At 39.4% G+C, this 144179-nt stretch overlaps 6 protein-coding genes across 8 annotated transcripts in view; 4 read left to right on the forward strand and 2 right to left on the reverse strand.

Annotated features, from left to right (window-relative positions):
- Positions 1-371, reverse strand: part of zic2a (zic family member 2 (odd-paired homolog, Drosophila), a) — a 4566-nt gene extending 4195 nt beyond the window's left edge. The window contains exon 1 of the mRNA XM_077536979.1: positions 1-371. This exon is cut by the window's left edge and continues 1195 nt beyond it. The gene's annotated coding sequence lies outside the window, so the exon portion shown is untranslated.
- Positions 372-4660: 4289 nt separating this feature from the next.
- Positions 4661-7861, forward strand: zic5 (Zic family zinc finger 5). The gene is made up of 2 exons (XM_077536978.1): positions 4661-5793; positions 6371-7861. The coding sequence occupies exons 1-2, from the start codon at positions 4734-4736 to the stop codon at positions 6853-6855; spliced, it is 1545 nt and encodes a 514-aa protein (XP_077393104.1). The 5' UTR covers positions 4661-4733; the 3' UTR covers positions 6856-7861.
- Positions 7862-21365: 13504 nt separating this feature from the next.
- Positions 21366-90197, reverse strand: clybl (citrate lyase beta like). Of its 2 annotated transcripts, XM_077537649.1 has the most exons (9): positions 90133-90197; positions 50549-50747; positions 40232-40420; positions 34915-35016; positions 33669-33762; positions 31384-31551; positions 24912-25036; positions 22622-22713; positions 21366-22498 (listed from the first exon to the last, which is right to left on the reverse strand). In XM_077537649.1, exons 1-9 carry the CDS (start codon positions 90174-90176, stop codon positions 22495-22497), a joined length of 1017 nt encoding a protein of 338 aa, XP_077393775.1. In that variant the 5' UTR covers positions 90177-90197; the 3' UTR covers positions 21366-22494. The 2 variants fall into 2 exon arrangements, with proteins under 2 accessions (XP_077393775.1, XP_077393774.1); XM_077537648.1 differs by having other exon boundaries at positions 21366-22713.
- Positions 90198-113570: 23373 nt separating this feature from the next.
- On the forward strand, positions 113571-117495 carry LOC144030769 (G-protein coupled receptor 183). Its single transcript, XM_077537330.1, has 3 exons — positions 113571-113946; positions 115272-115780; positions 117197-117495. The coding sequence occupies exons 1-3, from the start codon at positions 113622-113624 to the stop codon at positions 117362-117364; spliced, it is 1002 nt and encodes a 333-aa protein (XP_077393456.1). The 5' UTR covers positions 113571-113621; the 3' UTR covers positions 117365-117495.
- Positions 117496-124250: 6755 nt separating this feature from the next.
- gpr183a (G protein-coupled receptor 183a) lies at positions 124251-129781 on the forward strand. 2 transcript variants are annotated; one of them, XM_077536862.1, is made up of 2 exons: positions 124251-124297; positions 127146-129781. In XM_077536862.1, exon 2 carries the CDS (start codon positions 127163-127165, stop codon positions 128288-128290), a length of 1128 nt encoding a protein of 375 aa, XP_077392988.1. In that variant the 5' UTR covers positions 124251-124297; positions 127146-127162; the 3' UTR covers positions 128291-129781. The 2 variants fall into 2 exon arrangements, with proteins under 2 accessions (XP_077392988.1, XP_077392989.1); XM_077536863.1 differs by lacking the exon at positions 124251-124297 and adding an exon at positions 127023-127062.
- A 5689-nt stretch (positions 129782-135470) lies between these two features.
- gpr18 (G protein-coupled receptor 18) lies at positions 135471-139411 on the forward strand. Its single transcript, XM_077537401.1, has 2 exons — positions 135471-135567; positions 138132-139411. The coding sequence occupies exon 2, from the start codon at positions 138147-138149 to the stop codon at positions 138552-138554; it is 408 nt and encodes a 135-aa protein (XP_077393527.1). The 5' UTR covers positions 135471-135567; positions 138132-138146; the 3' UTR covers positions 138555-139411.
- Positions 139412-144179: the final 4768 nt, after the last annotated feature.

Here is a 144179-nt window from a genome sequence, read left to right on the forward strand (position 1 = left end):
GTTTAATTCACATGCAACCAATCCAAACGGAACCGCCTCCTCTTGCGCGTCCAAATTCTTCTCGCTCGGCAAAGTACTTTGAACGTAAACAAAATATTTCTCTCTCTCTTTCTTTCTCTCTTTCCTGCTCGCACGCTAGGCTCGCTTGTTGTGCGCCGCGTCTCGCTCGCTCTCGGGGTCTCTTCTCGGCGCCGAGGGTCCCAAAAGCTCCTCCGCGGACTGGCCCTTCCTCCTCTAACGCCCCCTTTAACTGGGGCCACTTGACGGGCTCCTCGCAGCCTCATTGGCCGCCGCGCCTCATCAATCCCAGGTGGCCCTCCAATGGCAGGTAACGCGGCGTTGTTCCGCTCATCATTACCGCCTACTTTTTGTGTGTGTGTGTGTGTGTGTGTGGGTGTGTGTGAGTGAAGAAGGCAGTGTCGGGTAAAAGAGAGAGAGAGGACGTGCGTGTTTTTATACGTTTGCATCGGCATGTTGTTGTTTTTAACTGTAGTGAAACGAGAATCTCCCATGTTGACGTTTCTCATTATAAACATGCTTTGAAATGTGGGAGGAGTCCACATTTTGCACAGCGAAGATACAGTAGGGACTGAAAGTCTTTTAAAATGTAAAGCATTATAAATAAGTTGCAAAGAAAAACAGCAGCCATGAATTAAAGAAAAAAAAAAAGAGTAATTCATATCACTTATCTCTCTTCACTGTGACTCAAATGTTTAAACATAACGCAGATGCACACAAAAAAAACAGGCTACGAAGAGTATATTAAAAAAGAATATGAATTGCAATTTTTTTTAAGTTCTCAAAACTGTAATATGTGGAGTAAATGACTGTTACACATCTATTACATGTTTATTACACCTAATGCATTTCATGTGCTGCGTCTCCTACAAAATGAATACAATGGTATGAAATAGCCAAATGCAGAATATTTGTCATGTTAGGAATATTGTAAAAGCCCTCTTGTTTATAACAGTTATTACATTTTTTTTTGCACTATTAGTTTTTTAAGAAAATTGGGGTGTGTAGCACTTATTTCAAATTTACAAAAAAAAGAAGGATATTTTGAATGCATGAATAAAATAACACAAAATACGCTATCAATCTGGCTTGAGGAATAAAAGTGCATTTTCACATAATAGCATAGCATGACAGTATTCAGCCCAAAACAATATGGAGATTAAATATTAATTGTGGCACTAAGGCCATTGTATAAAAATAATCATAATAACTCAGGATTGCATCAGATCCATCTCGTTCAGATGCATTGTAACCGTAAATAAAACCACTATAGGGATTGCATATTGATCCATTTAGGCATGTCTATTTATAACCGCAATATCAGAGAAAAAATGCATTCGGACGAGAAGGAAAAAAAAAAGTCAAATTCAGGATTGCATATTTTCGTATTTTGTTGCAATTATGCAGTCAAGCTTAAATGCATGTGAAAATTATATTATGAAAAATAAATCTGATGACAAAATGATTTTAATTTTTTAATAACACACGAAATACCCCGCCCCTCCCCATCTCATCACCACCATATGTTCAACTAGTGCCAAATTAGCCATGTTAGTTTCATATGCACAAAGCTTAGCTAGCAACCAGCCAAAATAAAAATACAGCAACCAGAAAACCACACAACACGGCTAGTTACTGTTTGTTTACTTTTTTCTGCATTATGTGTTCCACTATCCCCCCCAACCCCACCCCCAAATGTAGGTGACATATTGTGGTGTATGCTTTGACACGACCCTTAAAAACAAAACCAGCACTGAGGTCAGGCAGCATATTTGTGGAGCAGAAAACTCACAGAAAGGTGTGCAAATTACGGCTCGTGGGTTTTTTACGAGCTGCGTGCACGCGTTCATTTTGGCCTCCCATTCAATTCTGAAAGCAAAACCTCAAAAAGCCCTCCCAACATTTCACCCACAAATAAAAAGCGATTCGAGCAAATGTGAGCTTCCAGTCAAATTTGGCAACCTTCCACATCCCGCATACAAAACAGCCCTTTTTTTCTTGCCACTTGAAAAGTACAGCAAGGAAGTCGACTTACGTTTTTGGTGCTTCCGGCCGCTCGACTCCGTGGTCGAAAATCAACTTGGACAATTTGCGGTGCGGTTTCTTTCTCCCGCCGCACGCTCGGCCTGCAGCGCGCAGCCACAACGTTTGGGACAATCTTCTTCTTCTCCTCCTTCTTCTTCCTGAGCCCACTTCAGGCGGCACGGCGGGAAACGGAGAAGCTGATCCAAGTTCAAAGTCAGGTCCGCCGACCCCTTAGAGAAGAACTTCTTTCTTTCCCTCGCATGCCTGCTTGGGTGGGATAAAAGGGGGAGAAAAATTCATCGTAAAAGAGGCGTGAGAGGATTGCAAGTTTGGAGTGTCGCATTCCAACAGGTTTGAAAATGATAAATGACACATGATGAAGCCCCCCTCTCACACACGCACATTTTAGGCCCCAAGGGTCTTCTAACACCATGTGACAATATCAATATGTTGCCACGCCGGGAAGGTGACTGGTGGGCTCGGCGTGACCTTGTGGTTTCATGGATGTTTGAACTCTGACCCCCTTAAGACCACATATGCTGCCCTCTTGCCTCCTCGCTGGAAAACGAGCCTGTTTGTCACAAAGACACTTTTTTTTTTTTTTTCCCCTCCACCACACTCCGACATGGTGTCCCTGATGAGACGTCAGGTTGTTCAGATGAAACGTACAATATAAATTAGCTTTACACATACATGAGTAATGATTGATTTTAATACAGGCAATTAATTAAAGCTTAATTGTGATGATGAATATTTCATGGCGAACGAGGGGGGCCGATAATGTATCATTGACAAATTTTGGCCATATTTTAGCATAAAAAAAATCGGGGAAAAATACACCAAATTGGCAACAATTTTTGTGGTTTCTAAATTAGAATGATCGTAAATGTAAGCAAATATTGGTTATGCATCATAAGTAAGCTAAAAATAATTGCAGCACAAAAATGTAAATTATGCTAACAACACAGCAAAAAATTGCAGTATTAAAATTACAGGGTTAATTTCTGGGGAGTTGATTTCAACTCATGAAGTGTCTTATTTGATTTGATTTGATTTTTAACATTTTCAGAGTTAAATGGTGTCCAGATGTTATTTTTACAGAGTTGTTCACCTAGTTAGATTAACTTTGTATTTAACACTTTCAAAAGTGTTGTTTGAACTAATATTTTGTATGGACCAATGTAGACCATTAAATTAACTCTGTGGGTGTTGAATTAAAACTCCCGATTATGCTGTGGAGAAATATAGGTTATGTTGTCATCAACCACAAGTGAGCTAAAAAAAAAAAAAAAAAAAAAAAAGTTTATTGTACAAAATTTTAAACAAAAAAGCACAGCATATCTGTAAAAAAAGAAAACATTGCAGATGCATTTGCAAGGCATACAATATTATACAGTTGCAATATACAAATATGACAAAAATGTTTTACACACATGTTATACTCTATTTCCGTTCATAAATGTACTCTATATTATAGAGAAACAGTTAAGAGTTCCTTTCAGCAATTCGTATTTTTGCGCGTGTCTTATTTATTTATTTTTAGGATCGTAAACGTCATAATTTCCTTTTCAAAGTGAATTTTCAACACTTCCTGTTAAATTCACCGCCATCAACGTGACAAATGTGCCAATGAAGACATTTGAGTGACACATCCGAGTCCGGCTGTCAAATCGGGACAAATCAAAGTGCGTGCGTGTGTGTGACTGATCCTTCAGCTCAGTTGCACTCACACGCAAACTGACTGGTGTATGTGCGTGTGCGAGCGTGCGCGTAATCCTTCATCCCAAAGATGATGGTAAATAACAGTTGACAGGGGGAAATACACGCGCGCGCGCGCACCCACACCCACACACTTGGAGTTGAAATGTTATCGATGATCAAGTGGCTGCTATAAAAATGACTGTAAAAGTAACCATAAATGTAGGAATAAATGGGAACAATTAAAATGTTTCCACGACCCTCGTGAGGAGAAAATGGATGGATGGATAAAATGTGTTTACAGATTATTTCCGGGTTTCACGTAAACAGGAAGTGCTCGTGTGCAGTTCCTTTTCGTGCAGACGGTGCGGGTTCGATTCCCGGCCAGTGTCCGCTCCAAGACCGGATTAAAAAAAAATAATGGGCAGGTTGTGTGAAAGGGCATCCGGCGTCAAAACTGTGCCAAACAAATCATGCGAGTGACTTGCTGTGGCGACCCCTGACGGGACAAGCCGAAAGTCGTACAGAACAGGAAGTTGACAACATTAGCTAAACTTCGTTTTTAAGTGTGTAAAAACCTGTTAGAAAATATTTCGAAAATAAATGACAGTATCCGAAAGCGTCTCTCGTGCAACCTGCAACTTTGCGAGTCCCAACTTTTTGGTACGAGTGCGGCGTGGCCGGCGTGCGGAGGAGGAGGAGGAGTGGGATGGGGGGAGGTCCCCCGCTGGGCCCCTCGGCTGAACGTCAGCCAATCGCCTCGTTCGCCGGGCTGCCACTCACCCAAATCCGTCCAATACCCGCGGTGGCATTTCTAAAGCGGGTCCCCCCACTGCGTGCTCCAACTGTTGTGCGTTCTGCCCATCGCTCGAGGACAGAGTGAAGGGGGGGTGGGGGGGAAGCAGAGTTAGACGCCGGACAAAAGAAGTTCTCGAGCCCCTTATATCCATATTTCCATGCGTGGTGCATGAGGGCGCGCGCATGGAGTAGTCATGGAAGCCCCTTTGAGCAAGAGGAACCCCGCGTTAAGATTAGCGGATTTGGCAGCCACTCAAGTTCTTCCTCACCAGAACATGACAGGCTTCCCGGGGCTCGGGGGGCATCACCCTCTCTCCCACCATGCCCACCTCCACCCCGGGGAGCTGGCCAACGACCCCGGCGTGGCACTCACTCCATTCGGACCGGAGCACATGGCACAGACCAGTGCGCTCAAACTCAGCCCCTCGCAGCACATCCCGAGCCACCACGAAGCTCAGACGGCGGCGGCGGCGGCGGCGGCTGCGGCGGCGGCAGCGACCGCAGCCTCCTTCGCTCCGGCGCAGAGCACCGTGGGCTTCCCCGTGGCCCACCACCCCCACGCGGGCTACTCCAGCAGCAGGGATTTGATCCTCAGGAGAGAACTGTCAGCGTCCGCCATGCACGCCCTCGGCGACCAGTCCGCCGCCTCCCCCCACCACCACCATCACCACCACCACGGCGTGTTCATCTCCCCAACAGGTGCGTACGGCCACGCGGACAGCGGGGCCCACTCCCTCTTCTCGGGGCTCCACGAGCAAGCCTCCCCGGGCTCGCACCCGCACCTCAACGGCCAGATGCGCCTGGGTCTACCGGGGGACCTCTACGGCAGGTCGGACCACTTCCGGCAGGACCACTACGGAGCGTCCACGCTGCACGGCTACAACAACGCCGCCCACGGGCCCGCGGGGGCCTTCCTGCGCTACATGCGGCAGCCCATCAAGCAGGAGCTGATCTGCAAGTGGATCGAACCGGAGCTGCAGAGTCCCAAGAAGCCCTGCTCCAAGACCTACAGCACCATGCACGAGCTGGTCAACCACGTCACGGTGGAGCACGTCGGTGGGCCCGAGCAGAGCTCGCACGTCTGCTTCTGGGAGGAGTGCCCGAGGGAGGGGAAGGCGTTCAAGGCCAAGTACAAACTTATCAACCACATCCGAGTGCACACCGGAGAGAAGCCCTTTCCCTGCCCCTTTCCCGGATGCGGGAAAGTCTTCGCCCGCTCGGAGAACTTGAAAATCCACAAGAGGACGCATACAGGTCAGTTGAACCACTTTGAAGTGGGGAAAGTTGAAATTATCATGCGTAATTACGCGCAGCAGAAGTGAAACTCAAATCGTCTTTATTCAAAAATAAAAAAATAGTGTGCATTATTTGTTTAAACGCGATTTTACGTATGGATTTTTACGCACAGCTCGACTTCTTTTTTTGGGTGATTTGGTAAACAGAACCTAAAATGTGTTTTAAAACTTATTTAAAAACACACAGTATAAGAGCAAAAAACGAACACGAGAGAACTCTTTTACCATCCCGAAAACGTGATAAAACCAAACATATAAAGCCACACAAACATTTTGCCTTTAAATAGTAATGCGCATGCGCAAGAAATAGTATGCGGAGCATGTGTTTCCAAGCTATAAAACAACTCGCCATGCCCCCCTCCCACAAACACACACATACTAAGAGCTAGGCCTGAAGGCATGTTACACGTGTTCACACTGTAAAACATGCCTCGCACATGTGAGGAGGGGGCAGGGGTGGGTGCGCTCATGCGTTCAAGATGTTCAAAAAAATATAAAAGAAAAACTCATGTGATTATATCTGTGTTGTGATTAAGGTGAGAAGCCCTTCAAGTGCGAGTTCGAAGGCTGCGACCGGAAGTTCGCCAACAGCAGCGACCGGAAGAAGCACTCGCACGTGCACACGTCCGACAAGCCCTACTACTGCAAGGTGCGCGGCTGCGACAAGTCCTACACGCACCCGAGCTCGCTGCGCAAACACATGAAGGTGCACTGCAAGAGCCCCCCGCCTCTCCCCAACAACACGACCACCTACATCCCCTCGTCCGCCACCGGAAACCCGCTCGGGGAGCCCCTCTCCCCGCAGCGGAACCGCTCCGCCAGCCTCTCCCCGCAGGTGACCAACTTGAACGAGTGGTACGTGTGTCAAGGCAGCGGGGCGGGGGGGCATCATCAACAACAACAACAACACCCCCACCACCAACACCAGCACGACCTGCACTCCCCCTCCAGTGACGTGCCCACATCGGAGTCTGAAGATGAGGACTCGTTTAGGGACTCGGGCCCCAGGACGATGCTATGATTGACAACCCTGGGGAGGGGAGGGGGCACTTAAAAATAAATAATACAAGCACTCAATCAAAGTATGGATACGTTCAAATGATCAGTTTCGGGATTGATGATGCAAATTTGAGCAATATTCACATTCGCCAACAAGTGTCCTGTCGTCCATTTTGTGCAGGGTTGGGCGGACTATTTACTATCGGTGCCCCCCCCCCCCGTTTTTTTTTTTTTTTTTTTTTTTAATGAAGCTTTCAAAATTTGTTAAAATATGATAAAACAAATGTTTAGTATTATTTTGACTTTTTTGCGTTTCAATTTTATATCTGCTAAAGAAGAAGAGGTACACGTTTTGGTAACAAAAAACGTCTCAAGGATTCTTTTGTGTTTTTTGTGTGTGTAATATTTAAGAGGTATTTATGTCTGTATTTTATGCAACAACAACAAAAGTCCATGGAGACCCTAAAAAAAATACACTGACAAGCTTGGTTGGATTTGTACATATTTGAGTGTCCTTATGTTTGTGAATGTTGTAGTTTTTGACACTAGAAAAAAAAAATCGCTTTTTTTTGTATATTGTAATTTATTTGCTGGTTTCAATGTTGTACTGAAATTTCAGAAGCACCAAAGAAATGATAATGATAAGTTAAATGACCAGTTTTTGTGGTAGTTCCCTGCTGATATTTTTGTAACTTTTGTTATATATTTTTTCAAATTTTATTTGCAGATTTTTTTTTATATAAAAATACATTTTGTTCTGTAAAAAGACTGACTTGAATAGGCTGTGTAATGTGAAACGTTCCATTTTTCAAGAGATCTCTCGCATGCCTTTGTTACTTTATTATTACTTTTTCAATATTAGTGATGTGTCTCTTTTGTTGAGGTGCATGGTGCCATTTGTACATGATGGATATTTAAAAAAAAATGGGGAAAACAACTGTGCAGACCCTTGATGTTTAAAATTTACTTTACAGTATAAAAAAAATAATAATACAAAAAACATGAATAAATACCAGTACGGAAAGCAACATTTGATATGTGTCACATTACTAGTGCAAATAATTGGAACTTGTGTGTTTTATTTTCCAAGTGACCTATTCACTCTAATCAAAGTGATTCTCACCTGCAATTTCCATCCAAAACAAAGCAGTTGTGCTGAAAAACATGGAGAAAAAAAATAATCCAGAATATCCATCAATAATCAAATCTCTTCTTGCATATTCCCCGCATTGAAAATGGAGAAGGCCCAATGTGGCCCTCTATGGAGCGGCCTGTGCATGTGTGGGGCCCACGCGCAGCTTCAAACGCCTCACGGGAAGGAAATGTGGCCGCTTCGGGAGGAGAGAGGAAAAAAAATAAATAAAAATAAGCAGCACAGATGCTTACATTTTAATATTCATACACCCTTACGTCACTTTGAATGGAGCAAAGCAGAGCATCAAATAACAAATTGCAGCAACGCAGCAAAAAATAAATGATGGTGATTGAGATTCACAATGTCAACACAATATGTCGAAAAATAAACAAAAATACATATCCACACAAAATTTGAGAAGAACTACGTTTACAGTGTGGGGCGGGGTCATAGGCCTATAATGGTTCTTAAATGCACCATCACTTTGGAGAAAATAATCATATTAAAACAAAAAGCACAAGCAGGCAATATATGCATATTTTACGCTTGTCCTCTTTTATATTTCCAAAATGTGATCATTATAACGACAGTAGAATATATACGTGCATTGCGTGCTTGACCTCTGCTGCATTTTTGAAAATCATGTGCTCGTTTAAATTGGAAGACATGTTGTCGTGCGTCATTCAAATCATAAATGTTGCCTAAAAAGTCTAAATATGATCAAGGAATCACGTGCATCTATATAGGCCTATACTGGTTTTCATTGGAAAAAAAAAAAAAATCAGGAATGCATATTTTAAACGTTGTAATAAATTTGAATAAGCATTAAAGCTGAAGACATTTGATGATGAAAAATGAAATGCTTTTCATTTCCCATGTTGTATAGTAAAAAAAAAGAAAAAAAAATCACATGCACACTTGCCTGTTTTATGTAATCACATTTAATAGAAAAAATAAAAATGAAAAGAAATGCATGTTTTAAAAAAAATGCAAATTACGCACAATACATTTAACAGTATTGATAAGCTTGCAATTTCTGCACTACATATCTGATGTTGTTTGCACCAAATCACTTTTTTACAAGGCGTCCCCTTAAAAGCCTCTTGCTCGCCTTTCTCAATCAAGAAAATCAACAAATAGTTGCTCTTACATGGCGCGAAGAGGAGGAGTTTATCAAATCAAATGGAAAAAGTATGAAGGAGAAGCCAGGCGGCGGTCACCCTCGAGTGGGAAAGCCTTTGAAGTGGAACTTATTATCCCGGGAATACTTTTGGGGTTGTCCTAACGACGCAGCTGAATGGGAGAAGGCGCTCCTTTGTCAGCGATTTGTTCTCCTTTAGTGGGACGCCCGTGGAAATGTACTTACACGGGCCACCTTAACTCGCCGCCTGCAAATCAGTAACCGGCAGAGTCAGACATGCAGACGCCACTATTTGGACCCAAGGACAAAGCAAGAAGAAGCAGAAGAAAAGAAAAGAAAAAAAAGAGAAAAGGGTTAAATGTTAATATCGTAGATATGTGCACAAACAGTAATTGAATTGTCGTCAGATTTTTCTTTGAAGTTGTCAATTCATCCCACCTTAAAAAAAAAAAAAAAAAAAAAAAAAAAAGTGGGGGGCGAGCACCTGCGCACTCTGCAGGGGCACCTTCCAAGGCTGTCTATGGAAGGGGTTAGGCGGACATGCAGTAACAAACATCATTTTAATAAATAAAAGATTGTTTTTCTTTTCTTCAAAAAGCTGCACCCAATTTTCCACGGGCGTAGGTAAGGGGGCGCACCTGACGATTGGTGGCCTCTATGCTATTTCCCCCCCAACTATAAAGCCACATGACATCACCTTTAAAATTGGATTTAAACAAATTTTCTCATGCATGCATGCATGGTACATTGCAAAAGGTGGACACTTAAAATACGCCCCCCCCCCCCACCCCACCACCACCACCATCAGTATGATAGTTACATGTTACATCCAGAATTTTTATTTTATATGTATATATTTATTTATTTATTTTTTAAGCAGTCATATTTCTTATGCACACCCAAATGACATTTTCCATTTTGGGTGGAGGGAAAAAGGGGGTGAACCTTACATTACATTGGATATTCTCGAAGGGCTTGGATGGGGGTTTCGGGGACCAAAAAAACAAAACAGCATTTCTTTCACCTTTATGATTTATGAGTAAAAAGTGTAATTATCCATGTGCATGCGGGGGCTATTTTTCCATGGATAGCATATTTTCCGTTTATTTTTATTTATTGTGTGTATATATATATATATTTTATTGGCCTGGGGTGGGGGGTGGGTGGGGGCAGAAAATGGGGGTATAGTGAAACAGTTTTATTTTGTGTTTAGTATTTATTTATGTATGTAATAAATTGTGTGCATGGTTTTAAAAATATAATTTGAAAGAATGTAATATTTCTCATAAAAAAAAAAAAAAAACATACTGCAAGAGTGACAATCGTTTTTTTTCCCTGAATAAGAAGTAAAATTTCTCAAATTATAGAATGGTGTTTTTTTTTTTGGGGGGGGGGATTTTTTGGGGAAGGGAGATAGTAGGAACAAAATATGTATTGTTTCAGTTTTATGTGAGGAAGTCACATTAGCTTTAATAATTAGATTTTTTTTAAACACTTTAAAAGGTGACATTTCTTACATCCATTATTGGCAGGGGGCACAAAATAAATAAAAAAGAAAAAAAAAAGAAAAAAAAAAGAAAAAAAAAAAGGGGTTAGCGTGCAACCGGCTCTTCAAATACAGCCCACTATTTCTTTATTTGCTGCTTCGTGTTGCTTTCGAGGGTCCGAGTGGGTACATTAAAGGTGAGCGTGGTGGTCTCGTCTCAGCCACGTCTGGGCCAGCTCCAAGCAGCTGTGCGTTCGTTCACCTCCAAGGCCGAGATGAGCGAGGGAGTTGAGACATGTGACAATGTGCACTCCCTGGGGGGTCACTGGACTGACCTGGACCCTACCAGCCTTTTCATTGCAACTTCATTAAATCAATTACTCAGTGAACACATCAGGATTTTTTTTTTTGTGTGTGTGGGTGGGAGGAAGGAAGGAAAGAAGTTTGACTTGAGACGTTTAGTTTTTGAAGCAACAGTGGTTATGATAAGATATTCATATTCACATTTTTACAAATGCATTTGAGAGATTTCAAGTGCGTTTTTGCCACCTCATCTCATAGTTCAGACATGAGAAGATGACGGAAGATTGTTGTCACAAGTACAGCCAGTACGTTCCACAAATTCCTGCAGCCCCTTCATTTTTTTTTTTGCTACCTTTTCATACTTTGGACAAATATGAAGTGCCACATTTTCTCCACTTATTGATAAGTGTCTGTTCCATGCTACTGCACATCATTTAAAGCCTTATACTATGGTCACCTGACCAATACCTTTGTGCAACTTCCCTCTGATGCTATGGAAGCTCTCAGTGGACCATGAATTGTACTATAAGATGAAATGTCAGGAAAGCCTGATCTTTATTTAGAGTTATTCAGTCATAAGCAGGTGTTTTATTTGTCCGCTCTTCAAGTATAGAGAAAAAAAACCCTAATGATTATAGGGCACATTAGTGGGATTTTTTTTTAAAATTAATCTATCAATTACAGTACAGTGTCATAATTGGCTCAGTGGTATCTCTATCATAAACAACCATGTAATTCCAATTATACCATTAATTTAACTTAACTTCCAATATGAACAAAGTCTATTTTTGGCACCGAGTGAGCACCTTTAAAGGGATACTTGACTTATTGATCCAGTTTAACAGTAAGAAGATAATATTTTGTCTATAATTAATGTAACATTATTTTTCATGAACAATTAATACCTTTAAAAAGTAATTTTGCCACTTGCTGTCGACTGAAGATGACATCACCTGTGCCGAGGAAGCAGGTAACGACCAAGCATGGCTCAGTTGGCTGACCAAATGCAGAAAACAGGTGAGCTGTGATTGGTCGTTAGCTATTTCCTCAGCACAGGTGATGTCATCCTCAGTTGACAGCAAGTAGAAATAAAAAATTAGTTTTTACTTGAAAAATAATGAAGTTATCAACTTAATTCTGGACAAAATATGAACTTTTCACTGCTGAAAATGGCTCAATCAGTCAAGTATCCCTTTAACAACTGGAGGAAATCTGGTGGGAGACGTTGATCTTGTCCATAAAAAATTAGGTCAGTTACCAAAGACTAATACAATAAACAAAACTAAACTTGGGAAGGAAAAAAAAAAAACTTTGGTGAATGAAAGAAAACTAAATAAAAAATGTATTAAAAAAACAAAAAACAAATTACATTTCACATTTACAAAAGTATAGCCAAAATGTTCTTCAATTCCGTCTGTCAATTTGTTACATGAGCTTTTGGGGTTGATTTTAACTGCGTTTAATTTTGTATTACAGCAAGGCTGTTAGCCATGAAGCAGGAAGGTCGAACAGTCGTTGTGGTCCTATTACTGTGATGACGCATCAAACTCGAGAAGCAGTATTATGTTCGAGTACCTGTATTTGATTTATGAATGGTTATCTGTGCAATATCTTTGTTGAGTTACACAGACAAATACTTACCTTGATGTTAACTAAAACAAAAGCATTTTTTAAATCACAAAGACAAATAAACTCACTCTGAAAACCAATTAAACTGCCCCGCCAAAAAGAAAACCTTAAAATTAAAACTATAACCATAACTAATAGAGTATAACCCTGGCCTCCCATCATGCATATCTTTCTACAACCTTATGATAGATACAGAATAAGAGGTAGCTTGATGGGATCCATTGTACTTGTCCACAACCATGGATTTGTAGTTGTATCCGAAAGTAAGTATAATTGCTCGCAATACTGATGTACAGTAGCATCTAGATTATGTTGTTTACTTTTATGGTAATCTGGCTACTACATATATCAATCCATCAATAAATATAAAGTTACACTCATTAAAATAAACTGAGTGACTGTTATGTGTGTATTAGCCATTTGTTGGCAACCGGCAGGATGCCACTCCATCCATAAATCTTAAACATAAACTGCACACCAAGTCGGTAAAAATCCAAAGCCTGCTTTGGCAGTCGTGCACTATTATCTGCGGCAAGACAATATATCATATCTGGTGGCTGGCTAACATAACATCTGCGGGGGTAGAGGACTTGGTGCCGGTCCAACAGGCCCCATCCCGAGGACTGGGAGCCACTCCAAGCCGGTAGGTGAGCAGAGAGCAAGGTCGTCCACGGACGAGCCGCTTCCTGCTAGCCGCTCCTTCTGCGGCCCGACGCCGCCGGCCACAAAGTCGATGGGAAAGTGCAGATAGGCGTGAGCAAGCTCAGCCCGGTGGCCTCTCGCTGAATGACCAGCTTCCCCTAAAAGCCTCTAAATGCAGGATGTAGGCTTCAGCATGCTTGGAAAGAACGAGAACATGGCCAGGTGGAGGGAGATGGAGGGGGGGGAGGACAGAAGGAGAGAGAAGCAGATGGACTTCTTACGGCATGGACACTCTTGATTTGTGCCCAAGGATGAGAGTGGACAGTACAAGGAGCAGCTTAATCACTGGAGTGTGAACAATATCCTGTGGTGGTCCTTTCAAAGTAAGTCTTTTCCCATGAAGCCAAATGCATTGCACCTCACTACAGACTGTATTCATTTAACAATATACAGCATACAAGAGGGAGTCATACAAACATACAAGAAGATTCAATAAAAATATGAAACGACTCCATTTGGTAGGAAATTGTAAGGAGTGCATTTATCTGCATCCATATTTGGTCAACATTTGGGTTTCTTTCGTGAGAGGACAGTTACTCCTGTTTACATATCCCGATCTGAACCGCGACGCATGGACAAGGTCCATACACACGTTGACGTTATTTCCGATTTAAATTTTCTACAGTCAGTACTCAGTAAAAGACATTACGATATATTAATGTCACTCACTATACATATGGTTTTCTTCCTCGCCATCTTAGTTTACCTCTGCTTGTGTATTTCCGGGTGGTTGCTCGGCAAATGCACGCACTTACATACACACTGTGGCATTTTCAATGTAGAAACAAGAAATGTCGTGAAAACCTCGTAGAGAAATCATGTATTTACATTAGGCTCATTTAAGGAGTGGCAACGTAAGATGGCCGCCGTGCATACAAGTAAAAGACCGAGATTCTTTGCTAAGCGCTTGAACAGAACACAAATCAAAGTTGCGTTCGAAGGTGACACCCCTCGGGGGTAAGGGTCAAATGCGGAGAACAAATTTCGCCTCATTTAGGTGGGTAAATTTAATATGACCAAATATTAGCGTTAGAAAAGGGCTAACTCAGGAGTCTTATTAAGGTTAAATTCCATTTATTTTTTGTTGACATAACCTTAAAATCGTTTGGGGTGGACGGGTGCTTTTCGTCCTAATTTATTTAGGATTTAATTATTCATTAATTTAATCAAAAATGAAGTTTCCCGTATGGACAGAATAATGCTATAAAATATAAAACGTATACGTAACAAAATTAGACCAATAGTAACACTCAACAAATATGGCCAACATGCTGCCATGAAAAGCACAAGATATTATTTTACCATAACTTCAGGTTCAGGTTAATTATATAAACAAATGGTAAATCTTCTTAAATTAACCTCAAGCATTATACTCACTTCCCTAATATAGTTGGAAAGCTACAGCATGACAAAGTTTGTAGGGGTGTCAGGCAATTAAATTTTTTAATCGTAATTAATCACACAAGTTCAATCGTGAACTCATGACTCAAATTACAAATTTTATATTTGTTGTAAATGTACAATAAAATATTTAAGTTTTCATTAAGTTTTTGGTTACGTTTTCATACTCTTGTTAACATAAAAGTGCAATAGAAATATGGCTGCATCTTTTAGTCATTGATACAGTAATTTCTTAATTCATAAAATTGAGTTAAAATTAAAAAGATGTATTGTACTGTAAAATTACGAGTGTGATATTGATTTGTGTTGAGGTAATTTTTCTGCCACGAGATGGCATAATTGCATTTGTAAGACGGTGACCGCTTAGTGCATTTTCCTTTTCATATTAAGCTATCTAATCTTTAACATAAAGTAACTTGTGAAATTCTGCACAATTTTAAAATTGTAAAATACAACTTAACACCGTCTTCACAAATCTATGCATTATCATTAAATGCATTACTGCTGAATTTTGACGTGGACGAGTCTGCTGTGTTGTGACTGGAATTCCTGTACAGGCTTTCCAAGTAAGGGGCGGTCAATAATTAGTGGCATGAAAGAAACTTTAAATTAACTCAAAATTATTATTATTTTTTTAATTGTGCTAATTTTGAAACCCCTAATTTTGAGCTATCAAACTCTATCACTGCATTTTTTAAGAACATTCACTGCCAAAGAGAGACTACTGACGGAGCATCTTTTTTTTTTTTTTTGCATAAAACCCTCCTAAATTTCCTTCAGAACAGGTTCAAGCCACCCATTCCCTATTACTTTGCTTTTCCAAAGCAAATCACCATCACTCCTTTCAATGATATTGCGGGAACAGATTGGTATGACAGCAGCAGAGCTATCATCAGAGGGAGGCCTTGAATGCATCTCGTTTGCCTGCGGGAAAAAGGTCAGCATTTGGACATGATCGGAGGGATGGAGGAAGCTGCTGTCCATGATCATAGAGCAAGAGAAGCTCAGATAAAACTGCTCTGCCTATTATCATCTCAATGGAAGTCCACCACGGACCAACTTCAACCTCACTGTTGGGGCTCTAATCCATCACGATAAACCAATGCACCAGCAAAAAAATAAATACATAAAAAACCTTCAGTGTGGAAGCATCGCATGACCCCTCAACCATGCAGAGGGAGGGACCTCCCTTGGACTCCGGTGGATCCACAAACATCACAGGCGGCGCACAGCCAAATGGCTCGGCTTTGGCAATGACTGATATGAGCCTGGTTGGTCAGAAGAAAATTTGCTGTCTTGATGTTTGCAGCTTGCCCAGGATAAGCCAGAAAGGAAGCACAAATGGCTGGATAGGCAATGAGATTGAGATACGGGGGTCTGCATTTGACCCATAGCTTCAAAGGGACTGAATGAGGCCCCAGAAGAGGCTTAGGACAGAAATGATTGAATGCCAAGATGACCTATGGTGTCCACAAAATAGCATCTACAGTCCACTTGCTTGTTTTGATTGGTCTTCTTCGGTAAAAAAAGCCCCCCCCCCAAAAAAAAAACAAAAAAACTTCAAGTCAACGGAGAGCTCTTCGATGACATCTCTAATGTATCCCACAGGACACCTTGCTCTGGACGGACCCAATCACAAGACTAATTATGTCATTAGGACAGCTCGAGCAGGGGACGGCCACCTTTTGGCCTTCTGCAGACATATTTGGTCGTAAATGACAGCATCCTTCGCAAAAGACATCATGTCAGATCCATCTTAGTGACAAGCAGAATGGCACACAAGGCCCAACTATTCCCCCACTTTGGATCTGCACCAAAATCTCAGTCTCAAGGTTCTTTCATGCAGAGATCCTGAAAAATTGCCACATCAGAGCTGCTGATTACTGGTCTGACAGCGACAATTGCTTTCATGACATCAGGGTGGTAGAAGGCGGTGGCCAATGTCTTACTACCTCTGAAACTGGAAAGATGGCTTTTGTCACACCATTTTGCTCAAAGCACCCATAGAAGAAGCTGCATACAGAACATGAAGAAAAACTGCAAAAAAGATTACTTTATCAAGCAGTGTGAAAGGGGCTTCTGGTTCAGATCTGATGGGCCGTTTTAAATTGCTTCAAGTCCTACCTACATGACAGCCCTTCTGTCTTCTGACTTCTTCATGTGCCCGCTGAGAAAGTATTCAAAACAAATAGAAAGTGAAACTTGCCATGCTGCACAGTGTGACCGTGACCCCAAAGGGCAAGTGGCACTTCATTAACCCCAACCCCCCGTTTACTGGAGATGCTCTTAAACCTCCCCGCCCCCTCCACTTTCTCATATAGAGAGGATTAATGTCTATTACCTGTCACTTTGCAACACCTCCAATACATAGAAGCACTTATCTCTGGCTGGATGCACTTGGACTATTGTTCAAATGATATTGCTATTGTTAAAGAGTGAATATTGTAAAGAGAACTGACGTTCTCCTAACACAAATTGTCCTAACATAAAACCTTGAGGGAATGTTACAGGCCATGTTTGAGGTACCATTTATAACTGTTATAAATGCATCAAGAGAACTTCAACACGTTGACATAAAGCTAAACCACTTGTACTTTGGATGATAGTACAAGCAGTTTTCAGTGCAGCAAAATTGGTTATACATGTTCCGCTGGTTAGCTCATATTGCACAGGCCACTTGCCTGCTACTTATTTTATCGGCTTTATTTGCTTTTCAGCTGCTGGAAAATGGAGGCACTCCTACAATAATCCTACAAGATAAATGTAACAATTTTCGAAACCTCTTGAACTAAAGCTGAAAGTCTACATTATACTTCAATCACATCTTGACGTTTTCACAATTTAAAATTCTACCATAAAAGAAAAAAAAACTGCAACTGTCCCAATCCTTTTACCAAAAACTGTATGACTTGTCCTATAAATCGACATTAAGTGGACACTGAATCCAAAGTGATTATTTAGTGTTCCTCATTCAAACAAACTAATAACTGTCACCATCTTTGTATAAACCTTCCCCTCCTCCTATTTGGTTGAAGAGCCAAATTAACAGGCTGCCTTGCACTATGATGAGCACCCCTGAAAAAAAAAAAGAAAGAAAAAGAGAGGGGTGGGGGGTGTCAGGGGCAAGATCCATACAAAGCTGGAGGACCAATGAGGGCTTTTCTTTCACTGGTGGTTCGTGGCCAGGATTAAGAGAGAGGGCTCTTGACTCTTTCCTTTCACGGCGGAGCACAAGAGTGCTTGTCAGCGACTCGAGAGAAGAAAGAGGAGAAGAATACCCGAGTGCAGGGTTATCGTCTTTTTAATTGGATTAACAGGGTGTCGTGTTCGAGTCCCGTGCGTGACCAACATGTCACCATCCACTCTGTCCTCCTCTGATAGACCAGATAAAACACTAGCAAAAAAGAAAAAGAAAAAAAGAGAACCATTAAAGCAATGATGGGCAAGGTAAGGATCGTGGGCTGTCTGTGGTTCATGAGGTTATTTGATCTGATTTTCCCAGAAAATCTAAAAACAAAACATGAAAATGCTCCTAATGTACCATATTCGTTAATAGCTTTTCTTTACAAAGGCCCGAGTGTTACCATTAACAAAAATGGTCAGATTGTAATTTAAGGGATACAAATGCAATTAGTGTAAGACAAAGTGCTTGATTACTTATTATGTTTAAAGTATTGAGGCTGCCGAACAGGACAAGCAACTATTGGTTTGACACCATGCCGTCATTAAAGTGCAGAGGTGTACCGAATGACGTGATAGAGAACCTTCTTTTTGTTCCCATCAGAGACCATTTCAGCTTTTATCAAGTACTCCACAATGTATTGTATTTTTAAAAAGAACATACAGTACATATGTGCAGTATTGCTTTATAAGTACTCCTCTTAGTGTTAAATGCTAACGTAATGAGGCATTTTATACCCCAATTCAGTTTATACCCCAATTGAGTTTTAATGTTCAAGAAAATATTGCTAAAAATTATTTCACCTAAAAATGTCACATGACAGATGGAATATTAAGCTTAAAAAAAAACAAAAAAAAAAATTACATTGATTAGCATGTCCCTGTCAACACTCCCCCTTGCAGATTCTAGTGGGCTCTGCTAGTGCCTGTTTACACTTTGATGTGGGCCTTTTTAAGGGGCTGGAAAGGGGTGGGTTTGGGCTAAGTGGGGGTCTCACTGACCTAGAGACGTCTATAAAACGTGACACTAAAATTAAAACAAGTATATTTTTATTTAATATTACAATTTAAATTGAGTATTTCTATACAGGCAACCCCACAGCCTCTTTAGGGGGCCTTCTACAGAGCTCCATTCAGCCTTAGCAGCAGGTGAGCTGTTTGTACACCTGCCTTGACAGGAAAGCTTATGTTCATTTTGCATCAATCATAATTTGACTATGAACAAAATGATGTGGCTTTCTGTCCATTAGAATGTTGTATAATTTGAGTTCATAATTGTCTGAATTTGGATATTATTTAAACTTACATAGCAGAAATAAAGCACACGCCCATAAAAATAATAATAATTAAAAAAAAATGCTTAAAGTATGTTGGAATCCTTAAAGTTATAAAAATATACAACCTTTCTGCCTTCAAATCAATTTCATGTAATTAATTTGGATTACATGAAATAAATATGTATCATGTATGGCAGGAAACAAAGGCATTGTACCTCTCTATTCAATTTTGAAAACATTTTGTGATTAATAAGGACTGAAAAAAAATCATCTTAAACGTCAACTATCTCCAAAATATCTTATTGAGACAATATGCAAAACGTGTAAATGTTAATCCTGATTGATCAGGTCATTTCCCCCCTCCAGTAGAACGACGTTCAGCTGCAATTAGTTGCTCATATATTGTCATTAGAAGTCTATTAAAACATCAAGTCATTATTTGGGAGCATCCCCGGGCGGGGAGGGGGAATTAGAATAAAAGCACACATTTGCTTGCCACACGGGCCCTATTAAGATTAATGGAGAAATATGTAAAACGCGACGTTTTAATTCTCCTCCGACAGTGTTTTGCATACATGCGCGCACATATCACTCACGCCGCCCCCTCGTCAGCCATGAAAGCAATCTCGAGTAAACACGCCAGCAAGCACTGCTCGCAGCTTAATTGATTCCCGCCGCAATTTGCGCGAGCTTCTAATCGTGTTAATTGTAATTTACTCTCTCCGTCTGTCTCTCGGGGAAACGCAGAAGACACGCGTTTAAATAAAGCAGCCGAGCGGGATGGGAGATCATATCAGTTCCACGCATAATAGACACGTCACGTAGCATTACACAGTGCCGAGGCACACGCAGGGATCCGTCTAATCTGGACAAATGTCAGTGGAGTCTCCTTTTTATAGCGCAGAAACGCCAATAAAAAAAATGGAAGTGACATGAACACATGTAATAATAATAATAATAATTAAAAAAAAAAAAAAAAAGGGTGGGGGTGTGCATTTCCACCTTTCCTGCAGACAACTTCTCCTTTGCGCTCGACGTGGAGCACCTGTTGACAACATCCAGGCTTAGCAGACTTCAATTATCGCACAAAAAAATATACCCATGTCGCCCAACTCCATAAGGGGGTTACATAAATAAATAAATAAATAATCTACTGTATTGTAAACATGCTGTGCACAAATCATTTGTGTCATTTTTTTAATGCAGATTTGGGTAGAATGAACAATTGAGGACACCCTGCAAAATGTCCGTTTTCTATATACAAAATTTGAGATTAGAAAACGTAGGAACTCAAAAAAAAAGTGAAGCCTAGTAATATGTCCATGTGCCTTTGTCCTGTGCTTCCTTCCAAACCGCTCAACTCCACCGTAACGAACCCAATGGGAGGGGAGAAAAAGGGAAATGCCCCTTAAAAAAAAATAAAATAAGAAAATGTGCCAAACATTGCAACTTAAGTGTTTAAATTCCCCCAAAATAAGAAATGCTTACTTGTTTTTCTGAGGGTGACCATAGAAATTCTAACAAGCAAATGATTTTTATAAAATCATATTAGTATGAAACCGCATCAAAAAAAAGTCCTTATGTTCCAGGTTCCAGAAACATGAGCGTCACTCCATCGCCACCCAGCAGAAACCGTACAACATACATTCAACATTCCCTGCTGAAAGTTACACATTTAGCAACAAAAACAGTTTGCCCTGAAATGTATTTGATGAGGTATTTTATAATCAAGTTGTCATTTTTCTATACTCATATATTTTAATTGTCAACGGCTTGTGCACAGCCCATAATTAGTGCAGAGGTATCTATTAAAAAAAAATAATAATAATAATTTTATAATTTATAGTGGTGAAAAAAAAGTTTTGTACAAAATCTTGTGCTACAAAATTATTGCCATGAAACAAATCCAAAAAGTGAAATGTGCCAAGGAAGAATTTAGTTGAATATCAGACAAAAAGTTAACCACCAAAAGTCTATGAAATTCCGAAGGATTATTTTCCAAATGATGACTCCCTTTAGAATGTGCAATACATTCCATTAACATGGATGACATGCAATTTTGACCCATTATTACACCACGAAAACCACTTTTTGTAAAGAATCATAATATAAAATGAATGTGAATTTAAGCTCTGCGATACTTTGAAAATTGTCCACAAAATTATTACCAAATAATTTATCTGGAAATCATACAGCCTTAAAAGTGCTGGGTTAAAAATAAACCAATATATGGATTAAAAATAATTTTTCACAAAGCAGTTTTAAGGATATACAAAAGTTAACCATAAGATTTCATTTTAATGAAATATTAGGTTTGGTATGGACAACACAATCCATGAACATTATTGAAATGTGGACAACAAATTTGGCAAACAAAAAACATTTTATGTACCACTAATATATTCACAGAAACTACTACAATAACTTGTTTTGTACAAAATCCTATTAAAATTGCTGTCACCACATTTTCCTCACTTGTGCTGTCAGGACATGTGTGCGGATTCACTTAATGAAAGCCATAAATAGTAGCAGCAGTTTTGTCCGCCGACCTCTGCATCAGTTGTGAAAACAAACAAACACAAACGTTGGTGAATAGACGACAGCAAAAAGTGGAGCGGGAGTGGGAGGAATAATGTGGCCGAATGCCAGGCAGACAGCTTACTGGTGGGGTCTTTGGCTTGGGCGCCTTTTTTTTTTTTTTTTTTTTTGTCCGGTCCTGTCCTGGCGCACACCCGGGCCTGTCTGCAGACACAATACATCATACAGTGGCAAGAAAGCGAGGGGAAGATGAGTGGATGAGGTGGGGTGGAAAGGGAGCTTTTCATTGCCATGGTCACCAATGGCACCATGAAGCACTCGCGACACCCCCCCCCTCAATTATCCTCAAGAGAAGACAAAAGCGAGGATGGGCTGTGCTGGGGCAACAGCGCTCCTCCAGCAGTATGGTTTGCCGGCGCGCAATTCCACGCAGACATATTGTAGCATGATAGCCGGACACGCACCACCGCTGGGGCCCCGAGTACTGCGAGAGGCGCCCGCTTGGAATAAAGTGGCTTCACCTTAAATGAGAGATCAGGCAGCTTTTATTATATTTGTCCACAGTTAGACCTGCGGGCTGCCCGCGCAAGGAGCCGCATGACTTTTGCTCAAGGGACCCACACAAAGACGCTAAATGGCGAGTTCACGTTGTTCCGCGTTTATGAGCCGGCCCCCGAATAGGGCGGGGGGTGCGCTGAATGGATCTCCCGCAAATCAAAATAGTGTTTGTTTACCCTTTTCGCCCAGCAGCTCTGACCATCAAGATGCTTTGGTGGTGACCTCGAGGAGAGCGGAGGTGTGGGCACGTGATGACGGAATGATGGCGCCCCTCCACCAGAAGCACCAGGTTGTCCAAATGCATGACGGTCTTACCTTTTTCCACAAAAAATGAAAGAACTGAATTGAAACAAAACTGTCCTCTTGGTGTCTGCCTGCCTGGCCCCCAGGCCCCTTCGCCAGAAGCTCTATGTACTCGGTCCCTGGCGGCCACATTACTTCTGAGGCACGGCAGCAGAGAGCGTGACGATGTTCTGCGCTTGCTTCAGCGAGGGCATGTCAATCATGCTACCGTGGAATGTGAACGCACCCTGGGAAGGTTTAAAAAAAAAAAAGGCACAGACAAATAAACGCATGTTAAACTTCCATGTTTTGAACATGGGATAATTACAGTTCAGTTGTGGTAAGGGAAGAAGTTCATCTGTGGATTATTTTAAATATTCAGCATGGCTAAACCAGGAGTGTTTAGTAGGATTTCATACAAAATGTAAAGCAATTTCAATCATAAGAAAGTCACATTTAAAAAAAATGCATATCATGAGTGGTTTGAAACTATGGGAAAACTATTTTTTTGCGGCAAAAGATGTCGACCATAATTGAGGAAGGTGTTCGAGCACATTTTTGGTGTGTGTTGCTACTCACTGAATGTTTATATTATGCTATTTTTCCCCAAGTACTAATATGTCACTTGTAAACTACACATTGGGAAGCTGTTCACACAATTTCATACAAAAATAATGCACAGCAATTAGTAGCAATATTGATTAGAGATGGGCAAGTACTGATACCAAATATCAGTATCGGGTCAACACCTAGGCCTATTTCAAAATATCAGTACTCTCGACGGAGGCCAATACTGCCTTCTTGTGGCTATTTTACAATCAGGAACTAGAAATTAGAAAAATTGCCATTGATTTCATGTATTTTTTAGGAAAATTGATGTAATGGAAGATACGCGTCTTTCTTTAAAATGATATGCCAATTTTGGGGGGAAATTGTACGTGTCAAATATAGTGGTATCAGCACTCGGTATCGGCGACTACTCAAGAGTTGTGTACTTGTACTGGTATTGGTCTGGAAAAAGTGGTATCAAACATCCATAAATATGCTCTTTGGTCATACTTAATGTTTCCGTTTTAATGAACGTATTGAAAAGCTCCTTAAGGGCTTTGAAATGTAAAAAGTAAAATATATTTGCAGAAATTTTGACATTTTTGGGCATGTGCATCAGCCACAATTTGTGGAAAATGTTGAAATAAATTAACTGACTGAACTTGATTATAGGAATTTATACTCAATTTTCACGAGAAGACTATTGATGAAGTTACTTGTGAACTGCATATCTGGAGGCCTGGCATGATTTCTCACAAAATCAAGGTGAAAATAACAGAAATCTTACAATTTTGGGGAGATTTGACTTAAAATATGACAGTATCTGATATTTGTGCAGCAAAATATTTCCCAGAACTGTAGTTACACTTAATTTTTCGTACAAAATTCTGAGTTGTTGAAACAGAGACGCAAGTTACTTGGACGGCAATAAAAACCTGTTGCGGCTTATTTGTGACCACGTGAGAATTCGGTAGGATTCCCTAAGAAAATCAAACGCTGCAATTAGTAATAAACATTTTTGAGGTTACTTGAAAAAGCATTGCTGCCCGTTCTTTTGAAATTATAAGGCACAAATGAAGTTTTGGAGGTTTACTATTAAATCCTCATGACAGCACAAAGCAAATTGTTCGAAATGGAGATATCATGTCCTTTCTGGGGGTGCAGAGACTGGTTAAAAAACAACAACAACAACAATACAACCAATAGCTGGAAGCACCTGTCATGCTGTAAGACAAAAGCAACCAAGTTCTCTCAACCTCTTCCACACACAAACAAAATGGATGTGTGAGCCTATATGAATCCCTGGGGCCACGCAGGCTAAGAGCCTGGTGGGCAGCAAGAGAAAGAGAGATAGAGAGTTGTGGGCAGATTGTGTATTACCTCAGCAGATAGCCCACCGAGCTCGACACATAGGATCCAACCATGCACTAAATTAGGAACAATAATATTGTACACTTAATTGGCCTGAGGACGTCCCCACCCCCATTCCTCCGCCTCCTCTTCCTATGCCGTCTCCGAGAGTCACCCAAGGGTGTACAGTTTGCATTATGGCGAGCTACAGAGGTGTGCGAGAGGGACATACAAGAGTACACTTGTGTCACGCTTTAATTTTAGGAATGCTTAATTTGCTTAAGCCCTGTTATGGCTTTGGAGAGAGCATTTAAATGGTTGCGTTTAGGAGTTCAACTGAGCTTTAAATGGGGTTGCAGCTTCAGTGACTTAATAGATGACGGGAACAAAAAAAAGTGCAAGAGAAGCACAAGCACAGTGGCTTCTTTTTGGACAAACAATTGGAAAAGTAGACAAATGTGCTATCGTGTAGAATAACCAAATCTGGCAAACATACTGAAATAATAATAAAAAAAAAAAAAAAAAAAAAAAAAAAAAAAAGTGTTACCTTTCCTTCTTTCTGGTGCTGCTCGAATGCAGCAATGAGCTCTTTAGCCCACTGGACCGTCTGCTGACTGGGAGAGAATTCTTCCTGCACGGCCTGGACTTGCCCAGGGTGGATGACCTGCTTACCTAAACGCATAGAAATGATACCAACATTTAAGATTGTCTAATCCTTTCATACATTTGTAGATATTTTCAAATGTATTTGAAAATATGGAGAACTAAAAAAAGCTTAACTTTGGTTACACTTAAACAATATATATATATATATTTTTTTTAAAAGTAGGCTTAACAATTTATTTATTTATTTATTTTTAAAGGGGTAAAAGAAGCATTAAATCTTAATTTACATCACAGTCTGAAAAGTAAAAAAAATAAATCAGAATGACAAATATGCTGGACTTACGTTTAGCTTTAAAACAAATGGAAAGAAGAGAAAAAGAAGACAAGGCAGCTTAGTCGCAGGAAAACAAAAAAAATGAGAACGGCGACAACACACAGAGAGAATAATTTAGCCGGCAGAGGAAAAGTTAATTGTGTGTGTTTATATGTGAGGCATCTGAGGAGGGCCAGCACCAGACCCCGGAGGACTGTGCGCATCATTAACGAGTGCACCCCACTGCCCCGCGCTTGCAGCCAAACACTTTACAGAAGCACAACGCTTGCATTTAAAACAACAGAGACAGCAGAAAATACTGACATCGGGAGCTGGAGTGTGATTTTTCTTTTCTTTTTTTACACTGTTAAATAACCTTTATTGTGATATATTTGAGTGTTTATGCGGAGACAGTGTGCAACGAGGTGTCACATTAATTCACGCATCATTTCCCTCTCATGAAAGTGCGGCATGACGATAAATATTACATTTACTCCACTTATCGTATTCAGATACCCATTAATTTACTGTCATTTGAAATCATTTGTCTTTCAATAAACTCAAAAGGATGCAGAGTAGAGAAAATAATGGTGTGTTAGAGCGATGAGGAGGAGAAATAGGACAACTGAATTTCTAAACGTGCACGCTCCTCAGAGTTGGATGATAGTGATGAAGTGCAAATTATACTCATGATAGGCACACGTGCACTACAAAATAAGATCAGACAAAAGAACTGTATGAATAAATTTAGACACGGACAAACTTATTTTTGGCTGTAATTCCAAATTTCTCATTACAGGTGCTATATGACAATCCAAAACAGACCTTTTTCCTCGCAGTAGTGCTATCAATTTGGCATTTAAAAAACAAAAACAAAAAATAACATGACATTCTGGGAATCTGCAAAATATAAACACCATTTTAAAATAAACCCTAGGCATGATTGCATAGCGTGTTTTTATGGTCTGTAAACACACGTTTTTTATTTTTATTTTATTTTCATTGCGTGATTAACAGAAAGCGCCAACACAAATATTGCACAAACAGTATAAAAATAGAGTACTAACTGTATAGTATTAACACTTAAAAACAATCTGTTAAAAGCAGGAACAAAAAACTGAACTGCGATATAGCAGCGGTTTACTGTAGAAATTATTTAATTCTCTTGTTTCACTTTCACTTTCGTCTTCTAAAATTGAATATTCTAGTGAAATTCCTTAAAAAAATGTTTACAATTACAAAATTCAGACATTTCTTGTAATATTATGACTTCATTGTAATAAAATAGAAGTAGAACTTCTATATAATATAGCAGCATCAGTCTGTTTTCTTAAAAATTCAAATCAAATGCAGCACTTTGCACCTCATACTACATCTTGATTCTTGTGAAAGCTGGAGTAGAACCTCTATCATAACGGTATATGTTTATCATAAAATTCATAACCCCAATAATACAATGACAATATACGTATGAAATCACAATGTAATTCTAAAATAAAAAAAATTGTTATAATTACAAAATTGTATTCTGGTAAAATGAATGCCTACTATAAAAGTATGTGTTTATTTTCCTTGTACAATTACAACTACTTATGTTAAATAACTTCTTGGATAAACAGTTTTTCTCACATTGCTACAACTGTAATTCATAAATAGTCTTTCAGATCTTGAACTGCAATAGATGATCGCAACGCTAATAATTAACAACCACTCTTTGCCAGCTTGATTAATATGAAAGTCACGGCCACATTGACATCTTTCATGAGATCATAAACGACAAATCCGGCCGAAAGAGTCGCCAAACTCCAACACAATCCTCTCTCAGTATTTACTGTACCGCCACCCTCCCCGCCCCAAAACCACCTCCCGGTTAAATATGGCACATGCCACAGACATAATCCTGTGTACATTCGCAGATCAGACTTGTCTTGATAAGTTACGCTGGTTATGAAACGTCTGGTGGCGGACGACAAATCCTTAAAAAAAAAAAAAAAAAAAAGAAGAAGGTGGGCCAAGCCCAAGGAAGCAAACCAAACAGGAGTGAGTGGCGCAAAGGGGGGAGGAGAGGGACCCACTCCCATTCAAACCGCTCTCACCCCGGTTAACCCCGACTAATACACACTCGTACTGTATATACACACGCACACACACTGCGGTTACAGGCTGTTGAACGTCTCCTGACATCGTTAATTAGGCTGCAACCCGTCAACGCCTTTGTGCGCTACTAGACATTTATTTTAAAAACACTCATTTCACGTTTGCATGGATGTGAGGACAAGTGCGTTGGAGCCGCTCTGTGCGTGCGTGTGCGTGCGTGCGTGTGTGCATGCGTGCATGCGTGCTCAGCTGAGGGACGAACCACATACACACTTGTTGGCTAGCTTTGGATACACTGACTAAGGAGAACAGGTAATAAATTATTATTATTATTATTATTTTAAAAAGGCAATCTAACGAGACTATAGTTTTAAAAAGTAGTTGTAAAATAACTCGGGAGCACATTTTTTTCCCCCGAGAAACTATGACTACCCGCACAGTTATATCTTAGTTTTGTAGAACTTTTTTTTTTTTTTTTTTTTTTAAATAATAATACTACAACAATGTGGTCATAAAATGACAACTTTACTCGCAACTTTTTTTCCTGCATTTTCTCATAATAGAGCAGTGTCCCCGGCTTCAAACGGTCTCGACATATGACATTTGAAAGTCACAACTATATGTCATCATGGAGCATACTCAGTTATCGCCATACTTACCACCTTTCTTTTGATTATTTTATATTTATGGCCTACTAGTATTTTCAATACAAATATTTACTGAAATTATGACATTACTATTGCTACGTACAAATTCAGATTACGTATATATGAATGAAACCGTCGTAAACTGTAACTGGACTTTATATTCACAAAAGCCAACTTCTCAAATACCATGAATTTATTCTCATAGAATTGTAATTATAACCTTTTTCTCATTACAATGATTACTCTCACAGAATTACATCACTTTTTAATCACTAGACTTCAACTTTACTTTTTTTTTTTTTTTTGTAAAATGTAAACTTAAGTATTTTAAATGAACTTTTATTATGATAATGACGTTTCTCATGCTCCAACCACTTTCCTCTCAGGAAATTGACTTTTCATATAATACCACAAATACTACCAATACTTGTAAAATTTATTACAGATAAAAACTCAACTTAATTCTTACAAAATTATAGCTAATACATTTTGAACTTTACTACTGTCAAACTACATTTTAACAAGGACTTTTTGTAAAATTATTAATTACTTTTTATTGAAACATTGTGTTCAATTATTGCCACACCATATTGTATTCTAAAAATGTGCAAAATATTATTTAGATAGTACTGTATCTGTATGTAAAGTTCCAGTTTTCAAAACATGCTTTTGACCAGTAGGACTGAATGGATGTAATTTAAATATTAGGGAAACGGAAGTTGCATGAACGTTGTGTATATTGATGGAAGATGGACGTGGGATTCACTAAGTTTTCTTCTTCCCACTCCTTTTTTGAGTTGGACATGTTGAGCTTTCTTTATTGCCACTGCTATACATGATGATGTTTGTTTATTGCCATGATTATTTTCGGATTGCTTGTTATAAAGTATTGCTATGTTTGGCTTTTTGGAACATGTCATATTGTTCGATCAACTCAAAAATAAATAAATCAAATCAAATCAAACATTACAAATTATTTCCCTGGTACTTTTTGTGTGGCCCTAATACACATTTGTATGTTAGGAGAAAGCTATGGCATACCTGTGAGAAGGTTAATTCACACTTGATTGAATGTATTTATACAAGATATTATGTTTTTGATAATCATTGGAGTGCAAAATTATGCAGCAACCACAGTGTAAATTGTTGAAGTAATGTGTGCCTTTTAAGAATGTATCCATTTTTGGTTGGCAGTTTCACATGAGCGACTGTAGAAGCATGTATGGTAGTGACAGCAATGGAGGGGAGACTCAGGTACCCTCAGTTTCATACGTATTGCCAGCCACCCCAACATAACCCCCCACCACCTCCTCCCAAAATGCATCATGCATGCCCGATGGCCAATCACGGGCTGCCATGTAGTGCTGTCACCTCATTGGACGACAGCTATTTGGCAAAATGCTCTCAGGCGAGTGATGGGCAGGGCATGGAAGAGGAAGGCTCTTTTAAAAGCAAAGAATTTTGTCAACTCAAACAGGCAAAAAATGGTCTGGAATGGATATCACAGAGATGTGAAACATGGTGCTTAACAGTAAATAAAGTAACATTAAGGCAACGTATAAATCCAATTCCTCACCAATTACAGGATTTTGGGCGGGGGCATTTTCCGAGTTCTGCGTTAATGTTGGCTTAGATTGTGCCAAGACCAATTACTGCTCAGGTACAAGGTTTTGGCAGCAATGCTTTACTGCTTAAGGACCAGTAATAGCTTTCAAACCATTAGTCTGGCTGTTAATTTTAATTAATCTACCATGTTCATTATCAGAGTTGCAGTTTATTTTATATGTATATTGGAAGCTGTTTATAAGATTGTGATGTAGCTCATTCATACATTTTAGAAACAGCTCCATGTTATATACAGTAATGCAGTTTAATTATCTCTTTGTCAGTGTCCAAACTAAGCCTTAACACTACAATTGTGCATTTGTATTTGAAGGTGTCTGAATAGATTGTACATGCCTAATAATGTGGCTATGAGTGTATATTGCTTCAGCAGTCCCAAAGGAGAGAAAACGCCAAACTAAATATGTACAGCATGAGGTGTCGGGGGAATGATTGGAATATCCCTGGAGTAGACTGACCTGCCGGCGTGTGTTGCACGAGCGTGCACACACTCAAGGTGGTTGCCTGGATACAGACACGCAGAGTGCCCAGTTAAAGTCGTTTTGGCTCTTGGCTGATAGCTCACTTTAATCACACCTGCATTTTTTGCTAACACTTTCATAGAAATGTCAGAGCATTTAACAACCGTGCTGCTTGGTTGGTCATAATTAGAAAAAAAGACAAACGAAAATGTAGGCTATTTAATCCTAATTTGCACTACAGAACTGTACAAGTTTACTGTGTACTGTACGTTGATGGAAATGTTTTGAACCACCTCAACATTCATCACCCGGCTATGAGTGTATATTCCAAAATAATAATACATTTATGTATCAATTTATTTTAGACACTGGACACATTTTTTGTAGTTCGTATCAAAAAGGTGATATCAGTTTGGGACTACCAAATCGGAAGCAGGCAATATTACTTTGTCTTGACTTGTTTTCTGCCTCATCGGACTGAGTTTAACATCAAAAGTGAAAGTACGCAACTCAGAATTTGACGTGCTAAAAAAACACCAAAGTGTTACAAAAATTGAATACGATATATACCTACAAACAGGGACTGGTGGATAATGAACAGATGAGATTACAGTACTGGCAACATTAGCATGTCCATTATTTTTTGTTTTTATTCATTCATTTTCCTTTTGGACATGCATACGAAAAGAAAAAGGGCTGGCGGGATAAAGCCAAATTTATTAATTACCGTCCCCAGAATAGATTTAAGACGCATAATTATCAAGACACAGTGTTATAAAATACACTATGGCACATCGTTGTCGTTCAGTCCCATTATAACTGCAATAACAATACTGTAACACCCCCCTTTTTGCCGCTTCAGATTCCTGTACCTGTCAATTCTAATAGGGCCATTCATGTTTAATACAGTCCATATTGGTCAAGCACAATGTTGTATTGAAAAAGAACAGATTTTGTAAAAATGCAACACCGACTGCTGTAAGTGGAGTATGGCTAAGGTTTCCAAGGTTGAAAAAGTGAGCATGTCCATAATTCTGCATTCCCATTATTCTTGTTCTCCCTTTTCCATTTCTTTTTGTGCGGGTGAACCAAATAAGCAGGATTCATATTATCATGGCCATAAAACTACTTTCAGATTCAATACATGGGGTATGATAAGATTCAAGGATGCAACGATTTTAATGTAAAGTTCATCAAATCAAAACTTTAAACATTTTTTTTGTTACACCTCTAAACACAACCAATCAACTGAACAAACAGCATAAGTTTTACCTGTGAAGCCCATTAGAGCTCCCTCTCGGGCCTGCTGCCTCAGCCCCTCCACGTCTTTATAGTCGATGTACACCAGGTCGATAGCCTGCAGCCCGAAAGCCTTGGCGGTGGTGACCACTTTCTGCCTGGCGTACAGCAGCTCCTTGGCATCCTTGGTCCGCGTGGCGCCTTTGGGTAAACACACACAGCATGCGGGTCACGTGTCAAGGTGTGAAAGGGAGCCGAGCTAATGCGAAAGGAAGCCAAGGGGTGCACAGGAAGTGAGGATAGCGAGGGGCGATGAGTGAGGAAGTCTGGAACATATACAGTATCGCCGGTAACAAATGCTGCTCTCACGCAAGGGTGCATTACAGGAAAGTAAACAAATCTATTTTGCTTTTAAAGAATACGGGCATGAACCCAGTTTATCTGACACTCCACAACAAATAATATTAAACATATTTCTTATGTTTGATGCAGTGCAGTTGCACACCACTATTAACTACAACAACAATGATAAATGCATTTTTAAATGAATACCTTTGTAAATGTAGAATATAAATATCTTGAAGATGAACTAATACATGTGTATTGGAAATAGCTGGTTTCAAAAGAAACAAGGGTCAACAAAGGGTGCGAGGTAAATGAATTTGCATATAAAGCATTCAGACTTGGGTGTCAACACTATTGTTTTGTCAAAGTCAACATTGTTGATTTTAAGCTAACTTACTATTACTCGTGTACAATTGATAAGAATGGGAAAGGGCTTCCAACATTTGGCTTTTTATTTGGCTTTTCTGCAACACTTAATTCAAAAGAAAAATCCCTCAACAGGAAATAAGATACACTTTTATACAAAGGGGATTCAAATTGAGAGCAGAGATGTCAATGTGTGACACCATTTTGTTTTCACACTTTTTACACTTGTATGATAATGTTAAGTCAATTAAAAAATGTCTGATTAAATATAAAACGACTTTCAAAATGGCAACAATTTTCCGGCTTAATTCTAGTTTTGATAATTCCTATTTGGAAATTGGTTTGAAATCAGAACAAGTTTGATGTAACAAGAATGTGTTTGACACTGGAGTTTCCACGGAGTACCTAAGTGCTTCCTAAAAATAATGCAAAAAATGTATTTGTATTAAATAGCGTCCATCTATACCAGTGGGAGGTGGTATTTTTCCTTCCCATGTAAAACACTCTCATTAGTCGATCATACAATCATGACAGCGGAAGCCTGAAGCCGATTCTACATTTCATCCACGGGCGCAGATGGTACTGGGGACAGAGGAGGACGTGTCCACCCTCAGTTTCCTGAAGACCACGATCAGTCCCCTCCACTGTCGAAGGGTTTTTGCTTGACAGTGTGCGCCTGCGAGCACACGTTTTGCTGCCGTTATCATACACAGCATGGCTTTTCGCCGCTGTGTTCGATATTCTCCCAGGCTATAGGGGGCAGTGAAGAGCGTCTTCATACATTTAACAAAATATATGAAAACAAAGAATCAGGAAGTAGAAAACACTGTTGCTTGTCTTGCTTGTTTTTACGCGGACCGTCTGTGTATCCCGGGCCAGCTCCCGGATTCAGGTAACCCACTTAGAGCTCCAGCAAAGGCTGGCGGGCGTGGGCAAAAAGCTGGCAGAGCACAAGCCACTAACCCGAGTCACTTGGAGGAGGGCCGTGGAAGAACTTGGAACGTTATGAGCTCCAGACTCAGAGGGAGGCGTGCCCGGGGGCCAGGAACAGAGCACCTATTCGGGCTTGCCGTGGCGAACCCCCGGAAGAGCCCCTGCCCATTGGTAGCCCACTCTCAATGTGTGCGTTGTCGGCAATACGGACGTCGCGCGGAGGGTCGAGGTTGGTGAAATTAAGTGAGGATATCGAGCTGCTATGCTATCTGCCTATCCTGTAAACATTATAGTTACATGTTTTGTTGTGCATTTATAAGGCTGGAAAGCGCCGTGAGAAACCAACTTTGGCTACAGGAGTTATGAGAGGTTTAAATTCCAATTTTCAATTGAACACACCATCATTGTGAATGAGTTTTTCACTGTAAAAGAAAAACAACAACAAAAAACCGTGTTTGCTCAATGTGAAAGATAGAAAGAAAAATAGTCAGCTGGTGTATGTAATATTTCTCTCCTCAGTTAGATAAGGCATCACTGATTTCATCATTATGCTGGAAAAACAAGCCATTTATTTACATGCGTCACATTCCATCATGATTCCACCAGGTGTCCATTGCAACCAACTGTACAAAGATGGAACCATGATTAAAACAGGAAATTGGCGTAAAAGGTACCTATACTGGCGCAGAAGTCATCGGAACCGAACACCACGCCGTCATGATGGAGGCCCACCTTGGGCGCGAGTCGACGGATTTCCTCGCACACCGCCTGGAGAGAAGCAAGGCACGTACGTTACAGACCGACAGTTAGTGGGAGAAGCGGCGGCGTAAATCTGAAATCTAATTATACCCCAGTGTTCCAACTTCAAACAGTCTGGCTTTGTGATTTGTCTTCACAAGAAACACAACAAAAAAGCACTCATTACAAAAGTACATTCCCTCTTATCAAATATGCTAATGAAGGCAAGCCTTTACTCTCTATCAAGGGTGAAAATTAGAATACTAGACAACTCAGTAAGCCGCCAGTGGGCACAAACATGAAGTGGCAGTGCCAGGATGTCTCCCTTTTTAAGTGTTGAAAAATCTCATAATTGTGCGAAATGCTTATAGACAAGCCTTCATTTGGTTTGCTTTTTTTCCCCCCTTATTCATCTGCTTCTTTTTAATCATGTTTAACAGCAGAACTGGGTGGGCAATTGGGCATTAATATTCTTCGTTCATTTTGGGGAAGTTTACAATTCCAAATTAAAAAAAAAAAAAAAAAAAAAAAAAAAAAAAGTATTTATCAAGATGCAACAGTATTTGAATGTTCTGAATGCCAGTGGAAATTGAGCTGAAAATCGATCCGATAGCAAAGGTCTAAGTGGATGGAAGTTGAGAGTAAATCAACAGCACCTCTGCTGGTTACAGCCACGTAGTGCGCTCCATTCTGGAGCAATCGCTTCAAGGTGTGACTAATAAGCAAACAATTCCAAACAATCAACTTTTCAATGTGAAAGATGGGCAAACCTTAACGTTAGGACTTCCACGATGATGCAAAGTTTGTTCAAATAACTAAAACACATTATTAGCTGCCCATTCAATAAGTAGCTTCCAGTATTTTTGCTGTTTGTTGTTTGAGGTTTACTGGAAAATTTTTATTGAATAAAATACAAAAAAATACATCCATCCATCCACCCATTTTCTTGACCGCTTATTCCTCACAAGGGTCGCGGGGGGTGCTGGCGCCTATCTCAGCTGGCTCTGGGCAGTAGGCGGGGGACACCCTGGACTGGTTGCCAGTCAATCGCAGACAAAAAGGTACATATTTAAGAAAATAGTATAAACAAAAACAAGCCATTTAAGTGACAAAAAAGTGTCATATAGAAATTTGGGAGGGGGAGAGAGGTTGGGGGATGGCTTGTAGTCATATTTAATTTACCTTAAAGTTGAGCAGGCCCACAGCCGTTTCCACAAAGGTCACCAGGCGAACGGGCCCCGTCAGCGGCCGTCCTTTCAAGCTGCGCTGAAACCTGTCAACGAACTGAAGAACACAGGCAGTGCAACTCATTAGCTCGCTGTTTGCTCGAACAGCAAAACAACACGGCACCACGCAATTACAATAAATTAATTTTATTTGTACGGCAGACATACATCAGACATTTTGTATCCTCTACAGACTTTAGCGGCAACGACAACAACGACCCGTTCCCGCCTTTTGATGTTTCCCGAATTCATTTGTAATAGATGTTTAAATGAATAAATTAAAAGATGCGTCGTGCTCCGAGGGACTGTAAAGTTGTTGCTCCTCACCGTGCAGTTGCCACCCTAAGTGCACTTACCATTGCATTATTAGCCTACTCCAAAGAGCTCACACTGCGCTATTGTGGGAGAATTAATTCAAGGGGTAAAAAAAAGAAAAAAGAAAATGGAATAGAAATGTTCGGATACTGGTAAGCGATATGACAGCTTTCAACATCCGTCATGGAGTAAAAAAAAAAAAAAAAAAAAAATAGAGTCAAAGGAAAGCGCAACATTTTGATCTGTATCTGAAGACACTGCTACCTACGCCGCTCACTTAGTAGCCATTATGCCAAGAAACACGGCCGAGGGTTCAAACGCCAAAGAAGCAGACAGAATGAAAATATTTTACATGATCACCAGGGAATATTTCTTCGTTTCGTGTGAAGTCTTCAGAAGCTCTGCACGGCGACAGAAACTTTGCATGCTCATGTAAATACACACAGTGTTTGCATACACATCAAGGTGAGAAGAAACAAGATTTGAAAAGTCTTTTGAAACACACATCTATCAGTGATAGTGGGGCCAGTGGAGCAACAATGCGGCACTTTTCTTTCCTCGCTAATATGCGAGCTCAGCTCACCTAGGCAGATCTTAAAAATGGAGTCTAATTCTTTTAAAGACCAAAGCATTCCAATTTTTTTTTTTCCCCAATAGACCAGTTCACAGCGAGACTTGGGACTGCCGGTGGGATAGCCCAAATTCCAAAATCTATCATCTGGAAACACACAAAAGCCCCCCTCCCTCCATCAGATATTTCTTTTCAAAGCCAGTGCCCCCCCCTTCCTCGGCAAACCAGAGGAGAAAACTTTGTGTCCCCTCGCCTTTTTCCATGATAATCTCAGGTAGGCGACCCAAAACGTACCCCCGTACTCACTTGTCTGAAAGAACGAGGCCTCCATTGAAGGATTTCCAAAATAGGGCCAATTTTAATCATCTCTCCATTCAATCACAGCCAGGATAAATCATATCTGAAGAGATTTGCATAAATACAAACCCATCAAAGACTTTTCATCTTCAAAAGGGTCTTTTTTCCTTTCCAAGACCCCAACAGGCTTTGTACTGTAATCATCTGAGGTCACAACCCGGTGGGAGCCTGGCTGCCATAGCAACGTGAACGCTGGGGGCTTAATCGGGTATGGGGCGGGTGGAGGGGAAGTGGGGGGGTTTGCGTATGAGAGTGTGAAAAGGGGGTGTAAAATAAATCTATTTTTGTGACAGAAGAAACAAGATAGATAGATGGCGGGCCATTGAGGGGCGATGGCGCTGATATCAAACAACAGACATTGTCGGGGAGAAAAAAAAAAAAAAAAAAACACTTCTTTTAAGAGCCTCCAAGCGTCTCTGATTACATGTTTCCGTCCGCGTATTCTCGTCTTCAGCTATTATGCACTTGGAGAGGCTGATTTACACGCGGTAAGAGGTGCTTTCATTGTGCTTCTTTTATGTACAGCGGCCATTAGATGTCAATGGCTCTCACAACGAATGCCCTTTAATTGGGACTCAATTGGGATGGGTGGAAAAAAAAATACACAACGAAAAAACAAAGAATAATTTCTTTTTTTTTTTAAAAAAAAGGGGGGAATAATGCCTCTTCTAAACAGACCCCTGACAATTCAGCAAAGAGCAAGAGAAAGGAAGCGATAGCGGGACAAGTTTCAATTAATTTTGCTTCAAAAGGAGGCCAGATTAAATGTTTCCTGCCTGCTGAAGTGTTCATTTCACAGAGGGGAAGCGGAGAAAGGGATAAGGGGAGGTTACGGGAGGAGGAGGAGCGGGACGGGGGCGCCATTCTTTTGGCTACACCAAATAGTGTGGCGGGGCAAAGAATGCCGCACGGCTCCGAATCTGTGTGAGAATTGTCCCGCAGACAAAAAAAAAAAAAAAAAGGAAAAAAAAAAAGAAAAAAAAAAAAAAAGAGGGTTGCTTTGAGAGAAGAGGGGGGGTTACGCCTGTTACAGCCCAATAAGGCCCGTCAGTCACAAAAGGGGCTGTGGGGGTGCGGTTGAGAGGAGGAAGGCCCCTGCTAAAGATTTTCCACACAAAAGGAAACAAGCGAGTCCATCTTTTAGCGACAAATCAGTCTGGAGGTTCCTGGGCTAATATCAATTAAAAAAAAAAAAGAGAGGAGAAAAATAAACAAGTGAGGGAGGGGGGACATGGGGAGGGAGGAGATTTACTGCGCCTGCCTTACAAGAGTGGAGAGAATCAGACACATGCTTGCAACACAAGACGCCTCAATGCAGATGCAAAAGAAGCTGAAAAGGCCAAGAACACAATGGAAGAAAGAAGCATTTAGGTGATAGAATAGGAAGCATCCCTAACATCACGCGTGTGCACCTACTGATGTATTAACACATTAAGCACAAGCCATGTAAATAAACCGTCACTCTTCTTCTCCTTACATGCAACAACCAAACCGCCAATTGTCAGTCTTCCAAAGATTGATGGCGAAATGCAACAAATAAATCTATGCTTCAGGATGAAAGACATCAAGCATCAACAAGGTTGAATTAAAAAAAAAAAAAAGTGATGACTTAGCCTAAAAGGAGCCACCTAGTTTTAGAAATCTAAATCAATATAGAATAAAAGGGTGGACAAAGGAATGTCTGGTAATGGAACAGCTCCGGGAAGTTATGTACCAAAAAAAATAATAATAAAAAAGTCGAATTATTGACACATTTGATCAAGGCCCCAAACTCTACTTTATTGGTTATATTTACCCCCTAAAATTTGTGAGTGCATAAGCGACTGGTGATTGTGATGATTTTTCAATTATTAACATTTCTGGTCCCTAACAAACCTTCTGCTCTACACTTCAGTCCAATTCTTGGCGATATGTGATTTGCTTTGCCAACCAACATTAAGTCCAGAAGGAGTAGAAGAAGAAGTAAGGTAGGAGAACACCAAAGAAGAAGGTAACCAATATGTCATGAATGACCACTGTGATTGGCTAATGTGTGAAAAGAGGTGGGATTTGGGGTTATACTCTTGTAAATAATGAACAATGGTGTAGAGGACTATCAGTGCTACTTTCTACCCAATAAACCTAGTGTGCCAGGAGACAAACGCTGATAAGGAGTCACATTCATTTTGTTAGGAAACTGTTAAAAAAAAAAAAAAGATTATGCTTACACTACTGGAATAAATATAAACTTTACATTTTTAGTTAGTTTATTATGTTTATTATTTATGTTGTGTAAAATCTTGCATTGAAAATTTAAAACACTGCAGTTTCTGCATTTATTGATCAGTAATAAAGTAAACTTGCGAGGAAATGTGAATACTTGCGTCAATGTAAATGTCAATTTATATAGCATGCCCCCATAACTTTTCTGCTTGCACCTTTAAAATTTCAAGTTATGGGCCATTGTGCTCCTATAAATAAGATATTCAGGAGACCTGATTTTCGTCATTCCCATGGTGGAATTAATTAATTTACTGTATCAATGTCCACTAAGAAGGGGTGCACATAAAAGCTCACGTTATTAAATAAGTCTTGTCGGATTCACATAGACTGCTGTTTGTAGTAACATGGAGATGTCCAATGAGTTGTAATCTTTCCAATGCAAGCTATCCAATGAAATAAAATGGATGAATTGGAAATCCGTTTCATGCACTTAAACTATGGGAGCAACAGTGACATGTGAGGTGAGGTTCATGACTGGTAAGGCACTAACTCCTCTAGAGTCAAATACAAAAGTACAAACCAAAACAAAAGATTAGACTTTATTTTAATGTTGACTTTAATTGAAAGTAACAATAGACACACTTCTTCACTTCTTGCCCATGTATTTGAAAATTAATGTAAAGCACGGACCAGATGACTAAAATGGAACATAATTCAATGTAATCATTATAAGGTTGTTGTTCTTGCACTACTGTACAGTCTGCTTCGGATAATTAGGGAGTGTTCTTAAATTTAATTTGAACATCATAATTAGCACTGTCAAAATTAATTGATTAATCAACAAGTAAACGATTACTACTTAATCGACAACTACTTTAATAATCCAGTCTTCGTTTGGAACCATTTTTTAATTTCAAATTGTACAAATCCTCTGCTAACAGTAATTGCTCACTGATTCATGTAGTCCTTTCTGAAAGAAGACTGATTATCTTCAAAATAAGACATTTGCAAACATGTTTTTACTTTGAAAAACAATGATTGATGAACGATTCTAAAAATATTCGATAGTGACAGCACTAATCCTAACTCTAGTCTGAGAGTGTGTTTGTATGGATAAGCATAGCACTCTTTGTTTGACTATGACAAGTCAATTCAATTTCCATAAGGAAAAACTGTAATCTGTAAAAACTGAACAGATTGCGTTCACATTCATGCACACACTGCTGCTCTGTTATTGGGCATACTTCAGGTTTGATTAAATACAGTTTTAGGTGTGACATGTTCCGGTTACAAAGTAGTCTTGAGTGAGCTAAGGCAAAGGCACAGTTGTGAGCTCCATTACGCTTATGAAGCAAATCCGCACAAATGTCTGCCTCTTGAGCAGCAGCCAAGAAAAACACTATGGTCCATCCCAGAGTCCTGCCACAGGGATCAATTCCCACTTTTACTGTGAAATGGAAAAGCGTGTTATGATTGCTTTGAAGATTCCCGTGGTTTCGTCTTACTTCTTGGGTTTGTGTACATTTCATGGACCCAGAGGACATGAGAAGAAATATCACAATGTTTTCTTAAGTTATGTTCTTTGTATGCACAGTTTTGTTTTTTGTTGAAATGGGTCACATATGGCAGTCTTACATTGTAAACCCTTTTTATAATTTGTTTTATTATATACCCAAATGTCAGTGATTGATTATGGAAAGATTAATGCTGAATTTGTGTTAGTTATTTTCAACATCCACATTACACAGGTCACCACTGTGCAATCAGACAACTCCAAGCTGACAAGTGTAAATAAAAACCTTCATGACGCAACAATTTAAGAACTTACCCACTGAACTTCTTGAGTGTCTTCCACTTTGGGCAGCATAAGGGCAGGGGGGAGAACCTCAGCCTGTAGGACAACTTGTAGGTCAGCCTCAGCTAAACCACTGGACACCGAGTTAACCCTCACACACTTCTCCGTCCGGCCCAGGTTCAGTTCAGCCAACATCCTGGGAATGTTTTCCCTGGCCTCTGTCTAGAACAGTGGAAAAAAAAGAGTTGAAATTAGAACATGTGGCGTTGTGACTGATAAATCATATATAGTGGCAACAAGTGCACATTTATGCACAAAACAAAAAAACACATTGTACTTTGTTCTTTTAAAGTAAACACTTTGCAAAAACAGAGCAGGAAGGGAGGTGAGGACGATAGATGGAGGGAAAAGAAAATCAAAGTGAGGACCTGCAGTTACAAATTCTACCAGTAACAAAACACATGCCACTATATTTAAAACAGATGCCAGGGAATGAAAAAGGGGTGTTGGAATGGTAGGAATGATCAGATGTCCTGTTACTCAGAGGAGAGAGCTTTCTCTCCCTGGGAGAAATGTGGTCCGAGTTAAACAGCATACGGAAACGGAAGCTTATAAATTGTCAGGTTTGATCAGAGACTGGAGCTGTTGATGGACCATTTGGGGATTCTAAAAATATTATTTATTGTATGAGGGAAATTTACTTTAAAATGAGAGAGTTTTTGAAAGCTAAAGTCAAATAGACAGGATGGGCAACAGAGAATATTGGTGACCATGGAGAAGTTAGCTTGATCAGCTAAGGTGTAAAAATTAGCAACATCAACTGCTAATACTTAAGTCAAATGTAAACATTACAATGTTATATACTGTATAGCTTCTGTATCAAAGAGAAACTGTACACAAATAACATGGAGAACCATACATCAAATTGAATGTAGTTATGCTGATTTGCATTAGATTATGTCATGTGAACATTTATGGGGACCACCTCATCAACATGGGATATCGACTGGGACAAGTCCCAATTCTGATCTACTGGAATGTTTAACTGTACTTGAGATTATGAACACCCTTCTAGACTCAATCCAATATTATATCAGAGCACATGCACTTAAAAAAAATACTGCATTTTAAGAGGGGCCTTGTTGGTCATCTGGGGTTGGCCTCAACAAGGTGATCTTGGAACCTCTCATGGCACCATTTTTCCGTCACGCTCATGAGCCAGCAACAACCACAGGCTTCATCTTTGTAACTTAAAACGCAAAGGGTTATTTACAAGGCCATAATTCACATTTCATAAACCTGCCAGGGCATCCGCTGTTTGTGGCGACCGTGGAAAACTGATTCATGTGAACTACTGTCTGACACTGATCACTGGACCAAATCAACCGCCATCCACAAATCAAACGACCCTAAATATTGTTGGATCAAATAGACTGAGAAAAGTTGAACGTTTTATTGTAACTAGAAACTGATCACTGCTGCACGTTTCTTGTAATAGCATTCCTGAAACCATGATGCCATTCCTGAGATCAAGATGATAAGAATGTAAGGGAAGATGGTCAGCTCAGTGAGCTTTTTTTTTTGCCTGTAAAGTAAGGAATATTATTCCACAAGACACCTTGACCCCCATGGGTTGAGCTACTCAAGGCTTGAATAAAGCCCTTTGATAAGAAGGATTTTTACATTAATGGACAGCCGTCCAACAAGTTGCTTCAAAGCACCCTCCCCATATCACCTGGTGCCCCACGGAGCGCTCTCCCCAACATCTGCTCCATCTGCTCTTTGATTCCCTCCATCATCTTCATCATTAGAAGCTGACATGCAGGGAAGGCAGGTAGGCAACTAGTCAGCCAGTGAATGCAGGGCCTCTGAACGTGAGAGAACAAGCAGCTCCTTAACGTGTATCCTGAAACTCGGTATCCTGCCGAGTCCAGTGTACACTTGACACAGCATGGCTACTGCCTTGTTGACATCACATCCGACTAGAAAACGAACATGGAGTTGAAGTTCAATAAGGAGGATCTTCTCCCGTTCTCTTAACTCTACCGGGAATGCCTGCCCGCTTTCCAACAGTCACGATTCCAACATCACTAAATCTGAAATAAAATGGCCAACGCCAACTGAGACCTACTTCTTGGGTACTGATTAATGCAAAGGGCTACCAGCCTGAACAACATTTCTGAAATGAATTTGCTCAAATTACCTTCAATAACGCCATTATTATACATTAATTAATGCTGTTCATTTATGTGAATACAATTATGTTAAATTCTCACAATTTGCAGATATCAAGATCGAACACTTCATTTCTATATACCTCTGCCGGTGTTTACATTTCCCAATGATCATTTCTACAACATTCACAATGTCACATCACTGGTGAATTATTTTTAGAACAGATATTTGTGGGCTCATGTGGGAATTGGGGGATATCTGGTGCCCGCAAGCACCTCAATGGTGCCTCTGCATTAACTTATGACACCCATGAACTTATTGTTGTTCATAAACCTCACAACAGTTGACATGAGACACGTGTAAGGTGACAGTATCCCCTTCCGCTTTGTCAACTAAATAGCCCTTCCAGATGGTTTGTCATTATTTTTGCATTATTGCCTTCCGGTAATTCCAGCTATCAGCCCTTTAGTCATTACTAAACTGTAAATTTTGCTCAATTAGTTTGTTACTATTTCAATATGCCAATAATGTATTCATGCTTCATGACCCGAGCACCTTAACACTGCACCTGCAGGTTCTGTCATGCAAGCTGTTCTCCCTGTAAGGCAGGTGCGCTCATTTCCAAACAAGCAATTATCTGATCAACTAGATCACAGGTTCATTATAGATCATTTGCTCACTTCGACTGGTTTTGAATGGGCATCAAATGTTGAAAACACATTTATTCTTGGTACATCCATTTGTGGTTTTGACAGGAATACTCTCAAGGCCATTTGATTTTGAAAACCATTTTGCTCCTCATTTTGCTTCTGTCTACTGTATTTGCTCACCCTCAAAACCAATATACAATAATACATGCAACCCACCTTGCATAATCAGAAGTTCTTTGAAAACAGCCACATGTTCACTCTTTTGTTGGACTTATTGACATCCAAACCCCTGGATTATCAAATGGAATTGAGACCCAGAGTCAAGAAGACACTTTCCAATTCATTATGCCGACATGCTGCTTTAGATTTCAGCTTTTGGTTCAAATGCTGTAATTCCCTGCTTATTGGGTTCTGTTACATCATCACTTTCATCAAGAATACTATATGTGCAGGTACTCCTACAATCATACATATTTTGATGTGGCATTTTACATAATGTTGCTTAGAATAAGCATTTTATTAGACAATGTCCAGGTTTAATGTTCCAGGGAGCTGTTTTTACCGGTACTTTCAAACTTATTTCCCTGAGGTGAAATTATAATATACAAATAACATTGTTTAATATTTGACAATGGAGTTTCAACAAACAAAGACCTCCTTCGTAATAGTCTCATTCTCTCATCTGTAGTTGCATAAATAAACACAGCTTTGCAGTAATTCAGTAAGAGTTCAACGACCCTGCGTGGCACGCGGCCTAACTGCGCAGAGGCTAGTTCGACCTGATGTTGGCAATTTTACAAATTAGAGGAGTATGGCAGTTGATGACAGGGAGGGTTGCGCCACTGTGGGAGTTGTAACATCTGACTTCAGTCTTAGCCAATCAAAGTGGCTCTTTTCATTCCCTTTAAATGTGGCAGACTACTCACACACTAAAGCAGGGGTAGGGAAACCTCGTCCTCAAGAGCCACTGTCCTGCCTGTCTACCATGTTTCCCTCCACCAACACAGCTGACTTGATGAACAGCATCGTTATCAGACTTCTACAGAGCTAGCTGTGTTGGGCCTTTTTGGTGTCAATCATACGTTTAAACCTGGAGGCAAACAAAGCCACACACTTAAAACACTAAATACGAAATATTCAGTATTCATGGGCCAAGAGACTAAATCAATATTTCCCAAGAGCTTGTCAAGAGTTTAGTCATTCGAGACCACTTCAAGGCAAAGCAGATCTTTCAGTGTCCTCCGGAATAACCGCACCAAGCACTCAACTGAGGTCATGTAGCAGTTGACAGTTGGCTGCATAATTTATGTAAAATTGAAAATCTCTGGTGTCGGACACCAGTTCATGCATAGGCCATAGCTCATATCATGACTGCACTGCCAACAGCAAAAAGGTAATAGCGCGTAATAATGTCATGCACTGAACATCTAATCTCCGCTCAGCTGCTCGCACCACAACGAGACAGGTCTTTCTCTGCTTCACTGGTTCATAGGAAGACCAGCGGAAGGAAAACCATCACTTTGCTGATTCATATGCATCAGTGACATTGTTCAGCCCCGTGACCACAAGGCTGTACAGTTTGATACACTTTTATCCCCCGATTTAAAGTTCCAAAGAGCACCATATTGAAATTGTGTCAATTGTTTTTAATTGTATTTAGCAGAAGTCCTCTCATGAATCTCAGATGAAGATTGCAAAAAATATTTTTTCCCAGAATGCTGGCGTCAGGTTGAAACCCTCATAAATCACAATTTGTTAAATTTTATATTTTTTCAAAAAGCTAAACTATTGGTCAGTCCACACGTGTGGGTGTTATGTTTACAAATTACTGACCAATCTAAAGTGTTGAAAATGGCTTGGTCACTTTGATGATGCATGTTAAAGGTATTATAAGCCCTTCTACATTTAACGATAGGCATATCATGATTAAATCCTACCTTTGACACCATGGCGTAATTTTTATGAAATATTAGGCATTTTGCTGGTGTTGCTGCGTGCATTGCCCACAAAACTCTGGAGCGCTGCATTCGAGCACTCCTCTGAATCACATATTTAAATGTGGAAATTGGATGGATGCTCAATTCTTCAATAAACATTTGAAACAAAATGGGTCCTTTCCGTAAAATCGTAATGGCGGATGAGGGGAGGAGAGGCAAGAAGAAAGAGGAGGAAAAAAAAACACTGAGTGGGACGGCAAACCCAAGACCTTCTGCTTACAGGGTGAGAGCGCTAACCACGACACAATTCGTTCAGTTTGGTTAAACAGCACAGAAATTGTACTGGTATTTACAAAGTGTCAGCCACAGAACTGGGAATTTAAGACTGCCAACTGGCATTGCAAATGTGAAGGATAATTGATTGCTTAGAATTTATTTGGACAATGTTTACTGACAAAGGCTACTTCTGTCACTATCCTGCAAGCATGGAGATCTCAGAGAAAGTGGGCGTGTGTTTAGTCCGTATAGGCAGTGCGGGGGTGGGTCCGCAACTGATGAGGTCACAGAGTGAGCACCCGCTCGTTTTCTCAGATTGAGAGGGGCTGGTGCTTGAAGAGCAGAATGACCTACAGTAGAATTTCTCATAGAGGGTTGAATGGAGGAAAACACCACTTAGGTGATGTTTTTGGTGAGGAATTAGCATTTTAACATGGCTAAAAGCTCCAAAAAGTTGATTTTTCATGCTGCTGTCACTTTAACGGTTGGAAGAGGGAAAAAAAAACATACCGTTTTGGGGTTTTACTGAAAAATCACATTTTTTTTTTTTTTTTTTAAACACCAGTCGATATTTATACCATACATTTATTTATTTATTTATCGATTCATTTATTTATTTATTCATTTATTTATCGATTCATTTATTTAAACGGAACCATTGTGAGACAATGGCTGAATTTGCACTTGAATATTGCATTTTTAGTTCTTGCTCCAAGCATATAAAGTTACTCACCAGTTACTCAGTACGCAGGTTTTTTTTTTTTGGTTTTTTTTTCCCCACTAAAACTTTTACTTGAGTCTTATAAGTATTGTAACAGTAAGCTGAGTAGAATTTTTGGCTACTCTACCCACCTCTGCTGGGATATATCTGTGTGGCCCTCGCACAACTAAAATAAAATTAAAAAAATCAAAAAATCAACCATTTACGGAATAAAGGAATTTTCAAATGAAGTAGTTACTGTTTCGTATGCTGACTTCTTTGGCTTACAGGCACTTAGCTTTTTCAGTCATCCCAACGTATGCTTAAGTAAGTAAATTATCGACAAATTGGTGTGCATTTTGTTTTGATTATGCTCATCGTGGTTTTGTGGCAACCTCAAAAAATATTGTAGCTCTCAGCTTCACATCTGGTTATGTTTTAAAACAAAAACTGATCGTTATTTACATATATTTCTGCATAAACTTTGCAAAATTGACAAATGGGTTAATCTGTTTCAAAGAAGAAACCGATATCTTATATGCCAGTATGTTCTATAACTGTTTCACAGTTATAGAACATACTGCCATTGAAATTTGCCTTCAATTATGTAAACACAAACCATCTATAAGTTAACTGCCAAGCTGTTTCTACTGTAACCCTGTTGGTGGCAGGCTTACTAAGCCTTCAGTGACATATGGAATTCACACAATGCTAAAAAAGAAACAGGAAAAGTATCCTTGATACAAGTAGTTGAGGTCAACAGTGTTTGTGTACTTGTCTTCTAAATGTGTCTATGTGCACGTGTGTGGTTGCGTGTCTGCCTCCGCAGGCTCATGAGAGTGAGTGAGGTGCCTAGCCCTCCCTCCCACCGTGCCTGCCGAGCCACTATGCCATCTGGAGAGGAAATCGAGTGTGAAGTACAGTATAGTTTGGGAGCAAGCTCCGTAGCAGTGGCTCAGCAGTTAGTTCATTAGTTCCAAATTTCCAAGGATTAGGAGAGAATCTCTAAGGCAGGAAAGACCGAGGGGGGCAAGGGGCGGAGGGTGGAGGGACCCATGTGGGGAAAGGAGACAGAGAGACACACGCCAGGGAGGGGAAAAGTGGACCATAGGGCAACGAAGAGACCAGGAGGGAACCATCTTAACCCTGAGGAACCTGCAGTGTAGGGACGAGTACACGAGGGGGGCAAAAAAAAGATGGTGAGGAAAAGATGAGGACAGAGGACAGGTGTAGCCGTCAGTTCCGCTCCAGGGTTTTAACTCCCCCTTTTCCTCCACCCCACTGATCATACAGATATGATGATATGTGTAAGAGTGTTAGAGCAGTCAGCCTTATCTTCCCTCCCTTCTCTCCCCTACGGGTCCATGCTGACAGTTAGCAAGCTCTCCGTGGCTTTGACCCTTTGGTCCATCTCTTATCCCGGCTTCCTAAGCAGCCGGCGCTACTGCCAAGATGGAGGGCGGACATTTTGGGAGTCAAAGTGGCAAGCAATTAATATGGGCACTCACATAGTTTTAAAGGTGAAGGTGACAGATCATGAAAAGAATACATTAAAAATGCACATTTACAAGAAAATAAACTAGAAAAAAATGTAAGGTTTTGTACACAGAAAAATAATGTGAATAATATATCAATAAAATTGTTTTAATATGGATGTCAGGCATAAAGAAAAACAATCACAGACAATATTAACAAAGAAATAAATTTTTATAAGGAATGACTAGTTTTTTGATATACAGAAAGCAGCATGAAATAAATATAAATTACTAATGAAGGCTAAAAGATTCGCAGGCATTTAACATCATGTTTCTTTTATTTTTTCCAGCATTGTGGCTACACATGGTGATCATAATATTAAAAATAGTAGGGATGTTCAATACCAATTTTTTTCAGATATCAGTTTGAGTACTCAACTCTTTAATAATCACTGATACCAAGTATTGATACTGCTAGTAATTTTGATGTAAAAAATTTCTAAAAACAAACAAAAAAAAGACAGAATTTAAAAGAAAGACTTATATATCCCAATATAGCATTTTCCTTAATTAAAATTGCATGACATTAATGCACTTTTCTATTCCGCAAATTTTTATTTTCTAGTTCCTGATCATAAAATGGCCATTTGAGCGCGGTCGATACTGGTATCAGGACCTGTCACAAATATCAATATCTTGAAATAAGGAAAGGTATCGGCCTGATACCAATACCGAGGTATGAGTAGCCGCCCATCCCTAAAAAAATAGCTTTTCTGTGATGCAAAACAGTACTGGAAAGAACCAAAACAATAATAAATGATTGTATATCTTACTATTACCTACAGGTATTGTTCTAATTGGCAGATTTGTTTTATAATTTTTTTTTTATACAGCTGTAACATTACCTGTACATCTTATTGCCCAGCTGAACCTAATATTGTGGCCATTTATGTGAAAGAAGTGGGTTGAAAGGACACTCTTTTGGATGGATTTACAGAGTCACTCAGAAGCTGGGAATTCCTCCTCAAGCCTGAATGTCTGCATTCTTGCGGACCAAAGCTGTGACATCATCACGGGGTCACAGCTCTGAGCTGTCAGTCACGCGGACCATCATCTTATTGTCTTTGTCTAACTACAGGAACGGCCTGCAGCCATATCAATCATCTTTATTATCATGACTTAAAAACCTTTGTTAGCTCACTTTTTTTCTTTTTTTGTACCCGGGCCCACTCTTTATCCCGCTTCCAATCACAATTTCATGGACAGTTCAGGAGGGCCAATGGGGAGGTGGCATGGGCGGGAGGAGAATGCTTTTAACCTGCTGCATTTGCCGCTTTCCCGCTGCTTGCCCAGTGGGACGTGGTCACCTTGTTTTAAAGGAGGCTTGGAGGGGGGGCACCACTGCCTTTATCCCACAATAATAGGGAAAAATGTGCTTGTTTTAAACATCTTATTTAGCTTTAAGTGTGAAAGCACCTGTCGGCCGAAAAATTCTGATGTAGGTCAAAAGTAAACGCATCACTGAAGCCCAACTTGTGCATATGATTGATTTTTTTCAATTAGGATCAATGCATCTCAATATAAACAAAAGTGACAAAAATGTCATAAATCTGCACCTTTACCAATTCTGCACCAACAATTAACTGATTTTTCGTTGTCCCATGCCCCACCCTTTCACATGGAGTATATAGTGTATATTTTATTCCATAATACTGTATATACTAGGGGTGTTAAAAAAAATCGATTCGGCGATATATCGCGATACTACATCGCGCGATTCTCGAATCGATTCAATAATCGGCAGAATCGATTTTTTTTTTTTTTTTTTTTTTTAGGATTCACACCTTGAGCATGGAAGAATGTTATATGAACGGCACATTAAGCCTTAATATTTTTATTTTAATGCTGTTCAAATGTGAAACAGATTGCAAACTGTTTGTGTACAGTGGCTCACGGTTATAAGCCTCAAGTTTTAGATAAATATATTCATACAAATCTTACAGTGTACATGTACAAATTTACTGATAGTATTTTCTAAATTTGAATGGAAAAAAATCGCAACAATCGACTTATAAATTCGTATCGGGATTAATCGGTATCGAATCGTGACCATTCGTATCGGGATTAATTGGTATCGAATCGAATCGTGACCTGTGAATCGTGATACGAATCGAATCGTCAGGTAGTAGGCAATTCACACCCCTAGTATATACAATATATACTGTATGTTTTTATTTGGTGAAATGTTTGCAAGGCTATAAATACTTATGCTACCTATAAAGAAACGAGCATATTCATTTAATTAAAAAAACAAAACAAAACAAAACAAAACAAAACAAAAAACGTACAGTATCTCCACAAAAAATATCCAAAACATTCAACAAACACATTTTTGTTGCAATTTTTTGGGGGGGTTGGGGGGGAGTTAAAAATTTAACTCTGTGTCTTCAATGGACAGTGATATGTACATTTGTTTTTTTTAAAAACATCTACTTATTTACATTTACTTTAATACATTTCTTTCTCAAACAAGAAACACATGTGTCGAGTAGATGTTGTATCCAGCTATTAAGAAACATCAAAACTGCACGCACTTGAATTTTGTTGTCTGGTTATTTTTGTGTTTTTAGGTTTAAAAAATGTAAACCACCGTTCGTGGAAAAAAAACAAAAAAAAAAAAAAAAAACTTTTTAAACATGGCAGAGATCTAAAATTTGATCACAATCCTTTCCTGTTTTCTTTCTGGTCTGCTAAATGAAACGACCGCATTCATTGATAGTATCAGAACTGTAACAGAGGTGGGATGATGATTTTGTGTCAGGATATTTCACTTGTGTTGGGACTGCCCTATGATGTTTAGTCAGTGATACTTCACCCATCTTGTGGAATTGAATGCAAGCTTTTAATACACCAGATGCGGGTGCTGATGTTTTTACTTTGGATATTGTGTTGCAATATTACCACACCCCTGATTTTTGTGTAAAATGCACAGGCAGGTAGATCTCTTGCTACACCTTTCATGTGGCTATTGCGTGGGATCTTTGACTAAAACAGGCCCAAGTAGGAGGTTCCCAATACTGTGGAAATCGGCTTAATAGCTTTTGTGTATCCTACTAGCTAAGAAACAATTTGCTTACCTTTTTGCTGAGGGCAACGCCATCTTCGCAGTCCAGGACGGCGCAGTCAACATCCAGTGTGGCCAGTTTTCTCAGCTTTCGCTCATCATTGCCAGGGCAATAGAGTACGGCTCTGCGGGGTACATAAGGCAGCAAAGCACCTGCAGTGTCATGGTGGTGACGCCAGCCCTTGGTACACAACCTGAGCCAGACACCCTCCCTGTCAACACCAACAGATATGCGGAACATAAGCACACAAATACACAGTAATTCACATATTTGTTGCATAAATTGGAAGACCTTATACAGTATGAATGCAGGGTTGAGGACATGGAATAATTAAAGGTTGTTTTTGCATTCATCTTCATAATATAAATAGCTTTAATGGTAAACATGGTGACTACAGTGAAAGTCTGTATTTTTTTTTTTTTTTTTTTTTTTTTATAAAGTCCCATTTGCCCTTCAGCTGCTCAGTGAAGTGGGGGGACTTATTCGATGACCTGGGCTTAGTTTTCTTTTGTTGAAGACAAACTCACCCAAACACTCAGCCACTCATATGCTAATGTAGTCACACGGCTCAGTGTCTGGGGGAGTTGGCGAAGGTGGTGGTTGTGGTTGGAGCAGAGTCATGGAGTGGAGCACAGACCGCTGGCAAGGCAAGGTTTGATAAAAGCAGCATAAATGAGATGCTATGAGTATAACATTGTATGATCTTAAACCCCCATCAACAAAGCCAAATCAAGTAGTTTAAACAATTGCGTATGGTCTGTGAAACACAGTTCATTTTCCTTATTAATTGAAATACAAATCAATGCTACGTAGTGTTTCTATACTGTTAATAAGTGACACCAACTCCCGGTCCAACAGACATATTACAGTCTTTTGTTGTTGTTGTTTTTATAGGACCGTTTGGCCAGAGATCAGGATGGGACAACATTGTCAGGTGGAATGAAAAAGAATCAATGAAGAAATGCATTAAGGTAGACCAGCAATATATAAGGGCGAGTTGAGAGGCATGCTCAGAAATAATAATAATAATAATAATAATAATAATAATAATAATAATAATAATAATAATTTATTAATTTCAGTGTAAGCAGTGGTGTTCACCACAGCATCGAGGCCAGTCTGGGGGGGTCGGATGCAGAAAAAAAGTTTTAAATTAGTGCCTTCGCTATCTAAAACGGTAAATTACACTTCATTTGTAGAGCGCTTTGCCACCTTACAAAGCGCTTTACTTTCGACTATTCATTCACCTACTGATGATGCAGCATCAGGAGCAACGAAGTATACTTTGACGTGGTCACAATGGCATAGGATCAAATCCACAATCTCTGGGTTGGGAGAGGACCACTGTGCCCACTGATGCCCCGAAAATGCTCTATTTGGCGCCGCCAACCTAAGAGCTAAATGTTTAGCAAGAGATACATTTTAGTGAGAAATCTGTCACTGCTAAATCTCACTAAGAAGGATCATATTGTTGGTGGATTGTGTGTCAGTGTCCTTTTGTGAGATAGCTACAAAAGGAGGATGAAGGGATTTTCTTTTTCTGGTTTTACAAAAAGGGCAGAATTATTCTCTTCTTCACTTGCCTTTTGCTTTATAAAGAGGAGATAAACTCACTTCAACAGCCACTTAATCCCGTCAACAACGCTTCCACGTGCCCTCCAGTCAGTTCTGGCTCTAATCTGCTTGTGCCTTGTGTAATAGCAGCCCCACTGAATTAGGGTGATTCTTGCATACATGTCATAAACATAAGGCCTGTAAATAGTACAGTATCCAATTAAACAAAACAGAAAATACCGGAATGTCAAAGAGTGGATGGGTGGATAGAAATAATAGATAAAATAAAATATATACAGTCTATTGTCGATTGTCCCGGGATGTTCATTAGGTTTCAGCACTCTAAACTCTATTATGCATGTCAATAGGGTTAAACAATATGGCAATAAATAAATCCATCCATCCATTTTCTCAACACCTTACTCCTCACAAGGATATAAGGGGTGCTGGAGCCTATCCCAGCTGGCTTCGGGCAGTAGGCAGGGTACACCTTGAACTGGTTGTCAGCCAATCGCAGGCAATAAATAAATAAATATCACAATTAAATATTTTTTTCATTCTGTCCGGTCTAGATTATCAGATTTTTTTTTATACTGTTTTTAAACGTTTTTGAACTGCCAGTTTTAAAGCATTTGCGCTGACAGACTAGCTCTAGCAAACAGATGTGCCTACGTGGCCATGTTGGGAGTGGAGACAGCCCCATCAAAGGCATGGATATAAGCGTATCGTTGCTGTAGGTAGGCAGCTCAAGAGAGGCAAATCTACCTAGTCATATCTACAGCTGCTGTTTACTGGAGTCATAGTGAGGTCTCAACTGTTCTAGGGCTGGGTATCGATTCAGATTTCAAAAATCGATTTGATTCGATTCAAAAGGCCCGATTCGATTCATTATTTGAAGGAAAAACACTCCCAGTCGATGCTAACTTCATGTTAGCATTTCCCAACTTCCTGTTAGCACTAGGCTGGCGATGTTTTAAAAACGAAGCCCGTTTTGTATTTAAATATACAGTGGATGTCATTCTTCACATTGTGTGTTTAGTTTTACAGTTAACTCCGACTGCGGTGTCATTAAACAGCTAAAAGGACTCTTCGGGACAATAGAATAACATACGCTACACACTTGCTAGTTGCTAATGCTACGCAAGCAAAATGGTGTATTCAGGGTACTTTCACAGCGTCGGAAACTCCGGCTTTTTTCAATAACATTTTAAAGGGAAAACAATTGGCCATTTAGCTCAATTGGCCGATTGTTTTGGCTGATGTTTGAAGGCCAATAATCGGCCAATTAATTGGTCAAGCCCTATTTGGCACATTAATTTATGGGGGGAGGGGGCTGTATTAAAAGTATCGATTCATAGTTTTATGAATCGATATTGGGGTATGAAAAGGAATATCGATTTGATATCAATATATTGATATTTTAGACCCAGCCTTACTGTTAACCTTGCTCTGCAAGTTGAATTCTCATGGTTTATTTGTGAGTTTACAAACTCCCGAGAATACATCTTGTACCAAGCCCGAATAGTTTCACTGATTCAAACCACTGGTGGCTCAGACCAACCACAGTGTGTTTGAGGGAGGGATATGCAGCTGTGACGAAACCAGGAAGCGCCGACACTGTAGAAAACAAACAAACCTAACAGACGAATGGACGCGGCAATTGATTCTGTTCTTTCAGAATTATTCAGTGTTTCTTTGTTGAATGTTGAACAGCGAGAGGCGCTATGCGCATTTTCAGATGGTAATGATGCTCATGCTTTTTTTTTTTTACCCCCTACGACAAAAACGAATACAACATTTTCATCCGTGGCGGTAGACATGCAGAAGACCGTATTGTCCAATCAACTCGAAGTATTGTACAGACTGTCCCGCCTTTCCCAAGCGAATCACCAGATTGATATTGTGGAGAACTCCCTTGAGTGAATCACAATTATCAATCTGGCTATTGCCAGGTTACTCAGCTGTACACGTCTCTCAAAATATGCTATATTCATTTTAGTACATTATACAGTTGTTTTTTCATCAAGCTCTTCTCCACGGCACCCAATCCTAACACAGGCCAAAAAAGAAAGCGCGCTAACCTCGCGGCTCATGAGAACAACAGCATGACGATATTAAAACCAGTCACTAACATGCCATATGGGAGTACATTAACAATGTATTTCCCTTCCTGTCATTTTTCCGGTTTTTAAAGGTTATGATAATACAGGGCTGTGTGGGTATACAAGCATCTGTAAAGTGGTGGGACATGGCCACAGCAGCTGCGTTTACTGGTTTGAGATCAGAAGTGAGTGTGTGTTTGTGGGTTTATATATGTTTGCTGGTTCTCATTAGCAAGAACGGTGACGGCAACCATGGCAGCAGACAGGCCAAATGGCACTGAAAAAGCGGTAAGGACAGGCAGAAATATGGGTGAAATTAGTGTACATCTTTTGGAAACATTGAGTTCATCCTTCTTGTTAAGTGGTTAAGGGGAAACAAAGCAAAACAGCAGCAACACGTAGACAGAACCAGAATAATGACATTAAGAGAGAATTAATATCCCATAGTGTGTTGAATATGCTCCAACAACTTATGATTTTATGTTGCTTTTCCTTTTTATGTCACCCTTGTGTTGAATTAATTAGCCTGCAGCAGTTGTTTCATTATCACAATGTAATGATAAGCATTTCTTGTAACTCTACAGGACTCCCAACTGGCAACATAATGGCCTAATTCAGGTGGTAATATTCATTGTACCACATGAATGATGGCAGATAACAAGAGGCCACACTCCAAAACAGAGGAGGACAACAGTCATGCGCTCAATATGTAGATTTGCACAATTACCTCCAGCATGGAAGAGCAGGCAGATGCTGTGTGGTAAATGTACGAAATTAAAGATTTGGGGGTCCCCCCGCCCCACAATAATCATTGAGTGATGCATATGCAGACTACATTGTAATGTCGCCGGATCTGAGGACTGTAGATTAAATTTGAGAGAGAGGAAATCATTGTATCTGAAGAGTAATCATGACACCCAGATGTAGAAAAATGTCCACAGGTGGTGGACGATAAAAACAAACAGTCTGAAAGAAGTCATCAATATCGGCCTTGTTTCAAGTCAACATGTCTGGTACTTTTGAATGTACAAAAAAAATATAAAAGGAGAGAAGAATAATTTTCAGCAGGAAACCCCCTCTAGAGGCCCCAACATAAAGAAATGCTTAAAACAACAACAACAACAACAACAACAACAACAACAACATCTTTTAAAAGGAACCCGGCTGTCATGACAAGTTTTCTCTATATTATTTATTTGGCTGTTACTAACATAACTATGAGATTCATTTTGTTTTGTGTCTATATGAGGCAACGAGTCAACGTCTTGACGTAAAGAAAAAAAAAATACTGCGAGATTCAGTCTAATATTTTCAGACTATCATTACCCATGTGCCTGTGCATGTAGGCGTATGCACAAATTTTGGTGACAATCAGTCACAGTTTTCATTCATATACATAAACATGGGTTGTGTTCACCAATCACTTCAGCAATAAATGTTTTTTTTTTGTTTTTGTTTTTTTTCGAAGGAAGAATACGAAACTTGAAATGGGTAGGAGTGCTGTCTAAATTATGGCAATACTTGACCATCCACATTTTTATAGCACAATAAACCAGGAAATAAGCCGAAAATGAACAGGACCATGTTGTGTTTGCGCACCACGTCTCAGCGAAGACGTGGCCTGCACAATAATGTCCAATATGACAGCATACAACATGTCATCATTTCGACAGTTAATCGGCTTAAACATTTTTTTCAGGGAGTTAGATGACATTGATATTTTAATGTTCATATAGCCTACTTCCCGGGCCGCAACATCCTGTTGCGTTTTGGAGGAATTTCATCGGCTTGACTGTCACATTGAGCACTTGTAAAACATCAAATCCAAACTAAAAAACATGTTGAAAACATACCTCCAAACTAGCTTTTTGTTTTTGAAATATGATTTCAATGCATGTGCTGCTCCAAGCAGAGCCGCACTCCTCCAAACAAAGCTCCGCGTGAACACAAGCAAGTCCACCGTAGTGTATAGGCGTCAGAGTCAATTTATGAATGGCACTTGGGAAAGAACTTTGACTACACATCTGACGTAATCCATGTTATGAGCAAATGCACATGTTGGTGAAACAGTGGATTGGCAAGGAAATTTTGAACAGGTTCAAAATGTCCTTGCGACAATAGCGACAAAGGCGAATTACGAACAGTCGAACACAAACGCGACAAAAACATGACCTATTTCGAACTCTGACGAAACAACATTCTCAACGTTAGGCAACGTTCACAGGGGGCTTAAGACAGACATACCCAAATAGCTTGTATTTGGTAATCCATTGTCAGCTGTCTCAAGCAAAAATTCTGTAAGAGGGAGGCAAAAATTGAGGATCCTACCATTGCATTTCTTCCCCAAATTTTATAATCAGCATTGCAGCAATAATTTTAATTTAAAAATACTGATAGTCGCTCGTCATGAACAATACCCATCTCCTAATCCCCGCCCCCCACCATGTCCTCTCCTCCTTTTAGGTCTCATTAGTTTGGGTTTTATACTCTAATCTACACAATGAGGATGAAGTCATGGCAGTTATCTTGAGCAGCCAATGCCTGTTCTACCTGTAATCCTTCTCAAAGACCCCCGACTTTCTTCAAAGCTCACAAATCGGCACACAATGCTTTTTAAGCAAGGTCTCCGCTGCAATGCCAGGGAAAGACTGTGGACTTTTGTCATCCCTCCCGTATAAAACGAGTTTAATCCCGCTCCTCCTTTGAAGGGTGGAGACATCTTTATTGAGGTCTCTGGAAAGTCAACGTTCAAATGGAAAGGACATGAGCACTATGACAAGAGCATGTGCATTAAACTGTTGATTATTTCTCAACAAAAGCTTTTGTTTTTACGCAAACATTTTTTTCCCAAACAACCATCTTTATTGTTTTCACCTAAACTCTAGTTTCACCTAAACTCTAGGGAAATGGATTTCTCACAGGCTACAAAAAGTGGCCATTTACGATGGACTGTCTGTTTTCATCGTTTATACATTTGTCACCATCTAATACAAATACATTAATTGTGTAGTTTGTGAATGCTGTCCAATGAATAATAATAATAATAATAATAATAATACTACATCTGAAAAATGCCAATTTCCAATTTATATTTTCTTCAATAAAATGTCACAAATTTGTTCACACGTGCTTTTCATGAGACAGCAAATAAAACACATTCATTGGCAAAGTGCAGAGTAAAACACTTTTGTTGACAGTTTAAATGAATTTATCATTAAAAGTCAATTGAGAGGGAGGCTTAAAAGAGGTCAAATAAGTCGTTCCATTTGAGGAGGACATAAGGGGGTTAGCTTTTAACTTAGCATTTTTATTGACTCTGGCAAAATAAAATGAGCGGCCTCTGTAGAACTGTGCCCTCTGCATTGGCCATTCAGGCCTTCTGAGGCCCATTGTACTACTTTGAAGGCATTGAAAGGAAACCCCACTGGTGGAAATGCAGTGGAACAGCCCCACAACAGGCCACAACTGTTCCCTTATGCATGAAAGGCAGCCATATAAAAGACAAGATGGACTTCTGAGGTAACAGCAAAAACAAAGGCAACAAAAGTGCTGATCACGAGGGGATGACACGACTTGTCTCAGCAGAAGGAGTCCAAAGAAAGGGTGGGGGGACAATAGCACTCCTGGCCAATGACACGTTGAAGAATTGAAAAATCCACACAAGAAGTGTCTTTTCAATTCACTAAACCCACAAGCGCTGGCAGAGTGGCGGCTGGACCCTGGTCAGACTGAAAGGGGGGTGGGCTAGAACAACCAGAACGGCTTTTTTTCCTCCCTTTAGCTGTGTTTCCAAAATATTCCCCGGTTCTGTCAAATCACTTGGCGATGGCAGAGGAACACCAGGGGGATGGCTTTAGTAAGGATACACCAAAACCAAATCAAGAGTGTGGTGACTTCCGCTCCCGCAGCTTCCCCTTCTTTTTTAATCTGCTGATCATCAGATCCGTTTCTGTTTGTGCCTCACAAATAATTATGCTACTGCCCAGACACCATGGTAACCGTCGGACAAACAAAAACATGTTTGCTCTCATTGAACATGACTCCATGTTTTGTGATAGACTGTTTTGGCTTATAGAAAAAGAAAATGTGGACCTTTTATTTTCCCATGGGCTTTATATCACAGAAGCCTTTAATGTGGGAATAAAAACACAATTCACTGTTTATATAGCACATTACAGACAAAATGCTAATTCAAATGTTTTAAAAAGTTTTGAAAAAGATCATGCCTCTGCCGAATACTACATATTGAAACTTTTGTCAGCAAAACTTGATTGTTCATAGGTTATAAATCTAAGAATCATTTGAAGTGGGAATAAAACAAAAACAAAACAGTTTGTTCATTCAATTACAGGGAGTCGACTCAGTCGAGTTATGACATACTCGACTTACCATGTTTCGACTTTACGACACCCGTGCCTCGTCCATAGCACTTTTTCGTTAACATTTCCCACTTTAAACGCCGATCTAAAGTTGCGTTGTTACCTCCAGCAACGAGCGTTTATCGAGGAGGTCGGCTCACTGTCAAGCGGCTCACATTTCCGTGTTTAAGTTTCCAAGCTCCGCTTTGCCGTCCGTCACCAATAAATGTCCGTGCGGAAACACAACTTATTGGTTCCAGCAACTTCCGGGTGCCACAACCTTTTTTTTTTTTTTTTTTTTTTTTTTTTTAAATTACTGTACAAAGTATGAGCGGCACGGTGGCTGACTGGTTAGCACATCCGCCTCCCAGTACTGAGGACGCAAGATCGAGTCCAGGCGTTGGCCTTCCTGGGTGGAGTTTGCATGTTCTCCCCGTGCCTATGTGGGTCTTCTCTGGGTACTCCGGTCTCCTCCCACATTCCAAAAACATGCATGGCAGGTTAACTGGGCGCTCAGAATTTTCCTGAGGTGTTTTTGAGTGCTTTTGAGTGTGGATGGTTGTTCGTGTGTTCTGTGTGCCCTGCAATTGGCTGGCAACCAGTTCAGGGTGTACCCCACCTACTGCCCGAAGCCAGCTGGGATAGGCTCCAGCACCCCCGTGACCCTTGTGAGGAGCAAGCGGTTAAGAAAATGGATAGATGGATGGATGGATGGATGGATGTACAAAGTATTTTGCAGTAAATTTAGACTTTAGTGGTGAAATTGGACTGGCGCGGAAATTCGGACTACAACGCCAGGGTAGGAACAGAACTCATTCATAACTCGAGGACTTCCTCTATATAAGAGCAATTCGGAAACTTAAATGCTAATAGGGCTGGTCAATAAATTGAATTAAACCGATGAATCGTCATTTTAAAAACTGAATTGTTGAAAATTAGCGGATTAGGTGGCTATAAATAAATACACTTTTCTTCTGGATTATTAAAAGCTGTTCTTAAAATCTGTTATATCCAAATGTTGTAATTTTGGACTGGCGCGGAAATTGTTGTAATTTTGCAGTGGCAGAATGCTGAATGGATGGTTTACAAGAGTTCCTAACTACTTAATTGGGCATTTAAGCAAATGTGGGGTTTATTATTTCGATTAAATCGTAATTGTTCAGAATGACTGAAAAACACACAAATAAACAAAACAAAAAATTGACATTTTTAGGTCATATCACCCGGCCCTAAATGCTAACATTGTGAAAACAATCGTGTTAATGTTTCGCGCTAAAGCCCCGAAACACTAGTCTGTGAAACTGAAAATGACTTCACATTCACAACAAATCTGTTGTGTATGCTCTATTGTTAATTAATTTCAGTTGCTAAAACACCATTTTGGAGGCTAAAAAAAACCTTCTAAAAATGTGTCTCAACATTCAAACGTTTTAAAACAATGATGGTATTTATTCTGCTAGTCAATAACAGGTTTTAGTCCAAAATGTGCTTATGGGAAAGGTAAGTACAAAAAAGCAGTCTAGTGTTTTACTTGATATGCATAGTACAATGGTTTCAATTGTTTTTGGAGTTATTTAAAAGCGGGGTGGATTTTGATTGGAAAATCAATTGAAAAGTTGAAAAAAAAAATGAAAAAAATACTATAAATTATTTTTTTTATTTAATGAGCTCATTCTCCTCCTATTTTCATAATGAATTAGCATTACCAGCTCTTTAGGAACAGTGGTCATAAATTGTAGCTAGTGGTAATGCATTCTTCTAGTTAGGACTAAGCCAACTGCTGAATAGTACAAACCGCAGGTGAAGAAACTCCACGATAGCCCAGGGCCTATCCCACAGTTCTTCACACATAGCCATGGGGCCTTTCACTGGCCCCGCGTCTGATTAATGGATCAATGTGGTAATTGATTAGTGAAGAGGAGGTGGGAGTAAGTACATAGGTCATCGCCCTCACCCTCCATCCCCAAACAAAAGGAGGAAGACGTCAAATAAAGTGTAGCAGTGATAGCCTGCAGCCAAGCCGCTACCCATCAAAGCTATGGCAGAACTGACATAAAGACCCTGGCCCATTCTGCAGCAAGGCCAGTCCTCCCTCCCCAACTCTCCTTTTCTCTTGTTAATGCTGTCTGTATAGGGACAGGAACCATTCTGGGCGCTGCTTGTACACTCACCTTCATAAAACAAGCCGTAAAGCAGCAAATAACAGGCTTATATGGCTTCATTATGCTGCCGTCGCAGGTTCACAGCCCCTGGGCTGGAGGGGTGAGGGGGTTCGCTGTGGCTGTGCAAAGGCGGGGTTCGCTTTTGGCAGGAAGGACCGACCGCGTGATTCTCGTGGTACACTTGTCCCAAACGCCGTCATCATGTCCATGTTTGCTCAAGAAGAGTACTTGACCCTCCCTTTATCCCCGGAACTGCCTAAAATCTCAAGTAGGACAAATAAAGGGAAACAGCTCACTCCAAGATTGGATGTGATGTTGTGAGTCAGGAGACTTACAAACCCTAATTCCTATGAAGTTGGGATGTTTGGTAAAAAAAAAAATAAAAAATAAAAAATAAAAACCGAATACATTTTGAATTTGATGCCTGCAACATGTTCCAAAAAAGCTGGGACAGGGGCCACAAAAACTGAAGAGTTGAGGAATTCTAAAAAACAAAAAATAAAAACACTTGTTTGGAACATTCTACAGGTTAATTGGAAACAAGTGCGTGTCATGATTGAGTATAAAAGGAACATCCCCAAAAGGCTCAGTTGTTTGCAAATTAGAAATGTGTGCTATGGCCTGACAAGGTCACATGTCAAATTGTTTTTGGAAATCATGGATGCTGTGTGCACTGGGCCAAAGAGGACCATGCGGGCACAACACAAAATTCAAAAACCAGTATCTTTGCTGGTATGGGATGACATGAATAACTTGTACATCAATGAAGGCATAATTAATGGGTGATAGACAATCCCCATCCCAGCTTCTTTGAAATGTGTTGCAGGTGTCAAATTGAAAATGAATGAATATTAGTGAAAACACAAAGTTTATCAATTTGAACAATACACTCTTTATCTTGTCTTTGTAGTGTATACAATTGAACATAAATTGAAAAGAATTTACAAATGATTGTATTCTGTTTTATTATGTTTTACATAACGCCCCAACTTTATAGGAAATGGAGTTTGTTCTTCAAAAATCTTCCAAAAGATTGTGTGCAATAGTAATCATGAGGATGAATATCCAAAAGTAATTTATTGGGAATCATAATAATTTGGCAAAATTTCAGACAATGGATGGGATGAAAGGTCGGGCAATGGTTGTCAATATTGATATTTGACTCTTCAGGGGGTGACTACCATTCTGGCTCAGATAATGGGTCAGCACCAGCAGCCAATAAAACTGGGGAAAAGTTCAACAAAAAGTTACTGGCCAGTAATTAAATAACAGGTATGTTACAACTTCACATCTTCATTTGCCCCTGGAGGGTAATAGATGCTACAAAACCTGGTGGTGGGGCTGAAGGACTTTCTGAAGCTATTGCTTGTAACAAGGAGCAATCTGTACCTGGAACTTTAAAAACAAAAACAAAACAAAAATAAAATAGCTGAAACTCCATTGAAGAGGAAGGGTCAGAAAAGATGTCTTGGGCCTTCCTTCTAAACTGTCTGCTGTACAGATCAGTGCACACTGGACAATGCACTCTGCTGTAATATCAGGGCAGCCAAAACACTAGCAGATCATTACAGGCACAGAAACACTTGTGCGGGAATTTTCTTGTTGGAAAGAAAAATATGCTGGAGTTCGGAGTGAACCATAACTCCCAGAAATTGTTTGAAACCGATCAGCAACCATCACTTCCTGACTGTAATTCTACACTTCAATACTGTATCTTCTTTTCAAACCATCAAGAATGTTTAGTGTAACCTCGAAGAAGGTTTTCCCTCCAGTACTACTGATATCACTGCTTTTGTCAGCATGACAGTCAACAAGTAGTGCTTAGTCGCATCACTGCGACCAGTGCATTGTTAATCACTCCCATAAACACAAGACGTTTCGAAGGTGTGAAACCAGAAAAGGGGGCAGCGGCGGTATACAGTGCATAGTGCACATGAAGCTGACACTGGACTGAGGGTCGGGTTCCAGTGTCAGGATTATGGCGTATGGATAGAAAGGGTGCAGAGGAGAGGGTGGACTGAGTCCTTTCGCCACAATGTATCTCACTATGATAATCTGAAAGACGGAGAGACAAACAGGACAGACTGATCTGTGCTTACTTTTAAGCAACCTCTCAACCAAACGTGCTTCCGCTATTTACATTCCTTGAAACGCCTTTTCGATTGATACCACTTTTTTTTTTTTTTTTTTTTTTTTTTTTAACACAAAAACAAACCCGTATCGAGACTGGTTCTCCATGTTTGTTTACTCGGAAGTCCTGTTTAATCTCGAGAGGTTTTGTAAGACTTTCCAACTAACCAGGAAACATTCATGAATGAAATCTGTTTGTGTGAAATTGGCGCAGTGTACGCTCAGAACTGTTGACTTTTTCTCGTCACGTGTGGCGTCTCTCACAAATCTTGCTGTGTGAATGCAAGTGGTGTGAATAATGACGTATAGAAAGATAGCAGGGGCCCAAATAAACTACAAATACTGCAATCTTGCAAGAGTTGTACTGTATGCAGCCGCTTCATTATTGCACACCGGAGAGGGGGAGGTGTGTTGTTTGGTGGACTACTGTACAGCATTTCAGAAGGTCGAGAAAAGACAGCACTGCTGAGTACTTTCACTTCTTTCCTGGGGCCAGCCAAGGCCCTATTTTCTCCAGCAGCACCTTTCTTTCAGGTACGTGTCCCTCAAGCACTTCCACTTTTTCAGTGGCAATCAGTCAACTGATTGTTGTGCTAAATAGCTTTGGTTAATGCTAATAAATACTATTGCTACCTTGGTACAGCTGTAAACAAGTAAATACACTTACCAGGTACTGTATACTATCTTCATTGCTCACCAATGCTCTACCGCTCCGGGTGACGACAGGACACTGTGTGTGACATAGTCCTTACCCGAAGCCGATTGGCTGCCGCAAGGCAACGTGCGAAGAAAGTTTAATTACTTTAACTTTGACAAATATGCGAAAATGTGTGATTGCGGTGTGCCACGGTGCATCCCACCACTCTTAACCCATCATCAGTGCCGCTCCGCAGGTATCCGTGGCCAACTTCGCGAACTACATTGACAACAATGCAATTGCACTGCCAGAAATGCTCCCCACGCGTTTGGTGTGAACATAGCATTGGACTTTTGATATAGTACCTTATCCACTATCTGATATTAACCAGGGACTATGTATCTAAAGGAACTGGGACGAAAACAAACAAGAACAACAGCATTCCAAGTCCACACCCCAAGTCAAATTTAATTAAAATGTCTGATTATGCAAGATTCACTGTCATTAGTATAATTTTGACCACCTTGTTTTCTGTATTTTGAACGCTCTGACAATGCATAAAAAACAAACAGAAAATAGATATAAATATTTTGCTTGGACATTCTCAACAGTAGCCATGTAAAGGTAACCCATTAAACTATATATTTCCAAAGTTGCCTTAAAAAAAACAAAAAAACAAAAAACAAAACAACAACAACAATAATAATAATAATACCAACAATTTGTCTGTGGATTCTCAAGTTTATTGAATTACGGATTTAAGCTGCTGAATGTAGAAAATTCAATGTGGCCACAAACTGAAGCTGCACACACCCTTCTTCAAGGACACACATGCGACGACATGGGGTGGGAAATACACAAACCCGAATCCAGTCTGAAAACTATTGGCCAGAGGCCTGCAGGAGTAGAATATATGAACAGCTAATATGTTAATCTAGTAATTAAGAGATGTTTCATTCATAAATTGTCAAATAAAAAGGCTATTGTAAAGATATTTTGTGCAAATTACAAGGAGCAGCTTTAAGGATTAAGTGTCATTTTATGTATAATTATGTCACGAATTGTGTAACATCAAATGTAAAGACTTTATAAGGATCTGTAATTAATTCTAATTTGGCTTATCGGCAACACTAGTACGCACTTTACGGAAAACCAGAAAAGGTAAGCGGGAGGCCTGGTTGATTCTACCACCAAGGTGGTTACCAGAAGACAAAATGAATAAGAAATAACATTTGAGGTGGTGAAAGAAACAATATCAGAACAGAAACTTGGCCTAGCCTGGACTGCAGTGATGAGCCTTGGATGTGGCTGCAGCTGAGACAGTAGGTCAGATGGTAGATCAGACCGTTAGGATATTTGGCCTCCGATTTGATGTGTCCTGCAGATTGCTTTACCTCCTCTCGCAACCAAAACATGCCCTCATACCCCAGCCTCGGATCTCGGAAAAAGTCAGGCAGATGGGTGAGCATAAAGATCCACTTGGGAGACTGAAACTTACTAAAGGCGCAGTACATTTGATGTTTGGATTTGGAACTATAACTAGAGAAAAACAGGACTGGGAAAATAGGGGACATCTGTGTCATTTTTTTACTCTTATTTCATCTCTTGTGGGCCATGATGTGTCATGAGTGAGGTTTTTTGGATCATGGTCTGTTTAATTAAATGGACCACCATCACTCAGACACTGAACGCTGACACCCCCCAGCTCATTGCTGCACGCTCTCTCATCCTTGTAAGCTGCCTGTGCCCCCAAGTGGTCACATATGAAAATGACACCTGTAATCCAAATAAGGGAACTTAAAAAAATTTTTTTTAAAAAGAGGTATTTGTAGGTTTTTAATTAATTCTAAAATGCATGTCTACCCCCTACGATATGGTCAATTTGGGCATCTCACTACTGCCCAGGAGGAATTTTTTAAAAGGAATTTAAGTCATGAAGTTGATGCTCCCTATAGTGTTGTAATGACAGACACTTCATTCTTTTGACCAACGGGGATCCCGCTTGCCCTCGACTTCTGCCCGGCCCCAGAGTCTTTAATTAAGACTGGCTTAGGCCTGATTGATCCTGACACACCAGGAAGTTTCTTGAAAATCTGACTGCCAAAACCATGAAAGTATTATATAGCGCCCCCCCCCCCTATGAAAGTATTGTATAGCCCCCCCCCAATAGCCTCTCCTGGCACCCCACATAAAAAAAGATTCTAAGCTGAAAGTCTCTAAATTTTTGTGGTATGCTGTGAGAATTAACCCTTAGCTACCTTCTGTGGTTGCCCTCTTTATTCTTAGGCATTTCCTGTAATTCCACATTTCCTACACTGGAACCTTCACATATTAAAAAGGCAAACAAGCCAAAATACACTACAATGAAAAAAATAATCAACAACATATTTCCCTCAACAGAAGTAATACAAATCGGAAGCAGGATTTGTCAGGTTTGTCCGAGCCGTATGTAGTGCTCCCGTTGTGCATGTCTACAGACACCACATTGGGGGGGCGGGGGGACTGTGTACTAGTTTTTACCACAACAAAGCCACAGATGACTCAGGGAGCGTTAGCAAAGTCTGCTTCATTTTTGAACTGTTCACATATCCCACTGAATGACTGAATTCAATTTGTGCAAGTAAACATTTGAAAAGGGGTAAAAAAAAAAAATAAAAAAAAAAATAATAAAAAAATAATAATAATAATAATAATAATAATAATAATAATAATAATGTACAAAGAAAAAAATAGTTGGGTTTTTTTTGTGTACAAAATCAAAAACTTAAAAAGGCCAAACTTCACTGCTAAAATAGTCTTAGAAAATAAAGCTCAAATTTCATTTGAACTGTCCTGTTGGAAAACTTGACGTATTCAGAATTGGAAAAATATGTTCATCAGGGAGGAAAACACATAAATAAATGTGTCCAATAGAGGGAAAGAGAGGAGGTTGGTTCATTTTTTAAAACGTCTGTTCAATGTTTTTACAGTAAGAAAAAAATATTAAAACTCTGCATGAGATACATTAAAAGGTTGTTTCAAAATTACCAAGACAACACAAGTGACCCAAAAATAGCAGTTCTTTTTGCTGTGGCTAAAGCTGCCCCCATTCCATATTTGCCCCCCCAAAAATATTCTAGCTCCCTGTGGTCTTGTTAAAGTAACATACCATTTTCAACCTCACAATGGAAATGAAACTGTCAAATTGTTTGCACGATGAAATCTTTACTACTGTGCAATTTACAATTAACTAACATACATTAACATACGAGCACAAAATTAATTTTAAAATGTTTTGCTCACAAAAAGTGAAACCATAACACAAACATGGAGTTGTCGCCACAACACGACAAGACTGACAGTGATAGCATAAAAAAAGAATACTGGGGGAAAATGTAATAGTTCCCATTTTAGTATTCAAACCCCTAAGGAACAAAAAACACAATGTGGAAAGTTCAGCAAGCAGGATCCTACATTAGCCCATCTCTCTATTAAGGGTGTGGATTGGGTAGGAGTGGGCATGAATCAACTGCCCCTCTTCCTTCCTTTAAGGGCTGAACCATGGAAACACATTATCTCATTTTCAACTTGATACCAACCAACCTCAGGATCAAACGGAAAATAAAGAACATACCCCTGGCAGTAAGCTAAGACTATGGTAATTTTAATCTTCAAGAATGGAATTATCATGGTTCTCTAATAAAAACATCTGAAATCAATGTAGCACGCCATCTAAGAAATTGACTGGATACTTCAGTGCTCGATAACTACTGTGTTCACGAGTCTCCTGTCATGTCAGACTGTGTTCTGAAAACATAAAGTACCAGTACAGTTACTGATTTATTCTGCTAGACTAGTCTTACAAAGTGGTCCAAATAAAATCAGCCTACAGTATTTCTTATCATAACAAAACAATTTTAAAGCTTAAAAGAGTAAAGGATTAAGGAAAATATCTTCATGTTACTGTATTGTATAAACAGAGCGGGGGTACAAAGTTACTGGTTATTTTTCAGCATTCCTCCAATGCTATAATATAATATCAGAGCCATAGTAGAGCTGGGATGTCACCTGTCTGTCAGGGCATTTCACACAAAACAAATATTTTAAGCGTAATTGACGTTGGATGCGATGTTGCTCAGTGGTTGTGCATAGAGTAACGGAAATATCCTGGGATCTGTATAGTAGACGCAGGCAGATAAATGCTGGATCTTCTGCTGCATTTCTGAAGTTGCACTTTTGAACACTGTGTAAATGACGTATCACCCATATTTCATCAGGATCTTTTTCAGGTGAGTCTCCAAACTACATGTGGGGGAAAAAAAAAAAAAAGATACAGAAATAAACCCTATAGCTCTATTGAGCTAGAATACAAAAAGGCCCTGATTAAAATCCTTGCACAGATAAATCTGACTTGAGTAACAAAATAGTGGTCTGTGATTAATAAGGATTGCTGTTGTTGAGGTTTTCAATTGTGCTTCTTATTAACAGTGTTCACATCACAAATCAGGAAAGTAACACTGACGCAAAAACTCCAGGGCACGGCGAGGGGTTGGGGGGTACCTAGATAGTACAAAGCGGGCGCGAGGTTCAGGAAATAATCAAGAAGATTCCATTTGGAGTCCGTAATAGATTTCCTGACCGTGGGTGTATAATGGGTGTTAGCATACTGCTGCTGGAAATGTCTGCTGATTGACACGGACCAGATTTGACGCAGACATGCTGCTGACTGTTTGGATTGGAAGGCTATGATGTTTTTAAAAACGATCTGAGGAAAATTACATTAGGCACAAAAATATCTGGAAATTTAGCCTTTTTTAGACTTTAGGTATTATAGTCTGAGAGTCATTGTTATGTTGTCCCAAAAGCTTGGACAGTGACAGGGCAGGATGCTGTTAGGCCCTGTTAAGTGGAAGAGTGTATCTTTGAACGTAGCCTCGTAAAGGGAAAAACTAGGGCTGGGGTGATTTTAGACGACCAGACAGCAGGGCTTTACACTGCTACCAATTTACCACAAATGTGGTCAACTTTACAGTGTTTGCTGGTTAAAAAACATAAATTAATTAATAAATCATTCGTTCACTGGGTGCAAGTGCACGTTTTAATAAGTAGTGCAATGGATCTTTGAGCCATAACTCGTTCGGATCAAGTGCAAGGATGAGTCAAGATAGCCACCATGCGCTTCCTGCTGAAGGACAACCCAAACAAAAATAGGCTACCATGTGACATCAATGCAATAGCGTTGGTAGGCTTTTATTTTTAAATTGACCCTCAAGGCCCACGATGGCTAGTCTTCTGACTTCACTCGTTGTTACGGTCCACGGTATTAAAAATTTTAGGTCAATCAATGTAGGGGTTTGGGAGGTACGGCCCACCGAATTTTGACACTTCCGGCAAAAAAGGATGTGGCCGCCTTTGTTTGAACACATATCTCAGGAGCTACTTGGTCAAACTTCACAAAACAAGTATTGTTGGAAAGGGAATTCAACAAAGATTCAAAATCGGTAATTGTAATCTTTTAGAAGATTGGTAGGTATTTTAGTAACTTGACCTTTAGAACTATGATTTGACCATGAGATTGAACTTGTGGATCACGTGACCTTAAAAACATCAATCCATCCATTTTCTGAACCGCTTGTTCCTCACAAGGGTCACGGGGGGTGATGGAACCTATCTCAGCTGGCTATGGGCAGTAGGCGGGGGACACCCTGAACTGGTTGCCAGCCAATCGCAGGGCACACAGAGGCGAACAACCATCCATGCTCACACTCACACCTTAAAAACATTTTCTATGAAATGTAATTTTGCACGTTCTCTGAAACATACAAACGTTTAAGGGATTTTTTTTATTTTATTTTTTTAAGTTTAGCAGCATTAAGGAGACAAAGTATTCATACCATCTGTCATTGAATATCTGAGGTGATAGATACTCAGTGTGATCGGGAGACTGCGAAAGGGTGAAGCGTGAGAGTATTGTGGAGTGGGTGAATAAGCTTTTTTGCAACTTTTGGCGCATGAGATTGTTCAGTGACTTAGCTGTTGACAGAAGACTAATAATATCAAACATTTACTGAGCAGTAGTATGTATCCAGTCGCATTGATGCAGTCTCTCTCTGTCATATAAAAGTCTTGACAGAAAGTGAGAAAAGTCAGAGACACTCATAAAGAACGTAACGCACCGGGAGGGAACATTGTGGCATTGTAGGTAGGTCGCAACCGAGAAGAGAGCTTCAAGCATCATTAAATAATGTCATGGTGACACTTTCAATTTCACCAAGCTCTCGAAATGTGACCACTTTGAAAGGGAATGAAGACTTTCTAGATGATTTTACAAAATTATATCTAAATTTGAGCACTAGTGTGTGCACTAGGTTTCTGTGATACGTCATTAGCAATATTCAACCAAATATTTTTTTTTTCCTTTTCAGGAATACACATAACTTCATTGCTTTACTATTTTCCTTTTATTGTTGTAAAACCGTACATTTGAAATTTAAATACAAAAAAAAACAAAAAAAAAACTTCTACATCCTGGCATTTTTAACCATGACAGAAGAAACGTTTGTGCGCGTGCGTGCGTTTTATTTGCATTCATCAATTAGGGCAGCTGTAGCAAAAAAACTGACATTGGGTGGTGGTCTATAGATTGGATAAGCACTATATATGGGTGCACAAACTTTCTCTTCTGTCAGCTTGATGCGCTCCTGTGTTTACACAGTTTCATCTAATTATGCTGATGTATTCTTCCTGCCCAATAACATGATTTTTAAGCAGTGAATATTTTACATCTGCTTCATTTAAGGCTATTTCTCATGCCCATTGATATTCCACTCAATGAACTGGGGGGCTCTTGCCTTCATTGAAATGACCACTGCATTAATGAACACTGGCTGCCTTTAGGCTCAGGCACTTTAAGACAAACATTTGATTCCTATTTTCAGGCCGCACAGAGCATCATTTAGCTGTGAATTAATTTTCATGTTTGAATCAACCCTGCTGAGGTGTGATGCCAGAAGTACATAATTATAGAAACACTACATAAGAAAATGGTAAGCTTTAGTCTCGCGGATATTTTTACCCAGACACTGAAATCCGAGTGAGGAGTCAGTGGAGTACAAAAGGAGAATACAACTGTTGGCTTATGAAAAGGTTATGCGGCAGAGGACTTATAGAGTTGTGTGCATGTGTGTATCTGGTCTCATCATGGGATGAGACACGCACCCACAGCCACAGCTCAAACACCAGCAGCCCTTAACAAGGTGTGTCTAATGCTCCTATTTAATGTTTGAGGGTTCAGTGACGCGTGGCCTGAGTTTTTTTTTTCTTTTTTGGCAGGGCTGCGCTGAGAGCCCCGACAGCTGTGGCCCGAACTGCAGACAAAAGCCGAAAGGAAGTACCGCATCATCGAAGATTGGAGTAAAAAGCTACGGTGATTTGCTTGTGGTCAGGTCTATGTTTAGGGTGGTGGCTGAATCTGATCCAAGTCTGCTTTTGATGGTGTAAAATGGCTATTTGAAAGGTGAGCTTTGGCAAATGAGTACAGTCGTGAAAAAGCAGTACCCATGTAGAACGTTTAACATACAAATCACAAAAGTTGCAAATTGAACAGAATCGTTTGAATCTTTCAACTGTGACTATTACACCTGCTAAGTAAGGCTTCAGACAGTATAAAGTAGGGGTGTGAATTGCCTCGTACCTGACGATTCGATTCGTATCACGATTCACAGGTCACGATTCGATTCGATACCGATTAATCCCGATACGAATTTATAAGTCGATTGTTGCGATTTTTTTTCATTCAAATTTAGAATATACTAATCAGTAAGCTTGTAGAGTGTAAGATTTATATGAAAATGTATTATTTATTTATCTGAAATTTCAGTCTTATAGAGGTTGTAATCTGTTTCATGTTTAAACAGCATTAAAATAAAATATTAAGGCTTAATGTTCCGTTCATATAACATTCTTCCATGCTTAAGGTGTGAATCCTAAAAAAAAATAAAATAAAAAAAAACAAAAAAAAAACGATTTTGCCTATTATTGAATCGATTCGAGAATCGCGCGATGTAGTATCGCGATATATCGCCGAATCGATTTTTTTTAAACACCCCTAGTATAAAGCATAGAGAGCTTGATAATTAAAACTCATAATCATTCATAGGCATTAGGCCGGTTACTATAATTAGGATATACTGCGGGTTTAAAATTCAAAACCAATAAACTTTCCATCAGCTCTCTGTTTTTGTGAATTCTCAGTGCAGGCAAAATGACACGCACCGACGACCTTTCCCTTTTACTTAAGAAGACGAGTCATTTTGGATATTTTTTTGCCTACCTGGGTGCCAGATCCTGGTAGAGGAAAATATGCAAAACGTTCCAACCAGGAGTGGTTGCTAATAGAGACAATATTACCAATACGATATCACATTTATGAGTGCCACCCATTACTCCTCGACAAATTAAACATTGATACTAGGGGTGCACCGATCACAATTTTCCAGCCGATCACCGATCCCCGATCTTTTAAAAAGTCTGACCTGCCGATCCCGATTTTTGCCGATACCGATTTTTTTCATGTCAAGCAGCTTATATTTTCAGTGTTCCAGTCTTGTGTTATTGGAAAACAATGAACAATATCGTCGAAATAATACAAACGGGTTGTTTTAACTGCACATGAAGTAGTTCTCTCAAATAAAAATGAAATCATGTTAGTCTTCTCAGCAGAAGAGGCTTTTTTTCAGACCTCTGAGGAGGGAGATGAGATTGGTGGAAAAGATCGGTTTATTTTTAAGGGATCGGCCGATCACCGATCTTCCAAAATTAAGGAAATCGGGGCCGATAAATCGGCTGGCCGATCGATCGGTGCACCCCTAATTGATACGCATATATTACTTTTATGCTGCCTTGTAATGAACATTTAAAAACAGCTACAAGAGTTACCATGTCTAAAACAGGTGAAATAAACACTTCAGACATGTTACCGAGATAGATAATTAACTAACTAGTATGGCTAGTTTGTTTCCGCTCTGATGTTACTTCACAAAGTGGAGGAGCAGAGAAGTGTGACAAATTTTTTGAGAAATAAATACTTTTATTTTTGGACTACATTTTGATATTTCGAAAAATGTAATTATTTATTTTTCTTTCTGCATGTATTTATGTAGCTATGGAGAGCATTCAACAGAAAAAAATAATTGATTTCTGATCTGCAATTTCTATACAGTAAATCCATTGTATTTTTGCTCAAATTTAATACTATCAGAATCTGACACCGGCCCACACGCATGGTTATTTTTGAGGTTCACAGTACACACATTGAGATTAAAGAAAAATGTGTTCTGAAAACACATTTGCAAACTGCAAGCAACACATTGGATAAAATTACTTAACAGACTCAATGTAAAAGGTTTTGTTTTGTTTTGTTTTTTTTAAATAAACCCATGTTTGAATTTATCTAACACTGAGCATCATTCATTGGATTTCATTCGAAAAATTCCAATCAGACTAACCTCAGAACTGAAGTCATAACCCCTCAAACTGACCAAACAGTCTGATGTCAACAAATCCTCTAGAAGACTGAACTTTGTTTTAAAAATATCAACCTGTTCAGTACAAGAGCATCAAACAGACAGCTGCTGATTTTGTTATCCTGTCAATGTGTGTGGCGTTTTCTAGTGTGCGTGTGCGTATTTGTACAGCTTCGCTTGTGTATTATTCCATTTTGTCCACAGCTGCAATTGAAGAACTATAGCTAACTCTATTGCTAGTGATAAAGACCTTACTACTCTTGACGAACTGTCATCTGTAGAGAGGAAGAACAGAGTATAACAACATGGATCAGTTCTCGCTTGATAGATTGATTTTTTTTCCCCACCCCCAGGGCCGATATAGATTCCGATAGTCAAGGATACCGATAACCAATCTGAAGCCAATATTCAATCAATCAATCAAAACTATTCATATAGCACCTTTAATACATTCAAATGCAACTCAATGTGCTGAAAAATTAAAACATCCATAATACAATAAAAAGAAAAAGCCACCCCTCCCTCCGATATCCCCATGATCGTACCCACAGACACACCCAAACCACAACATGGAGGGGCACAGAAGAACCCTGTAAGGAAAGGCACCCAGGAGGAATTCGTCCACACTGAGAGGGATGACGGTCAAACACAGGGAGGAATGCCATCCTAGAGACGAGAGACCGCCGGCCCACAGTGACCGCAGACCGCTCCATACAGACTGAAGCGAGCCACAGCTCCCCGGGGCCAAGGGGCTCCCCGGGACAATCGACCGCCCGCAGTAGAAGATCAGCCATCCCTCCCAGTGTGGAGGATGAGGCTCCCTCATGAGGAAACACTGGAGGTTCGGCGCTTGGAGGAGAGGCAATTTTGGATGGGACCATTCTTTTTGTGTGTATGGTGCTCATCGCGAACGCAGCGACTGCTTGTTTATGAGCTAGCTTAAACTTAGCTTGTAGCAAACGTGTGTGACGTCATGCATGCTGAGATCACGTCTCTGATCAACTGCTGAAAGGAGACTGATTCTGTCCTCTTTCATCTAAAAACTGCTTCAAACCAAATCAAAGCGTATGTAGGGATGGAAGAATGTTGATTTGTTGTGATTGTATTGGTGTTAATGTTTTATGTTATGTTTGGGTTTTTTTGTGTTCTGTAAGGCGCTTTGTGACAGTTCTGGCTGTTTTAAAGCGCTATATAAATAAACTTGAGTTGAGTTGAGTTGAGTTGAGCTAAAAACTTGACTGCGGAGCGACTTCCGTATGGCATCCGTACAGACTGCAATTCACACGGAGTGTGTTGAGCCGTACGTTGTCGGAAATCTGCACCCGCGAGACCACAAGATCATGGGAGTTCACGCTTAAGAGTTTAGTTCACACAACAACAACCGTGTATATAGAGCACTACTTGTAAACAAGCAAGCTACAAGCAAGCTACGCTTGCCTGTCATTCACATCAATATACTTTTTGGACGTTATTTTTGGGACTACTACCCTGGCTCATCTACCATGGGTAAGTATGTTTTGTGTTTAAATAGTGTTGTTTTATTTATTTTGAGCCATTTGGTTTTTTTTTTGTCTTTTAAATGTCCGACTCATATCAAGCTATGTAGTTAGCTAGCGCCCCTCCCTAAAAAAACGGTTTGCAAATCCATCCATCCATCCATTTTCTTGACCGCTTATTCCTCACAAGGGTCACGGGGGGTGCTGGTGCCTATCCCAGCTGGTTCTGGGCAGTAGGCAGGGGACACCCTGGACTGGTAGGTTTGTAAATGGTTTTATTTTTTAAATAGACCGGATCTACCTTGATGCTGACGCCTGACTTCCTGTCTGGCTCATGTAATATCTTCGGCTTCATGAAAAGCCGCATGCGGAATCTGGAAAAAAAATAGAAACCTTGCAGAAACCTTCCGCAGCTTCGCATCCGATACACACCGCAAACACACTCAAACTGCAACTGTTGTGAATTGACATGCAGACTCAAATGCTTTCTATTCCTTGCAGCTCCCGTACGGACACCAGTCCACATCCGGGGAATGGTGTATTACCCGTGTAATTGAAGTAATAATTGATAGGATAATTCGATTCTCAAAAGATTTGTTTGTGAAAGCCCTAATAGTCCCATCCTTTTTCAATTTATTGTAGGTCGGAAAAGTAGTTTGAGTTTAAAGTAGTTTATTTTGCGTTTAAATGGCTCCTTTGAATGCTGTTTATTCATCTTAAAAAATAAATAAATAAATAAATAAATCATACGCCAAGGATTACAAATACTACCAGGACTGGGTAAACTGATTACAGTAACATAGGTCAATTCTGTATTTCTGAAAATGATAAGAGTCTGTGTGTGATGAGAAAGTTCAGGTCCTCATTAATGCGAGTGGCTGTGTCCTTAGAGGGCATTAGCATGGGCATTATCTTGTTGTGCCAGACAGTTCTGTAGTAAACACCCTGGCAGAGGGCCTCGTCCTCGTAGTAAACTGATGTGACTGCACAGTCGCGACAGAGTTGTGTAGCCGTCCTGGCACGGAGATATGGGTCATGCTAGGCTGTCCTCTTCCTCACCCCAGCAATAGGGCCCAAACTCTGATGAGATTAGCTTGGCCAGCCAGGAGGCTCAGCAGTTGCAAGGCAAAAAACACCACTGATTATGCGAACACTGCAGTCGGATCCCTTTGCACTTCGGCTCGGATTCTACTGTTGTTAAGTTGTACCTTTGGCCTGAATATATCTAAATCAAGACTGAGCACATCCAATTGGCATGAGAAGGTGATGTCTCAACTTTATCATACACTGCAGGAAAACGGCAAATTAAAGGCTAAATCACAGTGCGTTCAGACTTAAGATATTTGGAGGTGGGTCAGAGAAATCCACCCCCTTGACCAGTTAAAATATTGGGATTAGGCAGGTTGGAACGCCGGGGCAATCACTCCATCAGCACCGGCCAGTAGAGAAGCCCTCTTTAAGGCGAAGAAGGGTTGGGTTTTATATAGCTGAGAGCTTTCATTACTACATCGTCTTAAAAACCGCATCCGATGAGTAAAGACAAGCGCTTGGTCCTCCCCCGCGATTAACGGAGTGAGTCTGCCTCCTGGGTTCCTGTAAATAAGTGACGTCACAGTACTTAACGATGCCCAGACGAGACTCAGCAGGATCTAGAGAAGGGAGCAACACAGTCAACAGTTACTAGTTCCTCATATAATGTCTAAGTCCTGGGTGATGAATATGTGTATACTCATTAACAGCGAAGAAGAAGAACTGATGAAGAAACGCATTCCCTCATCTGAGGATCGACTGAAGTGAAGATGTTCAACATGATCTTCATTGGTGTACACTGTTGTGATAGTGACAGTTATTTCCAGTATAAAAAGGCCCATCATAAAGCCCAGCTAGAGGAAACAGGATAAGTGCTTGAGCCAAGGCAATAAAAAGCTCTCTGGGAAACTTGAAAGCCACACAAATTAAGTCTGCGTCTGCCATCTGGAAACAATAAACAAACAAAACCAGGAAGCCAAACAAACATCATGGAAGGGAGAGAGAGATGCCAAGAAGGAGGGTGCAAATGAGTGACATGGAGAGGACGGTGTAAAGAAATGTGCATCATTAGCGGATGGCGGACACTAATGGGAAGAAATAGAGACGAGGCTTTGTCGAAGACAAAAAAGACTGATGCTAAGGAGATGACCCCGCTCTTTTGAATATGTGTGTGGTAGAACTGCAACCTGTTTGTAATGAAATGTAGCGCTCACAGGAGGCCGTCTGTCTGCAACTCATGCCAGTGTTGTGATGAGACGGCAGCACAGGACCAAACCAATAGTAGCCAATTCTTTGGAATTATTACCTCGTTTTGGTTATCGCTTTTGGAAATTTGCAGCAGAGTATGTATTTTTTTATTATTATTCATCACTTATGATAGATAGGCGGCACTGTGGTTGACTGGTTAGCACATCTGCCTGACAGTGATGAGGACGCAAGATCGAGTCCAGGCTTCGGCCTTCCTGGGTGGAGTTTGCATATTCTCCCCATGCCTGCGTGGGTCTTCTCCGGGTACTCCGGTCTCCTCCCACATTCCAAAGACATGCATGGCATCCTGCATTTGGAGTTCAGAAAATTGACCCTATGCTTCAATTGTGCAGGATAACTGGTGTGACCAAAGTAATTTCTGACATGCCAAAAAAAAAAAAATGTATACGATTCTTCTTGTATGACTGTACGCAAGTACTCACCACTCTTCTGGTCATTTGGTTTAGAGGATAGGCTTTTGTGTTTCAGCATTTGATAAAAACTGGAATAGTTCAGTTTCTGTCAGTACATGTAACATACCCCTGTTGAAAAAACTCATCACACAAACGCTACTGTCAATACTGACCCCAATGGGACACATTAAGAACAGCATCCATGTGGCCTCAGCATCTCTTATACTGCAGTGAGGTGTATATACTGTAAGCTTTAAAGAAACATGAAGGCGGAATGGCCCATGCACAATCCCCCCCCCCCCTTTGCCTGTTTAACAAACACCCCTCTATAAAAAGTAAAACCCATTACACATTAAGGTGTTGCGTGTCAGGCAGGAAATGGTGCTAAATTACACCTCATCGTTCTGGAACTGACTGATCGTCACCATGGCAGTGAGCCAACTTCAGAGGCGTGAGAAGACCAAAACCACTACCTCTACTACCCAGCAACAGAATAGGATGGAGGGTTTCACTGAATAGCCAAAAGAAACTAAATACTGGATGTGCTTATTTATCCATCCATCCATTTTCTTGACCGCTTATTCCTCACAAGGGTCGCGGGGGCTGCTGGCGCCTATCTCAGCTGGCTCTGGGCAGTAGGCGGGGGACACCCTGGACTGGTTGCCAACCAATCGCAGGGCATGTGCTTATTTAATAGTTTAAAAAAAAAAATGTTGCTTACTGCAAACCTGGAAGTAATATCCTGCCCACACACACACAACCAACTGCTCGCAAATTAATACTACACGGAATATAGAACTGTAACAGCATGCTCATAAGGACGCCATTAAGAATGATTAGTCATCCTTGGAGTAGGCAACTTTGCTCTCAGCACCTAATAACAACATTTAGATTTGATGGCTGCACACCATAAATAAATAAATGTATATAGAATTTCTGGAGGCGGCATGGTGGATGACTGGTCAGCACGTTCGCCTCCCAATACTGAGGACGCAAGATTGAGTTCAGGCTTCGGCCTTCCTGGCAACCAGTTCAGGGTCTACCCTGCCTACGGCCCGAAACCGGCTGGGATAGGCTCCAGCACCCCTTTGACCCTTGTGAGGAGTAAGCGGTTAGGAACATGGATGGATGAATGGATAATTTTTAGGCTGGAGTGCCCTTGATGTTGTACGAGGTGTCAGAAAAGTTCCACGCCTGGTGTCTGACTAATATATTTCATATCATAATCACTAGGGGTGGGGGAAATTTCCGATTCTTAGATGCATCGCGATTCAGACATGGACGAGTCTGAATCGTGCCACAAAATAAAAGCATTCAACGTTGTGCATATTACTGGAACACAATTTAGCATTAATAAATTAGATAATGCATATACTTGTGGAAACTGGGGTCACGTAGTATTTTACAGTTTTTAAAATGTGCAGAATTTCACAAGTTACTTCATGTTAAAAATTAGTCAGCTCTTAATATAAAAAGAAAGATGCACTGAGCTGTCACCATTGTCTTAGAAACACAATTATGCCATGTAGTGACAGAAAAATTACCAACACAAATCAATGTCACACTTGTTTTTTTACCGTACAGTACTGTACCTACATTTTTATTTATGTATTATTTATTATGAATTGTTATGAAATTACTGAATCAATGACTAAAAAATGCAACCACATTTCTATTAGGTTAACATTTCTTCAACAAGAGTTCACAAGAGTGTGAATAATTAGAAATATTGTGATTAATCGCGAGTTAATATCATACGATTAACTACAATTAAAAATTTTAATCGACTGACACTTCTAGTTTTGAGCCATTTTTTTAACTCGCTTATTTAGTGTACACTGTCAGTAAGACAGTCGCAGCAACACTGTTCATGACAGTAACACCGTAATCATCACTTTTCAAAAAAGTTAAGGTTGACTGTTTTCTGTTTTACAGTTCAATTTGTTGACAAACGACATTCACATAACTCCTTTGCCATTCTTCAGTGAAGGCAGTATTCGGCTGTTTTAATGTGGTAATATTGACAAGTGTTTGTATCCTTATCTAGAACAAGAAAAATAGTTTTCTAGTCTCAAAAAATATGTGACGTGAGGTTCAACTCTGTACATAATTGCATTTACTAAATCTTAAGGTCAAAATCCACCAGAATTTTATCTTGCATGTGTAAAGAGCAAAAACACATTACAGCTTCTGTTATCCTTAAAAACAAAGAAAGACCCATGCTTCTTCATTTGATACTAAATTCTAGAATATATATGACCTATTAGCCAAGAACAAAATTCTTTTGTTGCATTGTTCGCACATTCTTCCCTGATTCTGTTTATACAGATGTGCTCTCCGAGGCTCCGAACTCTTCTTTTTTTTTTTTTTTTTAATTTATAAACCCCTCGGCGGCTGAAGATGTGCTGTTGATCAAAGGCTTCTGTGCTGGAGCTGAGACACTTGCTTTGGTTGTTTTCTTTGCCTCTGGGGGATACAGGCTAACAGATCCATCTGTTGGCCGCATGGATCCACCTTTCACCGGGACAAGTGTAGTGTGGGGCCTGTTCCCTTCACTAGTCAAACCCACCCCTCCCCTCAATGCAGCACGTTTTCTCAGCTGGCCCCCCACACCAGTCGCCAGAGTTTGTTTTTGCATAGCAACATGTGTTAACTTAATGCTCTGTAACACATTTCAAAGGAAAGCTTAGCTAGATCAACAACAGGTAATAGAGCCATTTATTGATGCATTGCCTTGAAAATGGTGGGGTTAAAAAAAAAGGCCTTGGTGGGTGAGCCATCCATTTTAACTAAATAAAACATTTGACTGATGATGCAATGCCTAAAACATCGAACCCATTTATCGAGAGGAATGCATTCCAGATCCACCCGCAATAGATGACTACCGGTGATAAAAAAAGAGACTACATAATTTAATAGGGGTGTGAATTGCCTAGTACCTGACGATTCGATTCGTATCACGATTCACAGGTCACGATTCGATTCGATACCGATTAATCCCGATACGAATTTATAAGTCGATTGTTGCGATTTTTTTTCATTCAAATTTAGAAAATACTAATCAGTAAGCTTGTAGAGTGTAAGATTTATATGAAAATGTATTATTTATCTGAAATTTCAGTCTTATAGAGGTTGTAATCAGTTTCATGTTTGAACAGCATTAAAATAAAATATTAAGGCTTAATGTTCCGTTCATATAACATTCTTCCATGCTCAAGGTGTGAATCCTAAAAAAAAATAAAAAAATAAAAAAAATCCAAAAAAAAAATCGATTCTGCCGATTATTGAATCGATTCGAGAATCGCGCGAAGTAGTATCGCGATATATTGCCGAATCGATTTTTTTAACACCCCTATAATTTAACATAATTTATCATTTCATTTTGTACTCCCCCCACACACGCTTTAAGAGCATTTAAACTTATTTAAGTACACTTTTTAAAGCATTAGTTAGCGCCTGTTCTGTCTCTCTTGCTCGCATTATCCTCCAAATGTGCTTGCCTCAAGCTTGTTTATTTGTCCAAGTAGAACTTTACTGTAAATTTGACACATAGTACAACAAAAGACAATTAAACATTGTTGATTTATACACCACAATGTTGTTAATAGATCAAACCTTATCATTACCCCAAACAAATGTTCACTAGGCATCTAATCAACAACTGATGCAAAACATCAAAGACAGACTAACAGAAATTAGCAGTTATGGTAATTATAACTAGGGGTGTGAATTGCCTAGTACCTGACGATTCGATTCGTATCACGATTCACAGGTCACGATTCGATTCGATACCGATTAATCCCGATACGAATTTATAAGTCGATTGTTGCGATTTTTTTTCATTCAAATTTAGAAAATACTAATCAGTAAGCTTGTAGAGTGTAAGATTTATATGAAAATGTATTATTTATTTATCTGAAATTTCAGTCTTATAGAGGTTGTAATCTGTTTCATGTTTGAACAGCATTAAAATAAAATATTAAGGCTTAATGTTCCGTTCATATAACATTCTTCCATGCTCAAGGTGTGAATCCTAACCCGAAGTCAGACGTTTTGTTGAATATTTTTCCATTAAAAATGGAAGTTTAAAAATCGATTCACACACACAAAAAAAAAAAAAAAAGGCAATGATGATAAGACGTTGAATCGGTAAGACTACCGAATGAACAATTCTGAGCTCTTAAAAAAAAAAAAAAAATCGATTTTTTTCTTTGTGCAGTTTGTCACTTTTGTACTCCCGACTGCCACCTCTGGCCCAAAGTGCAACCGCAGTATCTGTGTCAGGTTCGTTCTTAAAGCGACAGCCACAGTTGACAAACAAAGACGTGACTTCAAATGAGGTAAGAAAAACTCCGCCCCTCCCTTCCCCAAAGAAAGTGTGGAGTGTGTGGGGTCCGCACACTCTACAATAAAGTGAAGATAAAACTGATAGGTGCTGTCAGAGGAAAACAATCAGAGCTCTTCGAACTCATGTGGGCATTAGTGGAACATGCTTGATGTAGAAAAACATTACCATTAACATTACCTTTTTTTTCTTGATATTCTTAACAGTCGCATGGTTTCCAAATAAGTTTAAGCATTCTTAATAACTAAATGAGATTACACATTTTTTAAGCATTGTAAGTTGTTATGTAAGAGTAAAAAGCTGAACATTTCATAGTAAATCGGAAAAACAAAAATTGTCAAAAAAAAAAAAATGTGCAGCTTTAATCATTTGGTACTTAATGCTAGGTCTGGCACTACACGTTAACGTCTCATGTAAAGTCCTGTGCGACAATAGTCAAATTTATTGAGTAAGTGTCACAGAACAACAACAACAACAAATCCAAGACCTGAACTATGCTTGTTGAACTAAAGTGAAGAGCATGATATGCACAAGTTTTGTGTGACAATCATGAGCGTCAGTCAAGTGTTGTAAAGATAAATAAGATGTAAAACTGAGCTCGTTTGGCTGATATTTGGCATGAAGATGCTCATGTCTTGCATGATTGTGAGTTGAATTGTCAAGTTCTATAAAACTTCTATGATGTAGTTTTCTAATAATTTTGGTCAAATTCTAAATCATACAACCTGAGGATGCACTGTTCCTGCAAAACAATCCAGAAAGCTAAGCAAACAGTGACAGAAAATCTTTAAAAGTCAGTAATCTTGGAAATAATACATTCAAATCTAAAGATTAAGCAAAGGATGAAGTGGCTGAAAAAGTTGGTTACACAGACCCACTGGTTGTTTTCCCACCTGATTGGATTATGGCCACACACCCACAAACACACTTCGAGCTCTCAGCTTCCAGCGCCAATCAATGAGGAAATGAGGTGTCAACACACGGGTGTTTATTCAAACACTCATTTATTTTTCTACCGGAAGCCAAAGCACAGACGACACCACATGAGTGAGGGAATTTTCATCGAGGATTTCCCCCTCTCCTATACAAATAAATCCTGTGCAAATGTATCTGATTCTAGTATTAGGAGTATTCAAGGATATACTTGGGTAGTACGAGGGCTGGGAAAATACATCGATCTTGTGATACACGTTGTTATCTTTCATGATGTAGATCATGATTGACTGTGATAGCAACTTGGGAAGTACACTGCAATCTTCGAAGTTAAGGTTGTAAAAAAATGAAACATTATTAATTTATTGGTAAAGCTTGAAATTAAGTGAAAATTTGGGACCATCTTAGAACTTGACGTTAACCCACCTCACTGGAACTCCTTCAACCAGCATCAAAACATTATGTCTTTAGAACAGGAAGAAGAAGAAGAAGAAAAAACAGAGCATATGCTGGTATTTACTGTGAAGTATGCCAACTCATATTTAATGCAGTGAAGACATTGGAAGTGAAATTTTGTGTGGTGCATTTGCATTCATCTGTTTGAGATGTTTGACAAGAAGGAGCACTGTGTAAAGATGTAGGCTGTTATGATGGTTTAGCTGTAGAGCTGTCAAAAATAATTGATTAATTGACCAGTTATCGATTACCAAATTAATCGTCAATTATTTTCATAATCGAGTAATCGTTTGGAGCAGTTATTTAATTTGAAATTGTCAAAATCCTCTGATTTCAGCATATCAATTTATTGTTCACTAATTTCTGTAATCCTTCATGACTATCTTCTGTGTTTATTCAAAATAATAAGACATTTGCAAATTCTATTTTTACTTTGGAAAACAATGACCAAACCGGTAACATAGTACAACATCATTACCCCCCCACACCCTCCTGTTTTTTTTTTTTAATCACTATACGAAGTAAACACCAATCCCTGGTCAATAAACAGTAAGCAGGGGAAAAATGCCTTAGCAATACACCTTAATGCAAAATTAAAATGAATCAGATTAGTCGAATAATCCATTGTTTCTTAAAATATTCAATTGTTACAGCACTAGCCATATGCTAAGTATTACTAGGTTTTAAACAATCTGAGCCGATCACTGATCAGAGTTAAAATAAATAAATAAATACATACATCCATACATACCTGATTCAATCAGATTATGGACCACTCTATCCATTCTATTTAAAGAACATGTTTATTTACTGTAGAGTCAAACCCGCGATTCAGGAGGGAATGGGACCTGCCCGGCTCATGAACAGCCAACATTCACATATAATTGACAATAATAATTAAACCCTAATCAATACAAGGAAAAACAGGGGAGATGTGGCGGACCGACATAACACCTCTCACTCCTCAAAAGAACATATATTATTTAAAAATATTGTCACAAATTTGAAAATAATCCAACTGTACAGTTCACTGATATTTTGAGTGAATGAGATTATGTTTGCTATGATTTTTAGTTTGCGGATCCAATCAATAACAACACTGATGGATCAGCAAATTAAGACCGACAACCGATCACCAATTTTGCATTAAATGCAAAATATCTGTCAAATTTATCCAGCCAATCTTATCTGTGTAGTCTGATTATAACTGAACCCTAAATTCTCATAAAACTCATGGGAAGTAGCATCAAAATACAGCATCGTACAGTGGCCACTTTACAAACAACTGTGTTAGTTGAAAAAGTCCCATTCCGATTCTATACCACTCGCCACCATATAAATCATTCAAGCAAGCGCAGACACTGCTTCACGTCTCTGAATTGAAAACGTTATAGGGATGCATTACACTTGAGCATTTTATAAGCGTCGCTATAAAGCCCTAGCAGGCCCCCAGAGGGGAAACTGCCCATTAACTTATAAGGTCCAGGCCTTGGCTCTCTTAATTGACAAGCTGCAGGCTACTTTCATCACTTGTCGACTGCATAGCGGCAGCCAACGCTTCCTCCCAGGATGCCGTTGCATCTTTGACGTGAGGGTGTTGGTGACAAAGAGCAGTCTGCTGCCAGTGTCGAGGCGAAGCGAGGGCGGCTCTAGGCTGTTCATAAAACAAAACAAGAGCGCACATTCCTCCTCGCGGACTCGGCCGTCTGAGCATTTAACCTTGTAGACGCCGCTTCCCTCGAGTAACAACGGATCCAATTAGGGAGATATGACCCTTTGTTGAGGCTGTAAACTGTAGCTATTACATTTATTACCTCCGCCAAGTGTTCAACACAAGGACGAGAGGCATTTTGAACATTTTCTACAAAGCATTTAAATATTTGCCAAAAAATTGTGACGGAAAAGAACACCTTTAAAATAGACATGCAAAAACACTCGGTATTATCTGGCATATCTCGCTCTCTATCTCTCTAAATATAATATAATATAATATAAATATATATATATATATATATATATATAGATTTTTTTTTAAATTTTTTTTAAATAAAACAGCCATTCAAAGTTAGTCAAATAACCGAATGGTTATTTGACTAACTTTGAATGGCTGTTTGAATGGCTGTCCACCCAGACACCCAGACACAGAATGTATTTCCACCTTTTTCACAGTGAGAGTCCACTTGGGGCTAACTGATTAGCTCCACCCTCAGGATTACATTAGAGCCAATGCAAACAAGTCAGAAAGGAGTGTTCCACCTTGGTTTGTAGAGATCAGTGGCAATCTGCACAACTTCACTCAGTGATTTCTTTTTTTTCCCCCATTTATTCTCCATCGCTCGAGAGAGGTTGTGGGTTAGAAGCTCACCCTGTGATTTTACATTGTTCATCCATCCATCATTTGTTTTAAACTAGGGATAGACACACTTAACTGTTTTATTGAGTACTATACACAGGTGATGTTAAACGTAGGGAAAAATATCCCAGACATTCCACAGCATTCACTACACAACAACACCATCTTCAGGCAGAGGAGCAACTTCAGCAAAAGGTTGCTGTCACTACCGTGCTAAGGCCACTTATTAATTCTACCCTTGAAAGGAAATGTTAGTATCACATTCCCTCAAGTTTGTACTGTCGACATCTTGCGGACTTACACGATAATTTAAATGCACCTTATCACAGACCATCGGACCACACTGGAGTGATTTTTCTCGGGAGAGCATCCATCCATCCATCTTTTTTTGTGATGTGGTTGTAGCGCTCTAATTAGGGGTGGTCGATATGACGATATTAGATCGTTAAGAACTTTAATGTGTTGACGATCTCATAATGGTGACAGATCGTCAAGATCGGCTGTGGCACATTCTATACAGTTCAACTTTATATGGGCTCAAGCTTGGTTTCTGCTTGATGCATCCGTGTGGCCTTTTTTTTTTCCCTCCCGCCACTCACTCACTTACTCACTCACTCACTCACTCACTCACTCACTCGAACTTACATGGTCTTCCGTCACCGAAGGCAAGTGACGGTTCCACTCCTCCACCTGGAGCCCGAAGCATCCATGAGGACCTCACGACTGGGGCCGCGGCCGGCGCAGGGACGCACCCCCACCAGCCCGGTCACCACGGTACCTTACAGCCAACGGGTTCGCAACTCTCCCCGCGCCGCGACACGTTCACATTGCCCACACGCCCACCTACGAGAATTTGTTAACTACGTGGAGTCGCGGACGTGCAAACGCTGTTGTAAACAGTGTTTTCTACTTTCCAATTCTGTGTTTTATTTACTTTGCTAAATCATTCCAAACTGTTTTTGTCGATAGTTTATTGAGGAAAAAACATTGTCAATTTCTATTGTGGTGTTAACAGCGCTGTTCATACACCGTTCGCACTCTTTACTGCCTCCCGTAGTCTGGGAGAAGAGGACAAGGCGCAGACAGAAGTAATTTGCAAAGATTGCGGAAACCCCGTTCGGGCGTCAGATGTTGACACAACGAACCTGTTTAATCAATGTTTAATCACAGACAGCCAAAACCAGCCACTAGCAGCTCCAAGCTAACACAATCCACGGTAACACAGTCATTTACCAAGGGCACTCCATATGAAAAAACAAGCAAGCGGTGGAAAGAAGTAACTGAGGCTGTTCATTACCATTTATGTTTACATTCATTGCAATATTTGACAAAAATTGCACTATTTCAATTGAAACCTGTTCAGAAAGCTTAGTTGGCTTAAGATGTCTGTTTTTTTTTCTTTTAGGGTTTTATTTACATTTTAAATACGTTTTAAATTTTACAAAAATGTGCAGAAATGTGAAGATTAGTCTAAAAATATGTAAAAAAAAAAAAAAAAATTGTGATAAAATTTAGATTGTGAATTTATTTTTAAAGAATCGTGATAGGACATTTTTACCATATCGCCCATAGTAGGGGTGTGCTAAAAAAAATCGATATGCCAATATATCGTTGCGGGCCTCATTACAATACACGTATCGATACGCAGGCGTCAGAATCGATATTGCCATGTTAATTTTAAATAGGCAGTTAACGTTTGCCTTTGCAGCTTGCATTGTACCTAAAAAATAAAATAAAAACAGCTTTGAAGTTAATTGCCTTCAATTAATGCAAAAATAGTTCACCAGTGATTGGACACTGTGTCTTGCTAAGAAAAATTAAAGCAGAGGAAGAATATCAATATTTATTTACTTATAAACTTAACATGGCGCGTGTCTTAATGTACCAAATTTCCTATTATTTTGTTTAGAAAACGAAATAAAATGTGTTCCATGAAAATGAAAAAAATGCTGTTTTTATTTCCCCAAATATTTCAAATAAGCACATTTTAGACCTGTAATTTACAGAGCAAACACATTTAGACCAGGCTTGCCGCTTGTTGGTAAACCAGAAGAGCTACTAACAAAAACATTTTTGTCATCCAGCATAATAAACATATCCTTTAGGTATACATATGACTGTTATTATAAAATGCAAGTAAATTAATGTAAAATATCGGGATACGTATCACCTTGAAGATCATGTATTGGGATTAGAGGTGTGCAAAATTTCCGATTCTTAGATTATTCACGATTCGGCCGTGGAACAATCGAGAACGATTCACAAAAGTCCAAATTCCGATTATATAAATATGCCAAGGGAACCGAAACTAAAAGTGGACCGGAGCGGAAAGTACGCGGAACTGAAACGCAGTAGCGCGCGCGGTCTTCGGGACGCTTAATGGGACGGACCGAGAGTACACATCCACAACTCACGCCTCGACATTCAAAACAACAACAAGCATGGCTGAGCTGACCAACCCACCTCTTCGTCAGATCAGACCTGCTCCGAAAAGGCAAACAACTTCAGGCGGAAGTATCAGCTAGCTGGCTGCAGTGCGTCGGTTAGCGTTCTACAGGGCGCCGCGCAGTGATACGAACGAACGAACAGAAAAGTAGTGGCTGGCGGTAATGGCGTCTGACTTTATTCAGAAAAGAGTATTGTGGTGGAAATGTATCACGCTTTTGAAAACAAATAGTTTTTAGAAGAAAAAGGCTTTATTTCCGAGACCCCAGCCAGCTTGCTGGACTATTTTCCTCTCGTCCAACGTCGAACATGAACGCGTGTCACCGAACGCTGTCAGAAAGATATAAGTCAGTACTGATCGCACACACGGGAGGTGAGGATCAAATTGAGATTCATGTTAAAAAAGCCGAACGATCCCTTTAATGTTTACACGTTCATGTTTACACAAGTTAAAAAGCAGAAAAGCACTTGAGGGTTTTTTTTTTTTGTACCTCTGAGAAACTTTAATGTTTACATGTTCATCTTTACACAACTTAAAAAGCAGGAAAGCACTTTTTTTTTTTTTTTTAGGCATTTGTATTGAAGTAGTAGTTCACATTGTCTTTCATTTATATCTCAGTGCACTTTTGAGTGGATAAAAATAATATATTTTTGCTCAATGCTATGTTTTATTCTGTTGAAGACTGAATATACTTAAAAGCTGTTGTTACAGAATGAGGACTTGAGTATTTTATTTACTGTTTTGAACTGTTAACTTGATACTGAAATAGTAGTTTATTTAGGCCTGAGAGGACTTTTGTACTATTTTTGTAACTAATGTACGAAACATTAAAAGCACCAAAATACATTGTTTTTTTTCTGCTGCCTGGGGGGAAATCAATAATCGTTTTATAATCGAATCGTAGCCTCTGAATCGTAATCGCAATCGAATCGTGAGGTGCCCCAAGATTCCCACCTCTAATTGGGATACATATGTATCGCAATACGTACCGTATCGTGACCCCTGTATCATGATACGTATCGTATTGTGAAGTTGGTGGCAATACCCAGCCCTAGCCCATAGGGATGTAACGATATCCAAACATCACGATACGATATTATCAGGACATGAAGTTCACGATACGATAATTATCACGATATTGTGGGGGCATTGGTGATATTTAAAAAAAGATCACAAGATTGTCAAATAGAGCTCATATTAAAAAAAGAAAAAGCACAATATTGTGCTTTTGTAAATAACAGCAATGCATATAAACCACCTATAATCTCGAATAACAATATTGAGGCACTTCCTTGCTAATGCAAGCACACATTGATCGCTTCACAAGCAAATTAGGTTCCCCTTTATTTGACAATTAGCATAGATTTTAAACATAGAAGGCCAAAACATCCCAAATGAAAATTAAATTGCACTAATAAACTAGCCACTAGAGGGTGGTAGAACTGCACAAATGGAAATCAACCTGACTGTTTTAACAGATGTGGTCCTTTTAAATATTGTGAACATGACGACGACGATATTGTGGCAGTTTTAATATCACAATATCACGATATTGCCCTTATCGTGACATCCCTAATCGCCCACCCCTCGCTCTAATCATCACTAATCATCAAATGTAAAACACAACGATCGCAGCAAAAATACCTTTCAAGTCATGCCTAGGGTCTTCATATCTATTCTCGGTATTTCCTAGGGGGATTTACAGCACATTTTATGCTATGTATATTACTCTACAGGAAGTAGGTGCATTTTACTGTTACACAGCACTTGTCACAGTAAAAACTCACAAAGTGTTTCACATAACTATGGAATACATCAAATAAGGAATTACAAAATTTTACAATTAAAACAAGCAAAAACAAAATCAAATTTGGGGGTTTGGGTGCGGGGGGTCCAAACAATCTAGCCATAATGGAATACCTGCTTCCACTCTAAGATTAAAAGGAAGTACATTCCATAATATGGGGATAAATGGACTGCAAGACTCTACCAACTTTCAATTTTAATTTTATGTAAGGAAAATTACACCTAACGGGGTGATAAAATGACAGCAGAACCACCACAAAGGAGCCTGAATGACCATTGAGGACTCTTTGGCTGTACTTAATCCAATAGCACAAGCATAATAAAAGCAAAAGCAAAAAGCCAAATCACCAGCAATGAGATCTAAACCCATATGTACTGCATCAAACTTTAACTGATACAAAATGCGCCTACTTGGCCATGTATGTATTGTACAGCTATAGTCTACAGCAGGGTAAACAAACAAATGATGCCTTCCAAGCAGTGAATGATTCATTCGAGTTACACTCTTGTTAGACTAAAAACACAGCAAAATATGCCCCACCGTTAGCTTAAATAGCTCAACCAGGCATATTTTTAAAACGTTAAAGAAAACAAAAACGTCTTTAAAAGAATAAATTTGACTTACTGTTGCAAAAGTCGTTTGACAGTCCTTCTCAGGGGCGCCGCCATTTTTCTTGACGCGAAGTTCGAATAGAGGGCGTCGATTGGCTGGTTAAGTAAATTCTTGTCCTGTGTGATTGGTCGCAGCGGCCGAGGGGGGAGGATACTTACGGGGTAGCAGCTTATTGGTCTTGACGTCTCTGAGAGGGCAGGACGTGTTGGAGTCAACTTTTGTGCTCAAAGTGCACGTTAGAGTTCCACAGTGAACAGACACAATGACATACACAATAAATAAATAAATAAACACATAAATAAATACATCAATATATAAATTAATGAATAAACAAATAAACGCTATGAATGTGAAAGAAAATGTATTTTAAATAATAATAATAATAATAACAATAATAACAATAATAATGAAGACTGGTTTTAATAGTATAGTTATAATCAATTTTATTAATTTATTAAATAAAATAAAAATGAATGAACTGCATGTCCTTGTGCAGCATATTTTTGCAGTAATTGTACTTTTATACATTTTTTAAAAATACAAATAGACTGGGAAGATTTTTTTTATCAATCCAGATAGTTCCACAGACTGACACCTTGAGTTGAAATACATTGTTTTGTTTGTTTTCTTCTATATTTAGGTTTTGAAAAAATGTCTGTTCCTCTTCATTTGTACCCATGTTACCTCTTTATAAATTTGGTTTTTATATTGACTGGTCCTGCGATTGGCTGGCAACCAGTCCAGGGTGTACCCAGCCTACTGCCCGAAGTCAGCTGGGAGAGGCTCCAGCACCCCCCGCGACCCTTGTAAGGGTCAAGTGTTTAAGAAAATGGATGGATGGATAAGCATACATCATATATTACCATCACAAGGGACATAACTGCATAAGCAACTGGCAACATCAAAATCACAACAATGACCCATGACTTGATCCAAAACACAGTTTCATATGACTCAATGACCAACCCAAAACACGTATTTTGATTCATCTCAATGGGAGAAATTTGTTTGATATACAAACTTGTGCATAAAACCTAAAATCTTTTACTAAAATGCCTGCCCCCATCTGCACTTGAGTTATTAAACAGTATCAGCCACTACAAGTGGATATAGGGACTAGGATATAATAGCAATTTATACTACATTATTTCCTATGATGAAATATTTGGAAATTAGAACTTCGAAGTCAACCAGCATTACAAAACAGAGTTTGGAGGTTCCCTTAAGATCATATTTGTGTGACACATCCTAAACATCCTAATGATCAACTTTATGAGTAAGCAGCTGGCTTGTTTGTCACATTCATCCGATTCTTTGGCGTTCAAGACCTCTTTGCGTCACTGCTGTTTGTGTTTACACTGGCTGGCTCAGCGGGACGGGAAGTCACGGAGACAGAATGAAGCTTGTGACCTCGAGAGAGAGCGGGGAGACGCGTGACCCCCCAGGAGTCCCACCTCACAGCGGTGGCGAATTACGAGGCCTGCCATCAGCACCAGTCTGAGCGCAGCGCACAAAATGACACGCAATATCTGCCGTGATTAAGTCAGCAGGGAGTTTGCTCCAAATGTCAACATTGGCCAAACAGCCATTGGGTGATTTTGAAAGTGAACGTGCTGCCACATGTATTGTATGAAGTGCAAGGAATACAGTAACTTACCAATTAAATAATTACGTAAAAAGCATTTACACTGGAGCTATCATATCATGGATGTATGTTTTTGGCAACACTTGTTTTTTTTTTAAGCATTTGGTCTTAAATTTATCATATTTAAGGTTATGAAGCCCCACTTGTAAGATTACCTACATGTCTGGTATCATGACTGTATGTCTGATGTTTCTAACAAACAAATACCGTACATGCCAAAATCGGTAAACAATTCAGTTACGGTCAATTTATTCGACCCAAACACAGTTACCTCAAAACGTGAATGGAAGAGATCGGCGGGGACTCTTGCGTCTGCATATTCTCAACAAACCGTGGCTTCTTTTAGTGGTTTCTGTATGTACAGTCCCCTCCAAATGTATTGGGAATATCAGAATAGTTCAAAATCACAGCTTTCACAGCAAAGTCCAGTATTTACATCTACAAATAGAGATGTGTTAAACTCAGGACAGAGCACATTTTGTTTGAAGCCACCCACTTTTTATCATGACTAGGGTCATGCAAGGGTTATGTTTACTGTCATGAGTCATGACTAGGGTCATGTAAGGGTTATGTTTACTGTCATGACTAGGGTCATGCAAGGGTTATGCTTACTGTCATGACTAGGGTCATGCAAGGGTTATGTTTACTGTCATGACTAGGGTCATGTAAGGGTTATGTTTACTGTCATGACTAGGGTGATGCAAGGGTTATGTTTGGGTCATGACTGTGAGGCCAAGTGTCTGTTTTGAACTGATGTAGCCAGCATCTAGTTTCAACTGGTAAGACGCTATGTGATGTCAGAAGCTATGTGATGTCAGGAAACTTTAATCTCTTTATCTGGTAAACAGCCAATCAGATAATTCCATGTCAGTCTTGTTACCCACGTCTAGCCACAACCAATCAGCTGTCTATATAAGCCTGTCTGAAGAGGGTGTGTTTTTGTCGGATCATTACCTCTGTTCCTCTGTGCAACTCCACCGCCCAAGTTAGCTTAGCATCTCGTGATTCTTGATACATTCTAGTTGTTTCTCGTCTAGTCAAGTTTGTTCTACGCCTCTCGATGTTATGCGAATAAAGAGTTAAAAGCTTATTTGTGTCTGCGTTTTTGGGATCCAACTCCAGAACATAATACTTTTCAAGTGAGCAAAAGTATTGAAACGGACATTATTAATTTATTAAAGTGAATAACATTTAATATTTGATGGCGTCTTAAGCCTGCAACCCATTGACTTCACCAGACTGTTTTCCAGGCCTTTACTACAGGCTCTTTCAGTACTTGTTTGTTTCTTAGGGTATCTCCCTTCAGTCTCTTCTTCAAGTGGTAAAATGTATGCCCTATTGGGTTTGGCTTGGCTAGTTTTCCAGTTTCTCCTCTTGATGAAGCCATTTGTTGTGTTGGCAGTGTACGGTGGGCCGTTATCTTGTTGCATGATGACGCCTCTCCCAATTAGTTAGGATGCATTTTTATGTAAATTGCCAGACAAAATGGTTTTTGTAGACTTCAACATTTGTTCTGCTGCTACCCTCTTCAGTTATCATCAATAAGGTCTAGTGAACCTGTTCAAGAAGCAGCCATGACATTACATATTTCATATCTATCATGTTTGACAGATGAGTTTCTGTGTTAGATCATAAGTAGATCCTTTTTTTTCTCAATAAGTTGGCATTTCCATCACTTTGGGAGATGTTAATCTTGGTCTAAGAAAAGGTGAAAATCACAATGTCTAAGGACTCAGGCAACGATCGTCCCGCCTCACCTGTCTTCTGGATTGGTCATGTGACGATCGCAAGTAGAGCTCTTTGGCAATTGTGACGTCATTTTCAGTCAACAGCAAATAACAAAATGGCAGCCCCCTGAGATGGATAAAAACGGGTGGATTTTGCTTCCTAATTCATATTCAATAAACACAATATTGATTAAAATACCGTGTTTAGACTAGTGAGGGTGCAAAGAACACAGGTTTTAGAGGGATGGAAATATAATATTTTGATCTTTATTCTGGACTAAAAACACATTGTTACACAATAAAACATGTTGATTTTCATGAACAGTCTACAATTTCCCTTCTAAACAAAAACGGGGCTCGTGCACATCAGTTCACATGAGACAGAAACAGCAATGCTTTTTAGAAAAATTCCATCTTTGTGCTCCTTGGAAACTGCTACTTTATTCCCTCCACCCCTCACCGTCTTCTTCTTTTTTTGCTTCCGCTGATCGAACACAAATGTTGTGTGCTAATCCAGTGTTGATAGAATTTGGCACACTTTCTTTGGATCACAGCAAGATGCTCAACTTCCATTCTGCTCTCCCCCAAGAAACCTCCTGAGCCCAAGAAAGCAGCCGACACTGGGTCGCGCCACAGCAACTCGGAGGGCGGGGGTGGAGGGTTTCTCTTGTGTTATCAAAAAAAAAAGAAGAGAGAGACAGGTAGAGAGAAGAAAATCATCTTCTTTTGAGTCAAATAATAGCCTTTGCCACCTGCACATACAGACGAACACACACAGGAAAGCAGTATGGAAGCTCATTGAAGATGTGTTTTTAAATGTTGCATACACCTAATGACCCCCTGTAATGGCAGTAAAATATAAAACAATAATGTCAAAGGAAAGCACTTTTTTTGGACAATGCTAACAAGTCTGCCTTCATTAAAAGACGTGCCAAAGCTGTAGTCGACGATTTAGAAAAAAAAAAAAAAAAAAAAATGAAAGGATAATTCACGGATGGCGAGTCGCTGCCTTGCCCTGGCATTTATAATCATAAACAAAGGCTTTTCGTTTTCCAATTTAAATTCCTCATTATACTGTGACTTTTGCCAAATGCGTTTTCATTGAAAAAAAAATAATAAAAGAAACGGTATAATTGATTAGATTTACATGCTATTGATTTGAATGTGCCTTTTAGCCAGTTAGTTAAAAAAAAGAAAAGAAAAAAAGAAGCTCCTGAGGCACGTTATTAGCATCATATAAAACAAAGCAACATATCAAACTGATTTTTTTTCCCTCTCCTACACCGATAAAATAATTGGCTTTCAATTCGCGCCTTTGAAAGAAACTTCTGTGAGGGCACCTAAAAAAGAAAAATGGTGCGATAGACTTCACAGGCCGAGAGTGCAAGATGGACATCAATGATGGCTGTATTAACCCATGGCTAAATCCCATCACACAAATGTCAGTGTATCCGTTATGAAACCGTGACATTTAGATCCAAGGTCTCCATTGTAGTTCTTTTTAAACAGGCGAGATGATGTTTGTCCATTCTGCTATGCATCTGCCACCCAACTTGTACTGGAAGCACCGCAAAGGTTTGAGATGATAATGTAATTTGTTTTACTGTATAACACATGGAGTAGCTTTTTTTTTGTTTTGGTAAAAATAATGATCCCAAATTGAGACGTGGGGTGATATTATACAGGAGGCTAAGTAAAAACAAAAATAGTTAACATTGTTTAGTCGTTTATGCAGTTCCTATGGGGGCTGTGAAAAACAAAACAAAAAAAACACTGATTTGTAGTGCATTCCATACACATCATAGCTCAATATCCTTCACACTCTGTAAAGAAATAATAATAATAATAATAATAATAATAATAATAATGATAATAATAATAATAATAACAACAATAACAATAACAATAACAATAACAATAACAATAACAATAACAATAACAACAACAACAACAATAATAATAATAATAATAATAATAATAATGCTTACTAAGATAGATAGATAGATAGATAGATAGATAGATAGATAGATAGATAGATAGATAGATAGATAGATAGATGGATAGATAGGGCACTAAATCCGAATTGATCACTTAAACCTTCAGCTTAACTTCAGCCAAGTGATCCATTGGGACCATTCCCATACACACTCCAAACACCACACACACAGCAGCTGTAGTACATCCTTTCTGATCATGACTATTAGCGCAATGTAGCGAAACAAGCCCTATGTGACGCGACCCGACCGCTCGCCAGTCTCATGTGATGAGGACATCTACATTTAAGGATGGGACAGTGTGTCACAGCGGCCTCATGTAACTAGTGCAACACCTATGAGCCACTTGGCCCAGCGTCACGAGATGTTTAATTATTGCCTCCTTACATTAGCTTGACTTATCTCGACCACGCCCTCGGGCGCCAGTTTAGGGGCGGGGGGGATCGGGGTGGGATGGAATGGGGTGCAGAATGGTTGGGTGAGGAATAACAGCGCTCCATCACCAGATCGGGTTCTCCTTCCCAGATGAGAAACTAGAAATGATATCATGACACTTTTTCACGCTCTTAGGCGGAGTGATGTTTTACCGACTCATTTGCTATGATACCTTGTTACGGCTCCAGCTGTGAATCAGTGACGTGTCATGGGCTAGAAACTCGTCTCCTGCTGGGCCTGGCCAATGACCTGGAAGGCAATAGGGGATGCCAGCGCCTGCAGCATGTGCTGCACTGACAAACCAGCAGGGCACCGTCAAAAAGCCTCTCGTACAAACTTTGGAGATCACTCTGCTTTTAACAGATGAGTAAGCAGCACTCTTGACTTATACTTTCCTATATAAGGTTTAGTGATTCCCTTCACGAGTCGCCGATGGTGCCAGGCGAAACCGAGTGCGCCGGAGGGGGAGTGAGTAGCATGGATGAGATCTGGGGTACAAGGAAACAGATGACAAGTGGCAGGGTCACTGCGCAGGTTAAGCAACGATTCAGTTGAGTGTAAAGCAAGTGCAATGTACTTGGAAAAGACCAGCACACCAGCAAGAGCGCGAACAATACAGATGACACTTTGGCAGCCACCTAAACATAGCACAATATCCATATACCGTAAATATGAACTTAAACACAAGTGAAGTAGTCTTGGGAATGTTCACACTCTTCGCATACCTCTGTACTGTTTCTTGCCACGTCTTATTTAATAGCAACATTTTTCGGTTATATATCTATTATTGCTATTGCTAACACACTATTTGTTCTTTTTGAAAGCAGGTATGCTCATCCTGGTCAACTGGTTTCTTGTTATTTACCCTTTTTTGTGGAACCAGTTTCTTGCAGTCTATTTAGAAAGATTTTGTTTTGAAGTTGTCTTCCAAATGAATTCTCGTTCATATACCAGGATCTTGTAATCTACATTTGAACAGAGGTGCCCAACTCCTTGAGAGCCCCTATCCAGCCTGTTTTCCATATCTCACTCCTCCAGGGAAACTGTATCAAATGATCAGCTCATCAAGCTTTGCAGAATCCTGATAACGATCTTGATCATGAATCAGGTGTGTTGGTGGAGAGAAACATGGAAAATCGGCTGGATAGGGGCTCTCGAGGACTGGACTTGGGCAGCCCTGGTGTACAAGTTCCTTGTAGTTCACTTCTGAACAAATCTTGGTTGATTCACTTCTTGTATTCGACTTCCGAAGCAATCATGGTTCATTGCCTAGTTGCAGGCTGATTCCAAAGCAATCTTGGTCAACCAGCTCCTTCTTCGTAGTCTACTACAAATCTTGACTTTTTTTTTTTTTTTCCCATTCCATCCAGTCTCTTTCTGAAACGCTACTGGCCAATTAGTTTCCTATAGTCTTTGCAGTCTACCCAGAGGTGTCAAAAGTATTCACGTTTTGGAAAGCTAGTAATTGGTGGCACTTGGGTTCAGATGGTTTGATCGTTTGGCATCCAGCCATTTTGAAAAATTCTTCCAGGTATGGCCAGGGATGTACAAGTGTTGGCTGAACTTTCTGTCTATCAACATCCTTGCTGCTGGTACTCGATGGGGACTTTTGGTTTGTGTTCTTTGTCGCATTCTTGTCTTAGTGTCTCCGATTTGTGTCATGTGCAAATGTGATGGATCAATTACACACCACCAGGTTGACGGAATGTCAAATGTTGATAGTCCTCAATCAAACAAACAAACTCACTCTATCCTGTTGTGACAAAGTGTAAGGAGTACAAAGTACAGATTTTTATGAGTAGACAACCAAAAGTAGTCTAAAAAAAACATCACTCTAGTTTCTACTTAAGAAGTATTTGTACTTCATTACGTGAGTCTACCTTGGATTGCGCTGAAAAAGTGTTACTTATTGGGGTAGCAGCATAGATGGATAGCTAGACTTTAAGATACTGTACATGATTACAGTTGGACCAACATGTTGATCTCTTTCAATCGGAGTAAACCAATAATTTTATCCAAAATTCACAATAAATAGCTTTTTTTCTTTTTTTTTTTCCTAAAATGGGCAAACTCCCTCTTTCTTCCCCCTCTTCTTCCACAGGAATTCATCAAGGGCTGCTGTGGCTTTCCAGATGAGAGACTTCATGCAATCCCGGCCCTTGATGACTTCTACATTACTGGAATGATGCGGCCAGAACTGATGGGGCTGAGAGTGTCAGGAGGCATTAGCCCCACGGCCCAAAGCTGGTGGACAGAACCAGTCTGCACCCCCTGACCTGGCCCACCGCAAAGCTACTGACCCAGCAATCATGACCCAAACAGAGAGAGATGAGAAGGAGAGTGACAGATTTGGGTAGAAAAACAAGATGCATATGTGCTATTCACTTTAAGGGAAATGTTCAAGGAGAATACAGACGTTCCGCCATTTTGTTTAGGTTTTCTCTCCCCAATCACAAGAAATGGTTTTAAAGTTGATTTTTCCTGTTCGGTTCTCCCTCTCACTTCATTTCACTGAATTAATGAGCAGGCACAACAACACTCCGCATTTGGATGTTGATGGATAGCTTTCTCGTGAGGATTATTTTGACAATATCGGCGAAGAAGTAGGCATTTAATATGCCCATTTTTAGTAGCAGAATCACTACTTCAGCACCTTTGAGCTGTGTACACAAGGTTCACTTCAGGACAAACGTGCTTACAATGCAATGCCACTGTCGGACCCCCTCCCTGAGCCCAGACTGCACCTTATTGAAGGTGCAGCCTTCAGTGGTTTTGCGAATGCTTCAGGCAACATCATAACGGATGCAACATTACTGTGTTAAATGGAGTTTAAAATGTGTATCTGTTATTTAATAATTAAATACTAGTGTGCTGCTGCTGCTACATATCTTGTTCAATCCCGCTGTTTCACAAAACGACGCAAGTTCATTCATAATTCATAATGGCAGTGGAGTTATTAGCCTTTCTCCCTTGAGGCGCGCCACCGACACCATAAACCGGATGAAATCCCAGTTTGCTTAACACATTGCCGCCGCTGTGAAAAGTGGTCACAAGTGACTAGTTAGCGGCGGTGTTGCAGCACTCGGCACATGAGCGCTAAATGCCATTCAAGTGACCCGTGAATTTTTAATACGAGCAAATGCAATGAATAAGAAAAGGCAGAAGGGAGAAGAAAATTACCAGTGAACTAAACGCTCTTGACACTCTGTTACACAAACCCAATGAACAAAAACAGCAGTGTCTATTTATTTGTTACGTTTGTTCACAACAATTACGCTGGTTAAGTGGCGTATCTTTGTACCAACTTTAGCAGATGTAAAAGGCCCTAGAGCTGTAGGCAACAAAGCTACAAATAGTTTTTACCACTACTGACTGTAGAAGTTATTAGCGATATTCACATTGAGAGTTACATCGCCTTCGGGATGGGTATTGTTAAGATTTTAATGGTAGTGCTGAAAAACAACAAACGAAAAGTATAATAATTAACACTGTATTATGTCACTCATTCTTGAGATAAATGACAAAAAAAGGTTTTACAAATATATTACATGGTAGGCCTATTATTTGGATTTGCAAATATTTGTATGGAAAAGCCTTAGGCATTTACACATGTAAAGGAACAGTCTCTAAATAAAATAATAAAACCTTTCAGTTATTTGCATGCACAACCAAGAACAACAAATCATTATTGTTATTATATGGTCGTTTTGTTTTTTTGTTTTTTTAAAGAGGTTGTACTATGAATGTGTACATTTTATGGTTCGTGGTGACGATTTCACATTTATTTATTTATTTTTGCCTCGACAAGATGGCGTGTGCCGGTGTGTCTGGCAACTCTTTTGTTTTGGCTGTTTGTTGATGGCGCTGTGAGCTACAGCAGCCATCTTTGTCTTTCTTGTCATGTGGCATTTTGTCTTTTGTGCGAACCCGATTTGGATTGGACTGTTCTCTGCGTTTTGGCCGTGATATTCCTCGAGGGACAGCGTCGGTCCCCGGCGGTTGCGCCCGTTCGGCGGCATGCCTGCACCAGCACAGTTTCTGATGGGGGAATGTCGGCGCTATCCAACTGCCCCAACGGGCACCTGCGGGTCGCTTGTGTTTTTTTGCGCCAGGAAACAGGCAGCATTTTTCACAGCCCCTTTTGCTTGGTTGAAAAGTCGGTGCTGCTGGACAGTCTACGCTGGTGAGCTAAGATGGATGGCGGTGGAGCCAAGGACGCGAACGTCGCCGCTAAGTGCGGTGGTGTGCGCAGGGCGTGGACCGATGGAGGTTCGGCGCTTGGAGGAGAATGGAAAATTGGACCATTCTTTTTGTGCGTATGGTGCTCATCACGAACGCAGCAGCTGCTTGTTTATGAACTAGCTTATAAGCAAACTTAGCTTGTAGCTAACGTGTGTGATGTCATGCATGTTAAGATCACGTCTCTGATCAACTACTGAAAGGAGACTGATTCTGTCCTCTGTCATCTATAACTGCTTCAAACATCAAAGCGTATGTAGGAATGGAAAAATGTTGATTTGTTGTGATTGTATTGTATTGGTGTTAATGTTATGTTATGTTATGGTTGTTTTTTTGTGTTTCTGTAAAGTGCTTTGTGACAGCGCAGGCTGTTTGAAAGCGCTATATAAATAAACTTGAGTTCAGTTGAGAGAGTTGAGGAATATGACGGTCAAACACTATACGTGCTGGGCAACGTCTCCTTTGACGTTGTTGCTACAGCAACCCGTCAGATTGTTCAATAATACGGCCCAAACTGAGTAGGGCCAAATCAGATTTGGACACTTGCTGAAAACAGTGTGGACAGTCAGCCCTAAAATTGGATTTGAGCAAGAATCCGATTGGAATCAGATATGCCTGCAGTCTAAATGCAGCCTAAGTTAAAAAAAAGGTGGATTGGCTGAACCGCAGAAAAGTGAGGCAGACATGCTAACCATTCATCCACCATGCTGAAAGTGATGAGAACACTCAAAATTAATAGCGGTCTTCTTGAAAAGAAAGATGTACTCAAATGAAAATGTTAACATGAATAACACTCTATAGACAAGGGGGTTCCACTCCTACTTAATTCCCCCACTATCAACTCTTGTGCCCCTGAGAGTTAGCTTGTAAGAGTTAAATGTGTTTGCACCTTTTCGATATAAATACTCATCCACCCTGGGCATGAGAAAGCTGTCAACAGAACGTTTGTTTTCCATTTTTCACCACCCAGAGTACTTAAAGCCGAAGGGCGACATGGATTGTTTGGCAGAGACAGGGCGTTAAAACAGTTCTTTCACCCTTTGGGTAAAGTCTGAAAAATTAACAGATGAGGCATTGTGGTTGGACATTCATACCCATACAGTATGTAGCCTACTGTAGCAGCTGCCATCCCTAAAGCCCATTCATTACCTAACATTTGGCTGAGTGAAAAACACCAGTGAATGTTAAGTGAACTGTAACTGAACGAGCGATGTCAGAGGTGCGTGATCTGACCCACGCATGGAAATAAGCTGTTGCCGCAAACCCCCTCCCCTCAACATCCAGCCTACCGTAAATAGATCAAAGCACATCTGTTTGGCTATCCGGCAGCCACACATCTCTAATTGCAAACTGGACCTTAATGGCTCCAAGCGAGCCGTCGGACACTGAGCCGTTTGGACACGGGTGATGCTGAAGCATATGAGCGGAGTGTTAGCGTCGGTAATCGCAGGACGGAGAATCCTCTGGAGCTATGGTAGCGGGTGTCTGCTCTCCAGCTGACTGAAATAGATATCACAACTTCAGCCCAAAGGATGGCGTCTCCTGAGGGGTCTGTGCTATGGTGACCTCGCAGCTGGGATTGTGAGGCAGTCGGTTGGAACACTAAAGGAAGACCAGAATTGATGTTGTTTGTTTCTAAAGTGGTCTCACTGCTAAACACTTAGCAGCATTTAATTCCAAATGCCCTGTTCAAGTCATTAAAGAAGAAGAAAAAAAGAGAGAGAACCCAAAGGTGTCAAATTGGTCCGGCAGAGTCCAAGTTGGTCTCGGCTGGATGGATAAGCACCGCGAGTGACAAGAGAAGCCTCAAGTTGGCCGCTTGTCACAGTGTGACACTGATTCAGCCTAATGAGCGTTGAGCTGTCACCGCACATCTGCCTCGCACTCACTTGTAGAATCTGGCAGAGTCCGAAAAAACCTGCTGCTAGATGCTGGAACTCCAGACGGCCAACACCTCGCTGAGCCCGGCACAGTTTGCCAGAAAACGTCCGACAAGCCAACTTAAACTACAAATTCAAAAGAAGACACACACACAAATAAGCTTTGGTCATGCCTCAGCTTTTATCCAGAGTGACAAGAAATGACCGGTTTCCCACAGTTGACAACTGTCAGTGGCATTTTTCTAGTTTTACATGCATCAAAACGTGCATGATTATTTGTTTTGCCTTTGAAATAGATTGCCAGATTTAGGAATTTTGATACCTCGGTCTGAAATTAGGGCCTTATAACATAACTTACACAATTATTAAGCAACGTCTGAAAGTACGTGTATGTCAAGGGCCAATGAGAAATGTGGTGTAATTGACTTTCATTAGCATTTTGTCACTGTCCAATGAAAGACTGTAAGTCCACATAGCAAAACAAATGTTTTTAACTGGAGCCTTCATTGACCATCAGAAACATCACTAACATCTACCGTATTTCCGGACTATAAGCCGCGACTTTTTTCACACGCTTTCAACCTGCGGCTTATACAATGATGCGGCTAATATATGTATTTTTTCTGATGGCCTCCAGGGGCGCTAGAAAAGAAAAGGTACGAGTGAGACAGGTGGAATATATGTGTCGAGGAAGATGCAAGTTTAATGTAACTTGGCGCTTTGTGCATGAATAAAATTAGCATGAACAGACCCTCATCATGGAAAATACAAGAAGTCTCAGTGACTTTTACCACATCACAGGCACTGTTTGGAAAGAAAAGCTAAGGTATATTATTAAACCTTTGAAAACTCTTTCTGTATACCGTCTTTCTTTGTAAATATCTCATGTTTCAATTTGGGCACATGCGGTTTATAGTGAGGTGCGGCTTATAATCAGGTGTGCTTTATAGTCCAGCAATTACGGTATAGTATATAAGTACGGTACCTATATTGGCCACCTCTCACCTCACATTCATTTCATTTGGAAAACGAGCGGCACTAAACCAGAAACAACTGTTACTTTGCTTAAATAGACCAAGTGTCATCAACCTCAGGTAATAAACAAAGTTTTGACCAGATGCTTGGCAGTAAAGTCTGACTGATGGATAGTGCATACAGGTAAAAACCGGGTGGCTACATTAGCCTGCATAAACATTTAATAACATTGAACAGACAAGATACAGTGACGGTTGTGAAATGATACTGTAGCTTTAAATTCCTAGTGCTAAAGCTACTTTAATATGTGTTTACCAGTGGCGAGCGATGTCTTTTTCGAGTGGGCATGCTCAAGTGCCTTACGGGCGCGAGCAGAAAAATTTTGGCATATTTTTATTATTAATTTCAATATTAAATATTATTTAACTATCATTTTATACCGCTGTGTAGCGGAAATATTCAGGACTGACGCAGGTTGATACGCACACACTGTAATGTAACCAGCTCCGTGGTGAGTTAAATGACAAAATCAAATGCCCACAAATGTGCCAATTCGTTGAAATTTACAATATTCCGAACTGGCTCGTGCCCATGATGTGGGCTCAACCAGGGAGAAGGAAAAAATTACATCGGAGAAGAGCCGCAAGAGGATTCATCCAACAATAAAGTTTGCTCACCTGTGGACAGCTAACTATACACTGATGTTTCTTGTACGTCATTTCTTGATAGTGAGGGATGAAATTCTTCCCCATTTTCATGATGATTACTTCAGTAGGACGACTACTTGAAATTATATTGTTACTGGATCATTCTTGGAGTGGGCCGGAGGACCGCGGAGCACGGACAAGAACGCTGGAGCCTCCTCGGGCATGAAATCTGGAATTTGTCGGCCCTCTATCTCCAGGACGCAAAGCCATTGACTGCTAGCCAAGTAAGCTAATTATGCACATGAACGTTGTCAGCCATGCAGCTAGACTGTCAGCCTTTTTGCTATTCAAAAGCGCACGTACAGAAACAACCTCTCGGAACTAACACAACTTTATTTCTCAATACGCATGTGCGAAAGCTGTCGGCCTTCCGGTTTACAAAGCCGAGCTTCCTCTCGCAAGACACCCGTTTACCGCGATGGTTCGTGCGTGCCAACTATCCGCTGTCGGTTTTCCACCTCTCTGCTGTTGGCTTTCCATCTCTCCGCAAGGAAAACAGGACAAATTATACAGGAATTTAAGACCAAAGCAATTGAACTAAGGTATTATATAACTATAATTATTTCACTGATTTTATTGAAGGGCTTGGGCATGCACCACATTAATAGCTTATTATGACCGCTTGCCACTGGTGTTTACTTTTATGAAATACTTAAAAACAGAAATAAAGAAATGGGAAACATAGGCCAACTAAGTTTACATGCAGTCAATATTTGGTTTAATGTCAAAATTCTGGTTTCTGTAACATTCGGGATAACCCATTTACAGAGTGAATAAAAGTGTATCTTATTTCCGTTTTTGTACATATTCTCAGCTAAAACAAAATAATTTCCGTAGTATATAGTTAATGTATTGCTTTGATTCTCGTGCTTGTGAAGTCGCTTGTACCATTTTTTTCCTTATACTCGCAATGCATTGTTGTCTCTATCAACCGGTTGAGTGACCATCAATGTTCACTACTTTTCGAAGTTCATTGTGGGTAATGAGTTTTTCATTTGGATATTCGGACACCCCAAAAAATGGCGTGACCCCATGCTAGTGCACTATATTGGGAGTAGTGTGAACATTCGGACACAGCCCAAGATTCCTTGCGAATAGAGCATGCACAGAAGGCAATCTGAAGCCCCGTTCAATCGAGGTATTCCAAATGCATTTATATGAACAAGAATTTTTATTTTTTTTCAACGAATGAGAGCATATTTGGGTTTTTGGATGTGTTTACATGGTCTTTCAAAAATGGATAAGTTATGTGCCTAAATGAGCACTACTTGCTCAAATGCATGACAGGTAACTTAACCATCCTCCATTGACCTATGATAACAATTACCATGTTCTTTTGGAGACCACGGTATAGGCAATGAAAGGTTACCATCACGATGCTAGTCTCATGCTGATGCGAGTCGACAACAAGACAATGAGTGAGACTGTACGCCCTATAAGGTGATAACAACGATACGCTCGTCACGTCTGTGATGCGGCACGGCGACGGCGGCGAGTCCACCCATCTGTTTTAGACGGAGTCAAAAAATTCCTCGTGGGCATCCTCATGGAAAATAGCACAAAGGTTTACCAAACATCATTGTGGCGGTGGCACCAATTATTCTTAATCAAATCAAACGGCCTCAGCCCAGTCCTAGAAACACGCTGATCACTCCAATGACAGCAACTGTCAGTCTGCCTCCCACCAAAGAGAAGAAGCTGTTGGAATAATTAGTCCATGCCCTGTGAATATAACAATAATACAACAGCCCAGATGACATCCAAAATATGCACGTCGCCTTTAGATGACCCGAAAAGTTGCCACAGCTCGGCCTGCGGAATGAAGCGGAAAATTTGGGAGTCACTAATCGATATTGGCTTTGGTCAGAGTCAGTCATTGCAAGCGAGTTACAAACAAATTAGTTTGGCCTTACAGTATTCTCAAATTATGATTTAATAATAATAATACTAGATAAGACAAATAATTGTTATCAATAATGTTGGCCATGTACCACGGATGGGCCTTTGATGAAATGACAGTAATCCACCATGTGGGAATATTTTTCAAATATAATCTGGATAGAAAGATCTCTCTTCTAGTTAAATAATATTACCATGTCAGGAGTTGATCAATGTTGCAAAATGTTTCATCACCCAGGCCTGCATTTTAAATACACAAATACATTCAACATCACAGATACTACAGTGGGCAAAAATATTACCTGTATCTTGCATGCATATACAAATATTTTGGTTGAATATGCATGAAGTTTTAGAATACATATATATATAAATAATAAAACAAATACTTGTTCACTATTTTGTGGATTTCATCTATTGTGGGAATGGTTTGGAATGCTAACCTTACAATCAATCAATGGTATTCATTAGGCCACTAGATATTTATTTGTGTTTTATTTATGTTCGTCTTGTTTTCTGCGTTTTATACAGAAATGGGTAAATAATGAAACATTGCTAAGGATTTCTGTTATTTTAAGGGAAAACACTAGATCGTGATACGTACGGTTATTTGGAATATAAAATTACTATATTGGGATGTAACATTTTGTTTATAGCTCACAGCGTTAGATGTCGAGCTTGCCTTTTCTGGTTGCAGCTATAGTACCCCTATTACTTCAAGAAGCACATCCATATTCAAATGGACACAACCAATCAAATTCTTAACAATCACTATATCTATCTATCTATCTATCTATCTATCTATCTATCTATCTATCTATCTATCTATCTATCTATCTATCTGCCTGGCAACTTGTTGCTCGGCAGAATTCAGAGGGCTTAATCATAACCACCACGGCAGTCACGCCCATTAAACCCCAGGATAGAAGACCATTAGGAATGTAAAACCTAAAAATAACTGAAAATCTGTTAAATTAAAGTTACTTTTTGTAAAGACGACCATGTTTTTGTTTTTGTGAATCCAAATGAATGAATAGATTAAGGGTGAACTGTCCACCTATGGACGTATATTCAGATCCATAACAGAGGTGGGATGATGCTTGCAAGTGAATTCTGCAAAGCCATGACAAGGGACAGAACGTTTAACACCTGAGATTCACTTTTCTCACTGAGATTCTTTCCTGTTTTAGTATGTTGTTTATGGAATATCTTGACTTAATCCCGCCAGGCATGATAGGTATGGTGCTGTCGCCGACCCGTGAACTGGCAGGAGATGGCACGAAGCAAATGCAATTATCATCATTAGTTACAGTTACCAGGTACAAGGCTGATAACAAGAGTGAAAAAAAAATTGGACGGCAAAAACCGAAAACTTTATTAGGTACGCCTGCACCATACAAAACCTGTACTGTATGTCCAAACTGTGTAAAAAGTCATTATGAATGAAGAAGAAGTCTCTTGAAAAAATAACACAAAGCTGCTTAGCAATAAGGCTGACAAGCAAAGTGTGAACAGTGTCAACGTGGGAGTGTGCTGGTGGTTGGAGTGTGTGCGTGCGTATGTGTGTGTGTGGTTGGATACAGAGGAGAGGGGCTGCTGGTGTGGTGATGATGAGACCAGACACAAGCCACATGAGGCCCCCTCTGACAATGTGCCCTGCAGTACGTCCAGCAGTCTGCTTTGCGTGTGCGTGCACACACATGCAAATGCTTTTTAAAATAATAATTTTGAGTGTGAGCTTAAAAAAAAAAACACTCAATAGTAATATTCTAAATTTGAATGCAGCAATATATCTTAAAATTGGCATTTTTTTCTTTTCATTTTATGCTTACCTTTATATTACAGTGAATTTTTCATGTGGATGAATAAAGTATCTATCTATCTATCTATCTATCTATCTATCTATCTATCTATCTATCTATCTATCTGCAATTTCTTGGGTTTGCCTGCCCTCTAGTGGCATTATGTTTATTTGCACTTTTCTGGTCCTATCATACTATACAAATATTTTTGTTAAACATAGGGATGAATATTTGAATTTATGTGAACAAAATTAATTTCAGTCAACTCAATACATTATTTTGCGTATGTTACAGCAAGAACCAGAACAGTATTCAGTTAAGCCCATCTATTCCTCCATTTTGTCTTGTGATGAGCTAACTTATGAAGAAGCGGGGTACACTACACCATGAACCAATCTGTAACCAAACGCAGACAAACGACTATTCACATATTCCTGCCTCTGGACAATTTAATCCTCTGTGCTTAAATTAAAAAAACAAAATAAAAAACAAAGTGAAACAAAGTGAAATCAATTAGTTCATTGATTGTGGCTTGCTAGCCGCATTAAAGTCTATTAAAGATAGTTGAATAGTTTGTTTGTTGGAATTTGAGTTCTTGTCCAGTCAATGATTATTTTGTGGTTCACTCAACTGTTTTCAGGTCCCATTCAGTGATGATGCGAATGTGAGAGTTAATAATTGTCTGGCTCTATGTTCCTGTGACTGACAGAAAATGCTAAAAATGTTTGAATTACTTCTTTGAAATTGCTGTTAGCCTGTTTGTTTATTTTTAGGTGTGTCAGAATTAGTTCAAGTTTCGCAAGCTTGTTTGGTCAAGTCAATAAGCAGGTTACACTTTTTTTTTTCTCACATTAGTAGCTTAGAGTCTGTGGGTTAGCTTGTTTAATCAAATTAGCTCAAGTTATTTTTGTTGGAGTAGGTTTTTAATAAGCTATCTTGCTTAAAGGGATACTTTATTTATTTTGCAATTTTTGGCAGTCAAACATTAATATTTTGCCTATAATAAATTTGACATTTTCATTATTTTTCATGTACAATTAGTACCTTTAAAAACACATTTTGCAACTTGCTGTCGACTGAAAATGACATCACAAGGGCTCAGGTAACCAATCACAACTCAGCTTGTGAATATCACATGACCAAACCTAGAAAACAGGTGAGCTGTGATTGGTTACCTGAGCCCTTGTGATGTCATTTTCAGTCGACAGCAAGTTGCAAAATGTGTTTTTAAAGGTACTATTTGGACGTGAAAAGTAAGGAAAGTATCAAATTAATAGATAGATAGACAAAATATTAACTTTTTATTGCTATAATGGGCTAAATAAGTGAAGTATCCCTTTACATTTGTTTATTTGAGTTACTAAGTTGTAAGCTTGTATGATCAAAATAATTTCATTAATAGTTTGCTGTAGTTGGTTAGTTGTAGTTTGCTAACTTATTTGTTCCAGTTAGTAAGCTGGTCAGCTGATTGTTATTCATTTGGTTGTTCGTATTTTTGGTTGTTCAGTTAGCTAATTGTTCAGATTTTTTTTGGTTTGTTAGAGTTTATTAGTAAATGGTATTTCATTTATATCGCGCTTTTCCACCTTGCAAGTCCAGGCCAATTAGTGTCAGTAACATTCAAGTAAATGAGCCTGCTTGTTTGTTGAATTTAGTTAGCTTGATTGTTCAAACGAGTTACTTCAAATGAGTAGATTGCCTCATTTGTTGCTTGCCTGAGTTAGTAAGCTGGTTATCTCGAATTCCGAGACGGTCGAAATCATTCACACACACACACACACACACACAAAAAAAAAGAACACAATTTCCCCTAACACAAACAAAGTGACATTGTTTTAATATGGCAACAGTGAGGGTTGCTTCGCACGCGATGTACTCTGGAAACGAAAAAAACATCCCAAATTTGCCAAGGCGGCGTTTATGGAACCATGCTGGCGTCTGCACACATGTTGCGGTCACCACAAGTCAATTCCATTTTGGGTCAGCAACACAGCAGACTGGTCCACCTCCACCATGAGGGTGTCTTTAAAACGATAGACCCTCTGGGGAGGTGTTCTGTCTGGGTCCACACCATTGACTATTATTGTATAATTCTCTTCAAATCGCCCTCCTGACCTCACCCCCCACTCTGGAAGCCCACCCCTGACTTAGCCAGCAGAGAAAGGTCACATTTCTGAGAAGTGACTTCCATGCTCGTTCCACGCTGGGTCGTCACTTTCAATTTCCTGAAACCTTTCATGTCACACACTCATCAGCCTAGAAAGACTGCATACACCACAACCGCTTACACACACGCGCACCACAAGGTGCTTCACATAACCTGATTACTCTGTGTATTAACTTACTGGTAGAATCTCAATACTACTGGTATATTACATAAAGTTGAACTCTGTTCATAAAATGAATGAATGTAAATGCACAAGTGCAGCAAGTAACTTTGTGCATGACACCATGCCCTCAATGCGACCTAAGTACGTTGAACGATAACCACACCTGACTGCTGACAATGTGTGTGACCTTTTACTGATCCGGAGGCCATCTATTTCGATTAAACCAGTTGCGACATTGCTGGATGTGATGATACATCACAACAACTATTTACGGTCTCTTTACTCATTCAAGCTGTAGTACAGTAATCGCATCGGCTAGCTCAGGGAGGCTGTTGTTTGTTTGTTTGTTTGTTTGTTTGTTTGTTTGTTTGTTTGTTTGTCAGCAGGGTTATGAAAAAAGTACAGAAACCAGAGTGTAAAAAATGTTGATTGACCTCAGCTGGCCTTGGTGTAGGTCTGCGCTCTAGTTTTTTTTTAAATGGAAACTTACCTGGACAGGTTTCTTTGTCCGAAACCAGGATGCTTGCATTTGTTTCAATTGTTAAGTTAGTTTATTTGAGTTAGTTGGCAAGTTCACTTTACCAGTTTTTCAAAATAGCAAGTAGTCTGTCATATTTGTTAGATATTTGGTTAGTTCGTAGGCTAAAGTTAGAAGTTGCTAATTAGTTAATTTGTTGCTAAGTTAGCTTGTTTATTCACATTAGATGGCTAGTTTGCTCAAATGAGTAGGTTTGTTCAAATTAGTTTGTCCCTTTGTTTGTTTGAGCGAGTTGGTAAGTTCAAATTTGTTCTACTTAGTTACTTGCCAACTTGATTTTTTCCCCCCACATAAACAGATTCATCTGTCATCTCTTTCTGTGTTAGTTTGCTCAAGTTGGTCATTTGGCTAGTTAGAGTAGTTACAAAATATTTTAGTGTTAGTAACTTAGTTTGTTTGTTCCACTTACTGTATTCAAACAGTGATGGGTTAAAGCAGGGTCGGCAATCTTTAATACTCAGAGCAATTTTGGCCATCTACAACCTGTTACCTTGAAAAAGTAAACTTGGCTACTTTACTGATTATTGTATTTTTCAAATAACTTAGGTAGTTACTTTATTGATTACTTGATTTTAAAAGTAACTGGATTACATGCTACTTTCAGCAGACAAAATCTTGTCATTTAGGTATACTCTGATTGGTGGTCTATTAAATGTTGTATTTGTCTATGTATGTGTTGGATAACTTCTGGATTCTGTGCTATTACTGTTTTAATGGCTTATGACCAATCACATTTTTTAATGGTGTAGTTAGTACTATGGTTTAATAGAATAATATGTCATAGAACATTATCATTTACTATACATACATACAACAATAGTGGCAATTGTCTGCCACTGTCTTCCCTGAAGATAGACAATGTACATTTTGCCAACTTCGTTTTGTCAAAAAATAACACATTAAGTATTTGAATACTAACTTTAATCGGAGTCCGGTAATATTGTAGATATAGCAACATGTTAAATTACTAGTTCACTCAAAATTACTCCAGATTATTGAGTAGCATGTTATCGGAAGTACTGTCTACCACTGAAAAGAAAAAAACATCAAGAACTAAAAATCCATTTTAACATATAAATGTATCTTTTTAATGTATTTTCTCAAGTCACAGTAGGTCACAAACTCCTCTATTGTTCTGGCACAAATAAGTTCTTATGGAAACAAGAGTGCACTAAACAACAAGAGAGTGTTCAGTTCTTTTTTTGAGGGCACTTCAACAGCAATCAGGCAATGAACTGGCTCCTTTCCTACAACCATTGCTAGTTTCAATGTTGCTGAAATGCAGCTTGGTTAGCCGTATCAGATGACAGCATCGCAGCATTATCACAACATGCATCTGTATCTTTTGACTCTTTCTCCGAAATCTGATGTTGAGCTCCATGTGTATGTGTCGCGAGTAAATTATGGTACACCACAGGATGCCAGTTCTAGATGGAAGTTCTTGAAAACAACAAAAAAAAAAAACACAAACAAACAAACAAAAAAAAACATGTAAAAAAATTGCCTGTGTTCCATCCACTACTTCTAAGTAAACATGTGAAACCTCAAGCTAACCTTACATCAGCACGCGGGTCACACTGTGTACATGTGCTGACACATTTTTTGCTACTACAACTACCGGTACTGCATTGCAGTAATGCTGCTGTAGTCATTGCCAAATTGGCTTGTTTATTTTTTGGTTAGTTAAGTGTTACTTGGAGAGTTTGTTCATACAAGGTTTTTTTTCTTGTTTTTTGTGTTTAGCTCATTTGTTATAATTAGAGTTAAAGTTGAATTCGTTAGTTTCGAGTTATCTCTGTAACTGTTTTTGTTTATAATGTTTGAGTTTTTGTTAGTTTGTTCATTTTTAGACATTTTTACGTTTTTTGGTAAGCTCATTTGCTTTGTGTTCATTTGTAATTGAACTTGGTTTGACAGCTTGGTTTGACTTGTTTGTTCCAATTACTCCAATGGTGTAATTTGTTTTGTTTTTAACTTTTCAGTGTGTTAAAGTTCATTATCTTGTTTGTTTGAATTAGTTATTAGTTTGAGGTTATTTATTTGTTGGAATTATATATACATATATATATATATATATATATATGTATTAGGGGTGTTTAAAAAATCGATTCGGCAATATATCGCGATACTACAGCACGCAATTCTCGAATCGATTCAATAGGCAGCCGAATCAATTTTTTAACATCCATTTTTGATGGAAAAATATTCAACAAAACGTCTAACTTCCATACCTTAAGCATGGAAGAATGTTATATTAATGGAACATTAAGCCTTAATATTTTTATTTCAATGCTGTTCTAACATGAAAAAGGTTACAACCTGTTTGTTAAATACAGTGGCTCAGTTATAAAACTGAAGTTTCAGATCAATAAATAATTAAAAAAAATCTCAACAATCGACTTGTAAATTCATATCGGGATTAATCGGTATCGAATCGAATCATGACCTATGAATTGTGATACGAATCGAATCGTCAGGTACTAGGCAATTCACACCCCTGATACATATATATATATATATATATATATATATATATATATATATATATATATATATATATATATATATATATATATATATATATATATATAGCAGGTTAATTGGGTGCTCCGAATTGTCCCTAGGTGTGCGTGTGAGTGTGGATGGTTGTTCGTCTCTGTGTGCCCTGCGATTGGCTGGCAACCAGTCCAGGGTGTCCCCCGCCTAATGCCCAGAGCCAGCTGAGATGGGCGCCAGCACCCCCCGCGACCCTTGTGAGGAATAAGCGGTCAAGAAAATGGATGGATATATATATATATATATATATATATATATATATATATATATATATATATATATATATATATATATATATATATATATATGGGTGTTTGTTTCATGTATTTATGAGTTAATTGGATAGCCCATTTGCTTGAATTGGTTAGTTTGGTTAGTTTGTTTTATTGGGACCAGATAGTTATTAGTATAGTATATTCCAAAAAAACATACTGTATGGGTGCCAAACTAAAACTCTAGTTTAAAATGACAAAATCAACCTTTTGAAGCTGAAAACAAACATCTATAGGTAGTTATCTAACACATCAAGCAATGAATGAGTGTTTTTGCAGTACACAGTGCATCAAAAAGCCTGCCTGCTTGTGCTTGTGCGTGCGTGACATGAAAAAGCAGAGGTTGGAACTGAGAGCCCACAGATGTGTTTCCAAGTATTACAACACGAGATGCCACAACTGGAAGAACACATGAGCAGTTTAAAGCGTCAATCGTCGCTTAAGCATAGTGCTTAATGCATCGTTAACTTTATTCCTCCTGACTGTAATTTTCTCAAGCTCCATGGCTGCTGGCAACACCACCAACCAGAGCAGCTGTGACGTGCTCATCTACCAGCGAGCCGCCGTGGTCCTCTATCCAATCTTCTACTCTCTGATCTTCATCTTCAGCGTGTGCGGCAACGCTTTGGTCCTGGTGGTGATCTGCCAGAGAAAGCAGAAGTTGAACTCCACCGCCGTATACCTTCTCAACCTGGCCTTGTCCGACGGCCTGTTCACGTTGACGCTGCCGGGAAGGATCGTTTACTACATCCTGCACTTCGACTGGCCTTTTGGTGACCTCCTCTGCAGGATGAGTACACTCCTCTTCTTCGCCAACACATACGCAGGTAAACAAGATGGACGTAGTTTAAGCAATAACCTCAAACCACAGTTTAGCAGTGAAATGTTATAGTCGAATCTCGGATTCAGGACGAGCAGTGTGGTTTTCTCCACGGCCGTGGGACAGTGGACCAGCTCCACACCCTCGGCAGGATCCACAAGGGTGCGTGGTAGTTTGCCAACCAGTCCACATGTGCTTGAGACTTGGAGAAGGCATTCCACCGTGTCCCCCCCGAGGGTCCTGTACAGGGTACAAACCCCCACATACAGGCCGTTCGATCCCTGTACGACCAGTGTCAGAGTTTGGTATGCAGTAAGTCGGATTTGTTTCCAGTGAGGATTGGACTCCGCCAAGGTTGCCCTTTGTCACCGATTATGTTCATAACTTTTATGGACAGAATTTCTAGGCGCAGCCGAGGCGTTGAGGGGGTCCGGTTTGGTGGCCTCAACACTGCATCTCTGCTTTTTGCGGATGATGGAGAACAGTGGTGCTGTTGGCTTCTTCAAGCCATGATCTCCAACTCTCGCTGGAGCTATTCGCAGCCCAGTATGAAGAGGTTGGGACGCAAATCAGCACCTCCAAATCCGAGACCATGGTCCTCAGTCGGAAAATGGTGTAGTCCCCTCTCCGGGGATCGGGGATGAGATCCTCCCCCAAGTGGAGGAGTTTAAGTATCTTGGGGTCTTGTTCACGAATGAGGGCATGAGGGAGCGGGAGATCGACAGGTGGATCGGTGCAGCGTCTGCAGTGATGCGGACTCTGTAGCGGTCCGTTGTGGTGAAGAAGATGCTGAGCTGAAAGGCGAAACGCTCGATTTACCGGTTGATCTACGTTCCAACCCTCACCCAAGGTCACAAGGTCGTGACCGAAAGAACAAGATCCCGGACACAAACAGCAGAATGTCCGAGCTTTCCCTTAAAGAGATCGTGATAAGCTCGGCCATCCACGAAGGACTCAGTGTTGAGCCGTTTCTCCTCCGCATTGAGAGAAAACAGTTGAAGTGGCTCGGCCACCTGGTTCAGATGCCTCCTGGACACCTCCCTGGCATGTCACACCAGCGGGAGGCCCCAAGGACGACCCAGGACACGCTGGAGAGACGATGTCTCTATGCTGGCCTGGGAACACCTCGGGAACCCTTCGGGCCAGCTGGTTGAAGTGGCTGGGGAGAGGAAGTCTGGGCTTCCCTGCTAAATCTGCTGTACCCACGGCCCGACCCCGGATTAAGCGGTAGATAATGGCTGTATGTATGTCAGCCTATAAACATTCTCGACAACATTCTCTTTCATTTGTTTTCTCAAGAAGCTAGTTTTGTAATTTGTTGTTTCTCCCCAGGAATTGGCTTCATGACCTGCATCAGTCTGGATCGCTATCTGGCCGTGGTACATCCTCAGCGGCTGCGCTGTCTACGGAGGGTCAAGATGGTCCGTTGGGTCTGCTGCTTGGTTTGGGCTCTGGTGTCAGCTCAGGTTGCTCCTCTGCTGTTCCGCAACATGCTGCAGCATCACGAGGGCAGACGAACCTGCATGGAGTACTTCAACCTCGATAGCTCCCAGTGGTTGCCGCACTTCTTGATCCTGGCCTGCGTCGTCTCTTTCTGCTGCCCGCTCGCCGCCATCCTGGCCTCCTACGCCAGCGTCCACATGAAGCTCCGGCGAGCGGCGGCTGAGCGGGTTTCTGCATCGAGAAGGAACCAACGAGCCAACGGCATCATTCTCCTCATCCTCCTCACCTTCGTCGTGTGCTTCAGCCCATACCACCTCAATGTCATGCAGTTCATGTGCCGAAGGATCCATCATGAGGTCTCGTGTGAGGAGCTGAGGAGTTTTAAGGTGTCCTCCCAGGTAGGACATTACTTGATCAATCATCTTTTTCAGAAGAATATTCAGTGAATGTTCATTAATCGTGGAGGATACATTTTAGAACCATCCTGTAGAGCAGGCGTACTCATTGCGTGGCTCGACTAGCTTTATTTGGTGGCTCAAGTGGCAAGTTCTCGGCATGGGCCAATAGCCGTTTTGCCAATTTTAACGAGAGACCTATTTGAAGTGAATTGCCTTCAATTAATGTTTTGTTTTTTTGTTTTTTTTGCGCCTCAAGTGAGCCGTGCACAGAAGAAGAGAAGGGGGAGTAAAGATACACATGGGTGGTTTTCGCAGTTTGCATTGTCCTGTGACAACACGAGTAGCTGGCGTCTGTTCTAAAATGAGGTTAACATTGATGGGACACTGTGACATGCTAAAAATAATTTAAACAGAAGAAGATTATAAAATTAATGTATTTATTGTTTATTTATCTATCTATCTATCTATCTATCTATTTATTTATTTATTTATTTATTTATTTATTTATTTATTTATTTATTTAATTAAACTTTACATGGTACATGTTTGTTAATGTACCAAATATTCTATATTTTGTTTAAAAAAAATAAAATAAATTGTGTTCAATAAATTAAAAAAAAAATTGCCGGTTTTATTTACCCAAATATTTCAAAAAAGGACATTGAGGTGGATGAGATGACGGACATGCATCAAACGTCGATCCGGGGTGGGCCGTCCGACATCCGACTACTAACTAGTGTTGTTCCGATACCATTTTTAGGCCCCCGATACAGATTCCGATACCCAGCTTTGCAGTATCGGCCGATACTGATACCGTACCGATACATAAGTTTTTATTTTCCTCAACATGAAATAGCTGTCCTGTCCTTCAGAGCATTCAAGGGCCAATAGGATATCTTAGATCGGCATGCAGTGAACATGTCATATATCAGTGAATGTCGTGCACGAGCAAGACACAAGATGCTGAATCCAAAATCCTATATTAGTGTTGGAATTAATGGCTTCGGCATGTTACTTGTGAGTAGTCACCGATACCGATACCACTGTTTTAATGCAGTATCGGCGTCTCTACTGATACCAGTATCGGTATCGGAACAACCTTTTTTTTTTTTTTTTTTTTAAAAAAGGTATCGGAACAACTCTACTACTAACATACATCGATGAATATTCATTGTAGGTGGGGGATGGCCCTCAAAAGTACAGGCCATTTGGATAACTCCCGAAATTCCCAATGGCCAGTCTGTCCCTGACTACTACTACTACTTTGCTAGGCCTAAAAAAAAAAAAGGCTGTGGTTTCATTTACTTAATAAATTGTGATCTAAAAAAAAACCAATTAATTTAACAACCAGACAATAAAAAGTAATGTGATGCAAAATCACCACTAATAATAGTAATAATGATCATCTTGTTACAGATTACCTTCTCACTCATGAATTTCAACTGCTGCTTGGACCCGGTCATCTACTTCTTCGCCATTAAGACGTACAAGAAGCAAATGTTGAGCTTGTTTAAGGACCGCCTGTGCCCTTCCTCTAACGCCGCCTCATCCAAGACAGCTGAAAACAGCAGCAGCAACAGCTGAGAAATCGACACCGTGTAACAAAAAGCATTTAATTTCACTTCTATGTTGTCGTTTGGTACACTTTTTAGTGCCTTTCTTGTTGAGTATACTTTGCAGAACTTTCTGGTTCAAGAAGCTTTTAGTGCAATTGTGACAAAATTTACCTAATTAAATGTATCTCAAGAACATCTGTCATCCTCTTTACTTTTTTTTTTAATGACATCACAAGGGCAAACAATTTGGAACATATAGGAACATATCTCAGTAAGAGGCGTTTCCGTGAGCGTTGAGGGCTTTGTGGTGAATGCCAGTGCCACTTCCTCATGTACTGTTCCTGTTCACTCTCACGAACAGGTGTGTGTGTGTGTATGTGTAAATATATATATATATATATATATATATATATATATATATATATATATATATATATATATATATATATATATATATATATATGGTGTGTGTGTGTGTGTGCAGGAATGTTGGCACAAGTCAAACTAAGTTTCTCTACTTGACTGCACTGATCACATTTTAGTCTTGGCCGTTTGATATTTTGCTGTCCTCCCGTGTCTTCTTGTAGTAACTGCGAGCTGCCTGCTGCTCTTACTGAGCCTGTGAACCTGACCAAAGCTGCAACACCTCTCTTTTGCCAGAGCATGGCACTGTTCTCCCAAATACTGGACTGCCTCAAAGTCCAAGAGGGTCGCAATATTCAACAATTTCTGTACTGGGATAAAGCTAGAGTACCTGAAGAGTACTTTCACAAGCAAGGGGAGAGCATGCAAACTACACACAGGAAGGATTCAAATCCTGCAACACAGAACTGTGAGGCAATAATTAACCAATACATTGTGCCCACCTTCATACTGCAAGATATAATTAAATAACCAAAAATGCTTGTCCAACCACTATGCTGGAAATACAATCAGTATATTATCAAGATTTGGTTACCACTTTGACCCACTTCAATAACATCACTACTCTCACTATAGGTACTTTTAATAATACATAGTTATCTTATCACTCAAAATTTGTTGCTCTTTGTGACTCACGTTTCATCTATTTGAAAATTAAATAAAACTCACATTATTACCGTTTTTTGTGCTATAAAATCTCGAACAAAATGTTGCTTTGCTTGTAGATCTTGGTGCCAAGGAATTATATTGAAGTGAAATAACTCATTCACTGCCAGCCATTTTAGAAAATTTTAAAATTTTCAATACTCACGTGATATTACATTAAATAATTATATATAAACCGAATCTACCAAATGACAGAATAAACTTACCTACTTTTTGCCCCGTCCCGTTCTTTTATAATTGACAGTAGAAAAATGTAGGTGTGCCAAAATACAGCCATTTCTCCCATGGACTCTGAAACTGTGTTTATTTTGTATAAAATGGGGCAATGATGTCATCTACCGGCGGTTGGGCATCAGTAAAGTTGTTTCCAAGTTTGATATTTACAGTGGAGCATAATCAGATTCGCCCCCATTTAGCACCGCTCTAAAAAATACAATTGACAAGTATACTTGTCAAAGGCAGTGAATTAAGAGTTTCTTTTAGACAAAAGCAGTGTTTTTCTGCCATGTTGTGTCATCTACAGATAAAAACCTTTTGGGAGTTGTCAATTGCTTGCTGATTTTCATTATTCGAGGAAGAGTTTGTCGGTCCCTATCCTGAGCAAACAGTTCGAGAACATGGTTCCCCATACTTTTGACCATGTCAACATACCGTAATAATGCTACAGTGGAACTGTGATTTGACGGACCTGGAACCAACCGACCCTGTATGCAATAGATAGAAGAGTCACTCAAAATGGCCCTTTGTACAGTACGTACCTTTTACCAGTTTTACCGTGAAAGCTCATGTGGTACAACATGCTAGTTTTCATTGGCTATAACATCTGCAAAATTGCGAAGGTGTTCATCAAATTGTGAATCCCAGCAAAGATAGTTGTCAACAGTCGGCCACTTATTAGAACCCAGACATATTATTTGTATTTCCATTCTGTCCTATAGTAATACATATTTTTATATCAGAGCGGTTCCAGTCTATTTGATTAATAAAGTCAGAGGAGTATTGATTTAACAATGTGTTTCTTATTATGCACTACTTTGCTCACCATGTTCAGTTGTGAGATGGCGGAAAATATTAGAAAAACCTTTCAGAATGACGCAGCGCAGCAAAATATTGCCAAGTATTCTATTGCTTTCGCAGAAAGTCAATATCAATCCACTTTTACAGTAACTGAATTTTTTCATTTAAAATATGCCGTATGTGACGACGAATCTAGTTGAATTGGATGTTTAACATTTGACATGTTCTCTTCAAGTTGGATATTTATTGCTTTGTTTCTTCAATTTTAAATTCAATTATAAGGACTAAATACAAATTCCCACTAGTCTGCTGTGAGTTTTAAAGTGTCGTTTTGTTCGAAACAAGGAGCAAGCCGCAGTCGTTTCCTGTGCAAATACTGCAATCTTTATCTCAACCGCATGTTGAACAAATCAGCTCTAAGTCACACATTTATCTGTGCATTGCACGCACCAACGTCACAGGCAGTCAGAGTGATATGTCTAATAGTAATAACTCTAACATTAATACAAGATTGTGAGGGGCCTTTTAGTTACACATTTGCTTAAACCGTATTGGAATAAACCATTATACTCATGAAATAGAGGGCTCAAAATATCTTGTATTTAATGATATGTTTTAATTTATAGGATTAACGCTCTTGGGGTGAGTTTACCAGAGGTTCACTGGTTGCCACTGGAATTCTCTTCCACTCTGACATCATGGAGTTAGCACTGCAAGCTAACATTATGCGAATTTTGGCACATTTCCAAAGGATATTTCATAAGTCAGGCTGAATTCTAGCATCTACAAAACCACTGTTTTTAAGGAAATAAGATGATATTTTTTTCGAGTTTTAAAACATTTTATCTAAGGATGCACGATAATATCAGTGGCCAATAATTATCGGCAATTATCGACCAATTTGACGCCAAACAGATAAAACAGATAATAAAGAAATCCGCCAATAATTATCGGCAATTATAGACCAATTTGATATCATTCAGTAAACCAGATAATAAAGAAATCCACCGATAATAACAGACATGCCACATTGGTCCATCCGTTGTATTTGTGGCTCAAATTGTGCCCAAATCTTCAACCCCTGAACCTCAACAATGGTAGTGTTGCATATTTGTGATGTCATGATGCGTGCGACCTCATATTGACAGCCGGTGCGTCATGGTGACATGACAGTCGCCAGTTGGGCTTTCTTTACTGCGTCTCCACAAAATGTTACCCTCGCAGTTTTTTGTTGCATTTTTAAAACCTGACTGTTTTGTTTTGGCAAAATCAAAATGAGTTACTGGTTGTCTTTGATGCAGAGATATCAATAAAATCCTCTCCTCACCTTCTCTTTTTATTTGGTTTTCACGCCCCTAGTTACATGGGTGTTCCAACCCTAAAAATGCAAATTCAAAACATAGTTGGAACACAATGTTGAGTGGAAGATTCTACAGTACAGTACATGTGTGGTCAAGTTTGCGACTTATAGGGCAACTCGAAAGTAAATTTGTATTTAAGTTAATTTTGCAAACAATTATCGGCTTACTTATCGGTTATCGACATTGGCACTTTCTAAATTATTTGTTTATGGGTATCGGTTGAAAATAGTATTATTGTGCATCTCTAATTTTATCATTATAGAGAGAAAGCTGTTCTCAACAATTTCGATGAGTTAATAATTTGTAAGAATTACACACCATAATATCAATTCGTGACAATATAGGAAATTGACCAAAATTGGACATTGGATATTTGCACACAACAGCAACTATTGTAAAAACATACTATATTTCATAAATGTTTAAATATGACAAAATCTGATAAGAATGGCCTTGATAAAAAAAAAAAAAAAAAAAAAATGATAAAAAAAAAAATCACCCAGAAACCTTGTTTGGGTTCTTTCACTTCCTTAGTTACTGTTACAAATGAGAACCGGCATTCCCCAAATCTAAGACGAGGAGCCCAAAATTGGTCACAAGTCAAATAACCAATATTTGTTTTGCTTTTTTTCTATAAATTTGTTTCTTTTCACTTTTTGGTTCCAGATATCCAGAGAGGGAAACATTTGACGTTTGTTTGCTCTATTCCCCAAACTCCAAATTAAACTTGATAAAAGGCAGATTCCGGATCAAGCTATGCAGTATTCTCATTAGCAAATCTCTGAATGACAGCATCGGAGGCTGAAAAACTCAATTAAAATGAACATATTTCAACAGAGGATTTCCTTTGTCAAGTGTCGCTCACAACTTCCTTTATTAAAGTCAGGATGTGCACAGTAATGATGAGCATGAGATGCTCAGAGGCATGTCCTCCCATTGACTTTGTCATCACTAGCATCATAACTTGCTGCATGTTGAAAATACGCGAGGCGGGGACCAGTGTGAGAACATAGTTGGCGACTTTTCCTCGGGTATTGTTGTGTAAAAATAGCGCAGGCGGCACAGCGGGCCATGCGCGGCCTGTCAGCGAGGGGCATGACCGTCGGAGAGGCCCCCAGTGAGTCACAAGCACACGTCTCGGCCATGAGGAAGTCAGAGCGCTTCCTCTGCCTCTCCGCCGGACTTGTTTTGAACAAACGACGGTTGAGCTCATTAGCGCAGTGAATGCTACGGCTGCATTTGTAAGTGCTTAACAAAACAGTCACTCCCAATTCCTCAATGGTACCATGTAAGATTATCTTGATTTTGGGCCGGATGGCACCCAAGATTATTAAAGACAACACCCGTTTACGCTCACTGGACAGTTTATTAGCTACACCTGCACAAAGTAAAAAAAAAAAAAAAATAAGTAAAACACACACAATGCAAAAAGTGTAGCAATTTTTTTTTTTTTAAAGTGACCACATTGACATTCACAAAACTGGTAAATGGAGAGGGCCGTTTTTTTTGTTCTGCATTTGCTTTGCTGCATCCAGCACAGGATATATCTGCAGTGTAAAAAATAAATAAATAAATAAGTAAGAAAATAATTTTACTTTTTATTTTACAGGTTTGTGTTTTTTTTTATATCATTAAATTTACAAAAAATAACTCGGATTTTAAATGTAAAATAACATGAAATCACTGCAACTATAAAAACACAATATTTCTGTTCTTTTACAAAAAGAGAAATAGAAAGTAGTAGAAATACATATATTAACTGTTAAAATAAGTCCACAAAATATATTGGAATTGTACTCATATTTGCCTGTTATTTAATGGGATAAAATGTAAAATTCAACTTTAAAACCTTAAAAAAAAAAAAAAAAAAAAATATATATATATATATATGTATATATATATATATATATATTTATTGACAAATGAAGTCTTAAAAAAATGTAATTTTACCATAATTTCTTTGTGGATTAACGTTTTTCTTTTTTTAAGTGAAGATAACTACATTTTCTGTAATATCCTAAAATCTAGGGCATCTATTGTAATAATATTTAATTAATTATATTAACATTTATTTTGAAAGGACATCTAATGAGATATCGGGAAAGGAAAAAGCCTGAGAGGGTGAATAATAATCAAAGCACAGAATTGGGCTTAGCATCAGCACGACAGTATCATGAGATCTAAAATTATGAACAACAGTGGCAATGTGGATCAGTGGTACAGTGGTCATCTGGTATTACTGAGGTTGTGGGTTCGATTCCCTTGATGAACATGTGAAGTATACTTGAGCAAAACATTGAGCTCCTAATGCTGTGTTATCAGAAGGTGAATGACGAGTCAAAATGTAAAGCGGTGCGAGAGCCTCGTAATGTGGCAAAATGCTCAACAGTATAATTGTATTATAAACTGCTGCAATTTTAAGCCCAATATCAAGTTTTTCAACTGTTATTGGCCATGTTTAGAACGATTAATCACATTATTTTTTTATCATAACACTGTGTTTTTACGAGCACGTAGTCGTCTGTTATTTCATAGTATTTTTGGGCGACCAACTGCTGGAAAATTACATTTATTTATTTATTTTTATTACCTTTTTTTTTTTTTTTTTTTTAACAGTGTGTCTTGGCCCTCGAGGGCCACTGAATGTCCCTCCTCCAACACACCTGATTCAAAGGACCAGCTCATCAGCTGGCTCTGAAGAAACCTGATAACAATTCTGATCATTTGATTCAGGTGTGTTGGAGGAGGGGAAACCTCTCAAATGTGGAGGACTACAGTCCTTGAGGACCTGAATTTAAGATTTATGGTCTACTGCAAAATGGGCTGCTTTGTTTCAAAAAGCTTGCTCTCAGCCGTTATCCTTGGGTTTCACACCTCTGTTAACCTCAACCGGAATAAGCATCAACATTACAGCAATTTGTGGTTATGAATCATGTGCAATGAACTCGTTTGCATGTGTATGCCAACTACAAGAGTAAAAGTACAGATTTGTTTTTGCAACTATTTATGACAAGGTGCTGAAAATGCAGGGCTTGGTAATCACAATATTTAATCTTCCCTTTGCACATCATTAAAGGGGATCTGAAACCAAATATTACTGAGAATTTGGTTATTGAGTAGTGACGTGGGAAATGTGGCACAACTTTTGATACAGCTGCAATAACTTCCTCCAAAAAGTGCAAGAAGAGATTGTTTGTAACCAGCTAGTAATTCTTCACTACCTTTAATGATGAATAATAATTATGGAAAGTAAATGTAAGGATGGAATGGGAGGGTGGTAGTGAAGTGGAGCATGTGGTGGTATGTGCGTGCGTGTGCGTGTGGGTGTGTGCAACAACAGGATATTTTGTCACCATGGTCACTGGCAGCAAATCAGCACGTCTTGTTTTGTGCATGTGGCCCAGGAGGGCCAACTGAAAGGGAAGCCGCCTGGTCGGGTCTGACACTTGGTGCCATGTGCGGTGGAGCCAACGAAGACGCCACACAACTTTGAGGTAAGATCACTTCTGTCGCTTGGAGTGCCCCATAATTTCATTTTCAAGATCTCTGTCTGTGTTGCATATGGAAAGTATTAGAATGACTTAAGTGTTTTGACAAAACGTGTTTACGACTGTAAAAAAAAAAAAAGACCATTATGACAGTTTTGACCAGTTTGAACATTAATTAAAATGTTTGAGAAATAAATGTGAGTTGTCTCAAAACATCAAAGGCATAACTCATAATTAAAACAGTTAAGATGTTAATTTTAACTTCCACTATATATACTTTATGCATGCAGCTGTGCCACTTCCTCGTGTGCAAAGCAAATTTTATCTTTGATGCCCCACTGCGCCGACGTTCTGCCACCGTGTTGAAGGTCGTCCGATATTGTTCGCGGGCTTCCGCTGGGCCAGTTTGACACCTAACATTGTGGATTACATTTCCTGTGAGCAGAAAGTACACACGGAATTGGAGTAAATGGCTAAAACTAGTTTATTTGTCACCTCAAAGATGTCTATTTTTGGACTAAATTCATTAGTTGTTTTAGTTAAAGTAAATCAAAGTAAACGATACCAAAATAAATAAATTATGAACCTAACTATTTAAGGTAGCTATTTTTTTTATTACACAATTACATAAAATTGGAAATCAAGATACATAATCTAATATTTGTGTTTTTCTGATAGGTTTAAACCTAATTGAATTTGGAGGTACAATGAGCCCCCATTTAACACATTCCAGAGGTTACTGTTCCCCCTGTGTGTAATAAACAGCTGAAGTTGATTTGACTGTACTCACTATACCACATAAAAAGGATTATAATATGTAAGTAAACTGTAAAGCCACTTAAGAAGCAATTGCTTTCAACCACAGATTTCCACGATATAATGGGGATTTCCACAATGGACAACTATCAGTAGTGCAATGTAGAGAACACTGTACTTGCAATTGTGAAAGTGTATAATGAATATTTACATACAAACTCTGCTCAATTGTAAGGCCACCATCGGATGTGTCATTTTTTGCAAAATGTTCATAACACTGCGATTGGCTGGCAACCAGTCCAGGGTGTCCCCCGCCTACTGCCCAGAGCCAGCTGAGATAGGCTCCAGCACCCCCTTGTGAGGAATAAGCGGTCAGGAAAATGGATGGATGGATGTTTACAACATTAAACTGTAGAATGACCTCCACAACTCCCAGAAAACCGAGAACACTGTTTTGTATTTGCTGGCTACTTCTTGGTTCATGGAAGTTGAGAAAACCACTGCACACTGTAAAAAATGTTTGTAGAATTAACAGTGAATTTCTGTAAAAACGTGAACATAAAACACTGCAAATACAGTGAATGAAGCATTGTGTAATGTGTTGATTTGAAGTAAGAAAATGTAAAAAAAAAAAAATTTTTTTTTTGATAATTCACAAATTACTGTAACAAACAGATAAACTGTAAAATGAAAAAACAATGGAATACAGTTGAAATTACATCATAGCAATGACACTTTTTGTTAGTAGGTTCTTTGGTACATTTTGTTTATGCCAAAAGAAACGTGCATTTTACAAAGTCACAATCCAGATAAGAATATTTGGGTATACAGTAAAACCATGTGAATATCCATCCATCCATCCATCCATTTTCTTGACCGCTTATTCCTCACAAGGGTCGCGGGGGGCTCTGGAGCCTATCTCAGCTGGCTCTGGGCAGTAGGCGGGGGACACCCTGGACTGGTTGCCAACCAATCACAGGGCACACAGAGACGAACAACCATCCACACTCACACGCACACCTAGGGACAATTCGGAGCGCCCAATTAACCTGCCATGCATGTCTTTGGAATGTGGGAGGAAACCGGAGTACCCGGAGAAGACCCACTCGGGCACGGGGAGAACATGCAAACTCCACCCAGGAAGGTCCGAGCCTGGACTCGAACCCGAGTCCCATGTGACTGTATAGGTTAAATTAAATCTATTATGTTAATTTAAATTTGATATACTCTCTCTCTCTCTCTCTCTCTCTCTCTCTAACTCTCTCTCTCTGTATGTATGTATGTATGTATGTATGTATGTATATATATATATATATATATATATATATATATATATATATATATATATATATATATATATATGTGTAATTTCATGGATGAATGCGTAGTCAAAATTGAAACCACTTTGAGGGCCATGTAAGGTAGAAAAGCGCTATACAAATGAACTACCATTTACGAAGAACATGCTGCTATATTATTTTATTCTGTAGAATTTATATGCAGAGTTGAGAGAGAGAGAGAGGAGCGAGAGAGAGAGAGAGAGAGAGAGAGCGAGAGTGTATCAATCTCGCTAAAATTTTGGAACAGTTACTGTTTATTGTTTTTTAAATACCAGTAAAATTCACAAGTTGTTGTGTAAAGTTGTTTACATTTGCACTGTATGCTTTAGAGAATTTCCCTTGTAACCACAGCTGCCTGTTTTCTGTAAAAAAAAAAAAAAAAATACGGTGTGGTTAGCAACCAATCAAGAATGTACTCCACCTCTTGCCCAAAATCAGCCAGGATACGCTCCAGGTCACCCGCTTCTCTGAGCGGTCTATAAAATTCATTGATGGATGCGTTTGTAGCCATCTTTACTTCTTTTAAATAGTTAAAGTTCAACAGTAACTGTTATGTCACAAAAAAAGTTTGCAAGGAAGCAGCTTTATGCACAGAAAGAAGCAATAATTAGCCATACTTCCTCTTTGAAAGGTTCTTCAGATCATGCGTGCCCTTGTGGTTTTACAAGGCAAAGGGTGAAACAACACATGACTTCTTTTTTTTTTTTTTTTTTTTTTTAAACCTTTAAACAACATCATTTTTTCTGTTTCACTTTCAGCGAATCAGAACACCAAGATGGACACTACCCCTCCTCCTCTGATTGTTGACCATCCATCCGCTGACAACGGGTCCACCTGCGACAGCCTGTATGCCCACAGGAACTACGCCCGGGTCTTCATGCCACTCGTCTACTGCGTGGTCTTCCTGGTGGGCCTGCTGGGCAACGCCCTGGCGCTGCACGTCATCCGGCCCAACCTGAAAAAGATGAACTCCACTACGTTGTACTCGCTCAACCTGGTGATTTCGGACATCCTTTTCACGCTCTCGCTTCCTGTCAGGATCACGTACTACGCGCTGGGCTTCCACTGGCCCTTGGGTGAGGCTCTGTGCAAAATCTCAGGCCTCATCTTCTACATCAACACCTACGCCGGTGTCAACTTCATGACCTGCCTGAGCATCGACCGCTACATCGCCGTCGTGCTGCCCTTGCGCTTTTCCCGCCTGCGCAAAGTTAGCAACGTGCGCTACATCTGCGTCGGCGTGTGGCTGCTGGTCCTGGCGCAGACACTCCCGCTCCTCGGTATGCCAATGACCAACGCCGAACCGGACGGCTTCATCACCTGCATGGAATACCCCAATTTCGAGAAGTTGGACCACATAGCCACTATCCTCATCGGCGGCGTCTTCCTCGGTTACGTCATCCCCGTCGTCACCATCCTGGTGTGCTACTCCATTCTTTGCTCCAAACTCCACTCCACGGCGAAGACCAACCACCTGACGGAAAAGTCGGGACGCAGCCGCAAGGCCATCGGCGTCATCTGCTGCGTGTCGCTGGTCTTCGTGGTCTGCTACAGTCCCTATCACATCAACATCCTGCAGTACATGGTCCGCAAGCTGGTGTCCAGCCCGGACTGCGCCGACCTGACTGCCTTCCAGGTGTCGCTGCACATCACGGTGTGTCTGATGAACCTCAACGCCTGCTTGGACCCCTTTGTGTATTTCTTCGCCTGCAAGGGTTACAAAAGGAAGCTCATGAAGCTGCTGAAGCTGGAGGTCAGCGTGTCCGTCTCCAGCGTTGCCAGAACTTTGCCTGAAATCTCGTCCAAGGATATCATCGATGGCAACAAGATGGAGCTCGGCGGTTCTGCTTCGGGCTCAGCTAATGAGAGGCTGATGGAGAGGAGATCGCAGCTGTACGTGTAAACAAGAAGAACGGTGGAGGGACCAAAGCAAAGACTTTTCAGGTGATGGTTGTCCGATGTCCACCAGTGTTTTCCAAAAGGCGTCATCACGGGCAACATCTAAAAGAAGAGCTTAGGACTGATGGTTTACCTCTCAAGAACTTTCCAGTGAAAAGGTGGTCAACTTGTAAAGATTGTATGAACATTGACCAACTTCAGACTCTGAACTTTGACTTCAGATTTGTGTTTATAGTTAGCTGCAACGTCGAGAAGTCACTTAGAATAAATTAGGTTGAGGCTTTGTTCAAATGTACATGGTGCTTTTTGAAAAACACCAATTTGCTGTTGAATCTTCAAAGGCTGTCAAAGCACACACCAATGATGACACGATTTATCAATAAACTGTGATCAAATATCACCATTTCTAACTGTAAATAACATTGCTAACATGTTTACCATCTCTGAGAGTAGTACGTGACTTTCGGTTTCTACCGTATAGTGCACTCTACAGCAGCAAATGAATGGAGAAAAAAATGTGAACCATAGAAGAAGAGAACACAACCTGATGGCATCAGATGTATATGTAATGCTACATTCGAGGAAGGTGGGAAGTCGGACTTTTCCGATTTCATATCAGTAAGTTGAACTGGGAGAGCTGAGTCGCGACGTATTGCTTCGAGTTCTACGCGAGTTGCTTCACCGATCGGCCTCAATCTGACGCCACTCAACAATGGCGACCCTTGTAGCCTACCGTGAATGACAAAACATAAATTTACACGATTATAATCCTACTTATCGATTTAATAGGTATAACATTAATTTGGTTATTCGAAATTATGAACTCACGTAAACCAACGTGATTTGGACTAACTTTGTTAACCAGAACAATAAATAATTTATCGGAATCCGCCATTTTTGTTGTTTACTTTCGTTTCGAACGCTTTGAGGTCGTAATTAAGAGAATCCAAGTGGCATATGTCCGACTTCGCACGTTCCACGAACGCAACAAATCACTTTCTTTCACTTTCTGTAAGACTGTAGAAGAAAAATGAATATAACATAATAACCCTGTATTTGTAAAAATTTGCTGCTGCAAGTTTTGAGTCATATGCATGACCACTGCCATCTCAGTCATTTGAAGTAAATGTTGTGAGATCTTGTATGCATGAAAATTCACATTGGTTTCTGCTCTTTTTGATGTCCCATGTAAAAAGGTACATATGGTTACTGATTTTATTTTATTTTATTTTTTTGTAGTCAAAATAAGACACACAGACAGTAAGACACAAGACAAATGCATCGAGTGCATTAAATTATATGAACATACGCAGTTAATCTTTTATTTCACATCTCACTTAAAGTTTAAATTTGTTATTTCAAACACATTTCCAATTGTGTTGTTTCATTTAAGTGGATGTGCTTATGATGCAATTTCATCCCAAGTGTCAGAACACAGCTAAAGCTAAAATATTCTGTTTATGTATAGCCTACTTGCTGTTGTGAACTGAAATTACGTTTGTCCACCAACTTTGATGTGAAATAAAGTGATAACAATACTGTGTCAGTTAAATCGTCAGTTAAGATCGTGTTTTCTTTTGGTCAAATAATTACCCTACTGAAATAATAGTTTTAAGCAGCTATAGCACTTTTGAATTCATTAGCACTCTGGATTAAAATCTAGATTTTAATCTGTAATCCCCCAAAGAATTGCACACTGTCGTCAACCAGTTGTTTTGGTTTTGAAAGTGACCTAAAAGTGTCCTCAGTGTGTGACAAAAAGGCAAGTGAGTCACATGATGATGCCATATTGACCAAAGTGTTACATCATTCCAATGTGACTAAACTGCATATTGGGTTTCATGTTACACAAGATATGAAGCAACACATTCCAAAGTTTCAATATGAATATACATGGCTTTTTCACTCACATGAATGGGACAATTTCAGTTGTTCATGAGTAAGAAACATAAAAATAAGAGTTTGGGAAGCCACAGCTGGGCCCTCCAGGGGACCTTTTAAAAGTTGTGCGCCTCGGTCAAGGTCACATAAGCCATGATGAGTGCTGAGGGACGTCTCAGTGTTTTTCCTGTTGGTCTGCACAGGATCTACTCTTTCAACAACAACCCCGCTTCTCTCCAACCCCTTTGGGGCCAAGATGGTTTGGCTATTATCATCCCTTTACATAAACATTCTTTGTATGCATTAAAATGACATCTGACTGCGTAACATTGCTTAAAGATGCAACTGAAGGTCCAAACGGTTGCATGCTACTTTTTTTTTTTTTTTTTTTTTTACTGAGCACTATTCATATTTTTACTATTTTAATAGCTTTTTAATACATAGTAACACTTAATATCCATCCGTCCTGTCTTTTTCTATATCACATATCCTAACTATATGGCCACTGTTGTGCTTGAGCCCATCCCAGCAAATTTCAATTTTAATGTGTCAAAATGTCAAAATATTGTATATTTGTATCAACTGAATATAAAAAAAATAAATACTTTCAATCAGGTCAGATTTGATGAAATGGCTACTCTCCCTGTTCATTTTCTTAACCAGTAAACCCTATACTTAAAAAAATAAAATATATATATTTTTTTTAAATCACATTTTATTTATCAAAGCGTTTGATGAATGTGCATAGGAAAATGGTGTGGTTCAGTACCTCCAAAAAGGTAAAGAACCAAACCACTGGCCTTAATGGATATTATTTCAATTATTCTAAGTATATGCTTGAATATTAATAAAATTATAAGTCTTAAATATTGATTCTAATATCGTAAGTATCAACTTATTCTCAAAGTTAACATCATTACATTTTTCACACAAATATTTGATAGTTTTGATAACTTATATTATCAGTAATGTATTTATTATTTTAAATTTTAGCGTGTTTTTCATGTTGCTTTGCAGTAATTATTTTGAGCCTCTAGATGGTAGTATATACCTGCGTAATGAGGAAATTTCACGGTGCAAGTCATGTTGTGATTAATATATGGCAGAAATATTTAATTTGATATAGTGGAAGAGTATAGAAACAGCAATAGATTGAAAAACCTGCACCCTAACTCAAATATAGACTTTATTTATGGAGATTTATGGAGTGGAGGATTTACTAAAACTACCGCATGACAAGTATCAAAGGGATTTAAAAAAAACAAAAAAAAAAACAGCGGAGCAGACAGGCTGTTGTCATAACAACATATTGCAGTGAACACAAAGTACCATCTGCTTGGGACCTTTTTAAGACTCATTGAGGGGACAAGTCGATAGATAATTAGGAATGAGAATGAGGCGCTCCCGTATAAATAACAAGGTGCTGAAAATACGCAGACATTTAAATGAAGCTGCAGCATCAAAACAAGCTGAGTGCAGAACATCTGTGTCGCCCCTCAGGTTGTACCGTTCCGAATTTAACGAACATTTTAGAGAGAAGCACAAACATCAGTCCGCCGCATAGCTCTTGAAACTTCACATCAGTGAGCATCTTAAAGGGGAAGTCATGTCAATTTTTTATCTGGACAATACAAGCAAGGTATTCTAATTAATATTGTTTTGGTGTGAAGTAAATTAAGCAGAAAAAAAGACTGAACATGACATCACAGTGTTCACCTGTCTTCTAGGTTTGGTCATACGACGTTTTAATAATTGATTAGTTGTTGATTGATCATGCATCAAAATAACAGTATAAAAATGAAAGCTTGTATGACACAATTTTTATATAATACTTGAATCATAATGTAATATGATCATACAAAACCACACGATTATGGGAAGGAGCCAGTCATGCCTTTCGTGCAGGCCGTTGGGACGGAGCCATATGACTCCATCACTTATCTCTTATTTATTATTATCTCAATTTATCGCAAGTTAGAAATGTGAGTGTAAAGGTGAATAATTCAGTGCAGTTTTTTTCCAGTTTAGCACCAGGCTTCGGTATTCTTTTCGACTAACAATGCACGTCAATGTGCAGTGCTGTAGACCAGTGTGTTTCAACCCTTGTCCTCGGGGCACACACCCCAGCCTGTTCTCCATGTCTCCCAAGTCCCAACAGGTGATTACAATGACAGCTCATCAGCAAGCTCTGGAGCAGCGTGACAACGATCCTCACCTGCGTTGGAATCAGGAGACAAGGAAAACTGGATAGTGTGCCCAGAGGACCAAGGTTGAGGAACAATGCTCTACAAGACCATCTTTTTGCACTGGTGCACCCAATTTCATTCCATGGTTGCACCAGCACTAAAAGCTAGTTGCACCAAAATGTACAACACATCACCTATAGAAATTCACATTCTGGGCAATCTATCTTGAATGTTCATATTTTAAAAATTGTATCAGTAATACTGTGCATGGCAGAGTGTTTTATATAAATGTAATATTAATGCTTTGACGTTGCATAGAAGTGTCGGGCATCAGAGTATTTTACCAGGTTTCCATGATTAATAAAATGCAACAGTCCCGAGCATATTATTGTAGTTCCAGATCAGATGTATTGTTATGGAGGTAGATATGGTGCAAAAGTAACTTGTGTAAAAATAAATAAATAAAATAAAAAATTGTACCTGTAGAAAAAAAATTTGAGAGGTACAAACTTGTTAAAAAAATAAAAAAAAAGTACCTGTAAAATTAATAAATAAGTAAAATTGTACCTATAGAAAAAAAAAATGATAGGTACAATTTATTACGTTTTTTACAGCTACAATTGTTTTCCCCTACAGGTTCAGTTATTTTTGCACCATATTTACCTCCATATATATTGGCGTTAGACAGGTAGAGAGGCTCGGCAGCAGAGATTTGAGTGGCTAGCCGTTAGCCCGGCGCTCAGCAGCTCTGCTTTAGTTTACATTCGCTGCCTACCTTGCCTGCAGACCCGACAACAATCCACAAAGATCCCACTGGTCACACTCTCTTGTCCATGATGCTGAAGGTGTGGTGAAAAGTCATTAGAACTAGTCCATTTTTAATGGAATCCAATGTTGATTAAGTCCACACAATTATAGTATCCAGCAGTGAAGGTAAAAGTACAGTTTAAAAGGAAAAGGGATTGGTGCTCAGTTGTCACCACTCTATGGCAGCCACCCGAAGCCGCCACCCTCCAGGGCGAGGGTCACCAGACTGTCGGGCCAGTTCACATGGCAAGGGAGTGGCTATCATTCAAGTTGTCAGGATTTGTGGAGTGAGTGGATGAGGGGAGATGGACCCAAAAGGCGGAGAAACACGGCAGGGAGACAGACAGGATGGGACTTAACGTGGTCAGACTTGGTAGGACAGACTTTGCAGGCCGTGGACAGACTTGGCAGAACTGACTTGGCTGGACATGGGGGAGACTTGACAGGAAGAGGGGAGACTTGGCTGGATGAGGGGAGACACTTGGCTTGGACGTGAGTGAGAAACTTGGCTGGGACATGGAGAAACTTGATCAGCCAGCAAACACTACCAACAAAGCGCAGCACACCAGGACAGGACAAGACAAGACAAGACAAGACAAGACAAGACAAGACAAGACAAGACAAGACAATGCTCCCACAACGTGTGAAAAAAAAACAACACTGACTAAATACACCAACACTAACGAGACACTAACAAAACACACCTGGTAAACACAATAGGCTGAGAGCACTGATTGGTCAAACATACTGGGAAGTAAATACACACGCAGGTGGACAAGGTTATCGATAACGATACACAGGGAGAACACAGGACAAAACATTACAACACCTAAAACTAAACAAAACCCAAACACCCGGAACCAAAGTGTGACACAAGTGATTGGGACCTTGCTAGCGTGGGTGCACTTGCAACAATTTTTAACCAAAGTTCCAATTCATCCATTAGTAGAAGGGATTTTCTATACCACTTTTTTTAGACTGATATCGATACTAAAATCTTCAGCACTCATCGATACGATACCAAGTGAGGATACCATTAGTACTTATGATCAAGTCAAGTCCATGACAGATAATTTATAAAAAATGAAATATCTATCCCCGCTATAGCAAATGTCCTTAAAATTGCATGAAATTAATGGCAATCAAATTTTGTTTCAATTTGCTCTTAAAAGTCATTTTGCATAGAACACACAATAAAAGGAATTTCAAAAAATGGTTAAATAAAATGAAACAAATAATCTAGTGGCCAGGGGAAAAAAAAAAAAAAAAAAAAAAAAAAGAGTCCCAATCAAAATACCTATATGTGTTTGCACAACTTATTTTTAAGTGCAAAGAATTCATTTCAATACAATAGTGCTTCAAGTAATTTAGTAATATCGACCATGTTAAGAATTCCTCAAGCTGTTTAGCGTGTGATGTTTTATTTATCTCGCTTTGAAATCCATGCTTTTAATTTGGAAGGCTGCTCTGTATTCCCGTTTGCTGTTTCACCTTTTACGTTCTCCGTTCATCATTCATCTCATAGCAGTGCAGTAGTCAATGACGATGTAGTATATAATATACAAATATCTGTCTGCCCTTCAGAGATAATTAATTTGTTGAGTACAACTGAAGTCTTATGTACTCTCTTACGAATGCAAAATAACCATTTCAGCCTTTAGTTGCTGACTGAAAAACGGCCACAAAAGCGGGATAAGATACCAGTATTGATAATTGTCGCGAGTAACGATACAGTGAAATGTGTCCTGGTATCAACCCGATACCGATACCTGGTATCGGTACTCGCCCATCCCTAATTAGAACATATGAAACTGTAAAAATGTTTTTTAGACCCCCCCATCATGATTAACCTAAAAAATACAAAATGAGTCCCCCGTCATGAAATTAAGGTGCAGTCTAGAGCCCTGATGTGCTGACCTTGAAGTTTCACCTCAGGTACATTCTCTCCATCTTTAATAAGTTGCCACTGTGTTTAAAAAAACAACAGAAAAACAGCAACAACATTTTGCAGCACCACCGTGAAGTGTCTATTACGGCCGTCTTATTTCTTGTTTATACGGCAACTGCCTGAACATCCTGTTTTTAATTACTTCTCCGCTGCAGCAGATGCTTCTCGCCAGCAACCTGCTGCGGATGACTCCCCCGAGAGCTAATGTGCTGTGACAGACCCCACTTTTCCAATCAATAACTCGCCCTAAATCTGCCATCGCTCCGCCTGCCAAACGCAGCGCCCCTGCTTCTAATGGCGCATCATTTTCTTCAAAGGGGGCGTAATTGCGGACGGCGACGACAAACACCGCAGCGGGAGAAAGTGCGCTCGCAGGAAGTGACGTCACAAGACTCGAACTTCCTTGTTTTGGCTGTTGGATGCTCACTGGTGCAACACAGCGTTTGGGTGATTGTTGTGGTAAGTTGCAGCATTTAGTGATAACTTGTGACAGGTTGAAAGAATAGAGAGTGGTGCATTTTTTTTTAAACAACTAGTATTTACTTACAGTAAATGTTTTGTAATGAATTCAACTTTTATGAGCCACAATGATATATTTTTTTGGTTTTGCAGTGGTGTGTTTTCATCATATTTGAAAAAGTACTGCTCAGTGCAATAAACTACAACAGACATTTAAAGTAATAATTTTACTACAACAGACATTTACAGTAATAATTTTACTACAACAGACATTTACAGTAATAATTGTACTGTAAACTGACGTGATCACATGATTTCTTATAAAAGCCCAACAGTTTACAGAGAGAGGATAATCTCACTTCCACATTTTGCTCCACCATAACACTTAATTACATCTGAAGCAATAACTAGACTATTGGTTGCTATTTATCTATGCAATTTAACTAGTGAAATCTGCAGTCAAGAAAATAATTTTGTGAATTTAATATGAATAAACAAGTTCTATATTGAAGTGCCAATAATTCATCGTTTCCATGTGAATTGGCAGATTATTTTTTAATTTAAATAAATAACTTTCGGTTTCATGTCAAATCTTCCTGTGGTATTTCATGGACGGAAACCCTCACTTTGTTGTAATGTATGTGGACTTTATTCACATTCAGAGAGTGTGGAGTGACTACTCAAACAATGATCACAATGTATTTTCATTTTACTTTATTTTATAACAAGATATGCTGAATACATGTCGTTTAGGGACAATTGCTTTCAACAGATTAGGACAGTTCATTTAAAACAGGGTGAAAGGAGGAAAATACTGGATTTTACAGGCAGTGACTACGTTAAATGCAATCAATATCACTTTTAAAACCGGCATATTAGCAATATCCGGGTTTTGAAAGGCCATGTAAACATGCAAAACCCTAAATATGCTCTTACTCAGGTTTTTAAAAACCTATATAAGGCTACCACTTATCTAACCCAAATACTTGGTCATATAAACGCAATCGGGGTGCCTCGATTAAACGAGGCATTTAATTGTGTTCTGCACATGCTCTAACCAGCAAGGAAGTCTTTTGAGTACAGGAACTTGTATGTGTCGTTTCATTTGCCAACTGTGAGCCTACCTCGATTACATTGATTTCTCTGCTGCGTTTTCACGTTATATTCTCTAGAGCGAAAATGACTCAAAATGTATAAGCGTGTATATAAGAAGTGGGCATTGTGTCAGTAGTTACGGAAAGTTAAAAAGTTAAAAACAGAAATGACGTCTGTTTGTGTAATGACATTGTCCGAGCGTCGCTGAGATCGGATTATGCGTGCGCGAGTAACTCTATCGTGCGCTCGCGCTTGTAAACAAGTTATTCCAAATATTTCAGAAACCAAATTTTTACCATAACCGAATATTGACTGCATGTGAACATAGAGTGAGTGTCAGTGTCAAATTTCACACGTCTGTCCCAATTTGTGGCAATCAATTATACACAAGCGCTGTCTTGCCTCTGCTGCTACCTCCAAAGACAGATTAGCCACAATAACTTTGTCTACCTACTACAAAGTAATTAGCTACATAACTAGTAATTACTAGTAATAGTAGTAGTAGTAGTATTATATAAGCTTAGTATTTAGTGCATTTAGAAATATGCTTTAGGGATGCACGATAATGATATTTTCAACTGATACCGATACAACAATCATTTAGAAAGTGCAGATGTCGATAACCGATAAGTAAGCCGATACTTTTTGTGTTTTGTTTAAAGTTTAGCATCAGCTTAACATCAGCATCAGCTTAGCTTGCTAACCTAGCATGGTAAATTTGCATTATCTTAGCATTAGCTAAGCATTAGCTTAGCATTAACATTAGCTAAGCATTAGGATTAGCTATGCATTTGCTTATCATGCTAACTTCGCATTAGCATTAGCTTAGCATTATCTTAGCATGCTAACTTAGCATTAGCTTAGCATTAACATTAGTTTAGCATGCTAACTTAGCATTAGCTTAGCATTAACATTAGTTTAGCATGCTAACTTAGCATTAGAATTAGCTTAGTATTAACATTAACAAGCTAACTTAGCATTAGCATTAATATATCCTTTAGCATAATGGCAATGTACAGTCAGAGGTGGGATTTGACTACTATAATAATAATAATCATCATCATAATAATAATAATAATAAAAGTTAGAAACAACATTATTGTGGGAATGCATTGGTTTTACAGGTAGTGCAATACTTCAATATCACGACAGGAGGCATCTGATATATCTGATGTTACATTATTGCTTTTAACATTGACGTGACATAATACTAAAACTCATGACCAATTTTCTAGGTACCGTAAGATGGACATACTAAATATTCAAAACAAATTTAGTGCTTTGGTTCACTTTTTCATTGTTTTATCTGAGCCAAAAGTCCAGCACTTCTTTTCATTTTTGCTTTTTTGTGGTGCATAAAAGCAAAAACAAAGCAATAATTTTTTTATTTTAAAATTACCAACTGAAAATGGGGAGTACTCGAGATGCATGGATTATTATTGGTTGTAATGTTTTTTCTTTCCCTGTAGAATCCAATCTTCAGTATGACGTTGATTCCCAGCCTGCCCCTCGCATGGCTTCCAGAGCACCGTACATTCAGCCTTTTCTTCTACAGCTTCGTATTCATAATTGGCGTCATCGTCAACATGACAGCTTTGTGGGTGTTTGCCTTGACCACCAAGAGGAGGACCTCCATCACTGTCTACATGATCAACATGGCGCTAGTGGACCTCACCTTCATCCTGATGCTCCCCTTCCGCACGATCTACCTCCAATGGGAATTCTGGCCCTTTGGCGACATTTTCTGCCGTATCAGCGCCACTCTCAATGTCTTCTACCCCTGCATCGCCCTGTGGCTCTTTGCTCTGATCAGCGCCGATCGCTACATGGCCATCGTGCAGCCCAAGCACAGCAAGGAGCTGAGGAACGTCCCCAAGACGGTGGCGGCGTGACTCGGAGCCTGGCTCATGACCCTGGCCGGCACCGCATCATTGTTCTTCTCAGTCGACGACCCCGATGGCGTCGGCAACTTCACAACCTGCCTCAAGATGGTGGACTTTGCCTACCTGCACCACAACGATCCTGTCAATTTCACACGGATGGTGTTTTTCTTCTTGCTGCCCATCTGCGTCATGATCGGCTGCAACGTGGTCATGGTGGACAACCTGATCCGCGGGCGCACCTCCAAGCTCAAACTCAAAGTGAAACGGAAGTCCATTTGCATCATCATCACGCTCATCGTGCAGGTCCTGGTGTGTTTTGTGCCGTTTCACGTATTTATTGTGCTTCGTTTAGTAGGACTCGACAAAGACGAGGCGTTCGGGAAATGGGCCGTTTTCGCTACATTCCTTATGAACACGAGTACCATTTTGGACATCATTCTTTACTACGTTGTGTCCAAGGAGTTCCAGGATCGGGTGTTTAGCGTGATCCTGTACCGGAACTACCTGCGAAGCGTCCGGAGAAAAAGCAGGTGCACGGGTAGCATGCGATCCATCAGCAACGTGACCAGCACCATGATTTGAAACAATGAAATGAAAATAGGATGCAATATACCAGATGTACGAGCAAGTGGTCTGACGCACAGTTTTGAGGTTTGGGGTCGAATTGTGGCTCCAGGGTTCCTGCAATGAGTTTTCTCTGGGTATTGGCGCTACACTCTAAAAACAATTGGGTCAAAAATAACCCAAATATGGGTCAATGGACCGACCCTCTACTTAGGGCACTTTGACCAAACATTGAGTCAAAAATTTGATCTTTTTCTATAAGGCTGTTTGAAAGCGCTATATAAATAAAGATGATTTGACTTGACTAAAGTAACTTGGGTCAATTTCAACAAACTTTCTGTTTTTTGTTTCTTTTTTTTACCCAAAAAGGGTAATTCTGTTAAAAAAAAAACCATAAATAAATAAATAAATAAATAAATAAATAAATAAATAAATAAATAAATAAATAAATAAATAAATAAATAAATTGGTCAGATCCTCTACTTGGGTTATTTTGACCCAACTTTGGGTCAAAAACTGGGTCATTTTGTATAAAACAGCCCAGAAAGATGGGTCAGATCATCTGCTTGGGTCAATTTGGCCCAACTTTCTGGGTTGATTAAAAAAAAAAAAAAGAAAAAAAAAAGAAAAGGTAATTTTGTATAAAACAATTCAGAAAGTTGGTTCTAATCCTCTACTTGGATCATTGGGTCAAAAATTGGGTCATTCTGTATAAAACGACCAAGGAAGTTGGGTTGGATCCTCTACTTGGGTCAGTTTGACCCAACTTTGCGTAAAAAACTGGGTCCTTTTCTTATATAAAATAACTTGGGTCAATTTGACCCAACTTTCTGGTTTTTGTTTGTTTGTTTGTTTGTTTGTTTGTTTGTAACAGTAAACAAAAACAACAATGTGGAGAAAAAAAAGTGTCATTCTTTATAAAACAACCATTGAAGTTTGGTCAAATCCTCTATTTGGGTTAATTTGACCCAATTTTGTGTCAAAAATGGGGTCATTTTTTTATAAAAACAACTCAGAAAGATGGGTCAGATCGACTACTTGGGTCAATTTGAGCCAACTTTCTGTTTTTTTTTTTGTTTTTTTGTTTTTTATTAATTTGGGATAAAAACAACCTAGAAAGTTGTGTCTCGATTGGCTGCCAACCAGTTCCAGGTGTACCCCAGAGATAGGCTCCAGCTCACCCATGACCCTAATGGGAACAAGTGGTATTGAAAAATGGATAAATTGGAGGCATACAAACGTGAAATAGTGGCTTTCAGCATGCAATTTACACTCACAGTGTGCGCACTACTACTTTGGTGAAAACATCTGTGTGCTGAGTTGATGGAGCCATCCAAGAGATATCGGAGCACTTTTACACAAAAACAACATATTTTTTTGTGTTTTGAGCGTGCGACTTAGGTGTTGGCACGCAGGTGAAATCATCACAATCATTAAAACATAGCCTGCAGTAGCATTTTGTTACACATTCTTTGTTGTTGTTGTCACATAAAGATGGAAATGATGACGAAAAAGAGGCCGTAGAGGTGTACAATATTAAGTTGATTCTATTAAACTTCTATATTTAGCCATGTAGCCTACTTTTTGGGTCTGGCAATGTTGCAATTCAGCTGGAAACATAAGTACTGTATTTCCTCTAATGGCTAGTGGCTACCCAAGTAGCCAAGTTGTAGCATTCACTTAAGACAAATAAACTTCTCCAATAAAAGTGACATTCTAGAAATATTCTTTTTCTTCCCTAATTTAAAAGAGCTTCCATTTGTTTTTACATCAAATTCACTGTATCAAAACACTCTTTAAGATCAAAACTCTTTACACACTGCTTCACTGAAATCAGGCTGTTTAGCCGTTGGCCTTGGCTCATGCACGTACAGTACAAGCCACTCCAAATGCAACTTGGCCAATCATGGATCTGTCTGCTAGCATGAAGAGCAGCCTTGTATTTTGAGTGGCTTCCACCTACAAAAGCAAGAAGCCAACCCGCCAACCACCCACCAGCCAACCACCTTATTCTTATAGGCCACATGAGCCTTTGCGTGAATTATGGGCGCAACTTCCGGTATGAACTGGAACCAGCATTTTGTTTACATGGTAAGTGTAAGTGTAAGTAAACTGATGTATAACGGTCCATTGCCTGACAAAAAAAACATTGTCTCCTGTTTTTCTTGAAATTGTCTGTTTTTGTTGCCAATTTTTCTCTTCATTGCAGGTTTTGAAAAAGGTACGACTGGGACTCGGTGAGAGGATCTTTTCCTCCCACTTGTCATTCCAGAATTATGAAAAAAATAACACAACATGAAAGTAAGGTTGTAATAGAATACATAGATTATAAAATCTCCAATTTAATCAAATTAAGTAATGCAAAAAAATTAATGCAACCCACAACAAAAATGACGACCTCTAGTATTTTCTATGACCTCCATGACTGTTATGGATCGCAACATGCCTGTTAGACCTGGAATGAACAAATTGTCCGTCTTTTTCTCGGGGTCTATTTATTTGTGCAAAAATGTACTTTCATACATTTAATGAAAAAAATATTTTTTGCGGGTACTAATTAACAAATCTTGTTTGCAATCAATGGCCCATATTTGAGGGAGTATTTTGTAGTTTAGTATCTCATGGAAAGTCTTAATTCTGAAAGGAAACTAAATGTGTCCTTACAAACCTGTTGGGGTGTACTCATTCATGCTGAGCACTGTATGTGCACAAAAAAAGGAAAACCTGGTAAATGAAAATAGCCCCAACATTATACCACCTTAAAAGAAATGCCTAAGTCATATTTTGACAAAAATAAAAAACATAAAAATCTTGCATTAAACACCTCAGGATGTTGACCACATTTTGTAAAATTGGCTACATAGTTAAACACCTCATTCAATTCTACCCCTGAAATTAAATTACTAATAAATGTATTGGTTCAGGTTTTCATGTTTTCTGAAAATATAAAACTGAAAAAATTACTCAGGATATTGCTCGGAAGGTGAAAGATGAATATTGAAGGGGAAGTTAAGTCAAAAAATGCCTTTACAATAGCTGTTTTTCCACCAACAAGACCAGGAACTTTGAGTTCTGGGTAAAGAGAGTTCTCGGTTGTAAAAGTTCAGCAGCGAAGTTAGAATTGTGTTTCCACAGCGTCTTCGAGTTCTCCGTAATGAATTCAAATGAGTTTGATTGAGTCCAGCCGATGTAAAAACAACGGCCCTAAATTTGACCAATCAGCCATGACCATGGTCATTGCGCCTCGCCCCCTCAAAGTTCCTGCTGACCCAGTTTAATTACCCTGGTAATTACTGTTGGTGGAAAAACACCCAAACTGAATTTTACCAAGGTAAACTGAAAAGTTCCAAGTGGTAGAAAAACGCCCAATATGTTCTATCCACCCCGAATAGCAAAAACATGGTTTTCTGATTAATATTACGTTTGTGAAATATTATTTAAACAGCAATATCCATCCGTTTTCATACATCGCAGTGGCCACTTGCTGTTTCAGCTTGCAAATGCCACATGACCAAACCAAAAAAACAGGTGAGCTGTTTTCATGAAACTCCTGCAGTTGCCTCACGTTTGAATGGTGCATTCTCCAGATGTCACGTTTCATCTCCTTCCACAGACATACGATTTAGATCAGGGCTCATAGAAGGCCACTTCAGAATCGTCCAATATTTAACTCAGTATTCCATAGCTTTTGAATAAAGTTATTCTTGATCTAAAATATGTAATTTTAATGTACGCAATTAAAGTGGCTGCAAATACTATGTTTATTGAGTAGTTTCAAATGCTTGTTTTTATAGGGTGGGTTTTTCTTTCATTAAGAGTAGTTGTCCTTTATCGACTGCTTTGTAGTCAATAACTTAACACCTCAAATTACAGCTTTTCTTTGGGTTTCAAGTGTGTTGTCCTTTACAAATGTTTAATTCAGATGTATGAATGTTACACAAAATACATTTTAAAAATACATATTTTTTTGTGTGTACATGCATCATTTCAAATGTTTAATTCAGTCTCTCCCCAAAAGCTCCTCCCTTCCTGCTTTACAGACTCAGTTTTGATAAAGCTGATGTAGACTTGTCCACCCTTTCTAGTAATGTGACAATACAATTCTAATAAATCACAGATCAGACTGTCGTTAAAGCCCCGTACATTCTGTTTGTATTTTCAATTCATGTCATTTTATTTTCATACATACCACAATTAAATTATACACCCACAACACGATTATTATTATTATTTTTTTTTCAGTTCTCTTTTGTGGAGAATGATGGCACATGTGCGATGCAAGCTGCTAACGACACTGTGTTACCAAAAGCTAAAACGAACATTTTTATGAAAGACAACTACCTTTATTTTTAGAATAACCACAAAAGAACAATTTAATTCATTCATATTTTATTAATTTTGTGAAATGATTGTTTGTTATTATTAAATTAATGATAAATAATCCAATACAAAAGGAGAATAAATTATTTCATTAGCAAACTGTTTCATTATTATTATTTTATTATTAAAATAAACTATTTTACACTACTATTTCACACACTTTTTTTTTTTAATTTTTTTTCTTTTTTTTCTTTCTTCATTATTTAATTTTATTTTTTATTTTATTTATTTATTTATTTTTTACTAACCTCAGCTATGAATGACCTGTCCTGTCCAAACACATGTGGCCCTTGATCACAACTTCTTGCCCACCATTGAGATACAGTATATACTGTATTAAATATATTTTTTTGTGGGATATGGCCTGGGCTACTGGGTTGTAACTCATTATTTTAAAAAAAAAGGAAAAAAAAGAGGAAAAAAAACCTTACATTTTTGCATGTTGGTTCATTTGAATGCTTATTGAAAACATATTTTGTACCAAAAATACATCTATCCATAAGTAAAAAAAAAAGAAGCAGTCACCATGGCAGTATGCATGGTGTAGAAAATATAATGGCCAGGTGATGGCAGCATGGCACAGCTCGTCCTCATCTGCCTGATTGTACTTCACATCAAGACAAAGAGAAAAACTTTTTTCATATCCAAGTGGAAAAAGTGGAATGTTTGATGCATATATTTTTTTATGAC

This window comes from Festucalex cinctus, chromosome 11 (assembly GCF_051991245.1).
Source record: "Festucalex cinctus isolate MCC-2025b chromosome 11, RoL_Fcin_1.0, whole genome shotgun sequence".
NCBI lineage: Eukaryota > Metazoa > Chordata > Actinopteri > Syngnathiformes > Syngnathidae > Festucalex > Festucalex cinctus.

Bases quoted from the DNA above. Each gene is read 5' to 3' on its own strand.
- zic5 (XM_077536978.1), top strand. From the start codon at position 4,734: ATGGAAGCCCCTTTGAGCAAGAGGAACCCCGCGTTAAGATTAGCGGAT. The intron at 5,794-6,370 runs GTCAGTTGAACC...GTTGTGATTAAG, and splicing joins CCACAAGAGGACGCATACAG to GTGAGAAGCCCTTCAAGTGC.
- clybl (XM_077537649.1), bottom strand. From the start codon at position 90,176: ATGGCGGCGCCCCTGAGAAGGACTGTCAAACGACTTTTGCAACA. The intron at 50,748-90,132 runs GTAAGTCAAATT...TGGTGTTGACAG, and splicing joins GTCAAACGACTTTTGCAACA to GGAGGGTGTCTGGCTCAGGT. The intron at 35,017-40,231 runs GTAAGTTCTTAA...TGTGTTCTTCAG, and splicing joins ACACTCAAGAAGTTCAGTGG to TTCGTTGACAGGTTTCAGCG.
- LOC144030769 (XM_077537330.1), top strand. From the start codon at position 113,622: ATGGCTGCTGGCAACACCACCAACCAGAGCAGCTGTGACGTGCTCATC. The intron at 113,947-115,271 runs GTAAACAAGATG...GTTTCTCCCCAG, and splicing joins CTTCGCCAACACATACGCAG to GAATTGGCTTCATGACCTGC. The intron at 115,781-117,196 runs GTAGGACATTAC...ATCTTGTTACAG, and splicing joins GTTTTAAGGTGTCCTCCCAG to ATTACCTTCTCACTCATGAA.
- gpr183a (XM_077536862.1), top strand. From the start codon at position 127,163: ATGGACACTACCCCTCCTCCTCTGATTGTTGACCATCCATCCGCTGAC.
- gpr18 (XM_077537401.1), top strand. From the start codon at position 138,147: ATGACGTTGATTCCCAGCCTGCCCCTCGCATGGCTTCCAGAGCACCGT.